We start from the raw sequence: 144,179 nt of genomic DNA, 5'->3' as shown, positions 1-144,179 counted from the left end.
GTCACGAGTCAGGGAGATGGCTTCTAGATTCAGGGGATTCTCATAATATGGCATCTTCACAGTCTATGTTTTCTACATTTGAGCCTTGCCACATACCACAAATTTTGATGGGCAATCATACATACATGGATTTGATTGGGAAAGGATATATTGCCATTGGGGATAACTCCTTCAATGATGTGTTGTGTGTACCCCACTTGACAAATAATCTTCTTTCCATCTATCAAATCACAAATGGGGAAACTAAGAAAACTATGGAGTTTACACCTAATTCAGTTATCATTAGAGACTTGGAGAGTGGAGCTATCATTGTGACTGGGGTGGTTGATCATGCATCTCGGTTGTACTCTTTTTTAGATTTTGGTCCTATTGATAAGGTTGGTTCTTCCTATGTTGATGATTCAGATTTTGAGGAGAACTTTGGGCATTTGAACTTGGGGATTCTCACATGTGAACCCGTTCTTGAGCCTTGCATTTCATATCCTTCTATTGATATCACACCACCTATTGCACTTGATGATGCAGCTAGTGCGACAATTTTGCCTTCTTATGATTCAGTGCAGTAGGATATTTCATGTCTTCTAGCTTCAGTTGATTGGGATGCCTACTTGACAGACATTGCAGGTTTGTTTGTGGACTCCTACATTGCAGATTTGGGAGACACCATTGATGACATTCATCTTCTCTTTGATGAAGATGATCCTTCTTTGATTGTTGTGTGAGATCACTCTGACCCTCTTGTGCATTCTCTAAATGATCAATCTTTAGAGGTTGACATGATTGTGGATACTTTTGTACAACACTTGGAGGAGGTCTCTTTATCTTTTGAGGAGACATATGAGTCTTTGGATATTGTTCTACATTAAGCTCCACTAGATCTTGGAGTGCCTTTTTCAGCAGTGTGGCACAATTTACCACCTTTGGAGGGGGTATCTTTCAGCATCGACATAGTGACACTTGAGCAATTTTCAAAGATTCCTTTCATCATGAGTATTTTTTCTCCATCTTCCTTTCATGGTTGGGGAGACTTTTTGGATCCACCTTTTGTTTTGTTTCTTGCTAAGGGGAGGAATGTGGTTCGACATTCATGGAGCAGTTTCTTCATTCATCTTCGAGCTTCTATCATTGGTGCAGATTCCAAATTGAGGGGGGCCTTCCTAGTCTCTCTTCTTCTTCTCTCATATGGGGGGGACTTTTTCCTCACATGGGGTTTTGTCCTTCACATACTTCTATGAGAGTTCTTTGTATCTAGTTTTCATCTCTCTTTTGGGGGAGGGTTTTTTCCCATTGGGTTTTTCTCTTTTTCCTCGCTTTGTGAGAGATTTCCTTGCATTGGTTTTCATGCATTTGCATTTGTACATGGGTACCTAACACGGCCTCGTAGTTGGGACCCATCTTGCATTGCTTAGTTGCATTGTATACTTTAGTGCATTCCCCAAAGTTGCACTTAAGGGGGGGTGTTGGTGTAAATAATTATTCATCTTGGATATTATTACACCTTACTTAAGTTTACTTAGGAAATGCATTTCATATTAGTTTAGGTATGAGACACTTGGGTGTTTGTGCCACATTGGGATAGTGTGTGAAGGAGAATTTCCACCTTTTATGGACTTATCTTGTTGTTACACTCCACATTCAGTGGGTGATCCACCTCATGTGCACTATTATATTGTTTCTCCTACCTACCCACACCTATTTCCTACCTACACTTGTTTCTTATTGAGCCACATGTCATGTTTGTGTGCTCACATATCCATATAGCCTTGCCTATATAAGCAGGCTCATATTCATTGTATGTATCAATTGATGATCCAATTGATCAGTATTTCCTCTTGATAGAATACAGTTTATTCCTATCAATATTTTGTTCTCTCTTATTTGTGCTTTCCATTGCCTCTAGATCTTGGCAAAATCTCATAGAAGCGATGCAACAAAAACTTGTCAAAACACCAAGAGAGGAAACTCCACCAAAGACCCCACCTCCACAAGAGCAAAATGACAAAGAATTAGAAGCATAATGAGGAAAGTAGGAAGCTAATCATGTATAAGAAACGGGGCTATAAAGAACTCCAATAAAACTCTTTACAACATAGCCCATGAATCCTCTCTCATCCTCAAAGAAAAATCCATCCATCTCAATGAGACTAACAAGGAGGGAGAGAAAAGATAAAGAAACCCAAACCCTACCCCTCTCCAACAAAAACAAAGAGAAAAACAAGAGATAAAATCAGAAAAGCGTTGGGACCAAAGATTATGCAAAAAATAAACCCCCATGGAGGCCAAGATCTCTTCCAGGAAGCTAGGAAGGAATCAAAACGTAGAAAAGCACCAAATACAGGCACCAAATAGAGGGGAACAAAAAATACCCCTGCAATCTCCCAACAAGAGCACCGTACTAAAAGCCCCTAGACTGAGCAAAGCCTAGAATAGGGACACCTGCAAATAGGGGAACCAGACGCAGCACCAGACCGACGAGCAAGAGAAAGACGGACAGCATGCCAAAGAACAGCCGAGATTCCACATGAGCAATGAAGAATGCGTTCAAACCAAGTGACTCCTCTGAAAGACAAGCCCAAAGGAAGTAAAGCCACGAATGAACCACTCCCGCCTCTAGCTGCGACGCTAAAATCCACCAGAAAGCTCCCCCCCACACAAGTCATCAAACACGCATTGCAAGCCAACTGAAGGCCAAGAGTCAGGCCAAATGGAGGCAAACAGAAAAGTGGCGCCTCCTCACCATCGTCATCACCATTCTCAGACTCCTCTGCAACCTTCCCAGAAACCCTAGCTTCTCCACTTCTAGCACTCTTGTTCTCGCTCTGATTGTTGATTGTTATGTTAGAGATGAGGTCCCCCATTTGTGATCTTAGCAATACATACAAACTACTATAAGTTAAGAAATATTCTACTTAAACATTAAATGTTTTAACAATCAAATAATCATTAACAATTTTATTTCTTAACTTTATTATAAAAAAAATGTTTATCAAGAAAAAATATACTTAATTTTTAAACTTTTAATTTACTCTATCAATTGTTAGTCTAGCTTAAAGAAATCCAAAAAAAATACTATGAATACTATTAAGTGATATCTTTATATTAAAATTATATAATTCTTCTTAAACATATATGATATGTTTACTACATATATATATTATATATTTTAATGTTGTGAACTAATATAATACAAAATTATAAAAATTGTCCTATCAAGAGCACGAATGAACATGATTATCATAGAATGTCTTATTAAAAATGTACCTTATTCAACTCATCCATATTAGCTCCTTAAGAAGCCATGGATTCACCTACTTATACATGATATGCTTGGTTGCATAAGTGTGACATACATTTTAAAATTCACGAGATCTAGTTTGTAAGACAATTACAAGCTTGTCATATTGAGCATGTGTATTCGTGAGCTCTTCTTTCGTAGCTAACAATTTTGATTCTAATACAACTATTTGATCTTTTAATTCTTGGATTGCACTAGCACTTCCTTGGATGGGGTCCTTGAGTCTTGCACTTGCTTCATTCACCAAACTATTTACTGCACCATCTCTCTCGTTAGTCGCCAAACCCTAAAGAAACATCAAATAAATATATGAGTCCCATAATCAAATTAATATGAATAACTTAATTAGTGGGTGAGTTGAAATTCTATCTTAGTCATAGAACCAAATAAACTTAAAAATATTTATAGAATAACTGAATTTTATGTCTATTAGTTGGTAAAATTATGTTTTAAAATATGAAGCCCATTTTACATGTAGATTAAGTAAAATTGATAGACCCAAATAAATAATTCATGAGATATGATTTCAATTGAAATTAATTTTTTTTTTAAATATTAAAATTAATGTGAGAAATGATATGGAAGAAAATATAATAGATATGAGAAATTTTCTTTCAGTTATACAAATGATAAAAGATAAAATAAATTGATAGTAAATCTTAGAAAAAACTCAAACTTTAATTAAATGAGCAATTAGATCTTAATATTAACTTACATAAAATAAAATAGAAATCAACATTTTTTTTGGTTATATTGATCATTTATATTTCTTAGATGCAAACTATTTTTTCTTTATAAATAGATATTGGATCTTATTAAATAATAATTTTAAAAAGATAAATCAATAAAACATTTATGAAATATGGTTTATTAAGGTATTAATTTATTTTATATTTGACAATTTAATGGAAGAAATTATTTTTAATATCTAAAATGATCAAATCAAAAATTTAAAATATTTAAGGATATAAACTTATATTGAAAAGAGAGGAATTACAAAAATATTGAAAGGTTATTTTTCAAAATTAAAAGAAATATATTGATAAATAATAGTTATAGAAAATATACAATAACCTTTAAATCAATAATAACATTTAGGTTTTCATTTATATATAACAAATAAAATAATTTTAGAGTAAAACAAAATAACTACTAAATAAATAAAATAAATTGACATAAATATATTTAATATGTTTATATTATAGACATATCATTTCTATAGTTCATAATAATTGTTGTGCATCTTCTCTATTAAGAGTAAGTTTATTTCCCTGATGTTCTTAGTGTTTTTATTACTTATCTAAATAATTAGATCTCACAAACGTATGTTCTAGTATGATAATTTATATATTTGATAAAATAAGATCTATTAATGACATTAGTTCTATTATCATATACATAAAGCAATCAATGTCTTTGTTAAAAGACAAACCACTATAACTCCAATTCAATAATGTCATCAAAGAGTTACATTTCATGATTAAATAACATAAAATAATTGAAACTTTTTAAATAAATCTCAAATAAAGACACAAACTTGAAAAACAAAAAATTAATACATATATATATGTATATGTATATATTATAAATATACATATACATATACATATACATATAAAAAATACTTGATATTACACATATTCATTTTATCTGAATTTTTTTAAAATTGAAAATCCCCCTACATGTATTTGTAACTTAAATAAAAGAATTCATATACAATTTTGACTAAAGCTCATAACAGAATGTCTGTACTGTTTGAATATAGCCTAATTTTGCTGAAACGCACGCGTTTATAGAGTTAAACAAGCAGGATATACTGTAGTCCGCAACTTCAAAGAAGCAAAATGATCCCTTCTCTGAAAATTCTTGCTAAGAAATTTTTTTTATATTAAACGAAAAGTTGAAATAATTATAAAAATTTAATAAGGCTTGCAACAGAAACACCTTTAAAAATGTTTCAATGGGTAATGGGAAAACAAGAGGATAACTAGAAAAAGACAAAAAAACATTATGAGTTCGAAATAAGTTGTGAGCTATGAATTGAAGGAAGAAATCTCTAATTTATAACAGTTTAGATACAATCAACATAAAAATTCATTTAATTAAACAATCGACAACAACGTTTCAACAACATTTCACTCATGAATAAAATAAATAAAAACAAATTTCAAAGCAGACCAAAAAACGTGACCCACATAAAATGCAAATGTTGGTTACCATGCTATACCGTGCGAATTGATACTTAATATGATCAATGCATATAAAACTTAATGTTGGTTACCATGCTATACCGTACAAATTTCAAAGCAGATCAGGGGTTTTGTATTGATAATTAATATGATCAATGCATATAAAACTTAATGAAACCCTGCATTCCGAGGTGCACCCTAAAACAATTGATCAGCTCTGCTTAAGATATCGAGTGGCTATAATCTGATACTACACTATTCTATGTGAATCTTAAGTCATGAGTGACGAAACCATTCTTTCCTCTTTTTTTTGGGGGGTGTGTGTTGCAGAATGCTGACATAGATAAGAACAAGTAGCTCTTGACATAGAAGCTGCGAAGACGATTAAACCACAAGGAAGCAAAACGACCAAAGAGAATAATCTCGCAGGCCGCAAAAATAAAATAAGAATTAGAAATAGCTCATCAAACAGGCAAGAATTCCTCTTGATCTTAATACAGAATTACATCTAGGAAACAAATTTTAGACAAGCGATGGTTGACATTCAAACAAAAAATAAAAACTAGGGCATGGTTAAAAATTACTTGAAGCAGTTTGATGATGTAGTCGATTTCATACACACTCTCCACGATCGCGAACTTTTCGGGATCATGTGAAGGAAAATGGGGAGCCAAAATACATTCTTCTGAACATTTCCTGCGTTGGTGCCTACACGCAGCACAGGATACAATTTCTTTTTCAGCCATTTCGCTGCTGGCTATTATTTTATATTGCAGGTCCAATATTTATATAAGAAACTTACGAATCCGGGAGTCTGGTGAACCGACAAGCTACAACTTTTCCACAGCCGCTGTTTCTTCGTTTGAACAAAGTTAGTGATCACATTGAATGATTATGTCTTACGGCTGATTTCGGAAGTTTTTGGGAAACGCGTGCGAAACGATAGGAAAGTTCAAACTCTTCTAGAGCGCGTGATAAACGATAGGAAATGTCCAAGCTTTTTGACCTAAACGTTCTAGTCCAAGGTCGCGACGTCAGGTATATGCTTTCGATTTCGTATACGTCAGGTATATGCTTTAGGAAATTAAATCAAGTGTGTGGTGCTCAGGGTGCGGTACATCTTGTCACTTGGCCCAGAAAAGAGAGTATAATATGCGATGCGAGAAAAAAGGTCGGCGGGTGACGTATATGAAAACAGACTTGCAGGAGGGATCGATTCACACTAGCGTTTGCAATTTCTCAACTGAAGACTTGCAGGAGGGCATAAACCTTCATTTTGCCATTTTAGCTGTAAAATAGAATTAATTTATTTGGAAGACCGTATTATTCAAAGGGGAGATATCAACAAATTTAGGAAAGGGGGTGAATAGTGGAGACTGTAGCTATTCTGGTATCAAAACTGCATTGTTGTATATGGATAACTTTCGTGTTATATTGGACAGCGGTTGCATTTGTGTTGTCCAGCCTCACAATTATTCTGTGTCTATTTTGCAGTTTCTCTGTCGGCATAATATGAAAGTTATCAGAGTTATCAGTCATATGATAGCACAATTTTGGAACCAAATTAGGCGCGTTGAGTAGGGGAAGCGTACCAGTAGTCGTGCTAACTTGGACATTCGCAGATTTTAAATTGTACATCAGATTTTGATGACCACATGTGACTTAGCTACTTATAGGGATTGTTTTGTCTTCTCAGTAGTAACGATGTACGTTGTGGGATCCATTATGCAGACAAGGGTCAAAAACTACACATTTCAAATTGTCTATTGATATCCCCTTAAAGATGCCCCAATAACAAATGCCCCAATAATCATGCACTATGAGTACCAATCAAGATGCACAAATGAACCAATTATGACTCAAAAAATGCTAAAAACTGAACCTTTTTGTTTAATCTATCCAATCTTATTACATAATATATTATATATTATAAAAAAATAATTTACATGTAAACAAGTTGAATTTGTCATTTCTTCTCGCAATGTAATTCAATGTTCACAGTATCAAGTACATATCTGAACGCTCATTTAGTGACCTTCGAAAGGGTTTTGTCTATATTCTTTCATGAACTTGGATAGATAATTCAGATTTTGTTTCGTTTTTTCCAATATAAATGGTTTCGAAATCATTTGTTGAATTCGGAGAGATAATTGAGATTTTGTTTGGTAGTTGCAATGTAAATGGCGTCCAAAGTCAATTGCTTAACTAATTTATTTACACTTTCTCTTGCATGAAACGGTCGGCGGGCACTATGTATTAATGCCCTACTATAGCACAACAAAGCGCATGTTTAAGCGATATCTTAAAATTAGTATTAATAATATTAGTAATAATTTTTGCACAAGAAAAAATAGAAATAAAATGTTAAAAAAAAAGAGGGAAACAAATTTGTGAAGCCACGTGGCATTTTTTGCAATATGCAGTTTTCCAGCCACCCCTATTTCCCATAGCTTATTTGCAATTCCTAATTAGTAGCTGCTCCACTAAAATAGCAAAATATTCTAAGTTATCCTTTCCCAACAATTTTAAATTTGCATCGGAACACTCCAAGTGCTTAAAATTAAGCAGAAAGTGGACTTAAGCAGTCGCATGGGAACATGAGGAAAGATAGTACAATATGCGATGCAAGAGAAATGGTTGGCGGGTGACATGTTGGGAAAAAAACAGCGGATCAATTAACACTGACATATCTCAATTGAAGACTTGCAGCACGGCCTAAACCTTCATTTAGTGATTTTAGATGTTAAAAACAATTAAAATTTTACAAGACCTTGATATTCGAAAGGGTAGATTTAAAAGTTTACCAAGATGAGTTAGTATTTTCAGATGGTTCGATTGTCGTTATAGTATTTGTGTTGTCATATATTTATATTATATATTGTAAATAAATAGTCTACATATAAAAAAGTAAAATTTGTCATTTTTTCTTATACTCTATTTCAATGTTCAGAGTAGTAAGAACATACCTCATATCTGAACACGCATTTAGCAACCTTCTAAAGAGTTTCTCTATGTTATATCATGAACTCGGAGAGAGATTTCAAATTTTGTTTAGTTTCTCCAATTTAAATGGTGTTCGAAATCAATTGCTTGTACATTAATCTATATAAGTCTCTTGTGCACAATGTGTTAAGGCTCTATTATGTCTCTTGAAAAGAATTTTGAAATCAACATTTTGACATATTAAAATGAAACTCAAATAAATGAAGGTTCTACCATGAACTTGTGAGATAAATCAGACTTCTTTGAGTACTTGAAATATAAATGGTGTTGTGAATCAATTGTTTGTGCATAGATTTATTTATCTTTACTCATGTTTAATTTTATATTTTTCCTAATATTAAAATCTAAATTTGACTAAATTAAAATTATTTATTTAAAAACTATTTTGTTAATTTACGAATAAGACTAAATTAAAATTATTTATTTTAAAACTATTTTGTTAAATTATGAATAAGTGTGTCAACATTTTATAAATAAGAAAATATAATCTAGATATTCGTAAAAAAGGTGGGTGCATGCTAGATCACACTATGAGACTCATACAGAGGAAGGTTAGAGATTAACCAAAAAATTATATAGTCAATGTCATTAATTAGATAAAGCAACAATCATTGAAGGAGATGGAGGGTCTCAATCATCTAAATTATCCCATATATTAGTGAGGTCCAAAATGATGTCAGTAACATCCCAACCTTCAACTTAATCACCATTATATTTGTCTTTAGTCTGTACAAGAGAGGCAATAAAATCCATTAATAGAAACCATTTGCATAGAGTAGGAGATGGCCACCCAAAAGAAACACCAGTTAACAACCCCTACTCCTAGAAGGACATAGTGAAGTGGCACTATTAACTTGAGAAGAAGAAGTGCATTTTTAAATATGTTATGATGAACAAATCTACCCACTAGAATGATAGTGAGGAGCTTGAGACCTCAAAGGTGGAGAGTGGTGAAATAAGAAGATTTTACCTATTCACTAGGTACAATAAAGAGAATGGATGTGAGAGGGGGACAAAGCAAGTGGAACTCTTATAATAGTACACAAGGCATTACCTTAGTGATCAATAAGTTCCTAAAGGTGGGCAATCTCTAGGGCTACCTTACTGGGTTGCACCTAAATTTGTAGCAATACACTTAAGCATAAGATATCATTAGAGTATAGTGAAACATTTTAATCCACATAACAAAGAAGATAGTAGTAGAAAATATATTTGTTTGATATGTTTGTAATGAGATTCTAGGTCTTTGGATATAACCTAATATCTCAAATCTACATTAAATAGAATTGAAACATGAATAGGACTAACTTTAGTCTTGAAATGAGAGATAGCCACTTGAGTTCTATTCTTTTGAAAATATATTTGTTTGATATGTTTGTAATGAGATTCTAGGCCTTTGGATATAAACTAATATCTCAAATCTACATTAAATAGAATTTAAACATGAATAGGACTAACTTTAGTCTTGAAATGAGAGATAGCCACTTGAGTTCTATTCTTTTGATATAATGTCATTAAGATTTTGAACTATGTTTAAGATCTAGGTTTAATGATTGAAAATTAGCATATTTCAACAATAAGCATAAATTACAAAACTAGAAATCAACACGGTATGCTAAATTTGGAAATATGACATAGAGAGGAATATGGATATTCAATATGGAGCTAAAAGTGTTGGACATTATTGGAGGGAACCCTAGTCATGAGAAGTACTTGTTGAGGTTTGATAGAAACATTTAAATCCTTATATATTTTCGCAAAAATTAATTATTTTTGAATATTATTCGCTAAAAGAATAGTCTAATTCCTAATATAAGGAAAATATAAGAGTGAAATATTTTGCATGATCCATTATTCATAGATTATCCAAGAAATAGTAAAGCCTAATTAAGCGTACAATAATAATTTCTACATTAAAATGATAAAATAATGAAATGTTGGACTTATGTATGGGATTCAAAGTGCAATAATTTGACTTTGTTGATTTTCATGAATACCTTTTCATTATGATCATGAACTTGTGTGCACTATATTTTTTTAAACTACCACTAATAATCAAATATTTGCTGACTGAGAAAGATGAGAGTATAAAGGACACCTAGGTCCTGATGAAGGATAGGATCATAACTTTGTTTATTGGTTCTATTAATATAATTCTTCAATCAGCATAATATATGGGTGTCGACAAGAACCACATATTTTGCTAAGATATTTTCACCATAGACTTGGTTTCTTATGGCTCATGTGACAATTATTGTGGATGGAGAAGCAGCTTATGGAGAAAGAAAGGAATGGTCTACATATCGCATTGTACCAAATTCTTTAACTTTTCTATTGGTTGTTACACACTAGAAAAGGTCTAGGATTATTTGAAGAATAAATATAGTTTGAGTTGTAGGAAGCTACTTGGCACTATGATCTTGAGAGATACGTTAATTAATTCAAGACAAACCATTTGGAAAGGGGACACCTACTTCCATGAAACGTATTATGGGGAGGATGTAATAAGAAATTTCCCTATAATTTTTGAATAACTATAAAGAATAAATAAGTTTTCCTTTTTATTGAGATTAGAAAAAGAGACAAAGTAAAGAAAACCGACTTTCCTAAGTTTATATGGCGAGGAAAAAAAATAAGCTCAAGAGAGTAAATCTTATGATTGAAAACTATGAGAGGATATATGGGAAGGATCTATCAAAAGAGAAAGAAAGAAAAACATAAAAGCCTCCCAACTTTCAAGCTTATAAGGCTATAGAAATTAGGATCTCAAACATCATAGATGGTCCCACATGAGCCGCAACAATAGTCATCACCAAAAAGAAAAAAAAAGCTTGATGACCAAACTTCTTTAGTGTCTTATGTAGAAATACAAGAAAAAATCAAAGATAATAAAGATGTTGCATAGGTTATGTGTGAAATAGGATCTGAGGAAGACGTTGATCAACCTCTGAAGTCACCTCCATGGGAGGACGTTGTTACAAATGTCTTACAAGCAAGGAAAATATTCATAAACCTAACCCTGTTGAAATTGTTAATAATGAGAAAATAATTGCAACCATATGTAGAACCTTTACAAATCATGTAGATTATGGGCATCTACAGGACTATGATTAATGTGACGAATAATCCAATTTGTAATTATATTGGATATCAAATTTTAGTATCTTGGAATTTTTTCCTTCCATTGCAACATGTCATATTTCTTTCCAATTTTATTTCAATTGTTCCATCTTAGCATCTCCACATCAATGTTAGATGGAAAGGGAGCCACTTCAATGTCAAAAATTTGTATTATTTCAATAACCACATCTCTTTCCACTTTTGAAGAAAATAGTTTTTGTCCCATATGTAATGTAAAGATGCCTTGGGAAATATTCTTTAATTTTGTATTTTGAAAAGTGTACCAATAATCCAAAGCTTCTTTTTCTCTTTTGTTCTTATAAAAAGGAATTCAAGATAATTTTATAAGGGTTTATAATTTTGTATTGGGTAGGCAACTAGAATTGTGTCTAAGACTAGAGTCATAGAAGATAGTTCCAGAGAACATTTTCATAAGACAACCTTAGTCCCTTTTGATTAAATAGGGAAGTTACCGAATTGTCTCTATAATTGTACTTCACATTTCTTATAAATCAATAATATCAAGTATGTTGTGATTTGTCATTAGAAATTTGTTGTAATTGTGTTATACGTGTATAGGTGTCTATATATGGGAGAAATAAATTTTGTGTTCATTTAACTGAGAAATTGAGAGTTTCAATATAGATCAGTAAGTACATGATCAAGTCCATTGAATTGATTTAACTTTGTTAAATGGTTGTATGTATGATCCAATACTAGATTTCGTACCCTTTATTTTATCCATCAATTTATTTGATTATTAATACTTATTCAAAAACACTCAATTAATTAGATTCATTTTAAATTTTGTTATAAGACTAGATTTAGTTTATAATTCATTCTCAATTGTTGAGTAATTGTGAGAAATGAAGAATAAAACCATATTTTAAAGAAACTCATAATTTCCTGTTGGAATCAATGAAGATTGAGAGGGGGACTAAATCAGTGTTCTACAATTTATTAGATTATTAAATTGATTCTTAAGCCACCAGATGCAAAGAATAGAAAGTATAATGTAGAAACTCAAAGCAAATAAACATACAACCATAACACTAAAATTTTTACATGGAAACCCGGAAAGGGAAAAACCATGGTGGGATTTGAACCCACAATATTATTATACTATGGCCAGTAGTAAAACAATATTATAAAAGGGGAATGGAAGTTTGCATTTAGACACATTTCCTAGAGCTCACTTCTCAAGTACAAAATAGGGATGCAATCCCAGAGGACTCACTATCCTATAATTGAGATATAGAGGTAATTACAAAGTTTGAACTAGAATACAACATCTACCAATGCCATAATTAGTTTCAGTTAAGCTCAAAATGATCCGCTCCCACTGATTTGAAATCTACTTTGTTCTTATTTGCTATCAAATACGAGATCAACAAAACTTGAGATGTGCACGTGAAACTATGCTCAATCACACCAAAAACAATTTCAAACATATATTTTATCCAAAATGATTACCCAAGTCCATCTTATATATCTGCACCACCAGAATAGATATATATCAAGTCGGCTTCCCAAAACTATAAAACATGAAACGCTTAGTCTCATGTCAGCTCAATCCATCATAAATTCATAGTTTGAACCTAAAACATGTGATCACAAGCTTCATGCACAACAACACAAACTCTTTGAACACAACACCAATCACCAAAATCATTCCTACAATTCTGCAAAACATACATAAGTGATAGATTCTGGAGCACCAAATCATGAACCAAATGAATATGAAATGCATATAACGATCCTGAATAACCGTCCAAAACTGAAACCAGGAATTTGATGATACCAAATCAAAATCATAGCGAAAACCAAGATAAACACCAAGTCTAACAAGGATAGCTACAACCGAGATAGAATAACCATATCCAACCTGGATACAATATTGACATCAATGACAACACTTAACCAAATCCAACATATTGGCAATAATCTCCCCCTTTTGCATTGATGGCAACACTAAATGTGAAAAACATCTAAGTGCCAAGGAATGTCAACAATCTCCCAAAGACTAATCAGAAATATATCTCCCCCTTAGATTAACATGACTACCATCTCCTCTAAAGATTAACTATTTTTCACATGGACACCATCTCCCCCATTGACATCAATGACAAATGACAGATATAAAACCAAAAAGAAAACTGACCAAATGGCTGACTACTCACCCTCAATAGCAGCATCATCTCATCAACCTGGATTAGAGAGTATGTCTGATAAGCTCATCGGATTGATGCATTCTTGCATCTCTAAGTCTCTTCTAGAGGGGAGGTGACCCCCAACTGATCTTTGACATATTCAAAAGTATCTTTAGGAAATCATTTAGTTATAATATCTACATTTAGTTCCTTAGTAAGCACATAAACCAATATGACTTCCTTTGCTTCAATCTTTTCCTTCAAGAAATTATACCTTATAGAAATGTGTTTTGATTTGGCCATGAAATACCAGATTCTTTGACATGTCAATAGAAGTAGTATTATGACAGTGATAATAATAGGCTCATCATAAATTACCCTTATATATTTTAACATCTATTTCATCCTTAAAATATGAGTGGAATTAGTACATGATTGTTTCTTGATAAGCCATGAAACCAATTTCTTTCCAAAACAAAATGCACCACCTGTAGTACTCTTCCAATCATCAACATCTCCTACCCAATCAGAGTTTTCATAAGTATATAGTCTGAAATCATCATCTTTTAGATAACATAACCCATAGTCTATTGTTCCTGCCAAATATCTGAATACTCTTTTGACAATAGTATCATGAGTTTCTCTAGGGTTTGACTGAAATTTAGAGGCAATAAAAACAACATTCATTATATCTAGTCTAGTCTGAGTTAGGTACAACAATCCACCCATCATTGATTTGTATTGTCTTGGATTTATTATAGGAGATTCATAATCCTTTGATAATTTGCAACCGGTTATGATAGGAGTACCGATAGGTTTAGAATTCTCCAATCCAAGCTTCTTAATAAATACCATCACATAGTTTGATAAATGAAAATACCTTTATCAATCTGAGTAATCTACAAACCTAAGAAAAATTTCATCTCACCAATCATAGACATTTCAAATTCATTCTTCATATCATCAGCAAATTTCATGCATAAACTTTCTTCTCCACCAAAAATGATATCATCCACAAAGACTTCAATCATCAATATATCATCATGCTCAATCTTATAATATAAATTATTATTAGCATTACCTTTACTAAAACCAATCATTGAAAGATATTTATCTAATCTAGCATACCATGCTCTAGGGGATTGTTTTAATCCATATAAGGCTTTCTTAAATCTGCAAACCATGTCCTCATCCTCTGATAAAGAAAATCCATCAGGCTACTCAATGTAGACTTCCTCTTCAAGATCTCCATTTAGAAATACATATTTGACATCCATCTATATCTTGTACCTTTTGTGTGCAATATAAGCAATAAATAGTCTTACCGCTTTAATTCTTGCAACCAGAGCATAAGTCTCATCATAATCAACTCCTTCCTATGAATAAAATTTGCTTACTAATCTAGCCTTGTTTCTCATAACTTTACCTTCTTTATTTAATTTATTCCTGAAAACCCATTTAGTTCCATTAATATTCTTATCTTTAGGTCTAGGAACCAATTCTCAAGTCTTATTCTTTTCTCTTTGGTCTAGTTCCTCTTCCATTGCTTTCATCCAATTCTCATCTTGACTTACTTCCATAAAAGATGTCAGTTCAATTTGAGAAATTAAACATACCTCTTCAGCAGCTAGCCTTCTTCTAGTCTTCACACCTTTCCTTTTATCTCCAATGATCTGATCTTCAGATTGATTCAGTTTCAAATACCTAGGTGTTTTCAAAATTTCTCGACTTTCTGATTCTTTTTTCCCTTCATTAGTCATAATGAAGATTTTTGATGTTACCAAAGCAATTGGATCTATGCTCTGAGTTGATTCTTTCATTATTGGTTTTAATCTATCAAATTCATCTTCTGTTCCATAGTAATAAGATCTAATTTGATTGTTATCTTGCTCATCCACCTTGATATTTATGCTTTACATTATCATATTCAATCTTTTGTTATAACATCTATATGTTTTTCTCTTAGTAGAATAACCCAAAAATATTCTTTCATCACTTCTAGGATCAAATTATGAAATATCTGATAATAGGAGTATGACCAAACCATAATTCATATGGAGTCTTATCGATATAACCTTTTAGGTGTACTTTGTTGAAATTTTATACTGTTAGGATTCCCACAAATACTGAGAGGGGGGGTGAATCAGTATCTAACCAGTGAATAGAATTTCTTATGTTAAAACATGCTGAACATATTATAACAGTGTACTAGTATGCAAGAAATAATGTAATAAACAGAATTAAAAACATCCACATGAAAAGAACACCATGACACAAGGATTTAACAAGGAAACTCGGTGTGGAAAAAACCTCGGTGGGATTTGTGAGCCACAATATCCACTTATTGGCCAATAAGAGAATATTACTTACAAGAGGGGCCTGCACATGTAGGAAGGCCAACTTCCTAGAGCTCACTGCTCAATGGGAAGTCTCACTAACTTACAATGTGGATTATACAAATCCAATATCTTGTACTGCTTTATAATAGCATCTATAATGCCTGATCCAATACCGGTTGCTGCTCTTCTTCTTACATAAACCCTTTAACCTATATTTCGCATAATAGGCTTACCTTAATATTTTTCTTATTTGCTTACTTCTCTTACTTAACTTACAAAATGTCTACAATGATCTCTCTTATATATAAGAGTCATTTTACAACTTTCCAAGTCGGCTTTACAAAGTTTTTACAATAATAAACAAAATATAATATAACAAAATCCTGTCGGCCTCTGTGCTAGTATACTTTCTTTCTTTGCCAGTGTCGGTGATCTGAGTGTGATCTGTTGATGCCGGTGAACTATCTTGCTGGTGTAATGCCTTGCCAGTGCCATAGGATTGTAAGGTTTCCATAAATGACAAAACCTTCAATCACCTACAATGTCTCATTGGAGTGTGCATATGCCAACAATCTCCCCCTTTGGCATTGATGGCAACACTCATGAGAGATATCTTACAATAGGAGTATGAACAAACCATAATTCATATGGAGTCTTACCGATATCACCTTTTATGTGTACTTTGTTGAAAGTGTATACAACAGTATTGCCAACTTCTCTCCAATGGATATTAGGCAATTTGGCTTCCATCATCATTGTCCTTACAACATCCAAGATGGTTCTATTCTTCCTTTCCACTATTCCATTCTATTGTGGGGTTCTAGGTGCATAAAATTGTCTTTAGATTCATTACTTCTCACAAAAGTTGTTGAACTCACTAGATGTAAACTCATCGCCTTTATCTAATCTTAAACATTTTATCTTCAATCATGTTTCTATCTCAACCATAGCTTTGAAAATTTTTAATTTCTCAAGAGCTTTAGATTTTTATTTAATAAATGCAACCCACATCATTATAGAATAGTCATCAATAAGTATAGTCGGATCAAGAATTTCATTATATCTATCATGTATGCTTCTAAGAAAAGTTCTAACTTTCTTACCCATTTGACATTCTCTACATACCAAATTATAAGGTTTAACAATCATAGGCAAATCTTTGACAGCTTGTGTTGAACTGATCTTCACAATGCAATCAAAGTTTACATGACACATCCTCTTATGTCATAACAAACTTTCATCAACCTGATAAATCAAGCAAGCCTTTCATCAGAGTTCAAATGAAAGATTTTTCCTTTGGTCTAAGTTCCGGATGCAATCTCCAATCTAGATGTATTGATAATCTTGCATTTTCCATCCTTAAATGGCAAATGAAATCCTCTATCCACCATCTGACCTACACTCAAAATATTATGCTTCAATCCTTCAACATAAGAAACATTGTCAATATTAGTCTTACCATCCAAGGATATTGTTCCTTTCCCTTTGATCCTACATGCCTTGTTGTCTCCAAATCTGACTAGTCTGCCATCAAATTCTTGCAGAGTTAGGAATTTCCTCTTGTCACTAGTCATGTGATGTGAGAAACCACTATCTATAACCCCCTCATCCTTTTCATCAATTTTAAAATATAGAACCTTCTCCTCTGTATAAGTTTCTTCAATGACAGGTTCTGGAGAATCATTCTTGATAACAATAAAGACCCAATCTTTACCAAAGCTTCCATTATCATCATCATGAGTAATACCAAAATCATCATCACTAGCATAATAACATGATTTATCTTTATTCCTTCTAAATTTCGGATTAGGTTTATAATCCTCATAAATCTTTATTCAATCCTAGTAGCTCTTTTAGGATATCTAGAAGCAAAATGATCAATCTTATTGCATGAAAAACATTTAAAAGGTACTTTTCCTTCATACTTACTTCCAGTTGGTCCTTTAGGGTTTCTTCTAGAAATTAGGGCTTCCAACTCCTCAAGTTCTCTGTCTTCTCTCTCAATGTCCTCCAAATATTTAGCATATAATTCCCTCCAATCTATCTTCTTCTTACCAAAGGAAGATGCTTTAAATGTAGTCTTTATTTTAGTAGCACTTAGATCTCCAAGTTCCTCAAGCTCAAAATTAGTCAAGTTCTCAAGTAATGTATCTTTGGTAACAGGGCTTCTTGACATTGTCCAGAGTTCATTAATTACAGTAGCCTTTGTCTTCTAAGCCAGAGGTAGAACTCTCTGAATATTTGACACAACCTCATCTTCACTAAATGATCAACAACAACATTCGATTCCCATAACAATCTCATTTACTCTATCCATGAAAGAACTTATCTTCTAATCTTCTTACATCTTCAAAGTTTCATATCTCACCCAAAAACCTTCAAGTTTTATAATCTTTACTTCTTGGTCACCTTCATAAAGAGTTTCAAGTTTTATCCAGATCTACTTTGCATTCTCCAACTCTATGACATTCAATAACTTTTCATCAGATAGTGCACTAAGCAATACTTCTTTTACTCTGACATCATTTTCACCTCTCTTCTGTTCATCACTAGGTGTCGATGCTCTAGAATTAGGATCATGAGGTGCATACCCTTTCTCCACTATCTCCCAAACTTTAGCTCAAAGACATCTTAGATGAATCTTAATTCGCTTCTTCCATATTTTGTAGTTTGTACCATCAAATCTAGGACTCTAGTTCTGGTAGGGATTGAATGTACAACTAGATCTTGATGCCATTGGATCTCCTCAAGTAGTCAATCTTCCACGAAGATGACTAGGCTTTGATACCAATTGTTAGACAGATCTGATACCAGGAGAAAACTGAGAGGGTGGAGAGGAGGTGAATCAGTTTTCTATCAACAATCAGAATTACTGTAGATTATAACCTTTATACTGGAGCACAGAGAAACCAACATAGTGAAAGATAAAATATGAAAGCACAGTGCACACAACACCAATATTTTGACATGGAAAACCTAGTAAAGGGAAAAACCATGGTGGGAAACCCTACCCACAATTAGATAATACTTCTTTAGTAGTATGTAAAATAATTACAATGGGGATTGCACTTGAAATCAAGCCAACCACCTAGAGCTCACTGCTCATCACAAAAGAGAAGTCCCGCTGACACAAAATTATCGGACTATAATCCAGAAAGAATGAACTATGAAAGTAGCATCTCCTAATTCTTGATACAATTCTAGTTAAGCACATATGTCTGCCCTGCAACACCAAAAATATTTTGTCGAATGATATATCACTATGCCCACATAAACCTTCCACTGATATTGTAAACATAACCATCGATACCATCCCATTCAATCGCTATCAAAATTACATGAATAAGTCACCTATAAATATAGATCAGCAACCTTGTGATAAGGTCGGCTACACCCATAAACCCACGATTACAAAAATTACATCACATGATATCACCAGACCAATATTATGATTTAAATTACATAGCATGGACCCTAATTCAAATACCAAAAATATTATATCTGTAGGAAATCATGCTAATACCAATCCCAACATGTTTCACCAACCAGTAGAAACCCTTAGTCCAATAACATAGAATATCTAACTTGATCCAAATAGGACCACCATATCAGCATGCTAGCCAATGTGAAGCCACCAAACAATTATGACATGATCAAGAAACACCTTCAACATGTTAGACACCATTACCATAAGTTGGACCAAAACCATTGAACCATGTCAACAAGTATCTCTAACCGGTACCAAGAAATACCAATCGAGAACATAGTGATAGCTTCTAGATCACCAAATTATGAACCAACTAAATATGACAAGCATATAACCATCCTCAATAACCATCAAAAACCAAAACCATGGATCTGATCATACTGGATCAGAATCATTGCTAAAACCAAGATAAACACCAAGTCTAGCTAGGATACAGTGTTGACATCAATGACAACACAACCAAATTCAGCATATTGCCAACATTCACCTACAAAGGAAAAAATATTATGTGAAGAAATAATGCAAAGATATTATATTAAAAAAAGGTATGCATCTTTACCTTTTTGTTTCAATCTATTGTATCATGGAACTTAGAATGTTAAAGTCCTCTCTCTTTCTCAACATTTTTGTGCCGAATGAGCTTAACAAGAAGAATTTTTTTGATAAGGATTAGAGGGAGAAAATGAGGTTGAAGAACACATAGTTGACAATAGGGAGGAGGCCTAAGTCAAAACAATGGAAGTAGGAGAGAAGTCAAGATCACTTCATTATACTTGTAATGATAAGCATATTTTGAATCTAGCTAAATAGGTGAAGAGAAATATTTGTTATATAAATTTAGATCATTTACTTCAAATAGATGTGGAGCACTTAAAATTTTATAGTTAATCACCTAGTTATACTAAAAGGAGGTAAATAAATAAAATTGTAAAAGAACTAATTTCTCATTTCAAAAATCTTGATATAGTAGATAAAGCCCAGCTATTATCAAATGCACATGTTTATAATGAGTTAAAAGAGAAATTAAATTTTTTGGGTGTATATGCAACAATAAAAAAGAGGAAATCTATGAGCTACAAATTTCTAGTGTTGAAAATGTTAAGAAAGGTTTGGGTACTATTAGAAAAAAAACTTGATCAACAAATAAGACCATGTCAAGAATAGAAATGTTGACATTTATACTAAATGAAAAAATGACCGAAAAAAGATAAGTCTTTTCACTTTCAACTAATTTTTATATTAGTAGAAAGACAATATGAAAATATGAGAAAAGGAAAAAACAATTGGATGTGTAAAGTGAAAAATTGGATCCTAGTGACTCCCCAGCTAGGAGAGAGAAAGGAAGTCACTAGGATGATTTTCACTTGGAGGAGCTTTACATTCAAAAGAGTGGATTGAATCCACTTATTTCAAATCCAAGGGAAATAAGGATGTGTATTCCATGTGGATTACAAAGGTTGAAGTGTGATTTACCTGTTGGCATTTTGCCATTAAGTTGTCATTGATGTCAACTAGCATGATGGGTATTCACATGAGTGTGAGCAAACATAATGAAGGCTTACCAATAGTGCATAAACCAGTTTGAAGGAAAATTGCCTATTTTATGATGGAGAGGAAGAATGTTAAAGTTATCACAAACTACAGAGGCGAAGATGTGTTACATGTGTAGTGTGCACTACCGGTTAGCATAAGAAGGTGGTCTCATCGGTAAAGGCATGTATCGGTATGAGGTTGCTAAATTTTCAAGTTTCAACCGACTGTGTCTTGGTGAGAAAAATGATTCACCATGGTGATGTCGTGTGGAGCTTAGGTGGCAAATAGGCAGAGGTTTATAAAACCATCATCGACACGATTGGTGAAACTGTCCATCGATATAAATGAAACAACCACAAATCATGGGATTGTATCTGACCATTGCAACTCGAGAAAGAAACAATGACAAAGGAATATCAGGGAGTAGTTGGCACTTGGATCAATGCAAAGAAAATGTGATTCAGGAAGACCTCAAAAAGGAAACAACTGAAGCGTTTTATGTGTCGATAGATTTCAAGGCAGGAGATCTTATTTGAGATTGCTATTGTTTGAAAATATGCATTGGATAATGGAAACCATTTATAGATGCATCTTTGAAGGACAAGTGATCGATCCAAGATAGGATAGATTAGATCTCATGAATATTGGGTCGGGAAGAGGAAACCCTAACAGCTCTGAAGTTTGAATTGCTTTATGGCAGGAATTCACAGATAAAAAGAGTAGAGCTTGAATCAGAGCATGTTGATGCTACTGAGAAGAGTAAGAGAAAAGAGAGAGAGTTAGTAAAAGAGAAGAATTGCTATCCTCAAAAATAGTTGCAGTGTATGTGAGCAAGCATATCAGTGAGAGGATTCTACTGGCATAACTATAGTTTTGTATTTGAGTCTAACCGGCAAGGTGTGGAAGAGAAAACAACATCCAAGTGTGACACAGTGTGTTGAGAGAATGTGAGAGTGAGGGAGAGAAAGATAACAGAGGCCAAGAATCAGAGAAGGTAATCTCACAACAGGTAGTGTGAGATTTAGTGAAGGAGAAAAGACTATCAACCGACAGTGAGTTATTTGACTGAAGAGTTGTAGAATTCATTTGCAACAAGAAGCCTTAATTGTATTCAATCAGTATTTCAATATACATCACCAAGTTGAAGCTTGGTGCAGGGGTTGGTGCTTCTTGGGTTGGTGCCCTAAATCTTTGTAATTCAATGTTTTACCTCTAAGGATGGATTGGAGCAGTAGTCTCCAACAGCTTTTCTCATTGAGGTTTTTCCCACATTAGTTTTTCCTCATAAATCTAGTGTTGAGAACTACATGTGTGTGAATGATCACTTTGGCTTTCTTTCTTGTTCTACCGATTTGATTGTTTAGTGTTTAAGTGAATAACTGATATTCTGAAGTTTGTTTGAAAGTCAAAATATTAGGAACCACTAATTCACCCCCCTCTCAGTGGTACTCTATGTTAAACAATTGGTATTAGAGCCTAGATTCCTGGTTATCTTTAAACCTTGGGTAGATTCAGGACTTTGAACATAATGGCAAGAAATGAGTCTGCTTCCTTAAAATCCCTCATGTTTGATGGATCCAACTATGCCTTCTGGAGTAGAAGAATGGAGACCTATATTTCCTCCCTAGTTTTTGATGTGTGGATGTCTGTCAAGAATGGGTATATTGTTCCTAATACTCCTCTCTCTGATTCGGATGCCAAAAAGGAGTATGAGAATAATGAAAAGGCCAAACATGCTATCTTGAGTGGAATGTCTGATAATGAATTTGTCAAAGTCATGCACTGTGTTTCAGCAAAGGAGACTTGGGACAAATTGTAGAAGTTGTTTGAAGGAGATGCAAAAGTCAAAGAAGTCAAGCTGCAAATACTAAGGGGCCAACTTGAAAGCATCAAAATGAAAGATGATGAAAAGATTGTAGACTATCTTCATAGATTTGACGAAATGGTGAATACTATTAGAGGACTTGGAGAAGAGATTGCAGATAAGATTCTTGTCAAAAGGGTACTTAGATATCTCCCACCCATGTATGATACTAAGGTGTTTGTCATAGAAGAAGCCAACGATCTGAAGACATTTTCAATGGATGAGTTATTTGGTTCACTGACAACCTATGAGATGAGAACAATTGTTGATACTTCCTCAAGGAAAGGAGCAGCATTTAACATCACCAAAAAGGGCAAAGAAGTTGCTACTCATAAAGAATCCAGTGAAGACTCTAATGCATAAGTAGAAAACTTTGTCAAAAAGCTCAAAAGAGGATCCGACTGGTACAAAGGAAAGCTACCACTTAAATGTTTCAACTGTGGGAAGGTAGGACACTTTGCTTGAAATTGTCCTCACAATGAAACCGATTGAGATGAGTCAATGGAGTTCAGAAGATCTACTAGCAAAGAAAGAGAAAGGAATGAATACCAAAAAGGAAGGAGAGGCTACCGGAACAAGAACAACCTATATACTATTGAGGATGACACAATAGATGAAGAAAATGCATCAGAAGATGATTACCATGAGAATGATAGAAAAATCAATCACTTCATGGAACTTGATAGACCAGTTGATGAAGATGAGGAAGAGGAGGATATTGAAGTTGAAGTGGATTTGAAGATCAAACTTATTAGTGCTCTTGATTAATTGAGTAAAATAAGAACAAAACTTGAGAGGGTTAAGCTTGTTGTAGTAGATGAACAAGATCTCTGGAAGCGATCCCTAGATGAGTCTAGTCAAGTTATATCTAACTTGAAATTGCAGCTAGAAGAAACTAAAAGGATATGTGAAGCTACAACCTTTGATCTAACAAAGAAGGAAAAGGAGCATCAAGAGTTGGAAGTAGAAATAGTAAATCTTAGAAAGGAGCTTGAAGAAAGTAAGGAAGAAATAAAAATAAGGAACAATTATGAAGGCGACACCGAGGCCTTAGATAAGATGTTGAGAAAATAGAAGCAATCCAAAGACATTGGTGGTTTAGGCTTTGAATAAGGTCAAAGTTCAACCCACAAAGATAAATTAGATAAAGAAATAATGTTCACCTCTTCAATTAAAGGTGAAGGAAAGAAGACATTCACTGTAGGCAAGGATACTAGCAAAAAGATATATGCAGATGCTATTGGAAATCGCCACTCAAATCGGTTTACAACAATACACCAGAGGTCACACTTCCTACACCAACATGCAGATCCAAGGAGAAATGCAAGAATTTACGATGAATGATTCAACAGACTCAACAACATGAAGAGAAGACCCCCTATAAGGCAGCTTCATTCAAGACCAAGACAACCTAACCAGTATGTTCCAAAATTTCATGGTTACTGTTACTGGTGTAACAAATTTGGGCATAGAATAATGGACTGTAGATTAATCAATCAATGCTCTAAGAGTTATGAAAGTAGAAATCCATTCAATGTACTCTGGGATATGAATATTGTCTGTTATCAGTGCAATAGATATGGTCATAAGAGTTTTGATTGTAGAAATAATAAACTAGTACCCTACAATAATTTTAAGGATGTTCCCTTAAATGAAAATATAAAATGCTATAACTATCTAGAGTTTGGAAACATAGAAAAGTTTTGTAAAAACCAAAAGATCAATCAGAAGAAGACAAATCTGGATAAAGAGCTAGTAACTGAACCGAAGCTCAATATATCAGCTGACAAGAAGAAGGAGACCAAACCACTATGGGTTGAGAAAGAAAAGGAAAAGGTGGAATCAAGTCTCATAGTACAGACTACCTTACATACTGAAAGGAAAAATCTATGGGTGGTAGATAGTGGTTTTTCAAACCATATGACTAGTGACAAAAAGAAATTCATTAAAATTAAAGACTAGAATGGTGGATCAGTAAGGTTTGGAGACAATTCTTCCATCAAAATAAAGGGAAAAGGTACTCTAAGCATTGATGGAAAAATGAAGGCACATGATGTATATTATGTGGAAGACCTAAAGGACAATCTGTTTAGTGTGAGTCAGATGTGTGACAAAGGTTACAAATTCACCTTTGACTCAACCCGTTGCCAGATAAAGAAAGATAGTACCTGTAAAGTTATAGCAGAAGGAAAGAGAACAAATGGAAATGTTTATAATCTGAAGGAATGCTATGAGTCCCAATGTATGTTAGGAGAAGTAGATGAAAGTTGGCTATGGCACCGAATATTAGTACACATAAAGTTTGATAATCTAGTTACGGTAAGCAAAAATGGGTGTGTGAGGAATACTCCACCTATCATCAAACTGATAAACACATTTTGTGATGAATGTGTAAAAGGTAAGAAAACTAAAGTGAGCTTCAGGACAAAAGAGCACAACACCTCAAGACCACTTGAAATTGTGCATACAGATTTGTGTGGTCCAACTAGGATAAGAGCACTTGAAGGTGAAAGATATTTTATGCTCTTCATTGATGACTACTCAAGAATGACATGGGTCACCTTTCTGCAAGATAAATCACAAGCATTTGAAATATTTAAGATCTTTTAGAAGATGGTGGAAAAAGAAAGTGGGTACAGGTTAAAATGCCTAAGATCAGATAGGGGTGGATAATTTACATCAAATGAATTTGAAGACTATTGTGAAAAACATGAAATTAGAAGGCAATACTTTGCTCCTAGGATACCATAGCAAAATGGCATGGTAGAAAAGAAGATCATGGCAATCAAGGAGATGACCAAAACCATGTTAAATGAGGCTAGTATGCGAGACACATATTGGAAAGAAGTTGTTCATACTACTACATATACCTTAAATCGAGTTCAATTAAGAACAAACATCAAAATGACACCTTATGAGTTGTGGTATGACTAGAATCCATTAGTCAAATACTTCAAAGTATTTGGAAGCAAGTGCTTTATCAAGAAAGATATGGATAGTCTAGGAAGTTTTGACTCCAGGAGTGATGAAGGAATCTTCCTTGGTTACTCATCTAACAACAAGGCCTACAAATGCTACAATAAAATACTAAAAGGAGTTGTTGAGAGTGTGCATGTCAAATTTGATGAAGATATGCACAAAGGATGTCAACCACAACTTAACTGGTATGATAACTCTGGTGATGAAGATGATGAAGTTCAGTCAGATATTGAACCAGAGGTAGCATCCAAGAAGGCCCCCAACCGGTATGTATAGTTGAATCACTCAGAAGAGAAAATTTTGGGAAATAAGAGTGATGGTGTACAAACTAGAAGAAGACTTGCTTAGAATGATGAACAAGCCAGCCTATGCCTCATGACTAAAGTGGAACCTAAAACATTCAATGAGGCCAACAAAAGATAAGAATGGATGGATGCCATGGAAGAAGAACTACAACGGATTGAGAAGAACAAGACTTCGGAATTAGTCTCTAGAATGGAAGATAAGAACATCATTGGCACTAAATGGGTCTACCGGAAGAAGATGAATGAAGAAGGTAAGATTGTTAGGCATAAATCTAGACTAGTATGCAAAGGATACTCTCAAGTAGAGGGGATTGACTTTGAAGAAACATTTGCACCAATAGCTAGATTAGAAGCAATTATAATGTTTCTAGCCTACTCTTCCTACAAGGGCTATAGAGTATACCAAATGGATGTAAAATATGCCTTTTAAATGGAAATTTGGAAGAATAAGTGTGCATGGAGCAACCGGAAGGGTTTTTTATACATGATGATGAGGCATTTGTGTGTCAGTTGAAGAAGGCCTTGTATGGTCTAAACCAAGCTCCTAGAGCATGGTATTCAAGATTAAATCACTACCTAAAGGAGTAGGGATTCAAAAAGGGAAGTGTTGATAGCAATTTGTACACAAAGAAAAATGGGAACCATATGATAATTGTGGTTGCGTATGTAGATGACATCATTTTAGAGGCAACAAGGACACTCTTTGCAAACAATTTGCTGATCAGATGCAATTAGAATTTGAGATGTCAATTCTTGGTGAATTGACTTACTTTGTTGGTTTGCAGATATTATAGCAAGATAAAGGAACCTTTATCTCACAAATCAGGTATGCAAAGGAGATGTTGAAGAAATTCAAATAGGAAGACTGTAAACTGGTAAGCACCCCCATGGTGACCAACAACAAATTGAGCAAGAATAATGAATCACCAGTGGTGGATCAGACTCTATACAGATCCATGATAGGAATTATACTATATCTAACTACTTCAAGCCCGGATATAGTTCAAGTAGTATGCATGGTGGCTAGATTCCAAGCTACACCAAAGTAGTCACATATAAATGTTGTTAGTAGAATTTTTAGGTACCTACAAGGGATGCTCAGCTATGGTTTGTGGTATCCTAAACAAGGGGAATTTATCTTGGAAGCATACATTGATGTTGATTGGGTAGGTTGCATTGATGATTGAAAGAGAACAATTGGTGGTACATTATTTCTAAGTGACAGGTTAGTCTCATGGCATAGCAAGAAGTAGGTTTCAGTCTCTCTATCTACTGCTAAAGTTGAATACATTGTTGGTGCTACATGCTGCTCTCAAGTGCTTTGGATGAAGAAGACTGTCCAAGAAATGCAGGTGGACATCACTAATCCTATTCTCATCCGCTATGAGAATTCAAGTGCAATCAACATAGAAACGAATCCAATCATGCATTCAAAAACAAAGCACGTTGCTATCAAGTATCACTTTCTCAAAGAGAAGGTTGAAGGACAGGAGGTAAGGATGGATTATGTTCCTATTGGCGAACAAGTAGTGGATATTTTCACCAAACCATTACCAGTAAGCATTTTTGAGTATCTTCAACACAATTTAGGAGTTATGTCATCTTTCTAGGAAGGATTTATGTGGTCAAAGGGGGAGCTTGGTATGGACCAAAGGGGGAGTGCATAATACCCTTTATCATTATGTCAAAGTGGGAGAAATGTACCAGTATATAGTGTCTTGCAAAAAGTTGACATCAATGCCAAACAGGGAGATTGTTGGTATTTTGGAAATTATCATTAATGTCAACTGGCATGATGGGTATTCTCATGAGTGTGAGTAGACAGAATGAAGTCTTATCGGTAAGGCATAAACTAGTCTCAAGGAAAATTGCATGTTTTATGATGAAGAGGCAAAATGTTAAATTTATCACAAACTACCAGAGGCGAAGATTGATGAATAATGATAAATAGTAAATACCCAACAAATACTAAGAGCGGCGGGGGGGGGGGGGGGGGGGGGTGGTGGTAAATCAATATAGTCAAAAACTTCTTCAATAACTTAAACTGCAAAGACTGCACTAACTGGTAAACAATATCACTAATCTAAAACAAGGCACTACTAGTAAAACATAGTATGACTACAAGAGACATAAACCAGTAACATCTAGATCATCTCAAAACATAACATCTTATCTCAACTTCATCCATATGCTTAAGCAAGTAAAACACTAGTAATATAATGACCATTGGATTGACTTTCATTATCGCTTAATAGAAAATACTAAAACATCACATGAAAAAGCACCACACATAACACACTGATTTTTCACATGGAAGACCAACTAGGAAAAACCGCAGTGGGGATGAATACCCACAAGTTGTTCTTGAACTCTTCTGAAGTTCTCTCTATTAGGAGCCTAGTCTGGTTAAAGAATTTACAATAGGTTCTGCTAGGGATCACCCAGTTAAGGGATGGCTAAATACCCGGTTAGAGGTTAAAATCCTGTTAAAGGTTACCTTGTCAGAATATTTAAAGAACTCAATGATTTTTTGTCACCCTTTTAAAGGATTTACAAAAATCCTATTAAAGCTACCCGGTAAAGGGATTTTCCAATTGCTGAAATGGTTAGAAGTCAAGAGGTAATACACTGATCTGATAACAACACTTAATGTCAAGGCAAATCCACTTTAGTTCCTTTACATCTACAATCACACTCTATAGATCTCTACTCACTACTCCAGTATGGCAAGAATCACTTCACACACATTCATTTGCCAACAACTTAAAATGAAAATCATCATCGACCTTATAGACAACAATTAGGTCGGTAGCCAAAACCTAAAACCTTAAGCATATAGGTTAACAATATAGTCAGTCCAATCCTGACCATTCAAATACATTACATAGAGTAAAACAATCTTGAACAAATCTCAAGACGTTCTCTATCATTCAATCTTCACCACTTCTGGAAGCTGATAACCCATCACACGGTCCCCACCATGTACTAAGATTTTGCACATTCCAGAGGTAGATAGAATCAATCTTCTTTATGCAAGATCCTCAAGGAGATTCTTCACACACAAAAGGATGACATGGTAGCATGATCTAATCTTCATTTCAATGCTAACTCATCATAGGATGTTGTCGGTCGAATCACACAGACTTGGAATACATCAATCAATAACCCTGAAGTTGAGACTAGCAATCAGTAGTCATATCGAATGAAACCTCGAGACAAACTTTTCATATACCACTTCACACTCCAACATACTAGTTCATACCATCATATCGGTTCACTTACCAATTTGCTTACTTCAATATATTGGTTCATACTTCAGCATATTGACATCAGTGACAACATACAATCCCATCATGCTATCAAACTCTATACATATGCCAACAATCTCCCCCTTTGGCATTGATGACAATACACAAAGATATCTCAACATCTTCTTCCATATTATATGTCTCCAATACTGCAGATGTCTTCTCTACTTCACATCTTCTCTCCCTTTGACAACAATGCCAAAGTGGAGGCACACACATCCATGATCTACTATGCTGCTCCCCCTAAGGAGTAGCATCCTTCAACAAATCAATCCTAAAAAGATTTGACAATGCAATATCTGACTAATATGGAGCACATACCTTTAGTTCACCTCTTGAAGGGGTAGCACCCCTAATTCACCTTTTAAATAGGTAAATGTAGCCTTCGGTAGAGGCTTGGTGAATATATTTGCTAACTGCTCCTTACTAGAAACATGTTCCAATACAACCTCTTTGTTCTGAACTTTATCCCTCATGAAATGTTACTTGAGCTCAAAGTGCTTGGTTCTAGCATGCAATACCATATTCTTGGAAATATTAATTGTACTTGTGTTGTCACAAAATGTACTGACCAATTCAGATACAGGGACTTTGAAACCACTTAATACATGCTTCATCCAAATTGTCTGAGTGCAGTTCATAAATGTTGCTACATATTCTGCTTTTGTTGTGGACTGAGAGGTATAACTCTACTTTTGGCTCATCCATGAGACTAGTCTACCACTGAGAAAGAATGCACCATCGGTTGTTCTCTTATGGTCATCCACATTACCAGCCCAATCGACATCGGTAAACACTTTGAGATTGAAATCATTACTGTATGGATACCATAATACATAATCTATAGTTCCCTTCAGATATCTAAGAATCCGCTTGACTGCTACCAAGTGGGATTCTTTTGGAATTTTCTAGAAATGTGCAGCAATACCCACTGCATGTGCAATATCCAGTTTGTTGTGTAATACATAGTGCAACTTACAAATCATTGATCGGTATTCCTTCTCATTCACCAATGTTGAGTCATCTTCTTTTGACAATTTACAACTTGTCATCATAGGTGTACCAATTAGTTTGTTGTCTTCCATCCCAAAGGTCTTCAACACCTCTTTGACATAATTGGACCGAGTGATAAAGATACCATCTTTCATTTGTTGAATTTGTAGTCCAATGAAGAACTTAACCTCTCTGATTAGTGACATCTCAAATTCCTTCTTCATCTCATCTTCAAATGCATGGCTCATCTTGTCATTTCCACCAAAAATTATGTCATCAACAAACACTTCACAAATCAGAATTTGATCTCCTTCTAAATTCAGATAGATATTGTTGTCTTCACTTGTTCTTTTAAATCCAATCTTCACAAGATGGGAGTGTAAATGTTCATACCATGCTTTGGGTGCTTGCTTCAATCCATACAAGGCTTTATGTATCCTACATACCATATCACTGTCTTTTGATAGGGAAAACCCATATGGTTGCTCTATATACACTTCCTCTTCAAGTATTCCATTCAGGAATGCAAATTTTACATCCATCTGATACACTTTGAATCCCTTGAAGGATACATATGCAAGTAGCATTCAAACTCCTTCCAATCTAGCTATAGGAGCAAAGGTTTCTCCATAGTCTTCTCCTTCTTCTTGAGCATATCCCTTACATACCAATCTTTCTTTGTTTCTTACCACTGTGCCATCTTCATTCAGCTTGTTTCTAAAAACCCATTTGGTGCTAATAACATTTTTATACTTAGATCTGGGTACCAAAGACCATGTACCATTCTTTTCTATCTAGTCAAGTTCCTCTTCCATAGTCTTAATCCAATCTTCATCTTTGTGTGCCTTTTTAAATGTTTTGGGCTCAAATGTAGAAATCATGCAAGAATTTTCTCTAACCTTTCTTCTTGTAAGAATTCCCACATCCTTATCTCCTATGATGTCCTTTAGATCATGATGTAGCTTTACATACCTAGGAATGATCTTGGTTGATTCCTCTTTCTTTTCCTCTCCATCCTCATCTTAACCTTCATCTAGATCAACATCTACTGGTGTAGGAGCACTGTTACTTGTACTTGGTTGTTTTGCAACTAGTTCCTAGAAGGTTACATTGGTTCATCTACCACTTTCTCACTGCTAGATTCCTCAGGTTTCTCAGAGGTTTCATCAATTCTAACATTGATACTTTCAACAATTCTCTAAGTCCTATTGTTAAAACACTTGAGAGCTTTTCTCTTGGTGGAATACCCTAGGAATATTCCCTCATCACATTTTGCATCAAACTTGCTCTGGTATTCACTTCTCTTGATATAACACTTTCTACCAAACACTCTAATGTAGCTTACTATTGGAGTCTTACCAGTCCAATACTCATAAGGAGTTTTATCCTTACCTTTCTTGATGAGTACCTAGTTCATAGTGTAGACTGCAATGCTCACCGCTTCTCTCCAAAAAGTGTGAGAAACCTTCCCTTGAATCAGCATCGTTTTGGCTGCTTCAGCTACAATTTGGTTGTTCCTTTCTGCTAGGCCATTCTTCTATGGAGTTTGAGGGGTAGACAGTTGCCTCTTGATGTTATTCTCTTCATAGTACTTTTTGAATTCTCCAGAAGTGAACTCTCCTCCTTGGTTGGTCCTAAGGCATTTAATCCTCTTACCACTTTCCTTTTCAACTAGTGCCTTGAAGGCTTTAAACTTTCCAAAAGCTTCAGACTTGTCTTTCAAGAATGTGACCCACATCATTCTAGAGCAATCATCTGTAAGAATCATAAAGTACCTATCTCCTTGAACACTCCTAGTTTTCATAGGACCACACAAATCAGTATGCACAAGATCAAGTAAATTATCTACTATGAAAGATTTACCTTTGAATGTTGACGAAGACATTTTCCCCAGTTGACATTCTCTGCACAAAGGATTCTTTGGTTTGTTTAGTACATGCAATCCTCTAACTGCCTTGATCTTACTAGCCTTCACAATATTATCAAAATTTACATGGCAGAGTCTCCTATGCCATATCCAACTATCATCAAACTTAGCCATTAGACATTGACTGATATTTGTATTTAACTAAAATAAGTTACCTTTAGTATATATACTGGTGACCATTAGTTCACCACTCTTTCCTTTTATTTTGCACACTCCATCTTTGAATTCTAGAGTAACTCCTTTATCATTCAACTAGGCAACACTCAAAAGATTATGCTTGAGTCCTTCTACCCAATACACATTATCAACACTACTTTTTCCATTTCGAGAGATGAACCCTTTGCCTTTTACCATACATGGTGCATCATTACCAAGTCGGACTACACCTCCATCATACTCTTCTAGAGACATAAACTTTCTCCGGTCACCAGTCATGTGGTGAGAACATCCACTATCAATTATCCACTCATTAGAATTATCAAAGTGGGAGACAAGTGCCTTCTTGTCTGACACATCTTCCTTAATGGATACAAACACTATGTCTTCACTTTCTTCCTCTTATGATTCATCATCAGTGACACCTTTGTCGACTGCAAGAAGACAGCTTCTCCTATTTCCTCCTTTGAACTTTTTAAACTTCTTTGGTTTGCCCTTATTATCACTATTGGTACAGTTGACAACTATGTGTCATATCCTATTATAAGAAAAACATTTCAAAGGGAGCTTACCTCTGTATTTTCCAGTTCCCTTAGGAAGTCTCTTGGCCAGAAGAGCTTCAAATTCCATCAGGATCTCCTCATCATCCATATCTCTTCTTTGCCTGGGTTCATAGCTTGTACCAACCTCTTTTCCTTTTCTAGATAGTGTAGCAGATGCTCTAAAGGTTGATTCAGTATTCTGAACACTGCCATGATAACTGTTTAGCTCATATGTGGTCAACTTAGCAATGATAGAATCAAGGGATACCTTTGTCTTGTCAATAGATCTCAACTCTTGAATAGCAGCAACCCTTATTGCATAGATCGGTAATAAGGATCTCAAAAATTTGCTAGCAATGGTGGAATCATCCATTGTACCTCCTACACTCTTGATGTCTCCAACAATAGTTTTAATTTTTATCTCGTATTGTTGAATGGTCTTTCCTTCAACCATCTGCATGTCTTCAAACTTTCCTCTATGGCTTTCTTCCTTAGCTTTCATCACATGCTCATCACCACCATAGATAGTCTCTAGAGTATCCTATACATTTTTGGGATTGTCTTTGTCTTGAACATCTATAAACTCAATATCAGATAGACTACTGATAAGAACTTCCATGACTTGCCCATTCTCTTGAATTTCTCTTCTTTGATCATCGGTGAGAGTACCACTAGGGACGACATAAGTATTCTCAACATAGTTCCAATGTTGAGCACCCATGCTTTTAATGTAAATCTTCATTCTGTCCTTCCATATCTTAAACTTATCTCTGTTGAACTTAGGACCTTCCCTCTTCATCATTAGAATAGGATCTTTTCCTCAAGTGGTTAGGCTTATAACACAGAGGACCTAGAGGACACTCTAATACCAATTGATGAATAATGATGAACATTAAATACCCAATAGATACTGAGAGGGGGGGTGAATTATTATAGACAAAAACTTCTTCAACAACTTAAACTACAAAGACTGCACTAACTGGTAAATAATATCACTGATCGAAAACAAGGCACCACTGGTAAAACATAGTATGACTGCAAGATACATAAAACGGTAACATCTAGATCATCTCAAAGCCTAACCCTATCTCAAATTCACCCATATTCTTAAGCAAGTAAAACATCAGAAATATAATGACCATTGGATCATCTTGCATTATCACTTAACAAAAAATACTAAAACAACACATGAAAAAGGATCACACATAACATATTGAATTTTCCCGTGGAAAACCAACTGGGAAAAACCACGGTGGGGATGAATACCCACAAGTTGTTCTTGAACTCTTCTGAAATTCACTCTATTAGGAGCCTAGTCTAGTTAAAGACTTTACAACAGGTTTTTCTAGGAACCGATCCTCCTAGGGATCACCCAGTTAAGCGATGGCTAAATACTCGGTTAGAGGTTAAAACCCTGTTAAAGTTTACCTTGTTAGAGGATTAAATAACTCAATGATTTTGAGTCACCCTATTAAAGGATTTACAAAAATCCTATTAAAGCTACCTGGTAAAGGGATTTTCCAACTGCTGAAATGGTTAGAAGACAATAGGTAATACATTGATCTGATAACAGTACTTAATGCCAAGGTAGATCCACCTTAGTTCCTTTACATCTACAATCAGACTCTATAGATCTCTACTCACTGCTCTGATTTGGCAAGAATCACTTCACACACATTCATTTGCCAAAAACTTCAAATGAAAATCATCATTGACCTTGTAGACAACAATTAGGTCAGTAGCCAAAACCTAAAACCCTAAGCATCTAGGTTAACAATATAGTTGATCCAATCCTTATCATTCAAAAACATTACATAGAGTAAAACAATCTTGAACAAATCTCAAGACATTCTCCATCATTCATTCTTCACCGCTTTTGGAAGTTGATAACCCATCACGCACTCTCCACCATTTACTAAGATTTTTCACATTCTCGAGGTAGATAGAATCAATCTTCTTCATGTAAGATCCTCAAGGAGATTCTTCATGCACACAAGGCTGACGTGGTAGCATGATCTAATCTTCATTTCAATGCTAACTCATCATAGGATGTCATCAATCACATCACATAGACTTGGAATACATCAACCGGAAACCCTGAAGCTGAGACTACCAACCAGTAGTCATATCAAATGAAACCGCTATACAAACTTTGCATATACTGGTTCACACTCTAGCATACTGGTTCACCTTTTCGCATATACTGGTTCACTTCATACCATCATACTAGTTCACTTACCAATTTGCTTACTTCAATATACCAGTTCATACTTCAGCATATTGACATAAATGACAACATACAATCCCATCATATCATCAAACTCTACACATATGCCAACAAAGATGTGTTACAAGTGTACTGTGCACTATCAGTTAGAAAAAGAAGAAGGTCTCACCGGTAAAGGCATGTACAGGTATGAGGTTGCTAAATGTTTAAGTTTGAATGACTATGTGTTGGTGAGTAGAATGAATGACCACAGTGATGTCATGTGGAGTTGAGGTGGCAAATACGTATAGGTTGGTAAAACCATCATCGACATGGTTGGTGAAACTATCTGTCGATATAAATGAGACAACCACAAATCATAGGATTGTATCTGACCATTGGGGCTCGAGGAAGAAACAATGATAGAGGAAGATCAAGGAGTAGTTGGTGCTTGGATCAATGCAAAGAAAATTCGATTCAAGAAGACCTCGAAAAGGAAACATCTGAAGCATTTTATGTGTCGACAGATTTCAAGGTAGGAGATCTTATTTGAGATTGCTATTTTTAGCAAATATGCATTTGATAATGGAAATCATGTATAGATGCATCTTTGAAGGACAAGTGATCGATCCAAGACAAGATGGATTGGATCTCATAAATATTATGTCAGGAAGAGGAAAACCTAACCTCTCCAAAGTTTGAATTACTTTCTGGTGAAAAATCATAGATAAAAAGAGTAGAGCTTGAATAAGAGCAAGTTGATGCGACTGAGAAGAGGAAGAGGAAAGAGAGAGAGTTAGTAAAAGAGAAGAATTTATAGCCTCAGAAATAGGTGCAGTGTATGTGAGAAAGCATACCTATGAGAGGATTCAACCTGCATAACTATAGTATTGCATTTGAGTCTAACCAGCAAGGTGTGGTAGAGCAGGTAGCATCGAAGTGTGACACAATGTGTTGAGAGACTATGAGAGTGAGGGATAGAAAGATAATAGAGGCCAAGAATTAGAGAAAGTAATCTCATAATCGGTAGTGTGAGATTCAGTGAAGGAGAAAACACTGTTAGTGGGCAGTGAGTTATTTGATCAAAGAGTTGCAGAATTAATTTGCTACAAGAATCCTTAATTATATTCAATTAGTATATGTATATACATCACCAAGTTGAAGCTTGGTGCAGGGGTTGGTGCTGCTTGGGTTTGTGCTGTAAAAGTGTAGGGGTTGGTGCTCCTTGGGTTGGTGCCCTAAATCTTTGTAATTCAGCGTTTTACTTGTGAGGCTGGATTGGAGCAGTAGTCTCTAGCATCTTTTCTCACTGAGGTTTTTCCCACATTGGATTTTCCTCATAAATCTTGTGTTTAGAGCTACATGTGTGTAAATGATCTCTTTGTATGTCTTTCTTGTTCTATCGGTTTGATTGTTTAGTGTTTAAGGGAATAACTGATATTCTAAAGTTTGCTTCAAAGTCAAAAAGATTAGGAACCACTGATTCACCCCCCTCTGAGTGGTACTCTGTGTTCAACATTACCCTCTTTTGTAAATGAGAAATTTGACTTGTTGACTATGTAGGAAAGAGAGATAAAATAAGAGAAATTAGGAGCTACTGGTCCTAGATCGCATTGTAACTTCATATCAGAGATATTTAGAGTAATACAGATATGCACTGCAAATTTGGAGAAAAATTTCCAAGACCATGTTAAAAGTGCACACTGTCCTCCGCAAAATCTGTGAAACGAAAAGGGTTCTTTCACCTCTGTAAATAGAGTCCAGATCTGAAAATACAGCTATGCACCTACAACCTACACACAAAAAAGAAGGGAAGAAGGATTGTGGATATGGGTTTACCTTAGTCAAATCCCAGTTGAGGAATCAACCTTTAAAGAAAGTAATTGCAAATGCTTGAATGTAAACAATGGAAATGTATACCTTGTAGATTTACAATTTATTGATGATGGTTGTTTTGTTTCTTGAATGAAATCACAAATGCTGCATGAAATGGCATGGAACATGACAAAACTCTAACACACACATATGCTTGAAAATTAATGTTGTAAATGTTGCTCCAATGGATGAATGGAGAAAACACATGAAGAAGAAGACTTGATGGATGATTGAAGACTTGAACGCTTGAAATTTTCCTATCATGTATGTCATATAAAATTGCCTCCATGAAAATGAGAAGTCTAACTAAATTTTATACATGCCTCATACAAATAATTCATCTCACCAAAGGCTGACATCAGGGAGATTTGGAATCTCAAAATGCAGATAGGATTGGAGGGACCTATCTTGGGGCCACTGGTGCAGGAGCACCTTCATAATTTTGGTTTGTTTGATCCTGATGGGATCAAGAATTAAATAAAGGACTATTGTAAGAGTCCAAGTATGTGTTTTAGGTTATTTATGGCTTAGGTTAATCTTATAGTTGTTTAGATAATGTTACTCAAGTTTTCTTTCCAATTTTGGCCCATAGTGCCTTGTAAAACAAAAATGGCATTATAATGAAAATGTATTAAAAACCTTGTAAAAAGCTTAGAAAGGAATGGGAGTAGGTCTATTTAATGATTTGACACCATCTCAAATGGTTAGGTGGGAGATATTTGTCTTGTAGGCCAAAAATGCACTAAGAGTCAAAACTTGCCAATGTTGTCAAGCAACATTTTGACAAAAAGTGAGAGAAGTTGTAAAATCACTCTACAAGGAAGTTATGGATGCCATAAGGGTTGAAATGGTTTTAGTGTGCCTATATAAGGACACTTCAAACATTTTAAATAGGTTATCTTGATATTAACAAGAAGAAGTTAATGAAATATGATTGTTTTTCATGCTTTTTGAGAAAAAATTGTTCTAACAGTCCGTAAAGAGAACTATTTCCATATTGTTTTTTCATGGGAGTTTGTGTCATGGTTATATGAATTTTTTCATTCTTTGTGTTATGGTTTTCACTTTGTTTTGTTTTATCAAAAAAAATATTTTAGTTTTTGCCTACTCGCTGCCTTGTCAAGGGTTTGAAGCTTTAAAATGTCACCACTTGACTAATCCAGGTCTTGGAACCCACATAATGGATTTTTTGAAGTTGGAAATCATGTATATATTGTACATATTCTGTATTGTGTGCCAAAAGTGTGGTTTGAAGAAGAACTTGAGCGAATACTAGGCAAGTATTGGTTGTTTGGTTAGTAGCATGAACAAAAAACTCAAGATTTACACCCAAAAGTAATTTTGAGTGAACAAATGAATCAGGCAAAGATCTAGGCATGTGACCAAGGTTGTTAAACATCATTTTGATGTGTTGGAATAGCTTGTTTCATTTAATCATTCTATTGTTGTAAGCAAAACAATGAGTTCACTATTTTTTTGGAATTTATATTTGTAAAAATGCTCATGGAGTGCTTCAAAGCATGATCCAAGCCTTGAATCATGAAGGAAATTTAATAGGAAGTTTTTTTAATGTTTGAAGACCTCATTGAAGTTCTATAAAAGTTTATACTTCTTGTAAAACAGGTCCAAAAAGTGTAGCAGTAGTCTAATTGATAAAGGGCAGGAAGTTGACAGTCACACTGATATTTCTCGCTATTTTCAGATTGCTTGCCAAGTGTTTGGCATTATGATTGCAAGGCAGAAGTAGGGGAACACTTCATGTTGATGGGGTAGAGGTTCTAAGTCAACTTGGAGGCTTTTTTGGTGGAGATGCAATGATTTCTAAATGTGTTTGGATCTAAACCCTACCAAACCCTACAAAAGTGCCACAAAAAGTGGAGTCCTCAATCTACCTTAACAATGGTTTAAAACACAAAAATCTATGAGCATATACCCCTAAGAAACCATCCAAATTAAGTTTGAGTGAGGAAATACCCATTGTAGAGCAGGACAAGCACAAAAGTGCCAAATTACCCCTCCATGGGCTACTAGCCTTTTTGGTTGCATAACACACAAATGATAGTTTTGGTCAAAATGCTCAAACCCGATCAAAAGGAGGAGTTGGGGGTTTGTGAAACCTTGGGAGATCAATCCTAAAAAGTAAGAAAAATGCCAAATAGGCCTTGGGATAGTGTGTATTCCCTTTTGCAGGTTTTTGACCCTTTGGTTGGAATTTGAGTAGCTAAGGGCTATGAGCCTAAAACCAAATTGTGAGCATCAAACCTTGAAGAAAACTTTTCTACCCCTACATGTCCATGTAGAAGACTCCTAATGAATTCTAGAACAATGGGGTGAATGCCAAAGATTAGAGATTGACAGTGTGTAGATGGGTGGAGTGAGTAACTTGAGTAGATTTGAGCATGGGTAGGAGCCAACACCTTAAGGGGAGTTTGTTAGGAAGGTGATACTAGAAGTACTTGACACTATCACCATCAAGACTGATTTTGTAAACACATATAGCAGACTCAAATATGTTTTTGGGTAGCAAATTGAACTTCTTGAGCAAATTGGCCTTTTGAGCACTTTCCTAGCAATCCTCCCTATCGTAGTGCTATCAAAGCAAGTGAAAGGTCCATGATATAGGGGTGAAGATGGAGTTAACAAAATCTGAGAAAGAGATAGTAGGTGCTTACAAGAAGTGGAAAGAACTAATGTTTTGTGGAAAGAAGAGAAGAGAGGAAGAAGAGTTGAGGAAACAAGAAGGGCTTTAGAAGCAAATGAAGGAAGATTGAGGGAGCTTAAAGAGGAACTAGAGAAAAAGAGAAAGCAATATGTTGAAGAAGTAGATGGTGCAATAGTACACAATGGAAGTTTAGAGGAAGAAGTGACCCCAAGTACCATAGAAGGTGAATTTGAAGAGGTAGAGAGTCCATTCAGTGACTTTGGGTAGAAGATGCATGCTAAAGTGGAGAGTGAGAAGAAAAGAGATGAAGAGGAACCTTATATGGAAAAGGTTCTTGAGGATGAGCAAGGGTTAGAGACCAATGTGGCTGAAGAACATGGTCTTTATCCTGATGATGGAGTTGTTGAATAGATTAGATGAGAAGAAGACATGGTACAAGGGTCACATGCACTTGAGAAGCCTATTGACAAACCAGATATAGAGATAGTTGTTATTGATCATTATGTTGCTACAATGGTCTACATGCATGAACACTATCAGATTGGTATTAGTATTTATGAATGTGTCATGACCTTTATGGGAGCAATTCTTTATCCTAGGTTACCTATGCATGACACCAAGCACATCTATTGGTCCCCACAAATGAGCACTTCTCCTCACTTTGTGATGAAGTTCATTGACATTTCTCATATCTATACATGGAGTTGTCCTTGGACTGAGAGTTTGTTGGAATGCCAGTTGATGGTATCATCTACACCTTGTGAGCAGCTACAACTATGGTGGATGTTGATTTTTGAAGCAAGGCCTAGAGTGAAGATGAAGGATGGAGTTTTTCATTTGGCCATGCATGACGAAAATGAAGACAAGTACATGCCAAGGGTCAAGATGAAACCTATTTGTTTTGTAGGTATCATTTATTTTGCAGGTATCATTTCCAAGAGGACTTGGAACTTTTTCAATTTGGGGGAGTATGGTGCAGGAGCACCTTCACAATTTTGGCTTGTTTGATCCTAATGGGATCAAGAATTGAATAAAGGACTATTTTTAGAATCCAAGTGTGTTTTTTGGGTTTCATTATTATTTATTTTTATCTTAGAGTGGTTTAGATAATGTAACTCAAGTTTTCTTTCCAGTTTTGGCCCATAGTGCCTTGTAACCCAAAAATGGCATTATAGTGAAAATGTGTTAAAAAACTTGTAACAAGATTAGAAAGGAATTGGAGTAGGTCTATTAATTATTTGACACCATATCAAATGGTAAGGTGGGAGATATTTGTCTTGTAGACCAAAAATGCACTAAGAGTCAAAAATTGCCAATGTTGTCAAGCAACATTTTGACAAAAAGTGTGAAAAGTTGTAAAATCACTCTACAAGGTAGTTATGGATGCCATAAGGGTTGAAATGGTTTGAGTGTGCCTATATAAGGACACTTCAAACATTATAAATAGGTTGGCTTGGTATTAACAAGAAGAAGTTAATGAAATATGACTGTTTTTCATGCTTTTTGAGTAAAAATTGTTCTAACAGTCCTTAAAGTGCACTATTTCCATACTGTTCTTTCATGGCAGTTTGTGTCATGGTTATATGAAGTTTTTTCACTATTTGTGTTAGGGTTTTTACTACGTTTTGGTTTATCAAAAAAAAATGTTTTAGTTTTTGCCTACTCACTGCCCTATCAAGGGTTTGAAGCTCTAAAATGTCACCACTTGACTAATCTAGGTCTGGGAACTCAAATAATGGATTTTTTCAAGTTGGAAATGATGTATATACTATAAATATTCTCTATTATGTTCCAAAAGTGTGGTTGGAAGAATAATTTGAGCAAATACTAGGCAAGTATTGGTTATTTGGCTAGTAGCATGAATAAAAAACTCAAGATTTGCACCCAAAAGTAGTTTGGAGTGAACAAATGAATGAGGCATAGGTTTGGGCATGTGACCAAGGTTGTTAAACATCATTTTTATGTGTTACAATATCTTGTTTCATTTAATCATTCTCTTGTTGTAAGCAAAACAACGAGTTCACTATTTTTTTGGAATTTATGTTTGTAAAAATGCTCATGGAGTGCTTCAAAGCATGATCCAAGCCTTGAATCATGAAGGAAATGTAATAGGACATTTGTTTAATGTTTGAATACATCATTGAGGTTTTGTAAAAGTATATACTTCTTTTAAAATAGGTCCAAAAAGTGTAGCAGCAGTTTGACTGGTAAAGGGCAGCAAGTTGACAATCACAGTGATATTTCTCTCCATTTTCAGATTGGTTGCCAAGTGTTTGGAATTATGATTGCAAGGAAGCAGGAGGGGAAGGCTTCATGGTTATGGGCCATAGGTTCTAAGACAACTTGGAGGCTTGTTTGGTGGAGATGTAATGATTTCCCAATGTGTTTGGATCAAAACCCTATCAAACCCTACAAAAGTGCCACAAAAAGTGGACAGTCCTTAATTTGCCTTAATAGTGGCTTAAAACACAAAAATATATAAGAATATACCCATAAGAAACCATCCAAATTAAGTTTGAGTGAGGAAATACCCATCGTAGAGTAGGACAAGCACAAAAGTGCCAAATTACCCCTCCACGGGCTACTAGCCTTTTTGGTTGCATAACACACAAATGATAATTTAGGTCAAAATGGTCGAACCCGATCAAAAGGAGGAGTTGGGGGTTTGTGAAACCTTGGGAGATCAATCCTAAATAGTGAGACAAATGTCAAATAGGCCTTGGGATAGTGTGTAGTCTCTTTTGGAGGTTTTGGACCCTTTGGTTGGAATTTGAGTAGCTAAGGGCTATGAGCCTAAAACCAAATTGTGAGCATCAAACCTTGAAGAAAACTTTGCTGCCCCTACATGTCAATGTAGAAGATGCCTAATGCATTCTAGAATAATGGGGTTAATGCCAAAGATCAGAGATTGAGGGTGTGTAGATGGGTGGAGTGAGTAACTTGAGTAGATTTGAGCATGGGTAGGAGCCAACACCTTAAGGGGAGTTTGTTAGGAAGGTGATACTGGAAGTACTTGACACTATAGCCATGAAGACTAATTTTGTAAACACATATAGTAGACTCAAACATGTTTTTGGGTAGAAAATTGAACTTCTTGAGAAAATTGGCCTTTTGAGCAGTTTCCTTGTAATCCTCCCTATCAGCCACCCTAAGAGGGAGTGACAGGGGTTTCATGCCCCTGTCCTACGGGGGACAAGACCATCACACCCCTATCCTACCCTATCTCAGGGTCTGAACAAGGTCCTGAGGTCATCTCAAGGCTTAAATAAGGAGATGTTCAAGGTCCAAATGCAAAGAGAAGTCTTAGTTGGGAAGGAAGATTCTACGACCAAGGTGAGGACCTCAAATGTGGTTAAAATTGCTAGGGTCATAACTTTATGACACTATATTTAGCCCCCACTTTAGTGAGAATATGACTTACACCAATACTGCCAATAAAGTAGAAGAAATAGAGATGAAGATTAGAGATGCAGAGCAATACCACAAGTAGTATAAGACATCACTAATCTTGAGGAACAAGGCCCCCAATCTTAGGATCTTAACTCACCCTCACATATGCAAGAACACACAAAAAAGGAACAAGACAAACAAAACAAAAAAGACCAAGCACAAAAGACACAAAACAAACACAAGACTCAAGACCACAAACCAACTAGATGAAAAGACCTCAATACTCAAATGTCCCAACAACTAATTGAAACACAAGAATAAATGCCATTACATAAGAGAGAAAATTTGACATCATCAATGAACCATCAATAGAAAAACTATGGGTTCATGAGAGGAAGGAGAGCGTGGACATAAATACACACTTTGGTGATCCATGAGAAGAAAGGTGAACAAGAGAGAAACCATGGACATCTCGCCCCTAAAACTAGGTGATCCATGGAGAGAAATACATGGAAATCTAGCCCCTAGTGTCTATCTTGGTGATCCATGTAACGAAGGAGAGTGGGAACACCGTTAGTTCCACCCAACCTCAAGTGCATGTGTGTGCAAGTGAGGTTCAAAGAACCTCATAGGATTCTATGCTTGAGTACACTACAACCTATATAGAATGTATAGTACAAGTGTCAAGAAAGGCGTGACATCTCTCTCTAAGAGTTTGTGCTTTGGTTCCAAGAATAATCACCCTATATAAGAGAAAAGAAGTGTCATCTCTCTCTAAGAAACTGTGCTATGGTTCTGAGAATAACCCATTGTATAAGAAGAGAAAAAGTAAATACACACCACTCTAAGAGTCCTTGCTCTGGTTCTGAGAATTACGCACTATATAAGAAAGAAACAACATCATCTCGCTCTAAGATTTTGTTCTCTAGTTTTGAGAATGACCCAATATACAAGAGAAAAGTGATGACATCTTTCTCTAAGAGGCTTCCCTCTGGTTCCAAGAATGTCTCACTGTACAATGTAGGAGAGAAGTATAGTACAAAGGAGAGGTATGGGTACCCCCCCCTTAAGATGTCAACATAGGTTGATGTTGATATCTTAAGGAAAGTAGAACAACAATACCTACCTTTATCACAAAGAAGATATCTGTTATGCAACAACGTCATAAATCCAAGCAAGAGAGGGAATACTCTTCAAGCCAGGATAAGATAGTTGAAAAAAGATATCTTGTTGTAAGTGTAAAGGAGATCCTTGGAGGAGAAGAGATCTTTTTTCAAAAGACATCTACCCCCAAGAGGATTTGTCTAAGAAAAATATAACATCTTCTAGAATGAAGCACAGAAGAGAACAGGAATTCAATCCTTCCTCCTATTACTAGGTGAAAGGGATTCTTAATGAAGGATAAATCAATTTAATACAAATTTGACAACTCAATGATGAATAAATAGTACCAAACTAGGACTAAGAGGGGGGGGTGAATCAGTACAGACAAAATACAGTCCAAAACTGGTTTGTCAGCAAATACTCCAAGTGACTGGCAAGCAGTGACACTAGTTGAAATAAAGTGCAACCGGTAAGACCCAGAACAACTAAAACAATCATAAACTAGTTACTCACTAAGCTTTCCTCTTAGCTCAATACTATAGTACCATTACACCCTCATGCATGAATAGGTAAACTATCATCAGATCTTCACAATAGTTAGTTCAATATGTTTTATAGATAGGCATAAAACACAAAACCATCATATGCTTAATAGGTAATAACAAAGCATCACACATGACACACATATTTTTCATGTGGAAACCCAATTGGAAAAATCCACAGTGGGGATGAATACCCACAAGCTTCTTTATGAACTCTTTAGAAGTTCACTCTGTTAGGAGCCTTGTCCAGTTAAAGACATTACAATAGGTTCTGCTAGAAACCAATCTTGTTAGGGATCAGCCGGTTAAGGGATGGCTATAATACCCAGTTAAGGATTAAACCTGGTTAGGGTTACCTTGTTAGAGGATTTCAAGAACTCAATAGCTAAAGGATCTCCAGAGCTCTATAGCTTCCCAAAACTCAATAACTTTGAGTTACCTTGTTAAAGGATTTGTATCAAGCTGGTTAAGGCTACTCTGTTAAGGGATTTTGCAACTGTTGAAGTGGTTAAAGATCAACAGGAATTACAATGATCTGGTAACAACACTCAATGCTAATGCAGATCCGTTTTGGCTCCTCTTCACCTTCTGCACATTCACTTTGCAGGCATCTCTTCTCTCCTTTGGTCTGGCAAGAATCACGTATCACTTCCCTTGGATACACACATACAACTTTTGCCAACAACTTAAGAAAGGAACACAACATCGACCTTATAGGAAATAGATAGGTCGGTAGCAAAAACCCTAAACCCTAAACCTAATAGGTTAAGAAATTCAAACGGTTCAATCCTGACTGTTGAATCATACTACATTAAATGCAACAATCTTGAATTGATCTCAAGACATTCTCCATTGTCGATTATCCACCGATTTCATGGTGACTGATAAACCATCACGTGTTATCACTGTTTGACAAACTTTGCACATTCCGAAGGTGGATAGGGATAGTCTTCTTCATGCAAGATCCTTCACGAGCACAGGGCTTACATGGTGACTTGATTTGTTCTTTGTTATACTGCTAACTCATCACACAAAGATCATCAATTGAGTCACATAGGCTTGAGGTACTCCAACCAAAAATCCTAGAGTGGAAACTACCTACCACTAGTAGTCATACAATGCTTCTATGCACCGGTTCCCATAACTACATGTTGGTTCACCTTGAACAAATATATCGCTTCATTTTGGTATATATACTGGTTCACACATGTCATTTCTCTCTTCTCACATATCACATATGTCGGTTCACATCATATCACATATTGACATCAATGACAACATACAATATCATTATGTCCTCATACCGGTTCACATAATGCCAACAATCTCCCCCTTTGGCATTGATGGCAATATACAAAGATATCTCTCTACTTCACTCCTTCTCCCCCTTTGAAAACATGCCAAAGTGGAGGCACAAGAATCCTGGTTCCATTATGTTGCTCCCCTAAGGAGTAACATCCTTCAACACATCAATCAACAAAAATTTGACTATGCAATACCTGACTGATGTGGAACAAATACTTTTAGTTCACCTCCTGAAGGGGAAGTACCCCCAATTCATCTCTTAAATGCACAAATGTAGTCTTTGGGAGAGGCTTGGTGAATATGTCTACTAACTGCTCCTTACTGGAAACATGTTCTAGTGCAATCTCTTTATTCTGAACATTTTCCCTCAAGAAATGATACTTAAGCTCAAAATGCTTGGTTCTAGAATGTAAAACCGGATAATTTGAAATATTGATAGCACTTGTGTCATCACAGAATATACTTACTGGTTCAGATACAGGGACTTTGAAGCCATTTAAAACATGTTTCATCCAGATTATCTAAGTGTAGTTTATGAAAGCTGCAACATACTTCGCTTCCATTGTAGACTGAGAGATACAACTCTCCTTTTTACTCATCCATGAGACCAGTCTACCACGGAGAAATAATGCACCACTGGTTGTACTTTTCCGATCATCCACATTACCTGCCCAATTAGCATCTGTGAATACTTTCAGAATGAAATCATTGCTATATGGGTACCACAATCCATAGTCAACTGTTCCCTTCAGATACTTAAGAGTCCACTTGACTGCAACCAAGTGGGATTCTCTTGGACTTTTCTTGAACCTTGCAGTAATGATAACTGCATGTGCAATATCTAGTCTGTTGTGCACTACATAATGCAACTTACCAGTCATTGATTGGTATTCCTTCTCATCAACTAGTGCGGAATCATCCTCTTTTGACAATTTGCAACTGGTCACCATCAGTGTACCAACCAGTTTGCTATCTTCCATGCCAAAAGTCTTCAACACCTCTTTGACATATTTGGACTGAGTGATAAAGATTCCATCTTTCATCTACTAGATTTGCAATCCAATGAAGAACTTAATCTCCCCTATGAGTGACATCACAAACTCTTCCTTCATCTCATTAGCAAACTCATGACTCATCTTGTCATCTCCACCAAAGATAATGTCATCAATGAAAACCTCATAGATTAGGATTTGATCTCCTTCAAACTTCAAGTAGATATTACTATTTTCACTTGTTCTTTCAAATCTAATCATCATAATATGGGAATGTAGACATTCATACCATGCTCTAGGTACCTTCTTTAGACCATATAAGGCTTTATGTAGCCTACACACCATATCACTGTCTTCAGATAGAGAAAACCCATCTGGTTGCTCTATATACACCTCCTCTTCAAGTACACCATTTAGGAATGCAAATTTTACATCCATTTGATATACCTTGAATCCTTTAAAAGCTACATATGCAAGAAGCATACAAACTCCTTACAATCTGGCTAAAGGAGCAAAGGTTTCTCCATAGTCTTCTCCTTCTTCTTGAGCATATCCTTTGCACACCAATCTAGCTTTATTCCTAATCACTATGCCATCCTCATTCAGCTTGTTTCTAAACACCCATTTGGTGCCAATGACATTTTTATGCTCCGGTCTGGGTACCAAGGACCATGTACCATTTTTCTCTATCTAGTCAAGTTCCTCTTCCATTGCCTTGATCTAGTCTTCATCTTTATGAGCCTCTTTGAATGATTTAGGCTCAAATTCAGAGATCATACATGAGTTTTCTCTGATCTTTCTTCTTATAAGGATTCCTGCATCCTTATCTCCTATGATTTGCTTAGGATCATGATTCAGCTTGACATAGCAAGGAATGGTCTTGACTGGTTCTTCTTGCTTTTCCTCTTCATCCTCATCTTCATCAGTATCAGCATTCACTGGTTTAAGAAAACTGTTACTGGTACTTGGTTGACTGACAATTGGTTCCCAAAAGGTTGCAACCAGTTCATTTACAGCTTGCTCACTGCCGATTTCCTCATTTTTCTCAGAGGATTCATCAACTCTTACATTGATACTTTCCATAATTCTATGAGTCCTATTGTTGTAACACTTGAGAGCTTTACTCTTGGTGGAATATCCTAGGAATGTTCCCTCATCACATTTAGCTTCAAATTTGCCCTGATGTTCACTCCTCTTGATGTAATATTTGCTACCAAATACCCTAAACTAGCTAACCACAGGTGTCTTACTGGTCCAATACTCATAAGGAGTTTTGTCCTTACCTTTCTTGATGAGTACCTAGTTCATTGTGTAGACTACAGTGCTCATCGCTTCTCTCCAAAAGGTGTGAGCTACCTTTCCTTGAATCAACATGGTTCTAGCTGCTTCAACCACAATCCGGTTATTCCTCTTTGCTAGGCAATTCTGCTGTGGAGTCCGAGGGGTAGACAATTGCCTCTTGATGCCAAATTCTTCACAATACTTGTTGAATTCACCAGAAGTAAAATCCCCTCCTTGATTAGTTTTGAGACACTTGATCCTTTTACCGCTTTCCTTCTCCACTAATGCTCTAAAAACTTTGAACTTCACAAATGCTTCAGACTTGTCTTTCAAGAATGTGACCCACATCATTCTTGAGCAGTCATCAGTGAAAATCATGAAGTACCTATCACCCTGCACACTTCTAGTTTTCATAGGACCACACAAATCAGTATGCACAAGATCAAGCAAGTTGTCAGCAGTGAAAGGTTGACCTTTAAAGGATGAGGAAGACATTTTCCCCCAATTAACACTCTTTGCACAAGAGTATTATCTGGTTCATGTAGCACTGGCAACCCTCTAACTGCCTTGATCTTACTAGTCTTTACAATGTTATCAAAGTTTACATGGCAGAGTCTCCTATGCCATATCCAACTATCATCAAACTTAGTCATAAGACATGTACTTATATTTGCATTCAGATGAAATAGGTACACCTTTGGTTTGCATGCCAGTGGCCACCAATTCACCATCTTTTCCTTTGATTCTGTAGACTCCATTCTTGAATTCCAGAGTGAGGCCACTATCATTCAGCTAGGCAACACTTAGAAGGTTGTGTCTGAGACCATCAACCCAATATACATTGTCAACACTACTCTTTCCATTTAGAGATATGGACCCTCTTCCTTTGACAATGCATGGTGCATCATTGCCAAAGTGAACCACACCTCCATCATACTCCTGCAAGGATATAAACTTGCTCTAGTCACAAGTCATATGGTGAGAACAGCCACTGTCAATGATTCACTCATTGGAATTATCAAATCGGGAGACAAGAGCCTTCTTGTCTGACACATCTTCCTTGATAGCAACAAACACAGTATCTTGATTTTCTTCATCCTCTGATTCTTCATCTGTGACACCTTCATCAACTACCACAAAACAATTTCTTCGGTTTTCTCCTTTGAATTTCTTGAACCTTTTTGGTTTGTCCTTGTTATCTCCATTAGGACAGTTTATAGCAATATGTCCTATCCGATTACAAGTAAAACATTTCAAAGGTAGCTTACCTTTGTATTTACTGGTTCCTTTAGGAAACTTCCTGGCAAGGAGAGCTTCAAATGCCATCAAAATCTCCTCATCATCCATTTCTCTACTCTTTCTAGGTTCACCACTGGTGCTAGCTTCTTTTTCTTTTTTGGATGGTATAGCAGAGGCTTTAAAAGCTAATTCAGTCTTTTGAACACTACCATCAAAACTATTTAGCTCATAGGCTGTCAACTTGGCTATGATAGAGTCCAAGGATACCTTAGTCTTGTCTATTGATCTCAGCTCCTGAATAGCAGCAACCCTTATTGCATAGACTGGCAATAGGGATCTCATGACTTTGCTTACCATAGTGGAATCTTCTATTTTACCACTTGCACTCTTGATTTCTCCAACAACTATTTTGATTCTTATTCCATACTGCTGAATGGTCTAACCTTCAACCATCGGCATATCCTCAAACTTCCCTCTCAGGCTTTCTTCCTTAGCCTATTTTACATGTTCATCACCACCATAGATATTTTCAAGAGCATCCCATACCTCTATGGGATTTACCTTGTCCTGAACATCAATAAACTCAATGTTAGATAGAATACTAATAAGGGCTTCCATGACTTGCCCATTTTCTTATATCTCTCTCTTTTGGTCATCGGTGAGAGCACTGGTAGGGACAACATAGACATTCTCAACATAACACCAATGTTGAGCACGCATGCTTCCAATGAATATCTTCATCCTATCTTTCCATATACCAAAATTTTCCCTATTAAACTTTGTACCTTCCCTCTTCATCATTTGACTGGGATCTTTACCTCAAGTGGTTAAGCTTACAACATAGAGGACCTAGTGTGCTCTGATACCAATTGACAACTCAATGATGAACCAATAGTACCAAACAGGGACTGAGAGGGGGGGGTGAATTAGTACAAACAAAATACAGTCCAAAACCGATTTGTCAACAAATACTCCAAGTGACTGGCAAGTAGTGACACTGGTTGAAATAGAGTGCAACCGATAAGACCTAGAACAACTAAAACAATCATAAACCAGTTACTCACTAAGCTTTTCTCTTAGCTCAATACTATAGTACCATTACACCCTCATGCATGAACAGGTAAACTGTCACCAGATCTTCACAATAGTTAGTTCAATATGTTTTATAGACAGGCATAAAACACAGAACCATCATATGCTTAACAGGTAATAACAAAGCATCATAAGATAAAAGCATCACACATGACACACATATTTTTCACATGGAAACCCAACTAGAAAAAACCACGGTGGGGATGAATACCCACAAGCTACTTTTTGAAGTCTTTAGAAGTCTGCTTTGTTAGGAGCCTTGTCTGGTTAAAGACATTACAATAGGTTTTGCTAGGAATTGATCCTATTAGGGATCACCCATTTAAGGGATGACTATAATACCCGATTAAGGTTTAAACCCGGTTAGGGTTACCATGTTAGAGGATTTCAAGAACTCAATAGCTAAAGGATCTCCAGAGCTCTATAGCTTCCTAGAGTGCAATAAATTTGAGTTACCCTATTAAAGGATTTGTATCAAGTTGGTTAAGGCTACCCTGTAAAGGGATTTTGCAACTGTTGAAGTGGTTAAAGATCAACAGGAATCACAATGATCTAGTAACAACACTCAATGCTAATGCAGATTCATTTTGGCTCCTCTTCACCTTTTGCACATTCACTTTGTAGGTATCTCTTCTCTCCTTTGGTCTTGCAAGAATCACGTATCACTTCCCTTGGATACACACATACAACTTTTGCCAACAACTTTAGAAAGGAACACAACATCGACCTTATAGGAAATAGATAGATCAGTAGCAAAAAACCTAAACCCTAAACTTGATAGGTTAAGCAATTCAAACGGTTCAATCCTAACTGTTGAATCATACTGCATTAAATGCAACAATCTTGAATCAATCTCAAGACATTCTCCTTCGTCCATTATCCACCGATTTCATGGTGGCTGATAACCCATCATGTGTTATCACCATTTGACAAACTTCACACATTCCCAAGGTGGATAGGGATAGTCTTATTCATGCAAGACCCTTCATGTGCATAGGGTTTACATGGAAACATGATCTGTTCTCTATTATACTGCTAGCTCATCACAAAGAGATCACCAATTGAGTGACACAAGCTTGAGGTACTCCAACCAGAAATGCTGAAGTGGAAACTACCTACCACCAGTAGTCATACAATGCTTCCATGTGTCGATTCCCATAACTACATGCCGGTTCACCTTGAATAAATATACCACTTCATTTTGGCATATATACTGGTTCACACATATGCTAGTTCTCTCTTCTCACATATCACATATGCCGGTTCACATCATATCACATATTGACATCAATGATAACATACAATATCATTATGTCCTCATACCGATTCACATAATGCCAACACAATTGGGATAGGTGAATTTATTGTAGATGTACATTACCAAGTGTGAAAGAGATTGTATTCAAGTACTTACACCTCTTGTATAAGAGAGAACCCTTGAGTGAATAACAAAAATTCCACACAAGGAATGACATCAAGTAATAAAACTCACACCATCCACAACATAGGAAAGAGTAGATCCTTAGAGATAGTGAGAGAAAGAGAGAGATAGACATATAGAGAAATCATTTCCTCCAAGAGTAGGGATACTAAGAAGAGATTACATAATCCTCTAGAGAGAGATTAAACATAATTAAATGCACAATATACTTTCATGAATTCACGGAAGGAAATACATTAGTATATGTAAAATACATGTCTCAAAAAGTGGTAATCTTTGAATAGGAAGAGAGAATAACCATCACATATTCCCCAAAGGGGATTAATTATAAAAACATACCATTGTAAGAAATGATAATCACATATGAAAAATGCATCCCCCAAAGGAAATAATGATACATGAGATAAAAAGAAAGAAAGAGAAAGCAGTGAAAATTCTTGTCCTCCAAGTGAGGAGGACAAAGAGAAACATTATACATCTTTTAATGGTGAGTATTGGCAAGTGATATGCCTTCCTAGTGGAACAAATCTTTGCAAGGAATGGATACATACTATTGGCAATTTGGAGGAATTAATTATTTGTTGCATTGATGTCAACACTAGCTATGTTGGTTGTTTACCGATATTCTTTTGGTCCCAGTAGGATGATTAGTTTGCAGTTGGTAAGATCATGTTGATCTGGTATACTCTGGTATGCTTTGACTTATGGAATTGGCTTAGATGTACTATTCATGCTACTCAAATATATGTTTAGTCATTTTATATTGATTTGGTGATTAGATGCTACCTTATATGTTCGTAAGCCTGGTTTATTGATTCGGTGAGGGTTTCATTGGCAGAGCTTTGTTAAAGATCTTTTGATACTACACATAAGTGGTGTTGGTGTGGCTTCTAGTAGACTCTCAGGTTGTTGATGGTTATCATGTTCATGTTCCAGTTGATCAGTGGTGTTGCATTTAGCAGTGGACCTATTATGTGCTATCTAGGTTATGGACCATCTTAATGTAACGTGTTGTTGGAACTTCTTGATATATTTTTGGGATGGCTTATTGGTTGGATGATATTTGTTTAGCCTCATGCTGACATGTTTTATAATTATGTAATAGGTTTTATTGTTTGGGTGGCTGACCTAATTTATTAAGGTTGAGGGTTTGTATATATATATGTATGATCTCATTGTAGATCATGTTATGCAAGAAAATAATGTAATAATCATTCATGTAGAGGATTTGATCGATCATAGGTGATCGCGTTGGGTTTATGCAATAGGTTTAAGGCCTCTAGGATTGATCTTAACCAGAACTATACTCAGGCATAGGAGATGCTATTATTGCAGTTGATTCTTCCTTCCAGATTATTGTTTGGATTTCTTATGTAGTCAATGAGACTCCTTTTGTAATGAGAAGTGCTCCCTAGGTTGTTGGCCTTCTTGCAAGTGCAAGTCCCTCAATTTGTAATCACATACTTCTTGTAAAGTATTATCTGACTATGGGTAGGCTTGCCACAATGGTTTTTCCCTTTACCACATTTTCTACGTACAAATCTTGGTATCATGTGGATGGTAACTATTCTCTAATTATTGGTTGTGCTTAATTGGTATATTAGCTATTTTGGTAATTGGTTTATGTATTTTGATATTGATATTATGTGTTCCAGTAATAAAGTTTTAAATTCTTAAGGTTCTGGTAATATAGTGACAACTGATTCAACCCCCCTATCAATTGTCCTCCAGTTATTTGAACTGTCTAACAATTGGTATCAGAGCTTCGGTCCTCTTTGCATAAGCTTAACCTCTTGAGGAAGATCCTATGGCATCTAATAGTTCAAGTTCATCTAGTTCATCTAGTTCATCTACAGTTGTCTTTCAGAGAGAAAATTCTAGGCTTGATGAAACAAATTACAGTATGGAAGATTTAGATGGAGAATCATCTGAGATGTCTTCATAAGGAAATATGGAAGATCACTGAGAATGGTCTAACCCCTTCTAATCTATCCTCTGGCATCCTCCTCTAACAAACTTAGATAAGGAGCTTGAGAATGATTGTAGAGCTAGAGAAGCCCTCTTGTGTGCACTTTATGATTAGGAAATAATGAGACTGACTACCAAATCAATAACAAAATCTATATGGGACAAGTTGGAGACTCTAAATGAAGGTGACCCTACTATTAAGATTGGTAAAATTGATGGCTACGGGGTGAGATATGAAAATTTGAAGATGGGAGAAGATGAAAGGATTATTGCATTTATGGAAAGGGTATATGAAATTGTCATGGGAATTTAATGTTGTGGATCTCTAAGTGAATATGAAATAGTTTATAAAGTTATGAGATATTTACCATCGGCTTATAAGATGAAGGTTACTACAATTAATGAATTGAGAACAATGGAAAGTACTTCAATCAATTTAGGGATACTTAGGTTGTGAAATTACCTTCTCGAGTTGTGAAGTCTGAACCTACTTTTCATGCATTTATATCATCAACTGGTAAGCAAGATTGGAAAGATTTGTATGCAAAGGAATTGGAAGATATGAATGGGGAAGATAAATAATTTGAGAAACATGAAGCCCTGTTTTCTAGAAGAGTACCTAAAGGACCGGTAGGAATTAAGTATGAAGGAAAATCACCCTTTAAATGTTTTGCATGTAATAAGATAGGTCATTTTGCATCTAGATTCCCTAAAAGGAATTCAATATTTGAAGAAAGAAATAGAAGATCTTTTAAGCCTAACTTTGAATATGAGAATAAGCATAAGTACAAGAGAAACATAGATAAATCATGTTACTTTTCTAATGAGGAAGGTGTGACTGATTCTCATGATTAATTGGCACAAGAATCTACTAGTGGTTCCAACAATGAAAAGGAATGGGTGTTCCTGGGTATCAAGGAAGATGATTTGGTACTAGAAGAGAATCTACCTGAAGAAAAGGCCCTTGCCGCTAAAATTAAAGATAAGGATGAATGGGTAGTTGACAGTGGATGTTCACATCATATGACTGGAGATAAAAGGAAGTTTCTATCTTTGCAAGAATTTGGTGGCAGTCTAGTTAGATTTGGAGATGACAAAGCATGTATGATCAAAGGAAGAGGAATGATATCATTAGATGGTAAGAAAAATAATGATAATGTTTATTATGTTGAAGGTTTAGGGCATAATATTTTGAGTGTAGGTCAGCTAGTGGATAAGGGATTTCAATTACAATTCAAGGATGGAAAATGCAAGATCATTAATAGATCTAGATTGGAGATTGCTACCGCTACTCACACAAAATGTAATATATTTCATTTGAATTTCGGTGAGAAGACATTCTTTATTGCACAAATTGATGAGATTTGGCTTTGTCATAAAAAGCTATGTCATGTGAATTTTGATTGCATGGTAAAGATCAGTTCAAATAAGGCAGTTAGAGATATACCTAAGATTGTGAAGCCCTATAATCCAGTATGTAAAGAATGTCAAATGGGAAAATAGTTTGGAACCTCTTTTAAGAGTATACAAGACAAATCTAATGATGTTCTTGATCTTATTCATACCTATTTGTGTGGTCGTGCTAGAATCAAAACTTTTCAAGGTGGTAGATATTTTATGCTAATCATTAATGATAATAATTATTAATGATTATTCTGGAATGATGTGGGTTACTTTTCTAAGAGAGAAATATGAGGCTTTTGAAAAGTTTAAAATATTTAAAGCTAAGGTTGAAACTGAGATAGGATTGAATATTAAGTTTTTAAGGTCAAATCATGGTGGAGAATTCACATTTGGTGAGTTTAATAACTTTTGTGAGAAGCATGGCATAAGGAGACAATTTTCTGCTCCCTGGACACCTTAGCAAAATAGAGTTGTGAAAAGAAAGAACATAACTATCTTGGATACTGCTAGAACCATGTTGATGAAAGCTAATCTACCTCATATCTATTGGAGAGAAGCAGTGAGCACAACAATTTATACATTGAACATAGTTCATATCAAAGGAGAAACCAATAAGACACCTTATGAGATATTGTTTGGCAATACACCTATAATTAAGTACTTCAGAATCTTTGGTAGTAAATGTTATATCAAGAGAGATGATTTCATTGGCAAGTTTGATCTTAGATGTGATGAAGGAACATTTCTTAGTTATTCTAATGAAATAAAAGGATATAAATGTTATAACAAAAGAGTGCAAAGAATTGTGAAGAGCGCTAATGTCAAGGTGGATGAGAATAATATAAGTCAAATCAGAATTTTTGAGAAAGAACCAATAGTGGAAATGATCATAACTAAACTGGTATCACCTTTATTGGAATATAATGGTGAACCAATTACTTTGGCAGTATCAGAAAATTCAATAGTAACTAAAGATCAGGGAAGAGGAACAGAGACTCAGAAGACTCCTAGGTATGTATGGTTGAATCATTTAGAAGATCAGATCATTGGTGATAAGAACAAAGGAATTATGACAAGAAGAAGATTGGCAGCTAATGAGGTATGTTTAATCTCTCAAGTTGAACTAGTATCAGTAATTGAAGCATGTAAAGATGAATGCTGGATGAAAGTTATGGAAGAAGAATTAGATTAGATAAAAAAGAATAACACATGGATTTTAGCTCCCCGAGCTAAAAATAAGAATGTTATTGGAACTAAATGGGTTTTCAGGAATAAATTAAATGAAGATGGACAAGTTATGAGGAATAAAGCTAGATTGGTTTGTAAAGGATATTCTCAGAAGGAACGGATTGATAATGGTGAAACCTTTACACTTGTATCTAGGATTTAAGCTGTAAGATTATTTATTGCCTTTGTTGCACATAAAAACTACAAGGTTTATCAAATGGATGTTAAGTATTCTTTTTTGAATAGGGATCTTTATAAGGAAGTTTATATTCAGCAACCTAATGGATTTTCACTTTCAGATGATAAAAACATGGTTTGTAGGTTAAAGAAAGCCTTATATGGATTGAAAAAGGCACCTCGAGCTTTGTATGCAAGGTTGGACAAATATCTTTTAAAACTTGGTTTGACTAAAGGTAATTCTAACAATAATGTATACTATAAAGTCACTAATGATGATATATAGATTATTGAGGTCTTTGTTGATGACATCATTTTTGGAGGTGAGGATAAGTTGTGCATGGAATATTCTAACAATATGGAGAATTAATTTGAGATGTCTATGATTGGGGAAATGAAATTTTTCTTAGGTTTACAGATTATTTATACTGATAAATGTATTTTCATCTATCAAACTAAGTATGCTAGAGAGTTGTTGAAGAAATTTGGTATGGAAAATTCTAAACTGGTTGGTACTCCTATGATTACAAGTGAGAAATTGACAAAGAAAGATGAATTAGCATTGATAAATCCTACAAGATACAAGTCTATGATTGGAGGTGTGCTATATTTGACTCAGACTAGACCTTGCATTGCATCAAGATATCAAAGTGATCATAGAGAAAATCATGAGAGTGTGGTAAAAAGTATTTTGAGATACTTACAAGGAACATTTGTATATGGTTTGTGGTATCCTAAAGATGATGACTTTACTTTAAGCTCATATACAGATACAGATTGGGCAGGTGATGATGATGACCAGAAGAGTACTTTCAGTGGAGCTTTCTTTATTGGAAAGAAACTTGTTTCATGGAACAGAAAGAAACAATCATGTACTTCCTTATCTACTACTGAAGTTGAGTATGTTGTTGCTGCTACTAACTGTACACAAGTTCCATGGATAAAGAAAATGTTAAAGGACATAAAAGTGCATTGCAATGAACTAGAAGTTATTCATTGTGGTAACTCTACTACTATAGACATATCTAAATCTAGTATTCCACTCTATAACAAAGCACATATCTATCAGGTATAACTTTTTGAAGGAAAGGGTGGAAGAAAATGAAGTTAGATGGGTTTATTTGAACACTAAAGAGCATATTCTAGACATCTTCACTAGACCTTTGCCTAAAGAATCATTTGACTACCTCAAAAATAGATTAGCGGTGTTTGCCCCTATGATAGAAAACTAATTGATGCTATTTGGTATCAATACGGTAATTATCATAGCTATTATTCATTCTAGATTGATGTGATGATGCTACTACTCAGTGGGACTATTTAGTCTTGTGATTCAGTGGTTTATGATTTTTCTTTGATATTTATGTCAAATCTTTAGCATTGATGTCAAAGGGGGAGAGATATTCATTTGAAAAACTTAAGGAGTTATATACATTAGGAGGAGATGATATTATTGTTGTTCATTCTTCCTTTTGGATTGTTGTCTAGATTTTTGATGTAGTCAGTGAGACTCCTTTTGTAATGAGTAGTGTACTCTAGGCTGTTGGCCTTCCTACAAGTGTAGGCCCCTCAATTTGTAGTCACATACTTATTGTAGAAGTATTATCTAACTATGGATAGGATTCTACCCATTGCTTTTCCCTTTATCTGGTTTTCCACGTACAAATCTTGGTGTCATGTGGATGGTAACTATTTTCTAATTATTGGATGTGCTTAATTGGTATATCTACTATTTCAATAATTGGTTTGTGTATTCTGGTATTAATCTTATGTGTTCTGGTAATAAATTTTTAAATGCTTAAGGTTCCAGTAATTTGGTGACAATTGATTCACCCCCCCTCTTAGTTGTCCTCTGGTTATTTGAACTGTCTAACACATACTTCTCAAGAGATCATTCCATGCCAAGGGGCATATCCTGTTTGCTAATAATTGAAACTATTAAAGAGGTAAGTTTCAAAAGAGAATGAAGAAAAGAGATGAAGGGAACTACCCATTAAAGAAAATGCTCTTAAGAAAATATAAAAACCCAAGAACAATTATATGCTCACATATTATTGATTATTATGCAAGAAAAGAGATCTAATAATGTATAATGCACCAAGATAGATATGAATATATAGAAAGAATTAAGAAATGAATTTCATGTTTCTGTCCTAAAGTATGTAAAGTTGAAACAACAACACCACAAATGATAAAAATCCCCCAACTAAGGTGACTATCTATGTAATAAGGGCGAGGAGCAACATGAAGGGAAAATAAGTGCTAAGTTACTATTTTGATGTCAAGGAAGACAACTATATCTATTGTAAGAGAAATATGTGCAAGATCATATTGCTTTTGAACAAATTTCTCAAATCCATAACATTTACCAAGAGAATGTGAATGTAAATCATGAAAAAGGCAATATTTAATTCCTTGCACTTGCTTTAGATTTTTGGTTTTATTTTGATGAGGAAAGGAAATATTCTTATCATAATTCAATTTCCAATATATTCTTGTAGCTAGTCTTTCAGGGTGATAAATATGGTGTTGACATAAAGGAGAAGGATTATTAGATGAAGAAGGTTTACCATTCACAATTCTAATTTTTCAACTATTGATGCCATATTGAATAGATTTTTAAAAATCAGGGCAATCATCAGCATTATGGTCATGGGTTTGATGAAATTAACAAAAAGGACATTTCGAAGAAGAAGGATTCTTCCAGGCTCTTTTGATTTTATGTCTTTTAAGATAATTTTCAAAATTTTGGAGCCTAAAGAGTTCATCCATAGAAAGAGGAGCATCATTTCTCAGGGATTTTGTAGTAGTTTGTGTAGGAGGGTTTATAAGGACATGAATTCCTTGCCCAAATTTCCCAATTCCTTGTCCTTTCAAACCTTGTTTTGTGATTATATGAAAGCCATAGCTATAAGAATGTTGCAATTGACTAGATGGAGGAATATGGTCATGAATTTCTTTGAAATCTAATATGTAAGGGGGAAGAAAAGGATTTGTAGATGGAGTATCATGTGAAATGACAATCTCCTTTCCTTTATCAAGCTTATCCTTTGTGGGGAATTGGGGATTAACATCTTAATCATCTAGAATCTCATTTTTAGTTATTTCTATGTGAGGGGAAAGATCATGAATAAAATCCATGACATCATCTTTGTTGGTGTAAATAATTATTTATCTTGGATATTATTACACTTTACTTAAGTTTACTTAGGTACATGCATTTAATAGTAGTTTGGGTATGAGACACTTGGGTGTTTGTGCCACATTGGGGTAGTATGTGTAGGATAATTCCCACCTTATATGGTGTTGATCTTGTTACTACTTTATCATATCCACTTATTGTGGAGTGATAATTCCACCTTTGGTGGGTGATCCACCTCATGTGGAATATTTTATTGTTTCTCCTATCTAGAACACCTATTTCCTACCTACCCTTGTTTCTTATTGAACCACATGTCATGTTTGTGTGCTCACATATCCCTAGTGATGCAGAGAGTCTTGGAGCCTTGTTTGATACACCTTCTTGAGTGACTTGTCCTACTCAAGTCCTTCTTATGGCACTTGGTAGGGGTTATGATAATGAGACCTCCAAGGTCTGAACCTTCTTGACTTGCCTCCTAGGTATAGCCAATGGTTTTTGGACAATCAACTCCACCACTTGAGGTTGTCTTCTCAATTATTCACACACTCCTCTCCTGGGTTCCAACCACTCCTACAAGGATCTCAACACACAATCTCTTCCTTTGGTTTCCCAATGCATCAACAAGGTGTCTTCAATGTTTCTTGATGTTTAAGACACCAAATCCATCACCTTTCCCTCTTAACCCTTCTAGGTCTATACCGCCACCTAATTAGGCCTAATTGTATTAGCCCTCCCTAGGTAGTTTTAGGGGTTTAATTTGCAAAAGTGCCAAACAAGCCTAGAAATAAATCCTAGCTTTGAGTACCCTTTTGGAAGTTACAGACAATACTAGAAAAGTGCATCTGGGTTATCCCTACAAGTAGGGTTTCCAATGCTGCATATTTTGAAGGGTTTTAGGCCTAGCCGATGAATTGGCAAGATGGGTCTAGAACTCTTCACCAGTCAAATCTCCTACTCCAAAAACCATGGGAACCTTCAAGGGGACTTAGAGGGGTTTCCATTAATATTCAACTTGCTCCTGCACCAATCTCCATGTGCTCACAAATTACACTTTTCTTGCTGTCCTAACTCACCTACTCCTAGCGGTGAGCCTAGGGCTTCATTGTTTCTCCTCCTCTTGGACCTGCAACATCACAAACCCTATTCCTAAGATATGTATAGACTCTAACCTATCATTCTTAGTTATTTCAATATGTTCCAATTAAGAATGTTGAGGTTAGAGCCATTTCTTTCTCTTAAACCCTACTTGCAAGGGTTTTGCTCCTAGTTGGAAAGAATGAAAGAAATCTCTACAACCTAGAACAATCAAAAAGGGAAATAAACCTTCATGAAAGAAAATAAAATTATTATACAACTATGGAAATTATTTTACACCATCTAGTCCATATTGGACCATACAAGCAAGGAAAAACAAGACAAAACTGTCAAAAACCGATGGAAACAAGGTTGCTTCAAAAACCAAAAAATTTCTCTTGCATTTCAAATCCTTCAACCCATAAAATGAAGTGAAATTTGGATTATATCCACTTTTTTTAGTTGGTTCAACCAACTTCATAATGCCCATAACCAAAAATGCAACTTTTCCAAGAAATTGCAAAATGTTGCTCAGCAACTTTTGACAACTTTTGCTCCAAGATACAATTTTGCATTCTATTGCATTCTCAGACTCTTAAAGGTCCTAAAACACCCTAGAAGACCTAAAAATAACTCAATTTATTCCCAATACATGAATACATTCATCTAGAGTATTTTTCATGTGAACTACCTAAGCATCTCACTTCTCAGGGTAACAACATCCTGAGCATAATTGACTCAAACCAAAATTTGGACAACTCAACCATGGCTCTATTGAGTCCTCAATGGTTGGTCCATTATTACATCAAAAATTAACTCACAAACTTAAAATAAATCAAAGCTTTCATTCTTGGAATGCTAGGTGCCTTGCACCATACTCCCCTAGGTCAACGAACTCAAGTCCCTTAAGTTATAAGGTTTGAAATCTCAACTCCATGCTGAAGTATATCTGCCTTTGACATCCACATGGAATCTGAATTAGGTAACCCTTTCAACTTAATAAGTTAGTGCTTTTAGACTCCTTTCCTTATCATTTTTACTATCTTGGTATCCAAGATACTCTCTAACTTAATCGGTTGACTAGGTGGTGTGTGTGTGTGTGAAAAGTGGACCTGTATCTGTATCTCAAATACACAACACTTCAATTAAGTCATTAGATACATGGTTAGTAAATCAATAATCAATGAATAATAAACCATTACAAAGTGACCCATTACCTTCTAGTAGATGCGAGTTTAGATTGCTCTCAGATTTCTGAGCTATCCAGTGACTAGACAACACCTAAATGAAGGATTTTAAATCTATATGAGCATGGATTTAAGCTAGATGAATGCAAGATTAATCTAACATGATTTAAGAAATATATGAATATTTAAGCTAAATGATTTAAGCAATATGAAATAACTAATATGAAATATCTCAATGTAAATTCTCAATGAACCTAGAGAAAAAACAACATAATAACAATATATTCTTCAAGATTTTTTGAATGAGAGATGAGAGTATCAATTTATAGAAAATTCAAAAAGAAACCAATGGCTGAGATCAAATGATGATGAGCGGTCAACATTTTCTAAGAGGAAGCACAATCCAGGTGAATTGATGTGATTGGATTTTTTTCTCAGTTTTAAAGGAAATTGAACTAAAATTAAGATAAAATCAAGAAAAAACTTATTTATACTCTATTTCATTCAATTTTAATATTTAATTATTTTAATTGCTTTCTTTGAGATTATTTATCAATTTTTAATTTGTTTTTTTCAAGATTATCTCCAATTGATTTCTTTTCTCAAATTTTTAATTCTTTTTTGGTCAATTAATTCATTATTTGATTTATTTCCAATTTTGAAGAATTGTGCTCATAATTTCCAATTCCTCTTTCTTGATTTGTTTCCTTTTTTGAAGATTTATGACAATTTTAATTTATTTTTCAAATTAATTCCTCTTTTTGATGATTTAATGGAAAATTGATTTATTTAATTAAATATGCTAGGATATTTAATAAAATAAACAAGATAATTGTTTAAAATGATTTAATTGGAATGATCAATTAATTAAATAAATATTTAATTAATATTGGTTGATTAATTTTGCCATGTGACATTGATGATTTAAGAAATTAATTGTGTGCTCAAGATTGATTTAATTACCTTTGGTTAGGACCTTGGTGACATTGTCAAGATTAGGGGCTCATGGTTTAGATGACCATTTTTAGGGTATTACATTTGCCCCTCTTTGAATTAATGTGCGAGCAGTGCATTGGTTCAAAGAAAATTTGATGTCTAGGAGACACTAGTTCTGAACTTGATTGATAATGGACTAGATGAAAAGCGAGGTGTTTATCTTGATTTGATGCGATGAAGCTGAATATAGTTTGATTAAAGCGATACCGATCCCGAACTTGATTGAACTAGGAATGATAGAGAGCAAAGATATTGAACTTGAACTTTATTGATCAATAGCGGATCTTACTGATCTAGAACTTGATTGATCTAGAGACAGTGAGTGAAGATAAAAAATGATCTTGAACTTGATTGATCAAGATACGATGAGGGAAGATAAACTATCCATCTTGATTCGATGTGATGAAACTGAACACCTGCTTAGATTGAGCGTGTGATCAAAGAAACTCTTTAAACCCTTGATTGAGTTTAAATGAATAATCAGCTTGATGAAAAGTGCTTAAAACTGATTAACGTTAAGAGATTGATTCAGACAAAGACAATGTCAGCTTGAAATGAAGTGATAAAACTAATATGCCCCTAGAGATTGATTTGATTCAGATGATTGAGAAATCTCAACTTGATATAAAGCAATGAAGTTGAGATGCCCCTAGCGATGAGGTCTTATTTGATTTTCTTTAGTTGAAAAGTTTCTTTTTTGCTTGACTTTTGATGAAGATTTGAAAATTTTCTCTACATTGAAGATGTGAGGTCATAAGATCACGAGTATGCCCCATCAAGAGAGAAATCGAAAGATAGCGAGGGTACTTGATGATAGACAATTACTTTAGCAATGATAATCATTTGAGCATGAAAGTGATTCAGAGGAATAAAATTGAGACTCAACGTTGGTTGGCAAGAGATTGAGTGCAAATTGAAGAAGAGAATGAGAAGTGAATAAAAGCGCTAAGTGGTCAACATCATGAAATTTCAATGAGAGAATTGACTTCAAATTTTGATTTTGATCGCGAAAATGGACTCAGGATAGCCGATTTATGAGCTCTTGATTTGATTTCATCGTACTTATGTTGATTGATTATGAGATGTTCATCTATATGCTTTATTCTATATGTATGTTTTTTTTGGTTTTTTTTTTATGCAAATAAATGGTTCATGCAAATGAGTGATGAGAATGAGTAACTAGTAATGCAAAATTTGTCTCATTTTTTCAATGCAATGCAATAAGGTGAATTCAAATGGATGATAGTGAATGTATGAATCTATGTAAAATGCTTATGTATGTAGCTACACATCTCAATACATAAGCACTCAATCGGAGAATTGATGAGGAAGAGACCACTTAGCAAAGAAATGAGGATACTTCAAAATCTCATTCAGAAGATAAAGAAATCATTGTTACCATACCAAAATCACTCTAAATTCATGAGATGTAGAATGAAATGCAAAATGGGATGCAAAATGAGATGCAACTGAAACCTAGTCACTAGATTTGAAAAGCTTAATTTTCATCATTGAACGTTTTACAAACATAGCAGGCAGATTAGAGTTCCTTTCTTTTCATGTGCAATATTAATTATCTTGTCCGCAATGACCCTTTTTCCTTGTTCATATCCTTGGACAGATTATGCATGGACCCAGATTGCACAATAAAGAAATTCCCTCAATATAGACAAAGAAATGATGGGAATCTCCCTGTAGCATTCAAATAAGCGGAGTCTAGGTATGTGAGGTGATTTCACCTTGATGTGAAGGCTCTTATCACAAACACCCAGCTAATTTAGATGTTTCTAGATCATTGGGATCATTCCTACAAGAAGAAAACAAAGAAAATATTATGCCCTCAATCCTTGCTCCTCTTAGTCAAGATAGACTTCCTCGACTTACTCAGAGGGATAATAATTGAAAACCAATATAAAAGACAACACACAAAGAAAAATTCATGCATAGCTCAAACTATTTAGTGATTGTTTTCTATTTTGTTTTGCTTGTGTACTCAGTGATAAAACTCTTCAATAGTCACGAGACACGTGATTGACTTAGAGTGAATGACCAGGTATCACTGACGTAAAGATGACTTGGTTGATACTACTTAGGACATGTAAAGTGATCTATTGATTAACCTAAGACTAGGAAAATGATCAGTTTCAAGCCATGAGGATTCCAACAAACTAGGATGTCACCAAAGTGACTAAAATATGTACAAGAGAAAGCAAAGATGCATGAAAGCAAGAATGCCAATGTTGTGTTGATAGATAGAGTGCTTGAGTACAAGAGGCACCTATTTGTCAGGTTTTCACCTACTTGGCAGAGATTCATTTTTTTTTACCAAGGTGCTTGTTTACTAGGTTTTCACCAACGCATTTTCTCTCTTTTTCCCCTTTTTTTTTACTTTTTTCTTTTCTTTCTTTTTTTTTGAATTTCTTCAGGAATTTTTCTAATTTTTAGGATTTCTTCAGGACATTTTATGATTTTTAGAATTTTTGTTCAGGACATTTTATGATTTTTTTTAGAATTTTGATGTTTTATCCTAGTGTCTAGCAAGGTAAAAGGGATTTTGAGTACATGAATGGATAAGCAAATGATGGTGGATGTTTTCAAGGACTATCTCATAATGTTAATCTAGCATAGGGACCAGATATAGCAATGTAAAACAAGGATTTTAGTGATGTAAAGAAAGGATATAGCATAACAAAGTCATATGCTCTAAAGAAGTGGTTGTGTCAAGAGGTTTGTGGAAAGCCTGTTTTTGCATTTTGTCCACAATGTTGATCAAGATAAAGGAATAGATTTGGATAGGAGGAAGATATGATAAGAAAGATCAAAAGGGAGTAATGAAGGATTCAAGTGAGCAATGGAGAGGAGCTAAAGGGTCTAGATCAAGTGTAATAGATAGGACACATGAAGCCTACAAAGATCTTTAACCTTGTCAATATCAAAGGTGGAAAAGGGATAGGAACATAGATAGAGCGGATAAGGGATAATGGAGGATGAAGGATAATAGATGGGTGTACATGGATGGAACTTTCCCCTAGTGTAAAGTACAAAAGGATAATGGCTTATGCATGACACATGTTTTCCAGGTTTTCATCATTGTACTTGCCCAAGGTGCCACAAGAAGTGGTTTTCACACGAGGACGAATTTATTTCTCTTTACTTTTTTTGTTTTTTACTTTTTCATCATATTTTTCTTTTTTTCTTTTTGGAAGATAATGGAGGCATGCTAGGGGATGGAAGAAGGACCCCAACGTCTCACTGCTTTGGATGGTACCCTTATAATATGAGTTACAATAGACCATGGCTATGAAGGTATGCTCAAAGATGTTGGCAGGATAATGAAATGAAACTAGGGCAAGGATTTACGCAAAGGATTGGATAAGAGGGATGGATGGGTGAAAAAGAGATGTTGGATAATGCATGGGATGTTGGAAGAATTGTGTATGGCTAGATGGAAATGTTGGAAAGATCAACATTGGCACACATCTTGAGGGATGGTGGACATATAGAAGAGAAGTGAATATAAGATTTTGAGATTTGGATGGAGGAAAGGTTACATATTTTGGGGCATAAGAACCCAAAATGGATGAAGGAGGTGATGGAGGAATAGACTCAGAAGGTTTGGATGGAGGAACAATAATTTTGGATGCCAATTTTGAATTTTCTTTAGACTATTGTGCTTCAAGCAGCCACTTAGGGATCCACATGGTTTTTAATTTTTCATGCTTTTGTAGTTCCTTAGACTACATTGCTTGTACAAGTGCCTTAGGAACCCATATAACTTTTGACTTTCCTTCTTTCTTTGTGGCCCTTTGTGGCATTTTGTATTTTTCTTTTTTTTGACATTTCAATTAGATGGGACATGTTGAACCTTAAATACATGTGGATTACTTGACTTATGACTTTTATGCTTGGCATCCAAATTGCTTGGAGGGAGATGCGTTGATAGATAGGAATGATTTGGAGGTTTTTTATATCGATGGAGGGTACTCAATGATGTGTGCCTTTGTTGATCCTACATAAGGGATGGAGGGATATAGGGACCTAAAATGGATGGAAAAGGTGAAGGGGAAGGCATGTATTTGGATTTAATTGGACAAATGTAGGATTTATGAGGGATACCAACATCTTGAGAGTGAGAAATGTATCCCTTATAATCAAGATTTTCTTTTATAGAAGGTGGTTCTAATATACCCTGTTCATGAATGTCTAACCCTTTTCTTTCATAATGCATGCTTTGAAAGATCTTTTTAACAAAGGGTTTCTTCTTACTTTTAATGCTAGAGGCAATTCCATTTTGAGATGGAGGTGGCTTGAAAGGTATGATGGAATCATGAAGTGAACATGGAGGATTATGACAAGGAGATGAAGGGATAATTTGATCTTTACATGAAAGAGGATCATTAGATAAAGTAGGAAGGGTGTTTGACTCTTCACTTTGAATAGAATCATTTGAAAAGGTGGAAGAGACATCATGATATTGCTTAGGAAGTTGACTAGGAATGGGATTTCAAAGGATGCTTTGTTCTTGAGATGGAAGGGGATCATCTTGGAACAAATGGAAAGGTATAAAGGGGTCATCATGGGATTCTAGGGAAATAGGATCTTTTTGAATTATTAGATGGGATTGAGGAGTTTTTGTGTCTTGATCTTGATTTATGGTAGGACTTATTTTTTCATTTTCCAGATTTTCCTCTTGACATGGAGTCACTTCTAAGGAAGGGGTAGGATTGTGCATAGTCATAGGGGATTATTGGAAGGTCTTCATATTTTTCCATGATGGGGAAGCATTTTGGAAAGGGCCTTCTAGAGTGGGTATGATTGGAATTGGAGTGTATGATGGCATAGGATCTTGGATTTTTAAATCTTTAGAGGAACTTGTATCAATATTTCCATTGACTTGGATTTCCATAGGAGATAGCCCTTGAAGGTCAACATGAGAAGTTTCATTGTTTGAAGGAGATGGTATGAATTGTTTCTGAGAATTTTTAGGAGATGGAGGCTTCATGAAAGGGATGGAGGCTACATATGGAGCCTTTCTAGACATAGGTTCATGATTTTTATCCTTCTTAGAAGTAGTTCCTTCTTTTTCCTTCAGTGGGTCATTAGGATCTTCAATTTCAATGACACCATTATCAATCAAATCTTGAATATTATGTTTTAATTCCATACACATTGAAGTCTTATGTTTGTTATGACTATGATATGTGTAGTAACTACTCAAAATTGCACATCCCCATGTGGTCTTTTTAGGAAATATGATAAGATTGTTCTTAAAAAGCTCTTCCAAAGCTGACTCAATAGATTGCTCCAAAGGTGTAAATTGTCTATCTAGAGAATATATGTCTTTTTGTCTTGGTGAAGGTGTTTTGTGATCTTGTATGAGATTTGGCCTTTTATTATCAATTATTTCTTGTTCCATCTTATGTAATTGTTTTAGTATTTCTTGAAGTCTAGTGTTCTTGATATCATGAAGTTTTATCTCAAGAGGGGTCATTGAATCTTTTCTTTGAGCTTGAATATCATATATTTCTTTTCTGAGATCTTGAATTCGTTGAGCTAAGGCAATCATGGGATTCTTACTTTTGTCAAAAATTTTAGAAGAGCTTATGGGTTGAATAGGTATTTACAACCGACAAGACTGAGAGCTAGATGTGTTGCAGAAGTCAAGATCAAATTCAAAGCTAGTTGTTCGTTTAAGGTAGTGATTGAGTGAAGTAACTAAGATCTCATCCAGTATCAAGAATGATCTATCCTATGTAAGACATTATCTAAGTTAACTTATGTTTGATAAGATGTTGTTTGAACTAGTTGAGAGATGATCAATAAAATCATGCAACGCAACTGCAGGGGTACACTATCAAGATTGTTTACGGTTTGAATCACGATAACCAGTTTTATGCTTGATGTAGACTAATCTAGGAAACTTTGACTATTTTGATTGACAAGATCAGGAATTCATACGATGAAGGATTGGACAGAGATGAGATTCTGACAGACAGAGTTTCAATGACTGATGACTACTAGTTTTTGATAAGGACTGATATTTCAATGACTGACGATGACCAGGTTTTGAGGTGGACTGAGTTTTTGACAACTAAGGTATACCAGTTTGTGACACTGATAGAGTTTTGATCACTGATTTTGTTTTTTTTTCTCCAATTTTGGTATTCTAGTTTTAGTTTTAGGGATGAAAACATAGAAAACACACAAGATATATAATAATTTAATCACAGCAAGCTAACCCTATGCAAGTTGTCTTAGAGAAGAAAACCTTTTCTTGCTGACTTAGGTACACACTCAATAGCTAATCAGAATTCGGCCACTAAGTCTCACACAATGGATTCTCAATGCCATATTAGCCGACTCCAAATGCTTATGGGGGCACAATATGGAAAGTGTCTTGGGAGAGTTACTATCTCTCTTGCACAAAGATTATCAACCTTTCAGAGGTGAATCGGGTAGCTTCTATCTTATAGTTCTTAGTTAGGAATTTTGTTTGAAATTACCCCTTAAAGTCATGCAAGCATGATTGAGGCCTATAGCCCAACAAGGTATTGAAACAAATTGTAGTCACGTAAATGTGATTGAGACCGCAAGGCCCTACAAAATGATTGATATGAGAGATCTCAAAGAGAAAAATCAAATAATCGCATCCTCTGAGACTTTAATCACCAAAAGCCTATTTATTATAGTGAGTTGGAATACTCAGGTCCATCTATACTCACTTGGGTCATTCTCACAGGGTGATTACTTTTTCCCACTGTGACAGACCTGCTAAAGGTACATAAATCTCAAAACTTAGAAAAAAAATTTGAGGGTCTAGATTTCTGATTGTCTATAAAAGACAAGAGCATACTCTCCTACCTCTTAGATTTTTCTGAAAAACACAAAAGATAGATTTTTTCTTTAACCAGATAGAAATTTAAGTGCCTAAGAAAATACTAAATGAATACACAATTTTTAGTCGATTCTCCTTAGGCAACCTGCAAAACCAATATGTCAGTAGTCATTTTCTTCTTGATTCTTTGGCAGGCGTATGTTTGATTGATAGATTCTTTGACAAGCATCTTGCAAATATTAAAATCCCAAAATTAGTTTGCAAAATAATATTAAAAAAAATCATCAAAAGAAAATTCTAGCATGCAAACTATAAATTAAACTAATCTAATAAGAACTTCCATTTTTTATGACTATCCTAGTAATGACAGTTTCGATAGTACTACACTCTATCGTCTATAAATTTTCAACTAGACCTATTTGGAACATCTCTTTGGTGGACATGTGGTAAACTTGATTTTAAAGAACATATTAAAATTTTGTTTAGATCCAACGGTTCAATCAAAAGTTATGCCCTCCAAACATAGACCATTTTTTACTGTCACGAAAGAATAAGTAAAATAATAGTACTACACTCTGTCAATAATAACTTTCAAACCCGAAATATTTAGGACAATCTCTTCAGTGAAAATGTAGAAAACTTGGTTTTAAACATCATATAAAAAATTAGATTAGATCCAAAGGTTCAATAAAGAGTTATGCCTTCCAAACTAGGACAATTTTTTACTGTCACAGAAGAACAAGCAAAAAGAAAAAAAATTATTTGCAAATTTAACACATGTTTATTAGTTATAAAAACCATACATTAAATTTGTTCAAGAAACATTAGAAATATTGTACTCATGGGTTCAAGCCCCACGGTGGGTGCCAAAAATGTGTGTGTGAAAAGTGGACCTGTATCTGAAATACACAACACTTCAATTAAGTCATTAGATATATGGTTAGTAAATCAATAATCAATGAATAATAAACCAATACAAAGTGACCCATTGCCTTCTAGTAGATGCAAGTTTAGATTCCTTTCAGATTACTAAGCTATCCAGTGACTAGAAACCAATGACTGAGATCAAATGATGATGAGTGGTCAAGATTTTCCAAGAGGAAGCACAATCCAGGTGAATTGATGTGATTGGATTCTTTTCTCAGTTTTAAAGGAAATTTAACTAAAATTAAGATAAATCAAGAAAAAACTGATTTTTTCTCGATTTCATTCAATTTCAATATTTAATTGTTTTAATTGCTTTCTTTGAGATTATTTATCAATTTTTAATTTGTTTTTTTTCAAGATTATCTCCAATTGATTTCTTTTCTCAAAATTTTAATTCTTTTTTGGTCAATTAATTCCTTTTTTGATTTATTTCCATTTTTGAAGATTTGTTCTCATAATTTCCAATTCTTTTTTCTTGATTTGTTTCCTTTTTTGAAGATTTATGGCAATTTTTATTTATTTTTCAAATTAATTCCTCGTTTTGATGATTTAATGGAAAATTGATTTATTTAATTAAATATGCTAGGATATTTAGTAAAATAAATAAGATAATTGTTTAAAATGATTTACTTGGAATGATTAATTAATTAAATAAATATTTAATTTATATTGGTTGATTAATTTTGCCATGTGACGTTGATGATTTAAGAAATTAATTGTGTACTCAAGATTGATTTAATCGCCTTTGATTAGGACCTTGGTGACGTTGTCGAGATTAGGGACTCATGGTTTAGATGACCATTTTTAGGGTATTACAAGTTGCTAATCCTTTGACCAATCTTCATGAACCGATGATGGCATGTCTATTTGATTTGTTGGTGTCTCTCCCTTTTATGGATAGATTTCACATACATTAAAAATAGGAGATATCCCCAAGATAGGTGGAAGTTCAACCTCATAGGCATTCTACCCATACTTGTGCACCACCTTGAGAGGTCCAATTTTATTCATCATGAGCTTGATAGGCTGTCCTTTTAAAAGTCTCTCCTTCCTAAGGTATGCCAGCACAAAGTCTCCTACTTGAGGTTGTAGCTTCCTCCTCATTTTATCAACTTGAACCTTATACTGCTCAGAATTTTGTTGTAAGGACTACCTTACCTTATCATGCACCTCTTTAATGCCTTCTACAAAGTTCCCCCCTTGTTCACTCTTGGGTGCCATTGAACAAAGATCTCTGAGGTCTAATATGCCCCTAGGATGGAATCCATACACTATCTTGAAAGGAATTTTACTCATGCTATGGTTCATTGAGTCATTATATGCATATCCTGCCTATCCAAGCACTAGATCCCAAGTCTACCCATATTATTTGGTAAGACATCTTAGCAAGTTACCCAATGACCAGTTAACTACCTCTATCTGACCATTTGATTAAGGATGATAGGAAGATGAGAAAGATACCTTGGTGCCCAGCTTCCTCCAAAGTGTCCTCCAAAAGTGCCTCAAAAAATTCTCATCTCTATCACTAACAATGTTGATTTGAAGACCATGAATTCTGATCATCTCCTTGAAGAAGAGGCCTGCAATATAGGTGGCATCATAGGTACTCTTGCAAGGTATGAAATGTGCCATTTTTTTGAACCTGTCTACTACCACATACACACTATCAAATCCTCTTGGTGTCCTAGGCAAGCCTAACACAAAATCCATGCTAAAACATTCCCAAGGCCTCTGAGGTATGACCAAGGGCTGATATAGACCTACATTACTTGAGGTTCCTTTTTCTCTTTGGCAGATGGTACATTTCTCTACAAATCTTCTTGTGATGCTAAAAATGTCATTAGTATAAGAGGCATACACATATAATGAGACAATAGAAGCATAATTGAAAAGCTTAATTGAAAATTTAAACCAAAAATGCAAACCATAAGCCTTCCTTGAAATATCCCATTTTCCTCTATTCTTGAGGACCTTGAAGGTGTTGGATTGATGGGCTCTCAGCAGAGCAATGACCTCCAAAGTGACAACTCAAGAGTTGAGTAGCTAATTGATCATGATTGACTATGAAGATGATATGAAATGCATGATTTAAGAACCTAGATGAACATGCTATGATAAATCCAAAGCTAATTACTAGATAATTGAAATGCAAATTGCCTATAGTAATGATGCCTAAATCGATATGATATCAGATCCATATTGCTCCAAAATGAAGGGTATTTATAGGAATTCCAAGGCCAAAGTTGAGGTGGCAGGAATCGACGGTCCCGATTTGATCTAAAAAATATCAAGGGCCAAGATTGAAGAAGTTGGAGAAGAGGTTGGAGGAAGGGACACTTGTCATCTCTATAGTGACAAGTGTCAAAGAGCCTTGGTCATGAGAGGGCAAGTGTCCAAGGGAGGAGACATGTGGAAAAAGTGCTATGTGTCTCAATGAGAGAATATCCACACCATGGGAGGTTAGGATAAGGAGGTTAGAATGTGCAAGATAGGATAGGTTTAGTTAGACCCAAGATTAGATAGAATAGGTTAAGTTAGGGGATGGTTAGGTTGGGTGGTTAAAGTTAGGAGCCATGTGCTCATTTGAATTTAGAAATTCAAATAATTGGAAAATGATAATTAATCTCAACAAACTTGAGTTTTTTAATCTTAATTGGGGATTAGAAGAATTGATTAATATGGAGAGACATTAATTAATTTAGAATTAATTAATCAAAGGGGGATGTGAGATGAACTATATAAATAAATCATTTAGATTTATTTATTAGTAGATAAATAGAGAAATTAATTAAATTGCTTGTGAATTCAATTAATTGGGAAGGGGAATTAATCAAATAACTGCGTATTTAATTAACTATCTTCAGACCATTTTTAGGTGTATACATTCTGCCCCTCTTTGAAGCGATGTGTGATGACACGTTGGTTCAAAGAAAACTTGATTGATGATGTTGCTGATATTGATTCCGATAGGATGCAGATTCGATCTTGATTGGATGTGGATTTGGTTTTGATGTGATACTGATTTGATTTGGAAATGATAAATCTCGATATGATGTCGATTTGATTTTGGAGATGATAAATCTTGATATGATGCCCCAGATGCTGATTGATAGATATAGATGTGAGGATGCCCCCTCGGGAGATGAATCAGATAATTTTCAAATGATTTTGAATTTTTTGCGATTTTTTGATTTTTTAGAAATTTTTGAAATTTTTAGATTTTTAATGATTTTCCGATGTTTAGAGATTTGTAGAGTCAATCTGATTCATTTCCCAATAAGAAATTTGAAAATGTTGTCCTGCCAAACTGATTAGTTGATTAGATGATTAACAATAAGTGGAATAAAAATCCCACTTAAATGCCCCATTATGAGTTTAAAAAGGTGAAATCCTTTTTTCACTCCTCATTTGTGCACTGCAGTTGTTGGAGAAAAATTGCTTTGGAGGAAGGAAATGGCAATCCCATATCACCAGCATAGGTTCAAGTGAGTTCAGCGATATGAGCATCCTTTGGCATATGGTCCATCGGTACGTACTTCGAGAAAACTCAGCTTTGTTGATTTAAAAAAAAAATTTATAGCATTAAAAATCATTTTTTAGCATTTTCGTTAGATGGGTTGGGGAGAAAATTGCATTTTTAAGATAGATTTTTCGAATAGTGAAATGGATTTTTTGGATTTTTTTTTTTTAAATCACTCGAAACGCCCCAAAAAAATTATTCATGCACTTTTTTTTTTTTTTTCAATTTTTTCAATTTTTGAAAATTGGGCGGGAGAGGGAAAAGGCGAGCGGTGGAGGCCCGGCGGTGGCCGCCACCGGTGCCACCACCAATGCCACGAGCACTGCAAGAGGCACCGTGGGCGCTGCGAGTAGCACCGCCTGCGCCAGGGCTTAAAACTTTTTATTTATTTATTTATTTTTAAGAGTTTTTTTATTTTTTTGTTTTTTTTTTTTATTTTGATGATTTTGATTTTAAATTGATGATTTTCACGATTTTTTATTTCAATTTGATGATTGGTTGATGATTTTTCATGATTTTTTATTTCAATTTGACAATTGGTTGATGACTTTTTGTGACTTTTTATTTCAATTTGGCGATTGGTTGATGAGTTTTTCAATTTTTTTATTCTTCAAATTTTCTGTCAATTGGATTTGATTTTTCAAAGGGTAGGATTTGATTTGATTTTTTTATTTTTGATAGGGTAAGATTTGATTAGCTATCTAATTGATAAAATTAGATGCTCCTGATTGTTAAATTTGTTGATCAATTCTGATTATCTCGATGTATGTGCGAGATAAGATAAGATTGATAATGACCTCATGATAGATGAACGTCATTGATAGGGGCCCAATGAGATTTGATAAAAATCTCAATTGAGCAAAATATATCGATATATAGATTGATTTGATAGATAGATAAATCAAGAAACTGATATGATGAAGTGATTTGATTGCAGGAGCACTTTAGCATTCTTCAGTCTCGGGAGCATTTCCTGAAGACATGGATGCTGATACCCTGCCTTAGCCAGGTAGAGCAAGATCACATTAGCCAATGTGGTTTGTCTTCCCTTCTTGACATGCCTTGGCCTCTGATAAACCAAGGATTGCTGACAGCTTTAGCAAAGCGTTGGCATAGTGAACATAACATGTTTCACTTGCCAACTAGAGAGATGATGGTGACACCCAAGGATGTCCATCGAATTTTGCGGATCCCTGTGATGGGCAATTTAGTATATTATGATCTCAGTAGGTGGGGTGGGACAGAAACACTTTTTCGCGTGTTTGAGGATGACGAGATCGGCGGGTATGATATTGCATGGTAGGAGATGTTAGAGCTAGGGTATGCCATGTTACCAATTGTGCTTGTTGGATTCATTGGAGGCTTCCTTTGTCTTGATCATAGGTCAAAGGTATTATCTGTTGGATGGGGTCATCTACTTGAGTAGATGGTGATAGAGGGGACCCAATTTTCATGGGGATCATGTATGTTAGCGCACTTGTATCATGACTTACACCGAGTTGTGTACCAGGGATCAGCTGCATTATCAGTAGGGGTGACTTTGCTTCAGATATGGGCCTGGGAGCATTTACCTATCACACAACCATTGGCAGACAAAGAGAGACCTGTAGGCAGACCTTATGCTGATGGGTATCCTGGTGTCTTTGTCCAGCAAAAGCTAGGCAAATTAGAGTATTGGAGACGGACTTTGGATGACCTAGATACTGTGATATGGAGGCCATATAGGGACTATGAGATTTGGCCCGAGGATGCAACGAAGATGTCATATGTATTCATGATGTGATATCTGATTGGCTCAACACCTTACGTCATCGAACAATTTCCTTGTATGAGGGTGTTGAGATAGTATGGTAGGATATAGGGGATACCACAGGGTACAGCTCATTATGCTTGTCGGAGATTGGATGTGGCTACTTGGGGGCCTTCTATTTCATATGACCATGCCTGCACAAAGTATCGATCATTAGGGCCTATGCATTGGAATTATCTTCCAGGTGTGATGGATAGCGAGATGACACATGAGTACATCATGTATTGTATTGCATACAAGTTTCTGAGGTTGACATGTCTAGATGAGCCAGAGCTAGTGTTAGATGAGGATGATGAGAGGCCATGACGTAGAGCTCCTAGACAATGAAAGGATGGTAGAGATAGAGATGATAGTGGAGATGGAGATGGATATGGAGGAGATGTAGGAGATCAGGGTGCTGGGGATGATGATGGAGGAGATTATGATGGGGGGATGGGGGAGATAATGATGAGGGAGATGGTCGAGCACTGGCAATGGCAGCGACAGGCACACCAGGAGCTAGTAATTCTAGATCTACTAGGGATGTATATATAGATTGGATGGCCTAGGTGGTCAGACATAGAAGATCAGGTCCAAAGGATCAGGAGCATTAGGTTCCAGAGCAGGAGGGACCCCCTATTGAGCAAGTATCTACGACAATATCACAGGCTGAGTAGCCACAGGTAGAGGCACCTTGGTGGATCCTAATTAGGATGTCATCACATCAGTAGCAGGCTCAGATTATAGACTTACAGGCCCAGGTTCAGCAGCTAGAGAGTCAACTAGCAGAGAGGGACTCTCAGATGGCCCAGCTAGAGGCTCAGATGGCTTCTCTCCTAGTCGAGAGAGATGCAGCTATGGATAGGTGTTGGGAGGCTGAGACATAGGTATAGTTGTCAGGAGGGTCTACTTTAGGGAAGAATGCCCTGAAGATGATGCGCCAGGGGATCCAAGAGGCCAAGTATTATAGGATATTATACTTTACTACTGCTCCTCCTAAGCGGAGGGCTCTAGGATTTTCATAGCTAAGCAGGAGATTGGGACAAAGCCAGACTAAGAGTCAAGGAGTGATAGGGCCACTTCAGAGAGCTCCCCCAAGTGGGGACTCAGGTACAGGGGTATTAGCTGGTGTTGCTCTACCTACCGCATCAGGACAGAGTTCTGCTCCACGTCTGAGTGGTCAAACTGATATGGGACATTGATCTATTTATGTTCACACATTTTTGTGATGAGATATTGATGATTCCTCTGATGTATATTTGTGATGTATCTCCTATATTTTATGATATCATTGTACCTTAGACATTGGTCCTATTTTGATGATATGATATGCAGTCGATCCGTTTCATTCTACATGACCTATGAGATGATGGATGCATTCTATTTGGTATATTATTATGATGTGCAGTTACTTTCATGATGTATGCTTGATGTATTCTTTAATTTCTACATGCCTATGAATTTTAGATGATGGATATATGATGATGCAGTATTTACATGATGTATGCAAATGCAAATATGTATGGTGATGCTTATAATTTCTATGTGATGTTTGTGCGATTGCAATGCTTTCTATGTTTATAATTTTTTATGATTTTCTCATGCATGTTAATATGAGATAGATGCAATGCAATGCAATGGTTGATAACTCAATTATGAACCAATAGTACCAAACTGGTACTGAGAGGTTGGGGTGAATCAGTACAAACAAAAATACAGTCCAAAAATGGTTTGACAACAAACACTCCAAATGACTGGCAAGTAGTGATATTAGCTAAAACAGAGTACAATCGGTAAAACCTAGAATAACTAAAACAATCATAAATTGGTCACTCACTAAGATTTCCTCTTAGCTCAATACAATAGTATCATTGCACCCTCATGCATGAATAGGTAAACTATCATCTGATCTTCATAACAGTTGGTTCAGTATGTTCTATAGATAGGCATAAAACACAAAACCATCATATGCTCAATAGGTAATAACAAAGCATCACACATGACACACATATTTTTCACATGGAAACCCAACTGGGAAAAACCACGGTGGGGCTGAATACCCACAATCTACTTTTGAACTCTTTAGAAGTCTGCTTTGTTTAGAGCCTTGTCCAGTTAAAGACATTAAAATAGGTTCTGCTAGGAACCAATCTTGTTAGGGATCACTCGGTTAAGGGATGGCTACAATACCCAATTAAGGGTTAAACTCGGTTGGGGTTACCTTGTTAGAGGATTTCAAGAACTCAATAGCTAAAGGATCTCTAGAGCTCTATAGCTTCCTAGAAATCATTAACTTTGAGTTACTCAGTTAAGGGATTTGAATCAAGCTGGTTAAAGCTACCCTATTAAGGGATTTGTATCAATCCAACTAAGGCTACCCTATTAGGGATTTCACAATTGTTGAAGTGGTTAGAGATCAACAAGAATTACAATGATCTTGTAATAGCACCCAATGCTAATGTAGATCCATTTTGGCTCCTCTTCAGCTTCTACACATTCACTTTGTAGGTATCTCTTCTCTCCTTTGGTCTGGCAAGAATCACGTATCATTTCCCTTGAATAAACACTCACAACTTTTTCCAACAACCTTAGAAAGAAACACAACATTGACCTTATAGGAAACAGACATGTCGGCAGCAAAAACCCTAAACCCTAAACCTGTTAGGCTAAGCAATTCAAGCGGTTCAATCCTGACCACTGAATCATACTATATTAAATGCAACAATCTTGAATCGATCTCAAGACATTCTCCATCGTCCATTATCCACCGATTTCATGGCAGCTGATAACCCATCATGCGTTATCACCATTTGACAAACTTCGCACATTCTCAAGATAGATAGGAATAGTCTTCTTCATGCAAGATCCTTCACGTGCATAGAGCTTATGTGGCAACATAACCTATTCTTCGTTATACTGTTAACTCATCACACAGAGATCACTGATTCAGTCACACAAGCTTGAGGTACTCCAACCAGAATTCTTGAAGTGGAAACTACCTACCAACCAGTAGTCACACAGTGCTTCCATGTGCCGGTTCATCTTGAACAAATATACCTCTTCACTTTAGCATATATACCGGTTCACACATATGCCAGTTCTCTCTTCTCACATATCACATATGTCGGTTCATTTAAACTCATATTGACATCAATGACAATATACAATATCATTATGTCCTTATACCGGTTCACATAATGCCAACAATCTCTCCCTTTGGCATTGATAGCAATATACAAAGATATCTCTCCGCTTCACATCTTCTCCCCCATTTGCTGCAAATATCTTTTCCGCTTCACTCTTTCTGCCCCTTTGACATCAATGCCAAAGTGGAGGCACAAGCAACCCTATTCCATTATGTTACTCCCCCTGAGGAGTAGCATCCTTCAACACATCAGTCAACAAAAATTTGACTATACAATACCTGACTAATGTGGAACAAATAATTTTAGTTCACCTCCTAAAAGGGTAGTATGCCCAATTCACCTCTTAAATGCACAAATGTAGTCTTTGGAAGAGGCTTGGTTAATATATTTGCTAACTATTCCTTACTGGAAACATGTTCTAGTGCCATCTCTTTATTCTAAACCTTTTCCCTCAAGAAATGATACTTAAGCTCAAAATGCTTGGTTCTAGAACATAAAACCAGATTCTTTGAAATATTGATAGCACTTGTGTTATCACAGAATATACTTACCAGTTTAGATACAAGGATTTTGAAGCATTCCGGTACATGCTTCATCCAAATTGTTTGAGTGCAGTTCATGAAAGCTGCAACATTCTCTACTTCCACTATAGACTAAGAGATACAACTCTGCTTCTTACTCATCCATGAGACCAATCTACCACCAAGAAAGAAAGCACTACTAGTTGTACTTTTCTGGTCATCTACATTACCTACCCAATCAGCATTTGTGAACACTTTCAGATTGAAATCATTGTTGTATGGGTACCACAATCCATAGTCAACTGTTCCCTTCAGATACCTAATAATCTGCTTGACTGCAATCAAGTGGGATTCTCTTGGACTTTTCTGGAACCTTGCAGTAATGCCAACTGCATGTGCAATATCCGGTCTACTGTGAACTACATAATGCAACTTACCAATCATTGATCGGTATTCCATCTCATCAACCAGTGTGGAATCATCCTCTTTTGTCAATTTGCTACCGGTCATCATTGGTGTACCAACCGGTTTTCTATCTTCCATGCCAAAATTCTTCAACACCTCTTTGACATATTTGGACTAAGTGATAAAGATTCCATCTTTCATCTGCTGGATCTGCAGTCCAATGAAGAACTTAATCTCCCCTATGACTGACATCTCAAACTCTTTCTTCATCTCATCCACAAACTCATGACTCATCTTGTCATCTCCACCAAAGATAATGTCATCAACAAAAACCTCGCAGATCAGGATTTGATCTCCTTCAGACTTTAAGTAGATATTGCTATCTTCACTTGTTCTCTCAAATCCAATTTTCACAAGATGGGAATGTAGGTGCTCATACCATGCCCTAAGTGGTTTCTTTAGACCATATAAGGCTTTATGTAGTCTGCACACCATATCACTATCTTCAGATAGGGAAAACCAATCTAGTTGCTCTATATATACCTCCTCTTCAAGTACACCATTTAGGAATGCAGATTTTACATCCATTTGATATACTTTGAACCTTTTAAAAGCTGCATATGCAAGAAGCATACGAACTCCTTCCAATCTAGCTACAGGAGCAAAGGTTTCTCCATAGTCTTCTCCTTCTTCTTGAGCATATCCTTTGCACACCAATCTGGCTTTATTCCTAATCACCGTGCCATCCTCATTCAGCTTGTTTCTGAATACCCATTTGGTGCCAATGACATTTTTATGCTCTGGTCTAGGTAGCAAGGACCATGTACCATTTTTCTCTATTTGATCAAGTTTCTCTTCCATTGCCTTGATCTAGTCTTCATCTTTATGAGCCTGTTTGAATGATTTAGGCTCAAATGCAGAGATCATACATGAGTTTTCTTTGATCTTTCTCCTTATAAGGATTCTTGCATCCTTATCTCCCATGATCTGCTTAGGATCATGATTCATCTTGACATACCATGGAATGGTCTTGACTGGTTCTTCTTTCTTTTCCTCTTCATCCTCATCTTCATCAGTATCAGCATTCACCGGTTCAGGAACACTATTACTGGTACTTGGTTGACTGACAACTGGTTCCCAAAAGGTTGCAACTGGTTCATTCACAACTTTCTCACTGTCGGTTTCCTCTATTTTCTTAGAGGATTCATCAATTCTTATATTGATACTTTCCATAATTCTCTGAGTCCTATTGTTGTAACACTTGAAAGCTTTACTCTTAGTGGAATATCTTAGGAATATTCCCTCATCACATTTAGCTTCAAATTTGCCCTGATGTTCACTCCTCTTGATGTAACATTTGCTACCAAATACCCTAAAGTAGCTGACCATAGGTGTCTTACTGGTCCAATACTCATAAGGAGTTTTGTCCTTACCTTTCTTGATGAGTACTCGGTTCATAGTGTAGACTGCAGTGCTTACCGCTTCTCTCCAAAAGGTGTGAGCAACCTTTTCTTGAATCAACATGGTTCTAGCTACTTCAAGCACAGTCCAGTTATTCCTCTCTGCTAGGCCATTCTATTGTGGAGTCTGGGGGCAGACAATTGCCTTTTGATGCCAAATTCTTCTCAATACTTGTTGAATTCATTGGAAGTGAATTCCCCTCCTTGATCAGTTTTGAGACACTTGATTCTTTTACTGCTTTCCTTCACCACTAATGCTCTAAAAGCCTTGAATTTCACAAAGGCTTCACACTTGTCTTTCAAGAATGTGACCCACATCATTCTTGATCAGTCATCAGTGAGAATCATGAAGTACCTATCACCCTGCACACTTCTAGTTTTCATAGGACCACACAAATCAGTATGTACAAGATCAAGGAAGTTGTCAACAGTGAAAGATTTACCTTTAAAGGTTGAGGAGGACATTTTCCCCAATTGACACTCTGTGCACAAGGTATTATCCAGTTTGCTTAGCATCGACAACCCTCTAACTACCTTGATCTTACTAGCCTTCACAATGTTATCAAAGTTTACATGACAGGGTCTCCTATGCCATATCCAGCTATCATCAAGTTTAGCCATAAGACATGTACTTATATTTGCATTCAGATGAAATAGGTTACCTTTGGTCTACATACCAAGTGCCACAAATTTACCATCTTTCCCTTTGATTCTGCAAACTCCATTCTTGAATTCCAGAGTGAGGCCACTGTCATTTAGCTGGGCAACACTCAGAAGGTTGTGTCTAAGACTATCAACCTAGTACACATTGTCAGCACTACTCTTTCCATTCAGAGAGATGGACCCTCTACCTTTGATGATGCATGGTGCATCACTGCCAAAGCAAACCACACCACCATTATACTCCTCCAAGGATAGAAACTTGCTCCAGTCACCTGTCATATGGTGAGAATAGCCACTGTCAATGATCCACTCATTGGAATTATCAAACAAGGAGACAAGAGCCTTCTTGTCTCCCACATCTTCCTTTACAACAACAAACACAATGTCTTCATTCTCTTCATCTTCTAATTCCTCATCTGTGACACCTTCATCAACTGCCACAAAATAGTTTCTCCAGTTTCCTCCTTTGAATTTACTGAACCTTTCTGGTTTGTCCTTGTTATCACCATCAGGATAGTTTATAGCAATATGTCCTATTCAGTTATAGAAGAAACATTTCAAAGGGAGCTTACCTTTGTATTTACCAGTTCCTTTTGGAAATCTCCTAGCAAGAAGAGCTTCAAATTCCATCAGAAACTCTTTATCATTCATTTCTCTATTTTGATTAGGTTCCCCACTAATGCTAGCCTATTTTCCTTTTCTAGATGGTATAGCAGAGGCTTTAAAAGTTGATTCAGTCTTTTGAACACTGCCATCAAAGCTATTTAGCTCATAGGCTGTTAACTTGGCTATGATGGAGTCCAAGGATACTTTAGACTTGTCTATTGATCTCAGCTCCTGAATAGTAGCAACCCTTATTGCATAGACTGGAAGCAGGGATCTAAGGACTTTGCTTACCATAGTGGAATCTTCTATTTTACCACCTGCACTCTTTATTTCTCCAACAACTATTTTGATTCTTATTCCATACTGCTGAATGGTCTCACCTTCAATCATCTACATATCTTCAAGCTTTCCTTTCAGGCTTTCTTCCTTAGCCTATTTTACATGTTCATCACCACCATAGATATTTTCAAGAGCAACCCATACCTCTTTTGGATTTACCTTGTCCTGAACATCAATAAACTCAATGTCAGATAGACTACTGATGAGGGCTTCCATGACTTGCCCATTTTCTTGTATCTCTCTCTTTTGGTCATCGGTGACAGTACCTGTAGGGACAACATAGACATTCTCAACATAACTCCAGTGTTGAGAACCCATGCCTTTGATGAATATCTTCATCCTATCTTCCCATTTACCAAAATTTTCACTATTAAACTTTGGACCTTCCCTCTTCATCATTTGACTGGGCTCTTTACCTCAAGCGGTTAAGCTTACAACACAGAGGACCTAGAGTGCTCTGATACCAATTGATAACTCAATGATGAACCAATAGTACGAAACTGGTACTAAGAGGGGGGGGTGAATTAGTACAAACAAAAATACAGTACAAAACCAGTTTGATAGCAAACACTCCAAATGACTGGCAAGCAGTGATATTAGCTGAAACAGAGTGCAACTGGTAAAACCCGAAATAATTAAAACAATCATAAATTGGTAACTCACTAAGCTTTCCTCTTAGCTCAATACTATAGTACCATTACACCCTCATGAATGAACAGGTAAACTATTATCTGATCTTCACAATAGTTGGTTCACTATGTTTTATAGACAGGAATAAAACACAGAACCATCATATGCTCAACAGGTAATACCAAAGCATCACAAGACAAAAGCATCACACATGACACATATATTTTTCATGTGGAAACCCAACTAGGAAATCCATAGTGGGGATGAATACCCATAATCTACTTTTGAACTTTTTAGAAGTTTGCTCTGTTAAGAGCCTTGTCGGGTTAAAGACATTACAATAGGTTCTGCTAGGAACTGGTCCTGTTAGGGATCACCCGGTTAAGCGATGGCTACAATACCCAGTTAAGGGTTAGACCTGGTTGGGGTTACCTTGTTAGAGAATTTCAAGAACTGAATAGCTAAAGGATCTCCATAGCTCTACAACTTCCTAGAACTCATTAACTTTGAGTTACTCGATTAAGGGATTTGAATCAAGCCAGTTAAAGCTACCCTGTTAAGGGATTTGTATCAAGCTAGTTAAGGCTACCCTGTTAAGGGATTTCACAACTATTGAAGTGGTTAGAGATCAATAGGAATTACAATGATCTGGTAACAACACTTAATGCTAATGCAGATCCGTTTTGGCTCCTCTTCACCTTCTGAACATTCACTTTGGAGGTATCTGTTCTCTCCTTTGGTCTTGCAAGAATCACGTATCACTTCCCTTTGATACACACAAGTTTTTCCAACAACCTTAGAAAGAAACACAACATCGACCTGATAGGAAACAGACAGGTCGGCAGCAAAAACCCTAAACCCTAAACCTGTTAGGTTAAGCAATTCAAGTGGTTCAATCCTGACCATTGAATCATACTGCATTAAATGTAACAATCTTGAATCGGTCTCAAGACATTCTCCATCATCCATTATCCATCGATTTCATGGTGGCTGATAACCCATCACGCGTTATCAACATTTGACAAACTTTGCACATTTTTAAGGTAGATAGGAATAGTCTTCTTCATGCAAGATCCTTCACGCGCACAGAGCTTACATGGCAACATGACCTATTCTTCGTTATACTATTAATGAGTCACACAAAGATCACTGATTGAGTCACATAGGCTTAAGGTACTCCAACTGGAAATCTTGTAGTGGAAACTACCTACCAACTGGTAGTCACATAGTGCTTCCATGTGCCGGTTCATCTTGAACAAATATACCGCTTCACATTAGCATATATACCGGTTCACACATATGCCAGTTCTCTCTTCTCACATATCACATATGCTGGTTCAATTAAACTCATATTGACATCAATGATAACATACAATATCATTATGTCCTTATACCAGTTCACATAATGCCAACAATGGTGTTATTTTATATGATTTGAGATTTTATGAATGTCATGCAATGATTCTATTAAATGAATGAATGATTTGATGCTTTATACGAATGATGCCTTGGTATGCAATGATTACATGAGATAAACTAACTTATCATGCAAGATGAATGAATTGATTATTTTTGTTATTGTCCAATGTACTCAATCACGTAATAAGAGAGATAACACCATGTTAGCTTTGACCTTGGAAAAGATGAGCATTGTGATCCCATGTAGAATGAAATGCAAATCTATCTTAAAATGCAATGATCGGACCAGTCTTGGAGTCATTGCTTTGTTTCATCATTGAGCCTCTAAAATGTGGGAAGTGAGTGCAACAATGGTATAATTGAACCATGATGACCTGAGCACTACTTTCTTGGGTTTTGATATTGCAAGTTAGCACAAGCATCGAGGTATAATTGAACCAAGATGACCAGAGTGTTGCTTGCATAAAATAGGTAGTATTAACAATTTCTATATGCAAGTCTAAAATGTCTTGCATGATATTTTGATGATCATTTCCTTAGACAACTTTGCACATATTAATGATTAATTTATAGATAGTAGACAAGAAAAATATCATGTTCCTTCCTCGTTCCTCTAGTCAAAGACATCTTGGAGTTACTCAGAAATCATGATAGTGAAAATACAAATAAAATAGTTGAACCATCATTGCCAAAGTGTTAAAATCATGAGTCGAGATATATCATCCATTGATATGTGTTTTTTCATGTTTAGATTGATATGTGATAGTTAATGGTTGATAATGTGATCTTGTGTTCAATGTTGGATGTGTCTTAGTTTTTCGCTTGACAAGTGTTGTCTGACTGTTGTTCTACCTGCTTTGATTAAGCTCAAAAATGATCAAAACTTTTTACCCCCAACTAGGTTCAGGATTTTGCCCCTAGCCTAGAAACAAGCCTTATTATGATATAGTCAATGATCCAAACCATGATGAGAAATCACCTAGGATGCCTGCATATGTACAAAGGCTTTATGATGAGTATGAACAGTGCTAATGGAAAAGAATGCAAGTGAAAGAAAGCATGAACCAATAGATGGTAGAGCTAGCTGACAGATAGCTCCTGTTTGCCAAGTTTTCACCATCTATTTTTATTGCACTTTTTCTCATATTTGATTTTTTTTGTTTTTGCTTTTTCACTATTTTTTGGATTTTTCTGCTTTTTCACTATTTTTGGATTTTTCTTCTTTTTCATTATTTTTGGATTTTTCAGACATAAAACTTCTTCAGATGCATGCTATTGATGGGTTCCTCAAGCTTATCTCCATCTTGTGTTGATAGTTGATATGCCCCTAACCCAAATACTACTGTGACCACAAATGGACCTAACCAGCTGGGTTCAAAATTTCCTTTCTTTTCTCGATCTAACTGATTTCGTGGATTTTCCTTTAGTACTACTTCTCCAACTTGAAAGATTCATGGTTGGACCTTGTGATTATAACTTCAGCACATTCTTTACTGATATACCTTTAAATGGTCAAAGACATTTTGTCTTCGTTCCTAGATCAGTTCTAACTCTTGTAGTCTAGACACTCTTTGTTCTTCATCTAGGATGAGACCTTTTAGTGATACACATAGAGAGGGAATCTCTACTTCAATAGGCAATATGGCTTTGGATTCATATACAAGAGAGAAAGGTGTGGCACCTATTGGTGTATAGATACTGGTGTGATAGGCCTAGAGAGCAGGGTTTAGTTGAATATGCCAATCTTTCCCAACATCGTTCACTATCTTTTTGAGGATTTTCAGAATAGTTTTGTTAGATGCTTCTGCCTACCCATTCCCTTGTGGATAATAGGGTGTGGAGAATCTGTGTTGGATCTTAAACTTCTCACATAGCTCTTGTACATCCTAATTCTTGAATGGTCACCCATTATCAGTGATAATGGTCATTGGTATTCCATAGCGACAAATGATGTAATTCAAGATGGATGCAGCAATTTGTTTTCCTATTATATTTGTGAGAGGTACTGCCTTGATCCATTTTGTAAAATATTATGTAGCTACAAAGATGAATTTATGACCATTTGATGAAGAAGGATTTATTTTTCCTACTAGATCAAGACCCCATTGACAGAAAGGCCAAGATGTTGCCAAAGCATGAAGTTCTTGTGTTGGTGCATGGATCAAGTTTCCATGGATCTGACATTGTTTGCACATTCTAGCTACCTGAAAATACTCTCATTCAATAGTTGGCCAATAATAGCCCAAGTGTATGAGTTTTTTCGAAAGGCTAAGACCACTTGAATGAGTGCCACAAATGTTGTTATGGACTTCCTTTAAAGACTTCTCAGATTCTTCTTGTTTGAGACATCTTAAAAGAGTACCATCTAGACCTCATTTAAATAGGGTATCTGTGACAAGAGTATAATGGGAGGATTGGCAAATAAAGTTTCTCTTTTGATTTTTCGATAAGTCAGGAGGTAAGATGTTATCTTTTAGGTATGTATAAGTTTGGCCATAGTGGGACGAATCATGTCCTATAAGTTGACAAATGGTTTGAGAATCAAGACAATTATGAGATGGGTAAAACAACTCTTCAACCAGGAATTCATAACGCTCTTGATTTTCCCGTGTTTGTAATAGAGAAGCAAGTGTTGCCATGGCATCTGCTACTTTGTTATCATTTCTTGTAATTTGTTCAAAAGTGATTTCAACAAAATATTTTTTGAAATCATCCACCATCTTTTTGTAAGGCATGAGTTTGTTGTCTTTTGTTTGATAGTCATCATTGATTTGATTAATGATGAGTTGAGAGTCTCCAAAGACCTCAAGTTGTGTAATGTTCCATTCTACAGCCATTTTTATTCCTGTAACCAAAGCTTCATACTCTGCAGTGTTGTTGGCGCATGGAAAGCTTATTTTGTATGCTTTCGAGATGGTACGACCTTGTGGTGTGATAAATAAAATTCTGGCTCCTGATCTATGCTACGTATATGAACCATCAAAGTATAGTTGCCATGCTTTTGTTATGACTGTTAGGATATCAGCGTTAGGAAACTCGATTTGTAGAGGATGATCAGCTTGAAGTGGTGCCTCTACTAGTTGGTCTGTGATGACTTGTCCCTTGATAGCTTTTCTATCTACATACTCAATATCAAACTCACTTAGGATCATGATCCACTTTGCTAGTCATCCTATCAATGTTGCCTTGTTGAGCAAATATTTCAATGGATCAATTTTAGCTATCAAATTGATGGAGTGAGACAGTAGATAGTGTCTTAATTTTTGAGAAGCAAAAACTACCACCAAGCATGCTTTTTCTATTAGGGAATAGTTGAGTTTGTATCCCACTAGTGTTCTACTAATGTAGTAGATGGCTCACTCTTTTCCTTCATTATCTTGTTGTGCAAGCAAAATTCCTAATGATACTTCAGTGGTCAATACATAGAGCAATAACGGCTTGTCTATAATTGGTGACATTAGAATGGGTGGTTGCATGAGATATGCCTTGATCTTGTTGAATGCATCCTCACATTGATGGTCCCATTTGAAATGAACATTTTTATGTAATAGATGGGTGAATGGTTGACATTTATCTACTAGTTGAGCCACAAATCTTCTAATTGACTGCAATCTTCCTTGTAGTGATCTGAGTTGACTTATATTCTTGGGAGATGCCATTTCCATGATTACTTTGACCTTAGCTAGATCTACTTCGATACCTCTAGCTGAAACAATGTATCCCAATAGCTTTCCTGAAGTGAAACCAAAGGCACATTTCTTAGGATTTAGCCATAGCTTATACTGTTCTAACCGATCAAAGATCTTTTCTAGTATTTAAATATGTTCTTCTTTGTTGTATGATTTTGCCAAGATGTCGTCCACATAGTCTTCCATGAATGGATGCATCATGTCATGGAATATCATTGTCATAGCTCTCTGATATGTGGCATCTACGTTCTTTAATCCAGAAGGCATGACGTTCCAGCAGAAAGTACCCCATGGACATGTGAAAGCTATCTTTTCTTGGTCTTCAGGTGCTATTTTAATCTGATTGTATCCAGAGAAACCATCCATTAGAGAAAACATGGAGTGTCTAGTTGTTAAATCTACAATGATGTCAATATTAGGTAAAGGAAAGTCATCCTTTGGACATGCATTATTAAGATCTCTGAAGTCTGTGCATACTCTGATACTTTTGTCTGGCTTTGAAACAGGAACAATGTTTGATACCCATTGAGGATATGCTATAGGTCTGATGAATCCTACATCCAGTAATTTTTTTAGTTCTACTTTGACCAAGAGAGCAATATGTGGATGCATCTTTCTTAATTTTTGTTTGACTGGTTTGGCTCCTAGATTGACATTCAAGTGATGCATAATAAGCTCTGGATCTAATCCTAGCATGTCTGCATATGACCAGGCAAAATTGATTTGTTGTCATGTAAAGAATTCTATATATTCTTTCCTTTCTTTTTCTGATAGAGAAGTTGTTGGATGTAGGATCTTTGGTTGCTCTGTTGTCCCAATATTAACTGCTTCTATTGGCTCGATCAAAATTCATGACCTTTCTTGATAGTATTCAGGTAAGGTGTCAAATCTCCCATCTTCCTATGCCTCGAGGAGGTTTTCACCATTAGATGTGTCCTTTCTTTTTACTTTTTCCTGATCTAATGTTGCTAGGAAATGGTTTTCAACATTAGACCTGATATTGTTTTCTTTATTTTCATTTTTGTGACTAGGAGATTTGGCACCCACTTGACTAGATGATGCATTGCTGAAATTCTTGGTGGAAGTTGTTGCAGGTTCAATTGCATTAATATATATGGATATGTCATATTCATTTGGAAAGGTATCAATGGCAGTATGTCCTTCATTTTCCCATTCAATAAGTTTGGGGTGGAGTAGAGGTAAAGGATCATCTGGTTGAGATGTTTTGAGAGTATTTAGGGTCATAATTGAGTTATCAAAGTTTTTGATATGTATGTCAATGTCTAGAATGGTACCCTCATCAAAATGACCTTGCCCAAGAATTTTTTTGATCATCTTCAATTAGGTCCAAGTCAGCTGAATGTTATTCTAATTCAAGTAAACTAGTTCCTAATGTTTGCCCTGCATACGTGTGAACTACATCAACTCCTACATCTTTTTTAAAGCAATTTTCTTCAGCTGATTCTTTAGAATGATAGGAATCCCATTCCCATTTGTCAGAATTTGTCTCACTTGCAGCTTGCAATCTACAAATTTGTTCATATATCTTTTGATGTGTTTCTTCTATTTGTCTTGCTATATCTTTCCTTCTTTCATATCCAACTTCTTCTAGACTGAGATTGAGTTCCGTCAACTTTACTATCAGTTCTCCTTGATTAGTACTAGGTTCATGCTTATTTTGAATGAGAGTTAATGCTACTTGGGAGGTATTATTGGTTTGTTTCTCTTGTTGATTTGAGGATTTTTTCTTTTTCCATTTCATATTTGGTTGTGATTGTTTCTTTGTAGATGCTTCTTCCCTTTCAATTGCAAGTTGTTCTTGTATGTTTTCATATTCTTGTTTTTGTTGGTTAGAAGATGTGTCTTCTAGTAGAGTAACTTGTCCATACCCTAAGCCTGCTTTGTCTGTAGCTTGCTGATTATGAGGTTGGATAGGTTCTGAGATACCTTCTTTTCTTTTTCCTATAGGACCTGTTCTAGTGTATCCCATCTTTTGAAGAATGTTGAATCCTTTTCCATATTTTCTGTAGGTATTCTGACATTGTTGACCTTTTGTTGAATTTCTTCATCTTTGTATAGCCACTATAGCACATCTTTGTCTTTTGTCTCCTCTGACAAGGTTCCAACACTAATGAATGCTCCATCAAATATTGGAAGATCTTTCACAATTGGTTGTTGTTTAAAGTTTTATGGTTTTCCAAAGGATTTAGGAGAGAGTGGTAATTGTGATATTGAGTATTCTCCATTTCCTCGATCTCTTAACTGCATTTGTTTTTCCATACTTGATAAAATAGAGGCAAAGGATTGTTCTTTGGATTGTGTGTTCAGAGATGACACCTCCCTATTATGAGGAACAATGACTTGAGCCATTTTTAGATTGCTGCAATACTGGAATGGATTTGAATCTATACATATTGTGATTTCTTGTACATCATAAGGAAATTTGACACACTAATGATAGGTTGATGCGACAGCTTGCAAGTCATGTATACATGGTCTCCCCAGGAGTATATTATATGATAAGTCTAATTCTAGAACTTGGCATGCTGTGTTTTTTTGTAAAGGTCCTACTCTGATGGGTAGTATCACAATTCCCTTGGAGGAACGTTCTTCTTCATCATAGGCTTTTATGGTGATCTTTTTGCGGGGATCAACTACATCTTCTGAATATCTTAAGGCACATACAAGACTAAATGAACAAATATTTAGGCCAGCTCCACCATCTATTAGAACACGTTTAACTTGCATTTTGTGAATGAGGACTTCAATATGCAAGGAGCATTGTGGGGTTGTTGCAAGGACATGTCTTCTTCTTCGGTAAATGATAAGCAGTGAGGAGTTGTGAGGTGTCCCACCATGGTTTGGCATTGATCTATATCAAGATCTCTGGACACTGTGGTATCTACTAATGCTCGTTCAAGATTTTCTTTGTGTGTAGGTGAAAGCTTTAACAGTTCTAAGAATAGATATTTGTGCTGGTGTTTTCTATAATTGATCCACTAGATTGTATTGTTTGGTAGTGGATGATGTGTTTGTTGTGTTGGCATATGAACACTCCAATGAGACATTATGTGTGATTGAAGGTTTTGTCATTGATGGCAACCTTGCAATCCTATGGCACCGGCAAGACATCATACTGACAAAGCATTACACAGGTAAGATAGTGCACTGGCATCAACAAGATCACTCTACATTGGCCCTAGCACCAGCATAGAAGAAAAGATGTATACCAATATAGAGGCCGACATGACTTTTCGTATGCAATATTTTGTTTATAATTTTAAGCCGACTTGGAAAATTTTAAAATGACTCTTGTATATAAAGGAGATCATTGTAGACATTTAGAGAGGTAATGTAGCGAGCATAAAGAAAATTATTAGGCAAACCTAATGTGCGAATTATAGGTCAAGGGTATATGTAAAGAACAGAGTTAGAACCAGTATTGAATATGGCACTAGAGCTGCTATTGTAAAGTAGTACAAATCATTGGATTAGTATAATCCTCATTGTAAGTCAGTGTGACTTCTCATTGAGCAGTGAACTCTAGGCAGTTGGCCTTCCTGCATGTGTAGGCCCCTATTGTAAGTAATATTCTCTTATTTGCCAGTGAGTGAATATTGTGGGTCACAAATCCCACCGAGGTTTTTCTAACACTAGGTTTCCTCATTAAACATCTTGTGTTATGGTGTTCTTTTCATGTGGATGTTTCTGATTCTATTTATTGCATTAATTCTTGCATACCGGTATACTGCTATTTTATGTTCTGCATGTTTTAACTTAAGAAATTCTTATCATTAGTTAGATACTGATTCACCCCCCCCCCCTCTCAGTATCTGTGGGAATCCTAACAATTGGTATCAGAGCTTGGTCCTCTATTTTCAGAAGCCTAACAACTTAATGAAGATCTTGACACCAATAAAGATGGAAAATCTGATGAAGCAACTTGAAGGAGTTCTTACTGACTATGATGCAAAGAAGTTGAAACATATCAAATTAGAAGATGATTTAAGAGTAGCTCAAGATATCATTCAAGCACTTCAAGAAAATCTTACTATTACAAGAAATAAGAGAAGAGAACTTTGTGAAAAATTGCAAAATGAGAATGATGAAAATGAATCTCTTAGTGATATGATAAGCAAGCTAAAACAAGAGATCATGACAACAAAAAATGAAATGCAGGATATGACTATGAGATTTTACAAAGAGATTGAGGACAGAAAGAAGAATGAAGAAAAATTGACCAGAAAACTAAGTGATGCAGCAAATGAGAACACAAGACTTAGCTATGAAAATGACATGTTGAAGATAGATCTAATGCATACTCAGAATGACTCAAATGAACTAATGAGACAAAAAGAAATCTTGGAAATGGAATTGGAAACTACAAATCAACATAAAGAAAAATTCAAGAAAAGCTCATAAGAACTTGGTACCTTATTGAAGAATCAAAAACCTAAAGGTGACACTTTTGGAATTGGCTTTGAAGTTGGTGAAAGCTCTAGTACTACAAATACTTAGTATCACAACAAACCAATAAGACCACCTAATGCTTATAAATTCAATGGAAAATGCTTTAACTGTAATAAGTATGGTCATAGGGAAAATGAATGTAGATCTAGGAATTATCAGAATATGAATACACCCACCGGTCAATGTTCCAAATGCAACAAAGTTGGTCATAACTCTAAAAACTATAGAATGAATGTGAGATGTTATGTTTGTGGAAGATTTGGACATTTATCTAGTCAATGCAGAACACAAACCGACATAGGTTACGGGAAAGCTATTCAGAAAAATAATGTAACTTGTTATGCATGTAACAAGATTTGGCATATTGCTGAATTTTGTAGATGTAAAGGTACACCAGTAGACAACAAAGGTGCTAGCTTGAAAGGAAAAGAAAGGGTTGAAGAGGTTAAGCAAGAATTCTCAAAGCAATGGATTAGAAAATCTGATCTAAACATTGGGAATACTCCTCCATCAGTAGAACCAACAAATGCTTCACCAACAGGATAGAGTGATCCTTCACCGACAAGATAGAGTAGTGCTCCACCAGCAGGAAGTTCTTCATCTAATTGAAGAAAATTTCCTTGAGGGTTTGGCAATCTAATGACATGTGCTATTATTCCCTCGGTTAGAGATAAGAAGTGGAAAATCACTTATTATGCAAACAATGTTAAGTGAATACTTAACCAGCATGCAAGTAATGTGGTAGATATCGAAAAAGACTTTATAAAATAAGGTTTTGGCTCCATTTCATTTCACCATGATTTCAAACTTTTAGAGAAGCGTGAAGATTTTGAGATAAGGCATTTCAAGCAAGAAGCAAGAACACTCCATGCAATCATCCATCTAAGATAGAAAAAGGTATTTAATCATGGCATCCACCTCTGCAATTGAATACATAGCGAACCCTATTGTTGTGGAAGTAATTAAAAGACCTAGGTCCGTATTTCAGTTAGTCCCCGAAATAGCAAAGGATGATACTTTAGGTTTTTCTCAAATCCCTAAAGGTGTTGTATATGCTGAAGACCCTAGAATGTACATCCACTACAACATTGAAGAGTTAGGAGATGAGGAAATCAAAACCATGTATAAAACCGAGATATGTGATGATACCGACAATGTTAAAACTGAACACAAGGTTATTGAAACCCTAGGATTCACAGAAATCCTTAGCATTCCTGAATTTCCTAAGGATGTGATTAGGATAGTGTTAAGCAGAGTTCATGGAGAATTTTTCTGGTTAGATGCAATTCATAAGATCACCAAGGAAGTGATAAAGGCTATCACAGGGTTACCGGCCACCGGTAAAAGACCAGACAAAAACAAGAAGGTTTCAAATGATTTAGTCATAGACCTAAAAGGTGCAACATTTGATAAGAGATCTCTAAGGGTTAACGATGTAAAGGATACAAATGTGAGATTCATAAGCATGATATTAGGTTACAAAACCACTCATGCCAATAGACTTAACTCAGTTTCAAGTTTATGCATTAAGAGTGCTTATGATATGGTGATAGACAATGCAAAAATTGACATCTATGAATGGTTAAAGGATGAGCTGATAGACAACCTTGGAAAGATTAAGAATAATAAGAAAGGAACTTTCAGATTTGGAAATCTGTTAGTATGCCTAATTCTTCATATAACAAAATAGGTTCCCGGTATAGGATATAAAGAACTAGGATATGACATACCGGCAGGAAAGCAATTGACAAAACTGTTCAATACCATGGGTGAGAACAAAGAAAACAACATTCATGACTTCTTCCAAGCATTGAAGACAAAAATGAAGAAAAGTATAAGGTTATCTCAGAAAATTGTGGATAAATACAAAGATGACACATGCTTTGTTATTAAAAAGGATGAAATATGGATGGAAGCAGTCATCCCAAGGACAATCTGGGTAACCAAAATGGGCTATGAGATAGATGACCACATAGTTGAAACTTATGCCAAAGCACTTCTGGAAGCCCCCAAAGAACCTAAGGAAGAAGTATTTGGTAGTGTTGAAACCATAGAAAGCCAAATACAGTCCAAGAAAAGAGTGAAGAAGGTAGAGGCATTTGTAAGGAAAGGATCCAGACAAGAAAAGGTCATTAAGGAAGATGTATTAAAGAAAATTGGCATAAAAGAAGATGAGTTGGCAGCCCCACAACCTGAAGCTCATCTATCACCAATAGGTACTTCTTCAGAAGGTGACATGCTAACAACCTTTAAAAGAGTTGTTAGGAAAAGAGATCCCTCACTGGCAACCACTCCTTCACCTAGAAGGACAAGGTAGAAGCAACAAGCTATGAGATCTCCGGTCAGAAAGGTCACACCTAAAAAGAAGCTAACTCCTAAGAAAAAGAAAAAGACAAAAACTAACTTGGCACCTCTAGACATTTTGCTAAATGAGATCACAGAGGAAGGAAAATTGAAAAACATAGGGAAAATTTATGACACTCTATCTACTGATGAGAAAGGGCAAGTTGAGGAGAGTGTAATACTGCATATGGACATGTTCAAAAAGTTTTTGATGGAAGTAATCAATGAAATTCTTGATGATTTATACAAAAGACTTGAGGCCAGAAGGCAAGGAGTGATTGAATTAGACAAGAAAATAAAAATAGAAAAACTACTTGCTGTATATTCGGTAAACTCTCCAAAGGAAATTGATGTTCTGATTGCTCAGGCAAACTGGATAGTTTTCTCCACTGCACACCAACATATTTCACTAATGGCAGGAAGAGTTATAGAAGTTATAGAGGAAACAGAAGATGGTTGGGACATATTCCTGGTTGAAAAGGAAAAACAAGAAGAATATACGAATCCCAAGCCTATTAAGGTATATCAGAAGGATAAGGACAAAGGGAAAGGAAAAGTTGGCAGAACTCCAAGCATAAAGGTTAAAGACAACCTACCTCCACCTATAAAAATTACAACCCCTAAAAACCAACTAGCAGCAGAAAGCATGGATGTAGAGGATAGCAATCCAAATCCTGAAGTCCTATACACTGTAAATGTTGATACCCAAAAGATCAACATAACAGTTGATGAAGATATAACTAAAAAGTCAGATATGGCTAAAGAGCCTCTGGTAATAGGAGATACAGAGCAACCGGCAGAGGATATAGGGAAAAAGGTGGAATCTGAGGCACAATTAGAGAAACCAACAGAGCTAAAGGCTCTGAAATAGGCTCACAATGAAACAATGCCATCGGTAAGCAATGAAGCAGGAAAACTAGTGCTAAAAGAAATTCAAACACAAACTAACCAGTGAGAGGTCAATACAAGCATGGTTATTTCCACTGGCACTCAGACTCTTGGATCATCATCAACATTCAAGTCAACTAATGTGACTGAGGTATTACTTGAATCCATTAAGAAAATAATTGACTGCAGTTCATAGGCTTATAAAGCAATAGATGATTCAATACCAATTTTGAAGATAATTGCTCCTAATTGTAATATAGATAATAAAGATTCTTTAGGATAGTTGGATACATTATGTAAATACATTTCTGAAAATATTGAGAAAATAAAGGAAGAATCAGTAAAGGAAATGGTAGAAAAGGAGAAACATAAATTCTTTGATGAAGAAATAAAGAAGTGTAACAGAGACTTTGACACACTTCTACTGGAACTATGTAGTTTGTTGAAAGAGTATAAAAATCTGTATAAAGACACATGCAAAACAAACTTCTTGATTGTAGATATTGACAAGAAAATAAGCAAGACACAAGATGAGATAAATAAGCTTGCAGACAATTTTGTCAACTCAATGGATTCACTATCTATTTTTAAAGATAAGTTAGCAAATTTTGAGGAAGAATTGCTTAAATAGGAAAGAGAGAAAGAGAGAATAATAAATAAGGCAAAACACTTGAGATCTAAACTGAGTCCAAGATTGGACTATCTAGCAACTCTGTGGAAGGAAATCTTAGAGGCATTAGCATAGGGAAGTAAAACACCGGTAGAGCAATTGCAGCATCTCACCAGTACTGTGAAGAGGATTGAAACAACAATAAAAGATAGCAAAAAGTTTATGGATAGTATAAACTTAATTTTGGGTGATCTTTTTTAGATAATAACTACCCAACTACAGGGTTGAGGATATGGATAGATGTAACTACAAACTCTACTAACATCTTGACAACCTTTGTCATTGATGCCAAAGGGGGAGTAGTAGGACGAGAAAGTTCAAAGACAGAAATCATATGCTCAGGGGGAGCCCTTCATATTTTTGGTAAACATTTTTGGTAAATTTTTGGACTACACATTTTGGACACTTTTTGAAATTTCTCATGAATGTTGCCATCAATGCCAAAGGGGGAGATTGTTGGCATATGGACACTCCAATGAGACATTGTGTGTGATTGAAGGTTTTGTCATTAATGGCAACCTTGCAATCCTATGGCACTGGCAAGACATCATACCAACAAAGAATTACACACGTAAGATAGTGCACCGACATCAACAAGATCACTCTACACTAGCACTGGCATCGGCACTGGCATAGATGAAAAGATGTATATTGGCATAGAGGCCGACAGGACTTTTGATATGCAATATTTTGTTTATTATTGTATGTCGGCTTGGCAAATTGTAAAATGACTCTTGTATATAAAGGAGATCATTGTAGACATTTTGAGAGGTAATGTAGTGAGCATAAAGAAAATTATTAGGTAGACCTAATGTGTGAATTATAGGTCAAGGGTATATGTAAAGAACAGAGTTAGAACCGGTACTAAATCTGGCGTTAGAGTTACTATTGTAAAGTAGTATAAGTCATTGGATTAGTATAATCCTCATTGTAAGTCAGTGTGACTTCTCATTGGGCAGTGAGCTCTAGGTAGTTGGCCTTCCTGCATGTGCAGGCCCCTATTGTAAGTAATATTCTCTTATTGGGTAGTGAGTGAATATTGTGGGTCACAAATCCCACTAAGGTTTTTCCCACACTAGGTTTCCTTGTTAAACATCTTGTGTTATAGTGTTCTTTTCATGCGGATGTTTCTAATTTTGTTTATTGCATTAATTCTTGCATACCGGTATACTGCTATTTTATGTTCTGCATGTTTGAACTTAAGAAATTCTTATCACTGGTTAGATACTAATTCACCCCCCCTTCTCAGTATCTATGGGAATCCTAACATGTTGTAGGACCCAACAAAACCACTTTGGCTTTACTTCATGTGATAACATGAACAATTTCGTGATGTTGTTTCTCTTTAAACACGATTACATTTACCACATTGTCATATGCATGAGCATAGTTTACCTTTGCTTTACCTTTACCATTCTTCCCTATTGATGATTCATCCTTCTTATAATTAGGAAGTGGAGTTTTGAAAGTTGTGTGAGATTCATTTGTTGTATTTCCATCCACAGTTATTATTCCATTATCAATCAAATCTTGGATGACATGTTTTAATCATTGACAAGCATCTGTTTGGTGTTCTTTATTTTGATGGAAATCACAGTAATGGTTGTCATTCCACCAAGTAGGTTGTACCTTGGGTTCAAAGTTTCTTTCTTTTGGTAACGTAATCAATTTGTTTGCGATGAGTGTTTTTAATGTGGACCCAAGGGGTTCACCAATGTTTGTAAATTTGTCTTTGAAAGAAATTTTTGATAGTTGCTTTTTGGTGGTTGTTGTTTTGTTGAGCTGCTGCTGAGTGATTGGATAAGTTGAAAACTGGTTGCTTTAGTTTTACATTGTTGTTATCCACTATCCTGTCATTGACGACATTACGATTTCTATTCCAAAATTTTGGTTTGTCATTGTGATTATTGTTTTTAGTGTTGTTAGGAGGGTGAACTCCTTCTTTGAATATTTTCAACTCACCTTTCTTTATCATGGCTTCTTCCATTCTGATTCCATTATCAATCATGTTTGCAAAACTTTGATTTCCTTGCATTTTCAAGGAATAACTCATTTGATCATTTAAGATGTCTATGAAAATGTCCATTATTTCATACTCTGGCACTATACGAGGATACCTCGAAGCTAACCGCCTCCATCGTTGTAAGAATGTCATGAAGGGTTCTCTACTTTTTTGTTTTGTGTTACACAGGTCTAGCATAGTTATTTTATGTTGAATGTTATAAGCATATTGGGATACAAACTTATCCACCAACTCTAAAAATGATCTGATTCCTGGTGGAAGTTTTGAGAACCATTCCATGGCTAATCCAGTTACACTTTTTGGAAATAGTCTCATTAAGTATGTATCTTCATGTGCAAAATCCATGCTCATTGTGCAAAATTCTCTTATGTGATCTTGAGGGTCAGTGCTTCCGTTATATTTTTTGTACCTCAGAGTCTCGAAACCTATAGGAAAAGGTATCATGTTGAGGTTTCTATCAAACAGATAAGGACATATTTCTTGAAGCAAGTATCACCTAATATTTCCTCTTTGCATATCTTGGATTTGTGTTTGCAATGTTTGTAGTTGTTGTGTGGGAGTCATGATAGGATTATCAACATGATTTGTTCTTGTATGACCATGATTTTTTATTCTAGGAATATATTGATCTCTTCTTGTATCATCTCTATCCCTTCTTGTATCTCTGTTGGATTGAGCATTATTTAGAATTTCTACTTCCTCCCTTGTGGGAATGTAAGTTTCCTCATTGTTTCTAGTGTTGCTAGGAATTGACGTGTTATTCATTTTGAGACCAAAGATGCCCTCATATTGTTCATCATTAGGAGGAGGACCACTTTTCTTTTGTTTCAATTTGTTTACATCAAAATCTTGGGGGAGTGTAGCACCAGATTTGGCTAACATTAGGAAAAAAATTTCTTTTTCTCCCTCCAATAATTTCTTCATAAATTTGTCAAATTGAGGATCTTTCTTGATGTCTCTAATATTTTGTTCTGTTATTTCCTCTTCAACTTGTATTTCATCTTCCACTTGTATTTCATCTTCCACTTGTATTTCATCTACGTGTTCCATGGTTATATAGTCTTTAGTTATCTCAAACGTTTCTATTTCTATTTCCGCAATTTTCCGTCTCTGAGCCCTAGTTAGAATGGGCATACACGTGTTTTGAATATTTTTCGGGGTTTAAATCTTGAGTAATGTGTTGTTATAAGTGATCAATTGTTGAGGTGAAAGTTGTAGATGTATAGACACAAAATGATCTTTTCAAGTATTTTCTTGTTTACAAGTTTTTCGATCTTAGTTTTTGGAGTGCAAATTTTGTGATTTTTGATATGACCAAGTTCAAATAGGAATGATATATCCTATGATAAAGAACGAGGTTATTCTAATCAAGTGTTGTAGTTTCATGATTAAAGGATGATAGATCTTGATGAGAAACTATGTTTGAACAATCAATTTATCAAAGACAATGTGTTGTTGCACTTTAAGGTGTTTGATCTTTAACTTGTTTGAGGTGAATACTTGAGACTTTTTGAGTGTCTTGTTCTTGAATTTATTTTTCATAGAAGATAACTTGATTAAATGACCCAACAAGATGACCTATTCTCTATGTTTGACTGTTTGAGAAATGGGTTGTTTTTGTTTGCTTATTTTGATGTATTTTACCAAAAACACTGACAAAATGACTAGGAACTCTATTGTTTAGACCAGAAACACTGCTATTTAGACCCAAAACACTGTAGTTTAGACCAAAAACGTTGTTGTTTGGACCAGAAACTCTGACAAACTTACAAAAAATGCTACTATATGGACCAAAATCGCTGACATATAGACCGGAAACGTTGACTAACAAACCAAGAACTCTGTTCTACTATACAGTAACTCTAAAGTTCAAATAATGATATGTAGGTTTAGCAAATTGAGTGTTTGAACTTAGGAGATTACAATTTTGACCCAACTCTGTAACATGCTCAACCTTTGAGAGTTCACGTTGAAATATGAGAAATTTGACATTAACACCAAGAGAGCTACCCTTTGGATTGAAAATGCGACTGTTTGGACCGAAGGTGCGACTGTTTAGACTGAAAGAGCTAATGGTTGAACTGTAAATGCTAATGTTTGGACTGAAAGAGAAATGGTTTGGACTGAAAATGATAGTGTTTGGATTATTAATGCGATCATTTGGACTAAAAACTCTAGTGTTTGGACTGTTAATGCGACAGTTTGGACTGCAAATGAGACTGTTTGGACTACAGGTGCGACTGTTTGGATTGAAAGAGCTAATCTATTGCAAAACTTGTGAATTTGACAGTTTGAAGTTTGAGTTTTCAATGTTTGTTGTATTTTAATGGATTATATCTTGACTTGACTTACAAACACAGAAATGAGATTATATTTTTGTTTCAAAGGTTTTTAATTGTTAAAAACATATCAATCAGTCTATCCAAAGGAGATTGGCTGAGAATGAAAACCTTTGCTTGCTGACTTACGTACACACCCAATAGCTAATCAGAATACGATAGCTGAGTCTCACACAATGGATTCTCAACGCCGTATTATCCAACTCCAATACTAATGGGGGCACGATATGGCAAGTGTCTTGGGAGAGTTACTATCTCTCTTGCACAAAGATTGTCACCCTTTTGGAGGTGAATCGGGTAGCTTCTATTTTTAAAGTTTTTAGTTAGGAATTCCATTTGAAATTACCCCTTGAAGTCACGCAAGCATGATTGAGGCCTATAGCCCAACAAGGTACCGAAACAAGCTGTAGTCATGTAAACGTGATTGAGACCATGAGGCCCTACAAAATGCCCGATATGAGAGATCTCAAAGAGAAAACTCAAATAATCCCATTCTCTGAGACTTTAATCATCAGAGACCTATTTATTATAGTGAGTTGGAATGCTTAGGTCCAGCTATACTCACTTGGATCATTCTCACAAGGTGATTACTTTTTCCCACTATGACAGGCCCTCTAAAGATATGTAATTGAAAGCAAAGGATAAGTCTAGCTTTTTGATCACGTAAGAAAGGTGAGAGCATACTCACCTATCATCAAGACATGTAGGACATGTTTGTTTATTTCCATTGTAATTAGTCTTTAACAAATATAAGTGCAAAATCCTGCAGCTACAAACAAAGTTAGTAGTTTATATTGCATTCTTTGGTAACGAAATAGTTTATGACTCTGGTCTTTCACAGTGAAATAAGTACCTGCAAAACCAACAATCGGCCAATTAGGTTCTGAAAAATGATAGTCTAGAAGTAGAAATGAGGAATGCAACATACAATATTTGTAAAATTAATAAAAAATTGAAAACACCATCAAATTGACCAAGAATGCCATCATATGTGCCAAGAACGTTTCTCTGCACACCAGAAATGCTGCTCTGCAAACCAGAAATGTTGTTCTGCACACCAAAAATGTTGTTTTGCAAACCAGAAATGCTATTAAACAAACTAAAAAAGCTAATAAATTTTCCAAAAACACCACCATACATACCAAAAATGCTAAAGTACAGATTGAAAGTGCTAAAATATAGAAAAACTTAAAAACAGAGTTGAGGAATCTCCCATAAATGTTATTTGAGGTGTCAGAATGCCACAAAAGAGGCTAAGAACGCGATTCGGGAGCCCAAGAGAGCTAATCTACACTCCGAAAGAGCTAATCAACCTGTCAATGAAATTTCCTCCAAGCAAACTTGTTAAAGATCAAAGGGGCTAGGCCCCATGGTGGGCACCAATTAATGTGATGCTAAAAATGTGGTTAGTATAAGAGGCATACACATATAATGAGACAATAGAAGCATAATTGAAAAGCTTAATTGAAAATGTAAACCAAAGATGCAAACCATAAGCCTTCCTTGAAATGTCTCATTTTGCTCTATTCTTGAGGACCTTGAAGGTGTTGGATTGATGGGCTCTCAGCGAAGCAATGACCTCCAAAGAGACAACTCAAGAGTTGAGTAGCTAATTGATCATGATTGACTATGGAGATAATATGAAATGCATGATTTAAGAACCTAGATGAATATGCTTGGATAAATCCAAAGCTAATTACTAGATAATTGAAATGCAAATTGCCTATAGTAATGATGCTTAAATCGATATGAGATCGGATCCTTATTGCTCCAAAATGAGGGGTATTTATAGGAATTCGAAGGCCAAAGTTGAGGTGGCAGGAATTGATGGTCCAGATTTGATCTAAAGATATCAAGGACCAAGATTGAAAAAGTTGGAGAAGAGGTTGGAGGAAGGGACACTTGTCATCTCTGTGGTGACAAGTGTCAAGGAGCCTTGCTCATGAGAGGGCAAGTGTCCAAGGGAGGAGACATGTGGAAAAAGTGCCATGTGTCTCAAGGAGAGAATATCCACACCATGGGAGGTTAGGGTAAGGAGGTTAGAATGTACAAGATAGGATAGGTTTAGTTAGACCCAAGATTAGATAGAATGGGTTAAGTTAGGGGATGGTTAGGTTGGGTGGTTAAAGTTAGGAGCCATGTGCTCATTTGAATTTAGAAATTCAAATAATTGGACAATGATAATTAATTTCAACAAACTTGAGTTTGTTAATCTTAATTAGGGATTAGAAGAATTGATTAATATGGAGAGGCATTAATTAATTTAGAATTAATTAATCAAAGGGGGATGTGAGATGAACTATATAAATAAATCATTTAGATTTATTTATTAGTAGATGAATAGAGAAATTAATTAAATTGCTTGTGAATTCAATTAATTGGGAAGGGGAATTAATCAAATAACTACGTATTTGATTAACTATCTTTAGACCATTTTTAGGTGTATACACTTGTCACTTCCAATTGCAACTTGGGCCAATAGTAAAACCTACCAACCTGCTCCAAAGTCTTATCAATGCCAAAATGACCTCCTAGACCTCCTTGATGCTTTTCTTGAATAATATTTTGCCTCATAGAACATTGAGGTATGCAATGAATATGACCTTTGAATAGTAAACCCTCTTGTATCATGTATTCTGAATAAGACACATGTGAGGTATTAGAAAAATTAGAACAAACATTATATACCACTACAAAATCCTTATCATCCTTGTAGAGGTCTTTTAACTCACTCAAACCCACACTTTGCAATTGAATCTCCTGCATGGTCATGATTCTTCTACTTAGTGCATTAGCAACTTTGTTGGTTGTCCCTTTCTTGTGTTGAATAATGAATGTATAAGATTGTAAGTACTCAACCCACTTTAGGTGTCTTTGGTTCAACTTCTCTTGGCCATTGAGAAAACTGAGGGCATGGTTGTCAGTGAAGACTACAAATTCTTTGGGTAGTAGGTAGTGATGACATTTTTTCAATTCTTGAACCATTGCATACAACTCCAAGTCACATGTGGAGTACATTTTCTTAGCTTCATTTAAATTTTCTGAGAAGAAAGCTATAGGATGTCCCTCTTGGCTTAAAACTACCCCTATTGTCCTTTGGCTTGCATCACATTCTACTGTAAGTAGTTGATTAAAATTAGGCAATCTAATGGTTGTCAGTTCTTCTATCTTGGTTTTCAACATCTCAAACCCCTTATTGGTTTCCTCTATCCACTTAAAGTGACATTTAATCTCTCCTTTAATGGTACTAAGAATAGGGGCATGAACATGGCTAAATTTTCTCACAAATTTCTGATAAAAAGATGTCATTCTATGAAAGCTTCTAACTTCACTTATGCCCCTAGGGATAGGCCAATTGAGCATTTCTTCTACCTTACTTGGATCCATTTTTAAACATCCATGAGAAATAAAAAAAACCAAGGTCGACAAGCTCTGTTTTCAAAAACTCACATTTTTCAAGGTCAATCTTGAGTTAGGCCTTCTTCAACTTCTTCAAAACCATCTGCAAATGCTTGAGGTGTTCTCCCTTGAACTTTCTATTGATCAAAATGTGATCAAGATATACAATTGCAAATCTACCAATAAACTCAACTAAGACTTCATTCATGAGCCTTTGGAAGGTACTAGGTGCATTGGTGAGGCCAAATGGCATCACCAACCACTCATATAGGCATGCATTGGTTCTAAAAGTTGTCTTCCATTCATCTATAAGTCTGATTCTGATTTTATGGTAACTAGACTTTAAGTCCACCTTTGTGAAGTAGCTTGCACCTCCTAGATTGTCTAATAGGTCTTCAATCCTTGGTATGGGAAATCGGTAACTTATAGTAATCTTCTTGATTGCTCTGGAGTACATGCACATTCTTCATTTGCCTCCATTTTTAGGCACTAAAATAGTAGGAACAACACATGGAATCAAACTCTTCTTGATAAACCCTTTGTCTAATAGTTCTTGTACTTGTTTGGCGATCTCCTCCTTTTGACTAGGTGTCATTTTGTAGGCAGCTTTTTTTGGTAGATTGGCCCCTAGTATTAAGTCTATTTGATGATTTACATCTCTCATTGGAGGAAAAGAATTAGGTAAGTCATCCCCTATCACTTATGCATATTGTTTGAGTAGACCTTGCACCTCTTGATGCACTTCACTCATTGGATCTGCCTTATCTTCTTCTCTAAGTTTCAACACTATAGTATGGCCTTGATGTCCTTCTTGTTTCAACACTTTGAGAAACTCTTTTCCACTCATCAAAATCACACTTGAGCCCATTTTTTTTTCTTCCTTTGGTTCAGGTAGTGGATCCATTTGTTACTTCTTCCCATTCTTGGTGATAAGATAGTTGTTCTTCTCCCCATCATGAGTACCTTTCACATCATATTGTCGTGGACAGCCCAACAACAAATGACAAGCATCCATAGGAAATAGGTCACATAATAATATGTCCTTGTACTCACCAATTTCAAAATCCACCCGTGCTTGTTCATCAACAAATACATGTTGACCCCAATTGATCCATGATACCTTATAGGGAGTGAGGTGAGACAATCTTTTTAGTTTGAGTTTATCCACCATTTCAACTGAGACAATATTCTCAGTGGAGCCAGAATCTACAATCACTTTACAAATCTTCCCATGTGACCTACAAGTGGTTCTAAACAAGCTTTTCCTTTATGGTGTCTCTTGAGCTTGGGGTATCTTGAGCATTGCTCTCATCATCATCAAGTTTTCTCCATCTGTCATTGGCCCTGCCTTGCTAATTGAAGAAGTTACACTCCAAGTTTCCTCCTCTTGTAAAAATTGGGTTCTTCTTCCCACATGTATGAGCTTGTGGAGCTTGAGGTTTTCCTCGAGAACTTACTCATGGTATGCCCAACTTGATTGCAATGATAACACCTACTGATCAAAATTGTATTTCCTCTACCTGAGTTTCCAAACTTGCCCCTAAAATTGCTCCTTCCTCTATAGGATCCTCTAAATGCTTCTCTTTGAGAGTCTCCACTGCCTTCTTGGCCTTGCTACTCTTCACTTCTTGGTGATTGCTTCCCTCTACCAAAGTTTCCTATACCTTTGAAACTCTTTGATGAATAATGATGAACAACAAATATGCTAACTGAAACTAAGAGTGGGGGTGGGGGTTGAATCAGAACATACAAAAACTTCTCCACAACTTATCAAGTTAAAACAATGATAACCGGTTGTCTTCATCATTGAAATTAACCATGGAAATACCGGTTAAATGCGGTTAGACTTTAGACAACTTAAACCAGTAAAATTGAATACTTCAAATATAATTCAACACTTGATAACTACTTCACCAATACACATATGCAAGTGTTGTATCAATAATACCATAACCATTAGCTCTGCATGCATAATCACTTAAACAAAGAATACTCAATCATCACATGAAAAATGCACAACTCATGACATAGATTTTTTGTGTGGAAACCCAAATGGGAAAAACCATAGTGGGGATGAATACCCACAAGCTTGTTTTGAACTCTTTCAAAGTCCGCTCTATTAGGAGCCTTTTCCAATTAAATACTTTACAATAGGGTTTTGCAAGGAACCGATCAAGATCATTTGGTTAAGGGATGGCTATATACCTTATTAACGGTTGAAACCCTATTTAAGGTTACCTCGCTAGAGGATTTAAAGAACTTAATGAACTTGAGTCACCTAGTTAGAGGATTTACAACAAGCCTGTTAAACCTACCTGGTCAAGGAATTTTCCTTCTATTGAAATGGTTAGAAGATAATAGGTAAAACTCTGATCTGATAACAACACTACATGCTAAGATAGATCCTTTTCAGTTCCTCTACTCTACAATCACACTCTAATTTTCACTCACTAGTCTTGCAAGTATCTCATCACTCAGATACACACACAACTTTTGCCAACACTTACAATAATATAAATCATTGACCTTATAGACAAAAATTAGGTCGGTAGCATAAACCCTAAACCCTAAGTATTTAGGTTTATAATTACAAGTGGTCCAATCCTGACCATCCAAACACATTACATAGAATAAAATAATCTCAAACATATCACAAGTCACTCTGCATCCACCATTCTTCACTGCACATAGAAATCAGTAACCCATGACGTTTTCTTCTCATATCACTAAGAAGAATATTCATTCCTGAGGTAGACATTTAATGCAATCAATCTTCACATGCAAGATCCTCAAGAAAATCCTTCATGTGCACAAAAATGATGTGGCATATTGATCTCATCCTTATTTCTTAGCTAACTCATCATATAATATCACCAGTTGCATCGTACAAGCTAGATTGCCAAACTGGAAACCCTAGAGCTGAGACTACCAACTTGTAGTCACACTTAGTGAAACCCTGACACCATTTCACTACATCTCTTCATACTGGTTCTCCAACTTGATCATCAATAACAACTTCTTCCAATATTCATACCAGTTGACCTGTACTTATTGACATCAATGACAACATATATTATCATCTTATTATCATACTGGTTCATCATATGCCAACATTCTTTCCTCCCCTATGTTTCTGATTTTGTTCACTCCTTTTGATCTTCTCTTTTTCCCTTAGGGCCAACTCAAAACACTTATGGACAGTGTCTGGTGTGAGGATACTTATCTCATCTTGTATATTCTTTATAAGGCCATTCATATACCTGGCCAATTTCTCCACCTCATTCTCATGCTTTCTAGCCCTCAAACTAAGCTTATGGAACTCTTTAGTGTATGCATTGACATCTAACTCCCTTTGTTTCAGATTTTTCAGTCTCTTATGGATTTGAACTTCATAATCTCCTGGAAGGAATTGTGCCTTAAGTCTGATCTTCATACACTCCCATGAAGTTATCTTCTTTTTTCCTTCTTGTATTCTTTCTTCTTGTATCATATTCTACCAAACCAATGTTGATTCTCTCATTCTTGATTTGGCCACATTGACTCTTTTCTCTTTTTCTACCTCTTTGTGATCAAGTGATTATTGAGAGATTCTATCCAATCTAGCAACTCTTCTCCATTGAGGTTTCCTCCATATGTGGGTAATCTATCCAAGTTGTCTCTAGAAATGGATTTGACTACATCTAGGAATATCTTTTGGTATTGAGGCATAGCTACTACTATTGGCTCCTCTACATCTTCTACTTCTTCATCAGTCTCATCACCCCATTATGTTTTAACCTTCCCCTTCTCCTTCTTTACCTCTCTAGTTCCTCTACTTCCATCTACATCCTTTAATCCTTCTATCATCTTTGCCACCATCTGTTGGATGGCTTCTGGAATTATTGTCTTTGGACGCATTGAACTTCCTTCTTATTTTTCACAATCTGACATACACAAAATCTTTCAAAGATTTTCTTTGATACCACTCTGATGCAGAGAGTCTTGGAGCCTTGTTTGATACACCTTCTTGAGTTACTTTTCCTACTCAATTCCTTCCTATGGAACTTGGTAGGGGTTATGATAATGATACCTTCAAGGTCTGAACCTTCTTGACTTGCCTCTAGGTATAGCTAATGGTTTCTAGACAATTAACTCCACTGCTTGCGGTTGTCTCCTCAGTTACTCACATACTCCTTTGCTGGGCTCCAACCACTCCTGCAAGGATCTTAACACACAATCTCTTCCTATGGTTTCCCAATGCATCAACAAGGTGTCTTCAGTGTGTTTTGAGGTTTAAGACTCACCAAATCCATCGCCTTGGATTCTTAACCCTTCTAGGTTTCTATCGGCACCTAATTAGGCCTAATTGCAAAATTCTCAAATAGGACTAGAAATAAATCCTAGATTTGTGTACCCTTTTGGAAGTTACAGACAATATTGGAAAATTGCATCTAGGTTATCCGTACAAGTGGGGTTTCCAATCCTACACTATTTTGAAGGGTTTTAGGCCTAGCCAGTGAATTGGCAAGATGGGTCTAGAACTCTTCACCAATCAAATCACCAGCTCCAAACACCATGGTAACCTTCAAGGGAACTCAGTGGGCTTTCCATTCATATGCCACTTGGTCCTGCACCAATCTCCATGTGCTCACAAATCACACTTTTCTTGCTGTCCTAACTCACCTACTCCTAGCAGTGAGCCTAGGGCTTCACTGTTTCTCCTCCTCCTAGACCTGCAACATAACACACCCTATTCCTAAGCTATTTATAGACCCTAACCTATCATTATTAGTGATTTCAATAGGTGCCATCAAAGAATGCCTAGGTTAGACCCATTTCTTGCTCTTAAACCCTACTTGTAAAGTTTTTTCTCCTAGTTGCAAAGAATGAAAGAAATCTCTACAACCTGGAACAATCAAACCTACAAATCAACCTTAATGAAAGAAAATAAAATGATCATACAAATATGGCAATGATTTTACACCATCTAGTCCATATTGGACCATACAAGCAAGGAAAAACAAGACAAAACTGTCAAAAACTGGTGGAAACAAGGTTGCTTCACAAACCAAAAACTTGCTCTTGCATTTCCAATCCTCCAACCCATACAATGAAGTGAAATTTTTCTTATATCCACTTGTTTCAGTTGGTTCAACCAACTTCATAATGCTCATAACCAAAAATGCAACTTTTGCAAGAAATTGGAAAATGTTGCTCAACAACTTTTGACAACTTTTGCTCCAAGATGCAATTTTGCATTCTAAGACTCTTAAAGGTCCTCAAACACCCTAGAATATCTAAACACAACTCAATTTAATCCCAATACATGAATAAATTCATCTGGAGTATTTTTCCTGTGAACTACCTAAGCATCTCACTTCTCGGGCTAACAACATCCTTAGCACAATTGACTCAAACCAAAATTTGGACAACTCAACCATGGCTCTACTAAGTCCTCAATGGTTGGTCCATTATTACATCACAAATTTAAAAAAAAAACTTAAAAGAAATCAAAACTTTCATTCTTGGAGTGCCAGGTGCCCTGCACCACCTAGCCTTGCCTATATAAGCAGGCTCATCTACATTGTTTGTATGGGCAATCAGTCAACAACGAGTAATGATCCAGTTGATCAGTATTTTCTGGATAGAATACAGTTCATTTATATCATCTATTTTGTTCTCTCTTATTTGTGTTTTCCATTGCCTCTAGATCTTGGCAAAATATCACATGGTATTAGAGCCATTTGAGTGCCATGGGTTTGCCAATTGCAAGAAATTTGGGGTTTGCATTTTGGAGCTTTCTATTATAGGTTTTTATTGAAGCTTGATGGGTCAAACCTAAGGTCACCATTGGATTGAGGAGGTCCAAGAAGGTTGGTTTTTCCTTTTGTTTCATCCAAATCGGACTTCGGAGGCCAAATCTAGAGACATTTGAAGTATGAAGTTGTGTTGGAAATTTTCCAGAAATTATAATTTTGTAGGCAATTTTCAAATAAAGATATCTTACTCATCCAGACTCCTTTTTTTGAGAATCTTTTTTTTCTTAAGGGTAGAATTTCATGGTCTATACAGTGGTGTAGAATTTTTCTATTTTTTGGATACAAGTTTTTTGGAAATCATGAAATCCTATTTTTTACGACTTTGGAGGCTTCGTTTGGGCTCATATGGACTCCTTTTCATGTGCTATTTTTTTTGAGAGTGCATAATTTTTTTTCTACTTTCATATTCTACCATTTGTTTGAAGTGATTTTAAGTAGAAATTGTATTGTCAATATTTGGTCATTTTTTGGCCTATTTGGTATTTGTATTTTTCTTGGATTTCAGTTTAGATCACTAGTAGTATTTGTTGAGGTCTATTATATCTCATTTTGAGAAGTTGTAATCATTGAAATTAGAAGTTCACTTTTCTATTATTCACAAGTGACAACATGATATTTTTATGGGGGTCCAGTTCTTCATTTATATCTCTTGGTGAAATTTAATTCAAAGGCATCTTCATCTGCAATATTCTATAGGTCTTCTTTGTTGGTGGCATCATTTTCATGTTTCCACATTTCAATATTTTATCATGATGTATGCTCTTGCTTGAGCAATGTTGTACTCACACAATCATAAAGTGCCACACCTCTATGCATCTTGTCATTGTTGACTATTTGATGTAATCCTCTTATACACATAGATTAGGAATATCTTGTGAGACTTGGTGCATGGCTCCATTTGAGACTTAGATTGTACACATTTGTGCATAGATCCCATGAGACTTGGATTGTACCAATATTTCTGCTATTTATGAGTATCTGGATGATACTCAAAGCAGGTTGTCTCCATGCTTGATCTTTATTTTTGTTGCAGTGAGTGATTCATCGTCATTGACTCGGTACCTAGTTTTGTCACACTTTGACATTATTGGTGTAGTATTGGCTCTATTTCTTCCTTATGTGGAGGTATTTTTGTCATCATAATTGGACCATCCTTGCAAGAGATTCAACATTAAGGGGGGGATTCATGGTCTTGTCTTCTCTCTTATGGGGGGGACTTTTTCCTCACATGAGGTTTTGTTCTTCTCATTCATCATTGAGAGCATTGTGTGCTTTCGGCATCTCTCTTTTTTTTTGGGGGGGGGGGGGGGGTGTGTGTTTCCCATTAGGTTTTTTCTCTCTTTCTCTATTTATGGGAGATTGTATTTGCATTTGTGCATGGGTACCTATCATGGCCTTGTAGTCGGGACCCATCTTGCATTGCTTAGCTACATTGTAGACTTTAGTGCATTCCCCTAAGTTGCACTTAAGGGGGGGTGTTGGTGTAAATAATTATTCATCTTGGATATTATTACACTTTACTTAAGTTTATTTAGGTACATGCATTTAATAGTAGTTTTGGTATGAGACACTTGGGTGTTTGTGCCACATTGGGATAGTGTGTGTAGGATAATTTCCACCTTATATGGTGTTGATATTGTTACTAGTTTATCATATCCACTTATTGTGGAGTGATAATTCCACCTTCAGAGGGTGATCCACCTCATGTGGAATATTTTATTTTTTATCCTACCTACTACACCTATTTCCTACCTACCCTTGTTTTTTATTGAGCCACATGTCATGTTTGTGTGCTCACATATCCCTAGCCTTGCCTATATAAGAAGGATCATCTACATTGTTTGTACAGGCAATCAATCAACAATGATTAATGATCCAGTTGATCATATTTTGCATCTTGATAGAATGCAATTATTCCTATCATCTATTTTGTTCTCTCTTATTTGTGCTTTCCATTTCCTCTAGATCTTGGCAAATTCTCACAATCCTCCCTACATAGAATTTGATGTTGAAGATAGGTCTTAGGAGAATAAGGAGGATCTAAACATGTAAGAATGTTTATGTTTTGATTTTGGCCCCCTTGCTCAAGGGTATGTGTAGAAGAAGATGGGTCCTTGTCACTTTCCAATGCTTGCACTTGTTTGAAGAGAGAATTGGTTAAAGCATTAGGTCTCATCTCATCCACACAAGATACCCTAGGAGAGGTACAAGGGTTAGGATCTTTAGGTTTAGGATCTACAAAATGTTTAAGGTGATTAACATAGGAAATGTATTTTGTGAACAACATCACCATAATGCAACATAAATGATACATGAAAGTTTTGAGATCCAATTGAGAAGGAAATAATTTGGAAATCCTAACAACACAATATGACCAGGTGCTATGAATAAAGAGAAGTAATGGGAAATGAAAGAAACTCTTATTTGACACATGATTATAGTAAATATATGCAAAAAATAATGTAATCATATAAAAAAAGAGAAAGTAAATCAAATTTATTAATTGCCATTGAAAGTCTCTTAATGAAAATCTTAATTTCATTGAAAAGAAGATCTAAAATTAGGACCTTTTTATGAAAATTAATTTAAAATTTGAATTTGTGTTTGACCTTAGGAGGTGTTAAAATTGTTAAAGTATGCCGATTTTTTGGATTTAAGCAGAAAAATACAGTCAATTCTGTCTCCCAAAATTTTGGGAAAAAAGTCAAGGACCATGTTGAAAGTGCACACAGTCCAACCAGCTTTTTTCAAAATTTTCAAGTATGATAGATATTATGATTTGATTGCAAAATCCAAAAAAATGTTTGATTTGGAGATGTCTAGATCGAGCAAATTTGCAGTGAAAGGTTGAAAATAAAAGGATTTAAAAAAATTAGGGTTTTCCTATTTAACCACTGAATTTTTTGAATACAACTTGGCAAATTTGAATGGCAGTTTTAAAATACAAACTAGATCTGAAACAAGTAATTAAAATTTTGCACTTTACAAGCTTAATTTCCTCAAAATGAAATATTAGGGTTTTCATGCAATTAACCTCTAAAATTTGCAAATAGATCAAACTTGGAAATAAAATTTTGAAATTCAAATTGCACTAAATCAAATCTAATAATGAGAATTTAGAATTAGTGTGTACAACGTCAAGTTCACCAAAATGTAAAGTGGAAAATTGGATCCTAGTGACTCCCCACCTAGGAGAGATAAAGGAAGTCACTACGATGATTTTCACTTGGAGGAACTTTACATTCAAAAGAGGGGCTTGAATCCACTAGATCCAGATCCAAGGGAAATAAGGATGTGAATTCCAAGTGGATTTCAAAGGTTGATGTGTGATTTACCCTCTTTTGTAAATAATAAAGTTGACTTGTTGACTATGTAGGAAAGAGAGATAAAATGAGTGAAATGAGGAGCTACCAGTTTTGGATCGCATTGTAACTTAGGATCTGAGATATTTAGATTGCTATGGATCTTCCTTGCAAATTTCGAGAAAATTTGTTGGGACCATGTTAAAACTCCACCCAATCCTCCACAAAATCTTCAAAACGAAAGTGTTCTTCCACCTATGTAAATGGAGTCCATATCTGAAAAATATAGTTGTGCACTTGCAACCTACACATAGAACAGAAGGATTGTGGATAGGGGTTTTCTTTATTCAAACCCTAGTTGAGGAATCAACCTTGAAAGAAAGTAATTGCAAATTCTTGAGTGTAAACAATGGAAATGTATACCTTGTAGATCTGCAATTTGCTGATAAGGGTATCTTTGCTTCTTGAATGAAATCACAAATGCTACATGAAATGGCATGTAACATGACAAAACCCTAACACACACATATGCTTATGAATGAATGTTGTAAATGTTGCTTCAATGGATGAATGAAGAAGACACATAAAGAAGAAGACTTGATGGATTCTTGAAGACTTGAATGCTTGAACTTCACCTATCGTGTATGTCATATAAAATTTCCTCCATGAGAGTGAGAAGACTAACTCCTCTTTATACATGCCTCAAAGAATTAATTCATCTCACCAGATACTGACATCGGGGAAATTTAGAATCTCGATATGCAGATAGGACCAGAGGGGGGGATAGGGGTGCCACACCCCTTTCCTAAGGGGATAGGGGCACCATGCCCCTGTCATAGGGGGGACAAGGGTACCATGCCCCTATCCCACCCTATATTGGGGTCTAGATAGGGTCTTGAGGTCATCTCAAAGCTTAAACAAGGAGAGGTTCAAGGTGCAAATGTAGAGAAAAGTTTCAATTGGGAAGGAAGATGTTTCTGCTAAGGTAAGCACCTCAAATATGGTTAAAATTGCTAGGGTCACAATTTTATGATACTACAGGATGATAGGTCCTTGGATGGGAGCTGGGCAATTATGTGTAGAGATCCTCATTCTCATGGGATTGGAGATGTTGTTAGTAACTCGGTCTCAAATTTTTGGAATGATAATGCTTATCATTGATCAAATATTAGAGATTATCAAATATGGGATTGGGCTTGATAATTATGATCGCCATATAAAACATTGTGATGCAGGTATAACTGGTGAAAACCTTTAAAAGAGTCAACTAGCTTATGCAACAAGAGTGACACAATGAAAGTAGTATGAAAAAATAAAAAATTCATATAAATAGATCATATTCAAGCTATAAAAATTTGGGAAATCATTCAGTAATCATCAGATTATCATCAAAGAACATTCGGTAGTTAACTGGTTACATGCAGGCTTCAAGCGATAAACAGTCCAAGTGGGACCCTAAAGATCAACTAGATCATAATATGTGTATCTCAATCCTTATTATGAGTTTTAATTCCTTTTCCCTTACAAATGATTACATAACATCATATTTATACCTACCAGAACATATCCGAGTCAGCCTCAAAAGATTACATTCACAAATTCAGGAAAATGAAATGTGTAATTAGGTCGACCCTAAGATTTAAGAAATCTATCAAAAAAATGGCAACCAAGTGATGCGGTTCAACATGAAAGTCCTCCACATGCTAAAGAACACTGCACAAAACCCAAGATGAAACCACACACCAAGAATCAAGCTAGTAGTGAAGGAAAACCAACCAGTAAGCACAAGAATTGTTCTGAGAACCCAGAAACAGCCAAATGAGAGTGATAACATGTTGGAGAAGAACCCAAATGAATTAGAAATTTGGAATCAATCACATAAAACTGCCAGGAAATCGCCAACAAGATCTTCCATGAAGAACAAGAAACTATTGGTATATACTGGTAAAAAAATAGAAAACTGCACAAGGAAATACGCAATTACAAAACTAAAAGAAAATATTTTTGGTTGATCCAAGATTGCTCATCGACTGAGGATGCTCCTGCATCAGACAAACTAGGTAGAAAAAGATGTTCCATGAGAGGAAACTCATGAATATCTAAAAGGATTTGAGATGAAGATCCCATTCTCATTTATGATCCAAACATCTTCTTTATCTACCAGTCTCTGCTATAGCTCCTTTGGTGCCTCAACTAGCTTCTCTAACCTCTGACCCTCTTTATTTATGCTTCTTTGCTTCTAATCAACACATTGTCTCTATTTTTGCAACTCTAACTTGGTTCTGCCACAAGACTTCAATGGGTTTATCACCATTAGCTCTCTGTCAATCGGTTCCATCTATCCATCAAACTTATCTATCAGACCCTTCTGCCAATTCATTTCACCTTTCAGTATAGTCTCTACAAATGGTTCTTTCAAGCCTTCTAGTATAACCTCTACCATTAGTTCTATCAAACCTTCCGGTATAACCTCTGCCACCAGTTTCCTTGGACTCATGTTCTTCACCTCCTTCTCTTTCTCCCTAAAAGAAATCAATGTGAACTTTTGCCCATCCTTTTCAATAGTAACCAGGTTTCTTCTATAGTCATAAATACCTCCTCTATCATAATACCAAGATTTTCCCAATAAGACATGACAAACATTCATTGAAATGATGTCACATAAAACTTCATCTCTTAAAGAGCCAATATTGAAACTCACCCAACACTGCTCCTTTATCTCTACCTTTTGATCATCTTGTAACCAACTTACCTCATAAGGACAAGGATTCTCAAGCCTCTTCAGCCCAAGCTTGCCAACTATCTCCTTAGATACTAAATTATAAGTACTTCCACTATCTACAATGACCTTGCAACACTTACCACCTAATTTGCATATTGTCTTGAAAAGACTCTTCCTCTGAGTAGATCTGATATCCTTTCTTCTAAACATAAGGGATTCTCCCTACTTTGGTGCATAGTCAGATTTGGTACCATTGGGGTCTTCACTTGCCACACAACTTCTTTCCACTCCTTGCTTACATTTATAGGATCTATGTCCGGTTTCCCCACACTTGAAACACTTAACAAAAAATTCTCTACCGGTACTATTGCTACCCTTCGTTGGTGTCTTTTGTTCTAGTTCTTTACTCCACTTAGGTTTTGGCTTAGCTTCTTCAACTAATTTCCTCATAGTATCATTCATCTTGAATTTCTCCTTTCCCTTATTCAGTTGTCTTCTTCTCACCTTATCCTTAGCCTTCAAAGAATACTAGTAGGCTTCTTTAACTATTGAAACCTTCAACATACTAATCTCATCTTGAATGTTAAAAGCAAGTCCATTGATTTACCTCACCACCTTTTCTCTATCCATCTCGCTATGTCCAGATCTGACTACCACCTTGTAGAATTCCTTAGTATATTCCTTCATAGTCTTGTTTCTTTGTTTCAAGTTCTACAACTTCTTGAACAACTCCACTTCATAGTCTCCTAGTATGAACTTGGCCTTCAACCTGGCAACCATTTGTCTCCACTAGGTGATCTTCAATCCACCATTCTCCACTTTGTCTTTCTACAACTCTTTCCACCACAAGGCAGCATTCCCTTTCAACTTGGTATGTGCCAACTAGACTCTTTGTGGGTCCTTGACATCCTCAAACTCAAATTAGTCCTCCAACTCTATAATCCAATCAATTAGATCCTCAGGGTTCAGTGTTCCAAAAAAGTTAGAAACCTCAACTCTATGCACTTTACTTGCTTGCACCACTACTCTTAGGAATCTTTCCTCTCTCATCTTCCGGTCCTTCAGCTTCCTCAATCTCTTCACCAACTTCCTCATACTCGTCCTTAGAGTTAGGCTTTCTTTGCAAACCAGCCAAAAAATTCAAGATTTCATTCCTCACTTAATTCTTGAAGTCTTCCATCATCTTCTCTACCCTTCGGGGGTTTGTTCTTCTCGGTGGGATCTCTCCTTCCACTCTGGTGAACTGCCTCAACTTGGAAATCTGACTACTAGTTTCAATTGCCTCCGCTTGGTGATATATTGAAAACACACATAGCCTACCTCCCATAACTGATCTATCCACCTCAAGGAATGCCTCAGATGATTATTCCACCAGTCGATCCATAACTAGCTTTTATACTAATTGATGTAGTCATAACTAGTGAAAAGCCCAAAAAGAGTCAACCAACTTAAGCATCAAGAGTGACACAATGAAAGTAGTAAGAAAACATAACAAATTCATATAGTACTTTCGACAATCATTTGATAATCATCGGATTATCATAAAAGAATATCTGGTAGTTAACTAGTTACATGTAGGCTTTAGCTAGAAATAGTCCAACTAGGACCCTAAAGATCAATCCGAGCATAATATGGGAATCTCAATCCTAATTCTAAGTTCTACTTTCTCTCCCCTTACAAATGATTCCATAACATCATATTTATACACATTGAAACATATCCAGGTTGGCCTCAAACAATTACATTCACCAATGCAGGAAAATTAAATGTGTAATTAGGTTGGCCCTAAGATGTAAGAAATCTTTTTGGAAAATAGTAAACAAGTGATGCAGTTTAGCAAGAAGTTTGGCCACATGCCAAAGAACATTAGAAAAGTCCCAAGATGGATCCACATGCCAATAATCACGTCGGTAATGAAGGAAAACCAACCGGTTAGCACAAGAACTGTCCCAAGAACCGAGAACAAACAACCAAAAGCGATAACATGTCAAAGAAGAACCCAAATGAACTAGAAGTAAGGAATCATCCACATGAAACTGTGAGGAAATTGTAAACATGATCTGCCATGAAGAACAAGCAACTACGAATACATATTGGTAAAAACACTGAAAATTACACAAGGAACTAAGCAATAACAAAAATAATAGGAAATATTTTTGGTTGATGCAAGATTACTCATCGATCGAGGATGCTCCTGCATCATATTAGTTAGACACAAGAAAACATGCATTGTATGTGATGATTTCTAATTCAAACCCTCATATAAATATTGAACAAACAATGTTTGAAAGGTTAAGGCCATATGATACGAAGATAAACAATGTTTTTGAAACTTGTTGTCATCATCATATTGAATTTAATCTCTACTATCATGTGTTTGGAAAGATTAGAGAAGTGATGGTTTTCAAAATGATACTCTTATGGAAACAAGTAAATTCATAGCATCCACCTTATATGATAAATCAAATGATAATGCAAGTAGTCAAAAAGATTGCATAAAATAAATTTATGAAACATGTGGTAAATTGGCTAAATTGCCCTTGAGAAATTAAAAGATATTGTTGATAGTAAATTATAAGAGTTACAAGTTTAAAATTTTTGAAACAAAATGATGCAATCATGACTAGGAGAGACCTCAAGGAGATCTATCTAGACCGTGCAACAAGAGTAGACACAATAAAAGAAAGGCAAGTAGATGGAGGTGTTGAGACCTATAAAATTTTGATGAATTTGGGAGGCCCATTTCTAATTTTTGCATCCACTATCAAAGGACTAGCTAATGGGTCAGATCAATAAGGATTCATTTCAAGGAAGAACAAAACAAATGTAGTTTGCATCCTCTCCTCATGCAAAAATTCCAAGTAAATGCAATTGGTTGGTGTATTTCCAGTGCCCTTGTGTGGTCCTTGAAAAGGCTCAGAAACCTTTAGGCAAAAGAAAATGGTATGAGTCACATGACAAAGGAAAGGACCTAGAGGATTTTCATGCAAAGGGCTAGGCATAAACCATTTATCCCACATTAGTGGTGGGGAGGAGCATTTTATTATTTAAATGTAAAGCCGCACACATTAATAGTGTCAAATCTTAAAGGTTTTTGATAAGGAGCTAGCTCAGCGACCCGATGGACCCCACGCACGTGCATGCGTCCTGAGGAAACCAAATTTTGTTGTGGAAAGGCAAAATAACTAGCGGGAAAGTCAAGGCAGATCTAATGGTGATCACAGCTGATCGAACAGTAGTTGCTAGGTTGCGATGGGAAGCTGCTCATTAGAGTATCCATTGTGACTAGGGGACAAGGCGGGCCTCAGTCCAGTGGATGGTCTGGCCTAAAGTGACATGGCAGTTAAGGTCGCACCTAGTTGGATCCAAAGGTGAACCAAAGGCTAACACGTAGTGGGCCCGATAGAATGGATGAGCAACAAAGACCGATTCAAGACCTCATGACTAAAACCTAGTCTCCAGCTCGCTTGCATAAAATGCTAACACCCAAAAGACTTAAGACCTTGCGAGCAAGCAGATCTATAGATAATCCAATGATGGTCACTAGGTTTCAATGAGAAACTACTAGTTGGCATATCCCTTGCAACCCCACGACAAAAAAGAGCTCCATTCTAGCAGTGAGCCATGGCTGATAGTTAATGCAAGTGGTTAAGGAGGTTCATTCTGGCAGTTAGTGGAGGCCATGTTAAGGTGTTAGTGTGGAGAGCCCAGAATGAATACCCTCGTGAAAGGTGGCATCCTGTTGTGAACTTTGGAGCTAATCAAAGGGTGCCAAGTGATAACACCATGGCATAAGAGAGAGCCACTAAGAAAGAGATAAGGATCAAGCAGGTTGAGAAAGATCCAATGGTTAGTCGATTTGATCGAATGATGGTTGCTATACTATGATCGAAAGACGTGCGATGTTTATTCACTGCAACTTGGCAACCGAGTGCTGGGGCCCGCTAAGAGAGCAAATCAAGGTTGATCAAACAATAATGGTTTCATTTTGGCTATGAGTCTAGGCCATGCTGAGACAGCAAGACTGGGAACCCAAAGCCAATTAGGGGATGCCATGTGTTGGGCCCGTTAGAAGAGAAAGTGATAAAGGGGCTAAGGGTCGAGAAAATCTACAAATATCAACAATGATTAGAAGGGGATCAACGGCTGTCGCCAAGTTGCAACAAAAAGTTGCTTGGTGGCTAGTAGTCATGACTTAGAGATTAAAGGAATAATGCTTAGAGAGTAGGCCTTCTGATCCATTGATGACAAATAAATTTAAATATTTGAAAGAAATGATGGAAGAGATGTGGAAATCCCATAAGATATTGTTCGAAGTAAAAGTTGGTGAGGGGTGCTCAAGGTGATGTATAGAAAACATAATGGTGCATGGTTGTGTATTTTCTTAGGTAAGAATTCATCAATGCTATGGCACAAGATGATACGCTAGCATTATGTGGCTATCAGTGCTTGGAACCAAGTTTGGGAGATAGGAGCTTCCCTTTCAACTACTTTTTGACTAAATGACCAGTGAATTAATGATGCACACATCCGAGGAAGAATGTTAGGTTTCTCCCTCGACTGCAATGAGATTGCAATGTAAATTTTAGTAAAAATGTCAGTTAAGGTAATATTTTTCTTGAAGGTAGCCCAAAGCTTGTGGCATCCTAATTTTTTATAAAAGGATGCCAGGGCTACCTAGAAAACAGGACACAATTTTTGTAGCTAAACTCTGGCAAAATTAATACAGGCCTTTGTCTTAGCAATTTCTGAGTCAAATAGGAAGTAATTGTAACCTTTTAACAAAGGAATAAAATATACAGTCCAGAGAATTTAAACTCAAGACTTATATTGTCTTTGTGTCATTTTACTGGTGTTTATTCTGTTTAAGTAATCAAGGATCACTTATTTGAATGATTTACTAGGCATCTAATAATGTTGTTTTTAGTCTTTTTCTCAAGGAGGAAAATATAAATATACTTGAAACAAAATCATTTATATTAGTACTTTTGGTGTAGATTAGACGATGAAGTCTAATGCAGATTTGGACTCTGTATATGTCAGGCATATTAAGAGTTGATAGATCAAGAATCTTTGATGTGTGTATTAGTTTCTCTTGTCAAGTTGCAGTCTGTTATAGATGACTCTATTGCCTAGATAAGGCACTGGTTTATCTGTTGAGTCTTTGGGTGCATTTTGTGATCTTATTCAAAAGACAAAATTAACTTTCCATTTATGTTTTAGTTGTACTAGTTAGTAAGGAAAATTTGCAGGAATTTACACTAGTTTCCTGCAAAACATTTAATATTTTTGTGAGAAAATAGTCTTAAAGGGTTCACCTACCCAAGCTTTTATAAGCTTAAAGTGTAGGAGGTTTCCTAAGTCTAGAACCTCATATTATTGTCTTTATTCCAAACTTTTGTTGTTCTCTTCCATTGCAACATAGAGGCAGTAGTTTGCACTTTTATAGAGAAGGAACAAAGGCTTTGAAAATGGAGAACAACAAAAATGGAGACTCTGCTAGGGAGAGTCAAATAAGATAAGTCATACTACAGATATGTGTCTTTATTGCATAAAAGTTTTGAGATCAGGTTGGTTTCAGTCTGAGAATTATTTTGCTTATCTTTTTAAAGAAAAATCCTTAGTCTATTTCATAGCATCTTAGAATACTATTATGTTCTTTTCAAAAGATCAACAGTTCTATTCTTAAGTGTCTTGTAAGTGATTCACTGTGTTAAACTATATATTTTATTCCTAAGATATTTGGGTGGCGACTCTAAAGTTAAAAATAAAACCAATGTTCTTTAAAAAAAAAAAATCACAGTCATTTCATAACATTAGCAAGATGAATAGGAGAAGAAATACAAGGTCTTATATGAACAAAAACCCTCAAGAGAAGTTGCATGAAGGGTTACCTGAACCAGTCAAGAAGGGCTAGAGAGGAACTGTTATTCTTGAGCAGTCAAGTCAGTTATGGAAACAAAAGAGTAATCAAACGGGTAAGTCTTCTAAGTGTCCTGTATATGCAATATATAATGCCTCTTCTCATGACTCTGACCATGATATTATGAGTTTTCATGTTGGCTTATTCGGAACTATTGATGATGTCCAAACCTTTCACCAAAGATTGTCTAATGCCAGTGTTTCTAGGAGAGATAGGAAGAGTACAAGTAATAGAGCCAGTACCACTCCCAACACCATGGAAGGCAATATCAGCGTGATTGATATGGACCAGTTAAATGTGTCTGATTCAGAGGAAACTTTGCTAGACCAAGATAAAGTGTCTCAGGAGATTGAGGTACTAAATCAAAGAGTACATCAATTGCCCTATGAAAAAAGAAAGATAAGGAAAAGGAGAATGAAACCTAAGCAAAACTCATTGAAAGAGATAGGTTATTAAGATAGATTGTAGAGCTTGAGTTGTTTTCTCAAGAAGAACCTATGAGTAAAGAGCAAGGTCCTGTTATTAGGGAAATACTTGATCCAAAAATTGTTTCTGCACCTAAAGTTGTATCATAACCTAGTAGGGAGGTCCACAATGATCCCCAACTTGCTAGACCTGTTGTTGACAAAGGGAAGCAGAAGGTGGTGGAGAATAGATCTATGGGTCTAGTGTTAGGAACTGCAGAAGGACCCTAGGCAATGATGTTGCATGAGATCAAAGTAGAAAGGGTAAGGAAGGAAAATGAAAACCTAATGTAAAGCGGAAAATCGAACCCTAATTTCTCTCCCCTCTCCAACTCCAAGGAGAGAGAAGGGAGGTCACTAGGGTTGTCAGTTTTCACTTAGGGGAGACTTTACATTCAAAAGAGGGGTTGAAACCCACAAGATCCAATCCCACACAATGCTAGATTGGATTCTAAATGAGTTTCAAGGGTTAAGATAGCAAGGCTACCCTCTTTTGTAAAGAATGTAGATAGAAAGATTAAGCTAGGAATGCATGAAAAGTGAGAAAGATTCACTTATAAACAGAGATAGGAATATAGGATGAAGCTGCGGACCTGGAATTAGTAGTAAAATGTTGAGACGGTGCTATCCTACAAATTTGAGCGAAAGTTGATGGGATGATGGTGCCCGACATGCACACGGTCCTCCGAAAAATCTGCGAAACGAAGGGGGATCTGTTCGTCTCTGCACAAGGATTCCAGATCTTCAATTACAGCTACGTACCTGCAACCTACACACAGAAAAGTGAAGATGACTGGGGGATTAGGGATTAGGGGTTTGCCCTTAGGTCAAACCCCAGTTTTGGAATTAACCAAGAAATGAGAAATGTTGTAAATGTAAATGATTGTAATGTAATAAAGTACCAATACCTTGTTGTAAGAATGTTTGTATTCTTACATGCGAAGGTGTAAATGTTGTTGTATGTTGTAAGTTGTAAGTGATCTCCTCTTCAATGGTTGAATCCTTGTCTTGAATGCAACACTTAGCCTTGAATGGAGACTTAGAATGATCAATTGCTTGAAGGAATGCTTGAATGCTTGAATGCTTGAATGTTTGAATATCACTTCCGCCTTTTTCCCTCTTTTCATCTTACCAAAATGGGAGAGGAAATGTAGTTTATACACTTGTCAATTAGGGTTGATAGACTGATTTTCCCGACCTTAGGCCGACCAAGAAAGATTATTTTCCAATTTGCAAACATAAAGACCCGAAGCCCCATAAGAGACTAGGCCCAAAATAGGGCCAGGGACCAGGGTGTTGGGCGCCATGGTCCCACCTCCAGGGACAACAGGGTGCAAGGAGGATCAGGCCAGGGTGCTGGAAAAATGTAGTTTTTGATATCGTGGACAAGTTTTGGGGTCTCCATTTAGGTTCCGTGTTGCATCACCATCGTGAAGACCCAAATGCAGTCAAAATTGCAAGTGTCGTAATTTTAGGATGCTACATTTAGCCCCCACTTTAGCAGGAGTATAAGCGTACGCTCATACTTTTGGTAAAGTACAAGGAAACAATATTGAAAGACTTTCACCACGTCAAGGAGGCAAGACACACCAAGCCCCCAGTGGACTAAGGATCTTACGGCTTCGATTGACAAAGTAAAAGGGAAGATCACGAGGGAGAACCATGACTGTCAGTAGTAAGGTTCCCTCACTATGAGTCATGCAAGAAAAATACCAAAATTTTTCAAGGCAAAGCTGAGTTCGCCAAGAAATTTTCAAGTATCCTGAAGGGATAGACGGGGTGTATGCCCCCCTACGTTAAAGCGATCGCACACGCCTCAACGGGGGTGATTTCTTTAAGGTAGTGATACACATAAGAAATGAGAAGGAAAAGGAGCACGTTATCACAAAGATTTAGCCCCCAAGTGTGAGATAAACCCAAGGATAATAGACACAAAACACAAAGCATGAGGTGACTTTGCTTTCCTCGGGGTTAGTATGTTGTATGATAATTCATGTATATCATATGTATGTATGCATAATTGTTCTTCATTCTGCAATCAAGGAAGGTCACCTAGAAGAAGGGAACACATGTGTCTTTTGAGTCAACATGAGAGAGACCAAAAGAGATCTCAATGCTTTGCATCATCCTCAAGTAGACAACACTAAGGACAACAAATAGAAGAATGAGAATAACACATAGAAGAAGTAACAAAAGAGAGGAGGAGAGAATCTGCTATGCTAATGAAACTAGTCTAGCACGTCATCTACCCCTCGATCTTGCTGATCAATGTTTCGGGAAGGCAGAAACATGCTAAAGGAGGAACATTCAACACAGCAGATGGAGCTATCACAAGATCCAAACAAGGGCTATGTTCATGTTCCAAGCCATGTTGTTCTTGTCTAGGAGCTAGGATAAGTGCTTTAGAAAATTCATTAGATAAATGGTTATCAATATCAACAAATTCATATTCACTATCAAAAGCAAGAGGAGTAACATTTTCATCATGAATAACATTTTCATCTATATCATCATCAAGATTTATAAAAATAGGATCTTTAACTCGCACAGGATCAAGACCATCATGCATCTTATGTTTAGGAGATTTTGGAGAAAATGGAATAATGCTTGTTGAAGGTGTTTTTGGGGATTGCAAAGTTTGAGAAGCAGCTACCTGAGCTCTAAGATGACGCTTTCATCGGCGTTCATGTGCAGAATGATTTCATCTAGTCTTAGTAGGAAGTGGAGAAGATTGAGGAGGAGGAATGTTCTCATCCTTATCACTTGGGTGTTTAGGTTGTGGTCTCTTAGGTTGGATAATAGGAGAAGAGGAAGGTCTCTTCTCTTTATAAAAGGAAGGAGGAGGAACTGCTCCATATAAAGGAGGAATATTTGGTTTAGGAAGGAGACCAAGTCCATCATGACGAGGAGGTATAGGTCTGCTTTTAGAAAGTTTATTAGACATAGACATAGACACATCCATAGGAATGGGTTGGGAATCTTCTTGAGGAAAGACATTAGTTTTATCTTTCAAAGGAAGAATTCCTTCTCAAGAACGATAGGAATATCAAGTTTGGGTGTTCTAGGTTCATTTAGAGATAGGATCATATCTGTTTCCACTTTTGATAAGATTTGAAAAGATGATCACTTCACGGAGGAAGAGATTGGAATTGTTTAGGCCAAAAATAATCAATAGGAACGCTAGAAGTTCTTTCAGCTGGTTTAAAGAGACTATGATTGACAGTAACAACTTTACCATTATGGGGAAATTTCAAACACTTGTGAATAGTAGAAGCAATAGCTTTCATGGAAGATAGCCAAGGATAGCCTAGCTTCACATGAAATTGTTCGGATGAAGGAATAATAGCAAAGTTCACATCAAGGGATTTGTTATGGACCTCAATAGGTAATGTAATAGAACCAATTGCAGGAGAAGAAAATGCATCAAATAATTTCACAATCCCATCTGTTTTGTCATAGATCACTTGATCCAATTGCAAAGTAAAAAGAAATTCTTCAGTAATAACATTAACCATGCACGAAGGATCAATAAGCACTCCACGACAAGGTGTATTCTTGACTTTTGCAACTATATATAAAGGACCATTAGGTGCCCTGATAGTTTCATTAGGATCAAATGTGATGGAAGGTTCTTTAGGGTTTTCTTGCTGCTCTACAAAGTTAATCACATTCGGAGTCATAGACACAAGACCATCAGATGAGAAAGAGGAATCATTAGCCTCAATCGCATTAGAGGTATGAGAAGGTAATGGATTAATAAAAATCTGAAGATTTTGGTTAGGAGGAGCTACAGATGTGTTGCCTTTATCATTCACTCCAGAAATAGAGATAGTATTATTATCAATCAAATCTTGAATTTTACCCTTTAAAGCAAAAGATTTTTCAGTATCATGCCCAAGTTGACGATGAAATTGACAAAAAGATTTGTTATCAAAATAGGGTGAATTAATCTTTGTAGGATCAATTTTCCTTATAGGAGGGAGAGTAAGCACATTTTGTTCCAATAACTTATTCATAATACTATGCAATGATTCATTCAAAGGAGTAAACTTTCTTTCTTTCTTGAAAAACTTAGAAATAGGAGGCACACCTGATGCTGCATTCACATTGTTGTTGATGATGTTTTCATTGAATTTAATAGACTCTCTGTTCGGTTTAAACTTCCCAAATGGTTGTTGACTACTATCACCCTTATCACTTGGAGCCATAGGATTTTCTTGTTCCATTTGACTCACAGTCAGTTGATAATTGTGAAGAGTTGCACACAACTGTTGGAAAGAAGTAAACTCAGAAAACAAAAGTTTTTCTCTAATATCTTTTTGTAAATTAGAAATAAAGATTCTTTGAATATCATTGTCAAGCATTGGAAAAGAGATTTGAGCATACAAATGCTTATATCTACCAATGAAATCGGTTACTTTTTCTTTAACACCTTGTTTACAATGCATTAAATCAATCAAAGTAACTTTAGGACTTATATTGTTTTGAAATTGTTGAATGAAAGCATTTGCAAGTTGTTCGAAAGAAGTAATAGAATAAGAAGGCAACGAGCAATACCATTGTAGGGTTTTATCTCTTAATGTTCTAGTAAATAGTTTTGCAAGAAACCTTTGGTCATAAGCAAAATCGGTACATATTGTTTGAAAAGTCTTAACATGTGTTAGAGGATCACCTTTACCATTATAAAGCTCCAAATGTGGGATTTCGACATGTTTAGGGGGGATAGCTCGAACAATGTCAAGAGAAAGTGGGCTCGCAATGTCAAATGTGGGCACACTAAACTTAGATTGATTCATAGAGGCAATTTGTTGATGTAAAGAAGAGACAGTTTGTGCAAGATTGTTAATGGTCGCTTCAGTCGAAGAATTCATATTAGATGTGTTAGATTGAGATGGAGGTATTATGTTATTGAAAGAAGGTATTGATTGAGAATAAGGTGGCGGGACACTATGATAGTTAGTCATAGGAGATGATTGGAAAGGAGGAACACTACAAGGAGGAATGGAATGGTTAAATGAATTTCCCCCTTGTGTCATGTTCATTTGTGGAGATGTAATAGGAACACTCATTGAAGGAATGAATGAAGAAGTTGGATTGAATGAAGGAAGAGGGTTAATTGAAGAGGAAGGATTTCCCCCATGACCGGTGATCATAGGCGAGATGTCTTGTATAGAAGTAGTCATTATGTTTGATGTAAAGGTAGGTATGCTAGCAATAGAAGTTGTCAATGGAATAGAATGATTGAATTGAATGGGAGGTTGTGTATAACCTAAAGTTTCGGCACAACTCTTCATAGGCATCACATTCAAATCCACAATGTGTGCAATACCATGCAAAATTTCAATTCCATTCTTATCACTTTGAAGCATATGTTTTAGACCCTCAATTAATGAAAGAGCTTGACTATTGGGATACTCTTGAGACATCCATTGCTGAAAATCATCAAATTGGTTATCCAATTTCAAAAGTTGTTCTACAGAAACCTCATGGAGACCTTCTTCATCATTAGGAGGATTAGAGGAATTACCTGTGTCCTTGTTAAAGAGGCCATTCAAATTAGGTTCCATCTCCTCGGTAATTAAACCTTGGAAAGACTTAATTCTAAGGCTTCGTCTAACGGGAATAGTGTAAGTAGGGCTTATTGTTGTAAAACTCATGCACTAGAGAGGGAGAGAAGATTTTGAATTTAGAGGTAGCAAATTTCAATAAAATTAGCCAATCTCCTAGATTTAAGCTGTTAAATGCAATCACGACAATCTCCTGAAATTTCAGAAAAAATGTCAGGGACTGTGGCGCTCGGGGTGCACACGGTCCTCGCAACTTTTTTTGAAATTTTTAGAGATGAAAGTTATGATGATTTTAAAGCTAATCTGAAAAAATTGAGTGATTTTACGATCTGTAGATAGGCCAAATTAAAGTTGCAATCTCAAAATTGAGCCCTACCAAGATTGTTGAAAAATGCAAAATTTGAATTTTGAAAAAGAGAGGGAAACTGAAATTTTGAATTTTATGATTTTAGAGGGAATTCCAAAAGCAATGCAAGTTTTGAAATTTAAAGGTTGAATCAATTTCACGCAAAATTCAATTTTGAAAGCAGAAATCAAAGATTGTTGTAATTAAACACTTAATTTCAAAAGTCACAAATTGCAAGAATTTGAATAAAGTGCTGAAATTTTGAATGAATGCCAACACACTTTTCAGATTTAGGATAGTAAGAAACACAATTTTGACATGAATTTCAATTTCAACAATTTTTAAATGATTAGGAGCCTTAATCCAAGCAATCACTAGACCAACTTTGACTGTATTTTTGAAAGTGTTATAATTGATAAAATCAGCCAAAATTCTGGATTTTTGGCGCTCGGGGTGCACACGGTCCTTGCAACTTTTTTCCAAATTTTCAGAGATGAAAGATATTATGATTTTGTTGCAGAATCCAAAGTTACAGCTGATTTGGAGATGTTTTGATCAATGAAATTATTAGTCAAAGGTTGAATCAAGAGGGTTTTAAAAATTAGGGTTTTGACACTTAACCACTTAATTTTCAAAATTAAAGCACATATATGATTTGATAATTTGCAATAGAAGGGTAGATCTGAAACAAGCATTAACAATTAAACATTTCACAAGCTCAATTACTAAAAAGAAAATTTAGGGTTTTTAATTAACCTCTAAAATTTGCAAAAGATCAAACATGGAAATGTAATTAAGGAATCCAATTTTTAGATCTAACCATGAATAATTAGAAAGGATGTTCACGTTGGGTTCACCAAAATGTAAAGCGGAAAATCAAACCCTAATTGCTCTCCCCTCTCCAACTCCAAGGAGAGAGAAGGGAGGTCACTAGGGTTGTCGGTTTTCACTTAGGGGAGACTTTACATTCAAAAGAGGGGTTGAAACCCATAAGATCCAATCCCACACAATGCTAGATTGGATTCTAAATGAGTTTCAAGGGTTAAGACAGCAAGGCTACCCTCTTTTGTAAAGAATGTAGATAGAAAGATTAAGCTAGGAATGCATGAAAAGTGAGAAAGATTCGCTTATAAATAGAGATAGGAATATAGGATGAAGCTGCGGACCTGGAATTAGTAGTAAAATGTTGAGATGGCGCTGTCCTACAAATTTGAGTGAAAGTTGATGGGACGATGGCGCCCGGCATGCACACGGTCCTCCGAAAAATCCGCGAAACAAAGGGGGATCTGTTCGTTTCTGCACAAGGATTCCAGATCTTCAATTACAGCTGCGTGCCTGCAACCTACACACAGAAAAGCGAAGATGATTGGGGGGTTAGGGATTAGGGGTTTTCCCTTAGGTCAAACCCCGGTTTTGGAATTAACCAAGAAATGAGAAATGTTGTAAATGTAAATGATTGTAATGTAATAAAGTACCAATACCTTGTTGTAAGAATGTTTGTATTCTTACATGCGAAGGTGTAAATGTTGTTGTATGTTGTAAGTTGTAAGTGATCTCCTCTTCAATGGTTGAATCCTTGTCTTGAATGCAACACTTAGCCTTGAATGGAGACTTAGAATGATCAATTGCTTGAAGGAATGCTTGAATGCTTGAATGCTTGAATGTTTGAATATCGCTTCAGCCTTTTTCCCTCTTTTCATCTTACCAAAATGGGAGAGGAAATGTAGTTTATATACTTGTCAATTAGGGTTGATAGACTGATTTTCCCGACCTTAGGCCGACCAGGAAAGATTATTTTCCAATTTACAAACATAAAGACCCAAAGCCCCATAAGAGACTAGGCCCAAAATAGGGCCAGGGACTAGGGCGCTGGGTGCCATGGTCCTGGGGGACGAGGGCACTGGGCACCCTAGTCTTGAAGGACCAGGGCCCTGGGCGCCATGCTCCCACCTCCAGGGACTGTAGGGTGCAAGGAGGATCAGGGCAGGGTGCTGGAAAAATGTAGTTTTTGATGTCGTGGACAAGTTTCAGGGTCTCCATTCAGGTTCTGTGTTGCTTCGCCATCGTGAAGACCCAAATGCGGTCGAAATTGCAAGTGTCACAATTTTAGGATGCTAAACCTAAAAAGAGAGTTAGAAAAGGTTGAAATAGAAGCACTAAATACAAAGTTCAGAAGAAAAATATGCTGCTTAAAAGCTCTTGCTATAACCTTCCCACTTGAAGATCACAATAATCTTATGTCCCAACATACTTCTGGCTCTTTGTTGAACACCCAACCAATGATAAAAATGAATGCTATCCCACCCGTTAACCAATCCCAAATTGCTGCCCCAAGTAATTCTACTATTCCCTTAAGTGCAATTCCAACAAAACAAACTAGTTAGCGACTAGCCCACAATCAAATCCACCAAAATCCTAGAGTTGGTGGATCAGGCCCAGGGGTGAATACTAGAAACAACTTTATTGGGAATTAGTTTCAAAGGAGATGGATAAATGTTGAGCTATATAGACCATTGTATTTTGATGGAATTCCTAGATATCCAAACCATGTCCCTATTGAAATGAGGGATAAACTCTAGAAGTTTGTTGGGAATATTGTTGTCAGTGTTGAAGAGCATCTGAAATCATTTGGTGACATGATTAATGATTATGAAGCTGCATATGAAGATGTCATCATGGATCTACTTGTGCAATCCTTGATTCAGGATGCTAGAGATTGGTATAGAGGGTTACCTGTGGACAATATAGGTTCTTGGGAAGAGTTCAAAAATTTATTTCAAGAGAAATATGGAGACAAGACTAAAGTGACCTTCATGCTCAATGAGTTTAATAACATCAGGAAATCTGATAATGAAGTTGTCACAGATTTAAATGCAAGGTTTCAAAAGGCAATGCATAGACTTTTTCAAGTAATGAGGTTAGATGAAAATGTGTGTCTAACTACCTATTATAATGCATTTGACCCCAAAATGTCTCACATTTTTAGAGACAAAAACCCACACAGTTCAAGGGATGCTTTCATAGTTGCAATCGATATAGAGATTAATAGGAAAGCATCAGGTAAAGTGAGAAGAAGGACTGATGGAAGATTATGGCAGGAACAAAAGACATAATAAAAAAAATCCTCTAAAGAAGAGGATAAGATGGAAAAATTAATGATTGTTGTCAAGGATCTTACTGCTAAAGTAAGTAATCATGAGAGGCTTCACTACAACTGGCAGGACAGGCCGACTAGACTTCATGATATGCCATGTAACACTGCATGGAAAGGTTGCAAACTAGTGCAATATAAATCAAAGGACACACAAAATCAGAATTACCCTAATTCATTGTAGGGAGGAAACGTACACAATGTGGAAAGTACCTCTTATTGTATGGCTTGTGATGGGCCACATTTCCCCTACTAGTATGTTGTGGCTCAAGCTTTGAATGAATCCATGAGAGGTGAGGATGAACCTGCAGTTAACATGTTTGAGTATACTATGGAAACTGACTGTGAGTCTTCAAAGGATGAAGCAAGTGAATATGTTGTCTCAAAAAGAAATGCAAATTTCCATGAGCAATTGCCAATTGATTAGCATCCTACTTTGAATGTAGTCACAATAGAAGACCAAGAGGTTCATCTAAGGAGGCATAGTGAGGAGGAAGTCAAGAATCTCACTAAGGCAATAATAACTAAAGCTAAGCATAATTATAATCTGAGAAGCAAAAAGGATTATGGAAGTCAAGGTATGCCTAGTTCTCTATTTTTTAAAGAAACTTCTTCTAAGAGATCCACTGAGAACAAAAGTTTTGCCAAAGATAATTAGGCTAAAGGTGATTAGTCAAGTAGTTCTGTGAAATGTGATATTGTTGATACAACTCGAAAGAAGGCAGAAAAGGTTAAATCTCATGTTGAGTCTAATGTTAACTCTATTTTTGACATGACTCAAGCTTTAATGTAGATGAAGGTTTCAGTACCTTTAATAGAGCTACTGAAAATAAAAGAACATTGGGAGGTTGCCTTTTCTTTGATTTCTAGTATATCAGATGGAGATGATTTTTCTAAAACTGGAAATGAAAAAGATGAGAAGGATCAAGAACAAGGAGTCCCAGAAGTTTATGTGGGCACCACTATCAATCAGGAACCATCTCAAATAGATCCCTTTTAGGTCATGATGTTAGTTAATAACCAATTGATTAAAAATTGCATGATAGATTCTAGTGCAGCCACTAATGTGATACCTTATGGGGTTATGAAAGAACTTGGTTTGTCTGTACACACTTCATATGGGATGTGTTATGCTATGGATAATTGAGAAGTTCTTGTTGTGGGTAATATGAGAGATGTGGAAATAAAAATAACAACTTTTGCTAAAGCTACTTACAAAATGGATGTAATTGTTATAGACACCAAGACATATTATGGCATGTTGTTGTCTAGATAGTGGGCTACTGCTGTTGGACGACATCTTCAATGGGATTTGTCATATGCAACTATCCCAGTGAATGGGAATTTTGTAAAATTGTATAGAGAACCATGTGCCCCAATGGTTATTGAAAAAAATTACCCAAACATGATTAATTGCATGATTGATGTGGATCTTGATAACTTCGGGATTAAACCCATTCAACCTTACTTGAAGAATACTGATCCTATTGTTGATGAGATAGAATCACAACAAGGAGGCCTATGGTAGATGTACTTTGATAGAGATTTCTCTAAGGAAGGGTCTAGAGTGGGAGTGTTATTTGTTTCCCCATCAGGTATTACCTTCAAGTATTCTTTTCTATTAGCATTCCAATATACAAACAACACAACTGAGTATGAAGCTCTATTATTAGGTTTAGAAATTGCCAAGAGACATGCAATCAAATTTTTAAGGGTTTATGGACACTCTAAACTTGTAGTGTCTTAGATAAGGTCAAGATATGCATCTAAAAATGACAAGTTAAAAAGATACAAGCATGTTGTTTGGGATGTCATTGAACACTTTGATCTATTTTCTATTGATTGGATTGAAAGATCCAAGAATATTATGGCAGAATTTTTAGCTAATTTCACATTAAATTCTAATGATGTAACATTGACTAGAGTTTCAATAATTGAGACAAAAGCCAGACCAACCATCCCAGATAATGTGTACAATTGGCAAGTTTTTGAGGATGATGAAGACATCCTTAGATTTGTACAATGCATAGATGATTATGAGGGTCAAAACATTGTTGTAATGAATTGGTGGAAGTTGTAGATGGACAGGAAACCATTCTTGGAAGTGACATAGTGTAGCTAGAGACAAATGAAATACCCAAGGGACTAGTTGAGCTAGAGGGTATGTTCAGTTATAGTGATGGTCACTTACACCAAGCATCATCTATGAAGTTGGAGGAATTGGATGAAGTGAACTTAGGGACATAAGAATCCCCTAAGTTGGTATATATTGGGAAGAACTTGTCTCCCCATTTTAGGACCAACCTCATTAACTTATTTAAAAGGTATAAACATGTATTTGCTTGGTCCTATGAGGACCTAAAGGCATATAGACAAAATTTATTTCAACATGAAATTCCTCTGCATGTTGATGCTAAGCCTTTTCGATAGAAGCAAATACCTATTAATCCCCTTTTGGAGACCAAAATGAAACAAGAGTTAACCAAGTTAAGGGAAGGGGGGATTATAAAACCTATAAGACATTCTTCATGGGTATCCAACTTGGTCCTTGTGAGAAATAAGAATGGGGATATAAGGCTTTGTGTAGATTTTAGAAATCTAAATGTTGCCTCTTTAAATGATAATTACTCTTCCCCAAATATGGAAGCCATGTTACAAAGGGTAACAGGTTGTGATTTATTGTCAATGATGGATGGTTTCTTAGGTTCTAATTAGGTACTAGTGAAAGAGTCTGAGCAATTTAAGACTTCTTTTACTACCCCTTGGGGGACTTATGTGTATGTGAGAATGCCATTCAGTCTAAAGAATGTTGGAGCTACTTTTTAGAGAGAAATGGATGTGGCTTTTAAAAATTTTATCAACATCATAATGGTAGTCTACCAAGATGATTTGACATGTTTCTCAAAGAGGGCAGATGATCACTGCGGGCACTTGGAAAGGGTCTTTTGCAAGGCTCTGGAGTTTGGTGTATCTTTGAACCCAAGAAAATGGCTTTTTGTAGTGACTGAAAGAAAATTGTTAGGGCATATTGTCTCCAGGGAAGGGGTTAGGATAGACCCTAAAAGGATTGAAGCTATAAATAATGTACCTTGGCCAAAGAATGTTAAAGGGATTCATTCTTTCTTGGGCAAGGTAAATTTTGTTAGAAGATTTATAGCTAACTTTGCTGAAATTGTTAAGCCTATTGTTAAATTACTTAAAAAGGATGCAATGTTTTCTTGGTATGAAGAAGCTGCACTTTCTTTTGACAAAATTAAGAAGGCTATTCAAGAAGCACCAGTGCTAAAATCCCCTGATTAAAGTAAGTCATTCTCATTATTTTATTTTGCTTCTTATTATATAGTAGCCATAATTTTACTACAAAAGGATGATGAAGGGTATTAACATCCAATTTCTTTCTATAGTAAATCATTATAGGCTGCTGAATTAAAGTATGAAATCATGGAGAAGCAGACATATGTTCTAGTCAAAGCTGTAAAGGGATTTAGGCCTTATCTAGTGAATGCTAGAATTGTAGCCTATGTACCACATGCAACTATCAAGGATATCCTGTCCCAGTCTGAAGTAACTAGAAAAAGATGCAGATGGATAAGAAGAATACAAGAGTTTGATCTTGAGATCAAAATAAAAAAACTGGTAAGAGGTCTAGGCTTAGCCAAGATAATGATTGAGACAAACTTTAAGGACATTGACATAAATAATGTTGAGATTGAACAAGCTTTTGTAACTAGCATTGAGAGGCAACCATGGTATTCAAATGTGGTACACTTCTTGAAGAATGCCTCATGTCTAGAAGCTATGACACACAACCAGAGGAGAACATTAAAGTTAAAATCACATAAATATGTTCTTATTTAGGGAGACCTATATTGGAGGAACATTGATGGGATGCTATTGGGTTTCCTGGATGAATTCCAACCTTGAAAGGTTCTAAAAGAGATGCACAGTGGAGTGTGTGGAGGCCACTATTAAGCAAAGAGAACTACTCATAGGATAATTCGAGCAGGGTATTATTGGCCAACTTTGTTAGAGGATGCTCATAAATATGTTCAAAAATGTGATCCTTGTCAAAGGTTTTCTTCTAGACTAAGGTATGTTGGTGCTTTGCTTTTGAATTATGTCACTGTTGAAGCCCCTTTTGTACAATGGGGCATTTATTTTATTAGAGAGATAATAAAAAAATCAAGCAGAGGTTATAGATGGATTATGGTGGCTATAGACTATTTAACCAAGTGGATTGACGCCATACATACCAAACAGGCTACTAGTAAGGTAGTCATTAATTTCTTAATGGATAATATAATGACAAAGTTTAGTGTGCCAGCTAAAATAGTCATGGATAATGATATGTGCTTCAAGTATGAAGAGTTTGTAGAATTATGTGTTAATTATGGGATTACAATGTCATACTCTTCACCCTACCACTTACAGGGAAATGACCAGGCATAATTGAGTAATGAAAGTCTCCTCAATATTATCAAGAAGATCCTATAAGAAAATAAAAGGTCCTGGGATCAAAAGCTCAGATTAGCCTTATGGACTGATAGGGTGACTATAAAAAATGCCATTGGTACGTCCCCTTTTGAGCTAGTTTATGGAGTGAAGGCTAGGTTACCTGTGAATAATTTGCTTCTAGTGTACCAATTTTTGCAGATTGAAGAATTAGGAATATTTGAACCCATGCAAGAAATAATGATTTAGTTGGTAGAGTTAGAGGAAATGAGGATTACAGCCCATAAAAGGAACATGAAACTTCAATTACAGTCAAAGTACCTTTTTGATAAAAAGACTAGTGCAAGAAAGTTCCAGATTGATGACATGTTGTTGCAGTGGAATGCAAAAGACCAGGACAAAGGCAAGCATAAGAAATTTGAATCACTGTGGATAGTCCCTTTAATTGTTTGTGATATCAATGGAAATACAAGAATTTCCAATGCATGGACAATTCTTGAAATATTACTTCTCTTGATCTATTTCAGTCCATACACAGTAGTTGTAGGTTGAATATAATTGCTTTCAATTTTGTGTTTTTCAATAAAGAGCCCCTGTTTTGAGTCTAGGAGAAGTCATTTGTTCCTGCTTGGTCTGTGTTCTAGAGTTTTGTTAAATTCCTGCATTGGTCTTGCATCCGACCATCTTCAGTTAGAGCCACTATTAGGACCTATTAAATTTTGATGAATTTGGAAAGCCCATTTCTAATTTTTGCATCTCCTATCAAAGGACTACCTAATGGGTTAGATCAATAAAGATTCATTTCAAGGAAGAACAAAACAAAACACAGTTTGTATCCTCCCCTTGCATGAAAATTCCAAGTAAATGCAATTAGTTGGTGCATTACCAGTGCCCCTACATGGTTCTTGATGAGGCTCAAAAACCTTTAGGCGAAAGAAACTGGCAAGAGTGGTGTGACAAAGGAAAGGACCCAGAGGATTTTCACGCAAAGGGTTAGACATCAACCATTTATCCCACATTGGTGGTGGGGAGGAGTGTTTTAGTATTTAAATGTAAAGCCACACACATTCATAGTGTCAAATCTTAAAGGCTTTTGAGAAGGAGATAGCTCAGCAACCTGGAGGCCCCCACATGCATGTAGGCATCCCGAGGTAACCAAATTTTTCTGCGGAAAGGAAAAATAACCAACGGGCAAGTCAAGGAAGGTCCAACAGTGATCACAACTAATTGGATGGTAGTTGATAGGTCACAATGGGAAGCTTCTCATTAGAGTATCCATCACAACTAGGCAACAAGGCAAGGCCAAGTCCAGTGGAGGGTCCGACCTAAAGTTACGTGGTGGTTAAGGTGGCACCCAGTTGGATCCAAAGGTGAACCAAAGGCTGACACATAGCGGGCCTGACAAAAGGGGTGAGTAGAAAAGACTTATTTGAGACCTCATTACTTAAACCCAATCTCTAGCTCTCTAGCATAAAATCCTAACACCCAAAAGACTTGAGACCTCACGAGCGAGAAGATCTGCAGATGATCCAATGGTGGTCATTGGGTCATGATGAGAAACTACTAGTTAGCATATCCCTTGTGACCCTTTGACAAAGAAGAGCTCAATTCCAGTGGTGAGCCATGGCCGATAGTTAATGCAAGTGGTTAAGGTAGGTGGTTCATTCTGGCGGTTAGTGGAGGTTGTGCTAAGGTGAGATAGTGGAGAGCCTAGAATGAATACCCTTGCAACAGGTGGCATCCCATTGTAAACTCTAGACCCAATCAAAGGGTTCCACGTGATGACACCATGTCATAAGAGAGAGCCACTCAGAAAGAGATAAGGATCAAGCAAGTTGAGAAAGATCTAATATTTGGCTTAGTTGATTGAACGATGGTCACTATATCATGATCGAAAGATGTGCGATCTTTATTCACTGCAACTTGGCGACCAAGTTTTGGGGCCTGCTAAGAGAGCAGATCAAGGTTGACTGGATGGTTGTGGTTTCATTTCGACTATGAGTCTAGGTCATGCTAAGGTGGTAGGACTAGGACCCCAAAGCCAATCAGGGGATGCCACATGACGGGCTCATTAGAAGAGAAAGTGATAGAGAGGCTAAGGGTCGAGCAGATCAACAAAGATCAATGGTGATCCAAAGGGGATCAACAGTTGTCGCCAAGTCAAAACAAAAAGTTTCTCGATGGCTAATAGCCATGACTTGGTGATTAATGGAAGAATGCCCAGAGAGAAGGCCTCCTAATCCATTGGCACCAAAAAATTTTAAATATTCAAAAGAAACGATGGCAGAGATGTGAAAATCCCATCAGATATTGTTCGAAGTAAAAGTTGGTGAGGTGTACTCAAGGCGAATGTATAGAAAACATAATGGTGCATGGCTATGTTTTTCCTTAGGTAATAATTCATCAATGCTTTGACACAAGATGATACATTGGCATTATGTGGCTATCAGTGGTTGCAACCAATTTTGGGAGATAGGACCCTACCCTTTTGGCTACTTTCCAACTGAATGACCAATGAATTAATGAAACACGCATCCCAGGAAGAATGTTAGGTTTCTCCCTCAACTGCAATGACATTGCAATGTAACTTTTAGTAAAAAAAATTAGTTAGGGTAATATTTTCCTTGAAGGTAGCTTGAATCTTGTGGCATCCTGATTTTCTATGAAAGGATACCAGGGCTACCTAGAAAAAGGGACACAATTTTTGTAGCTAAAATTTGGCAAAATTAATACACGCCTTTGTCTTAGCAATTAATGAGTCAAATATGAAGTACTTCTAACCTTCTAATAGAGGAATGAAATATATAGTCCAAAGAATTTAAACTCAAACTTGTATTGTCTTTGTGTTATTGTACTATTGTTTATTCCATTTAAGTAATCAAGGATCACTTATTTGAATGATTTGCTAGGTATCTAATGATTTTTTTTTAGTCTTTTTCTCGAGGAAAATATAAATTTACTTGAAACAAAATCATTGATATGAGTACTTTTGGTGTGGATTAGATGATGAAGTCTAATGCAGATTTGGACTTTGTATATGTCAGGCATATTCAGAGTTGATAGATCAAGAATTTGTGATGTATGTATTAGTTTCTCTTGTCAGGTTGCAGTCTGTTACAGATGCCTTTGTTGCCCAGATAAGGCACTGGTTTATCTGTTGAGTCTTTGGGTGCATTTTTTGATCCTATTCAAAAGACAAAATTAACTTTCCATTTATGTTTTAGTTGTACTGGTTAGTAAGGAAAATTTGCAGGAATTTCCACTGGTATCCTACAAAACATTTAATATTTTTGTGAGAAAATAGTCTTAAGGGGTTCACCTACCCAATATTTTATAAGCTTAAAGTGTAGGAGGTTTCCTAAGTCTGGAACCTCATATTGTTGTCTTTATTCCAAACTTTTGTTGTTCTCTTCCATTGCAGCACAGAGGCATTAGTTTTCACTTTTAAAGACAAGAAATAGAGGTTTTCAAAATGGAGAACAACAAGAGGTAATGCAAAACTAAATGAATTACATCATGAAAACAAATTACAAATGGTCGGTTACATCTTGACTATAAGATTCAGCTCACTGGCCTGGTACATACATGCTCAATTACATAATTGGTCAACTATGGGCCTCTAAATCTTAAGATACATCTTCTATATCCTCTATAATGAATTATGATGCTTGATTATATTTATTTATATGCTTGATTATATTGATTTATATGCTCAAGAGAGATCTATGTTGGCCCAACAAGGATCAAATGCCAAAGAGCAAGATCAAATGTGAAAACCACGAGGTCGACCTTCACCAAAGAAAATCCTCCAAAAAATCCAAAGGAAGAAGTATGGATCAGAGGGAAGGTTGATCACACACCAAGGAACATTAGAATCAATGAACTAAAACTCCACAAGCTACAAAAGGGATCCACAAGATTCACTAATAGCAAATAGGTCTATGCAATTCTGGTGTTCTAAGCCATAAAACTGTCTCAGAACCCAGAAGAGATAACTTGTTGAAAAATGATCCAAACTTTCCACGGTTCAAGAATAAGAAAGATTATCATGATTTCAAGAGAAATATAGCTCCACAAGATCCAGTGAGAAAATGCAGAAAGAAATGGTAAAACTAAAAAGAAATATTTTTGGTTGATGCAAGATTGCCAAGAATCGATGATGATTCTGCATTGGACATCCGGGGTTGTTGAAAAAAGTGAGTCTCTCACTTTGTTGGTGTTAGAGGAAAAATAAGGACACTTTACCTCAGCCTAAGGAACCCAAGATGAATCTTTGACTGGTCTTTCCTTCCATTTCACAAGATACTCCGAGTACTACACCCAATCCTACTATCCAAAAGGTCTCCAACCTAATTTGGTTCCTTTCAAGGCAACTGTTTCTCCAAGTCTGCAATATTGTCTTCACCTAATTTTGATTCATGATACTGGTGTAGATATGCAATGTTGAATATAGGTGAAATACTCAAATTATCTAGTAGCTCCACTTCATATGCATTTCTAGAACGGAATTTCTTAAAAATCTTGAAAGGTCCAAACTTTCTCATCTGCAACTTGTTATAGGTTCCAACTTGAAATATTTATTTTCTTAGGTACATGATCACCTCATTTCCAAATTCAAATTCCTTATGTCTTCTCTTCTCATCTTCTTTCTCCTTATACTTGTTGTTCATTTCCTCCAAATGTTGCTTAACTTGAATATATAAAGCCTTCATGTGATCTCTAAATTCTTTTACTTCTACACTCTTCTTGTCTTCATTACTGATATCTCTCAATTTTGATATACCTCTAGGGTGTGCTTTAGTAACAACGTCAAAAGATGTTTTTCTGGTACTCCTGTTCACTAAACTATAGTAGGCAAAATTTTCTTGTGCAAGAATCAAATCCCAACTTTCGATCTTCTCTCCAACCAAGCATCTCAACAAATTTCCCAGACTACTATTTACTACCTTTGTCTATCTATCAGTATGTGGGTGAAAAGTAGAACTAAACTTCAAATTTATCTTCATCTTCTTCCAAAGTGTTCTCCAAAAATAACCAACAAACTTAGTGTCTCTATCTGAAACTATGCTCTTAGGTAATCCATGTAACCTAACCACTTCCTTCAAAAATAAGTTAGCTATATGCACTGCATTTGATGTCTTTGTATAAGGTATGAAATGATCCATCTTCAAGAATATATCCACCACCATAAATATAGCATCATTCCCTCTCTATGTCTTTAGAAATCCAAGTATGAAATACATGCTCATGTCCTCCCAAGGTCTCTCTAGCATTGTCAAAGGTGTATACAATCCCATATTCTGACTAATACCTTTTGTAACCTGACAAACTCTACAACTTTGCACAAATTTCCTAACATCCTTAGGAATATGAGGCCAAAAGTAATGTTCACTCACCAATGCTATTGTTTTGTCAACACCAAAAGTGGTTGGCTAATCGTCCTTTAAGCTTCTCTTTTATTAGATTCTCCCTCATAGAACTCTTAGGTATATGCAATGAAACTCCTCTGAATAACATCCCATATTGAATGAAATAATCCAACCACTTTCTTCTATCTACCATAACTGGTGCTCTACATGCTTTCCAAGGTTGTGCAAAATTTGGGTCATCATCATACAAGGTCTTCCATTCTTCAAATCCTAATACTGCCACTCTCATATCTATCAAAAAATTCCTCCTACTCAGTGCATCAACAACTATGTTTGACTTCCCACTTCTATGCTTCATCACAAATGTGTAACTCTGCAAAAACTCTACCCATCTCATGTGTCTCTGATTCAAATTAATCTGACTGTTGAAATACTGCAAAGGCTTGATGATCGATGTATAACACAAATTCCTTAGGTTAAAGGTAATGTCTCCACTTCTTCAAGGCTTGAACTATAGCATAAAATTCTTGAACATATACTGAATATTTCCTCCTAGCATCATTTAACTTTTCACAAAAATAAGCTACTACTCTCCCTTTTGGACTTAACATGGCTCCAATTGCATTCCAAGTCACATCATAGTCTACTTGAAATACTTTGTTAAAATTTGATAAAGCTAACATAGGCTGATTAGTCACCTTCAAATTCAACAACTCAAAATTCTTATTTTCTTTGGTTGTCGAATTGATTTCTTTCCTATCTCCCCTCATTGTATTAGTCATAGGGCTACAAAACTGAACTAAAATTTCTGATAAACTTTTGGTAGATAGTTGCGAATGTATGAAATGATCTAACATCTCCAATGCTTTTTGGTGTAGGTGAGAACAATTTCTTTCACCTTCTCAGGTTCCATCTTCAATCCATTAATAGATATCATAAATCCCAAATAGACTAACTCTTCCTTCATGAAACCACACTTCTTTAGATTTATCAATAACTTCTCTTCTCTCAACCTCTATAAAACTTGTCTTAAATGCAACAAATCTCCTCTTTTGTCTTATTGTAAATCAAAATGTCATCCAAATATACAATAAAAAACTTACCCAAGAATTTCTTTAATACCTCATTCATCAACCTCATGAAAGTACTTGGTGCAATGGTCAATACAAAAGGCATCACCAACCATTCATAAAATCCTACTTTTTTGTTGAATGTTGTTGTCCACTCATCCCCTTCTCTAATTATGATCTGACGATATCCACTCTTCAAGTCTATCTTTGTGTAGTATTTGGCTCCACTCAAACAATCCATTATGTCATCCATCCTAGAAAAAGGAAACCAGTACTTCACTATGATCTTATTTATTTCTCTAGAATTGATACACATCCTCCATTCTCTATTCTTCTTAGGTGCTAGCATGACTAGTATTGCACAAGGACTCAAACTTTCTCAAATTAAACCTTTTTTCAACAATTCTTGCACTTGTTTATTCAACTCTCATTCTCTGTTA

Source organism: Cryptomeria japonica, chromosome 7 (assembly GCF_030272615.1).
Source record: "Cryptomeria japonica chromosome 7, Sugi_1.0, whole genome shotgun sequence".
Taxonomy (NCBI): Eukaryota; Viridiplantae; Streptophyta; class Pinopsida; order Cupressales; family Cupressaceae; genus Cryptomeria; species Cryptomeria japonica.
Note: the sequence above shows the minus strand (reverse complement) of the source record.